The sequence below is a fragment of the Nyctibius grandis genome, chromosome 5 (genome assembly GCF_013368605.1).
Source record: "Nyctibius grandis isolate bNycGra1 chromosome 5, bNycGra1.pri, whole genome shotgun sequence".
NCBI lineage: Eukaryota > Metazoa > Chordata > Aves > Nyctibiiformes > Nyctibiidae > Nyctibius > Nyctibius grandis.
In genome coordinates this window covers 17,825,289-17,969,467 of record NC_090662.1, presented here as the reverse complement: position 1 = coordinate 17,969,467, position 144,179 = coordinate 17,825,289, and the positions used below count along the sequence as shown (strand labels likewise).

General features: G+C 40.5%; 1 protein-coding gene across 5 annotated transcripts; it reads right to left on the bottom strand.

Annotated features, from left to right (window-relative positions):
* Window positions 1-31,850: 31,850 nt before the first annotated feature.
* CPNE8 (copine 8) lies at window positions 31,851-138,639 on the bottom strand. 5 transcript variants are annotated; one of them, XM_068401191.1, is made up of 20 exons: window positions 138,346-138,639; window positions 126,052-126,092; window positions 117,279-117,328; window positions 107,659-107,762; window positions 105,192-105,231; window positions 102,054-102,130; window positions 91,716-91,779; window positions 87,030-87,133; window positions 84,304-84,408; window positions 81,653-81,694; window positions 75,708-75,783; window positions 69,909-69,962; window positions 66,771-66,832; window positions 54,358-54,404; window positions 53,418-53,599; window positions 51,349-51,476; window positions 47,201-47,303; window positions 43,733-43,790; window positions 40,172-40,245; window positions 31,851-33,561 (listed from the first exon to the last, which is right to left on the bottom strand). In XM_068401191.1, exons 1-20 carry the CDS (start codon window positions 138,483-138,485, stop codon window positions 33,373-33,375), a joined length of 1,740 nt encoding a protein of 579 aa, XP_068257292.1. In that variant the 5' UTR covers window positions 138,486-138,639; the 3' UTR covers window positions 31,851-33,372. The 5 variants fall into 5 exon arrangements, with proteins under 5 accessions (XP_068257292.1, XP_068257287.1, XP_068257288.1 ...); XM_068401186.1 differs by lacking the exons at window positions 117,279-117,328; window positions 126,052-126,092; window positions 138,346-138,639 and adding an exon at window positions 109,288-109,346; XM_068401187.1 differs by lacking the exons at window positions 102,054-102,130; window positions 105,192-105,231; window positions 107,659-107,762; ... (1 more) ...; window positions 126,052-126,092; window positions 138,346-138,639 and adding an exon at window positions 96,956-97,036 and having other exon boundaries at window positions 91,716-91,795.
* Between the last annotated feature and the right edge of the window lie 5,540 nt (window positions 138,640-144,179).

The following is a 144,179-nucleotide window of genomic DNA, read 5'->3' as shown; positions in this document are numbered from 1 at the left end:
TCAGGGCAGATGTGGCTCTGGTTTGGCCCACTCAACTGGAGCTGTCGCAGCAGCACTGTCACACCTGACACGAGTGTCGAGGGGCTGGTGGTAGCTGAGGAGGCTTCAGCACCACATGGCTGCTGGAAGGATGCAGCTGCTCAGATGCTCAGACCTAGAGGTTACCATGAGCTATTCCCATCCCAGCTTCTATTTTTAATCACTTTAACCATTGTAACTCATTCAACAAGTGGGCCTGAAGTACCTGTTTGCTGTGCCTGTCCCATGGTGTTCAACTGGGGAATCTGGGGATGAAAAGACATTTTTTTTTTTTCCCATGATAAAAATGGATATCAGGCACCCAGCTGCCATACGTGGCTTGGGGAATCTCTTTCCACACCTTTTGCATAAGACATATGGTGTTTCTAGAGCTTTTGTCCGCAAGGCAAATATGGGGTACACTGAGAAACGTACTGTGCCCCCTGAGTCTGCGGATAGCAGAAGCACCAGCCTGGGAGGTGTCCATCAGCCTGGGGCGGTGTCTACCACATTCACCTGGATGGAACACTGAATGTTAGGTCTGGCCATGTCACAAAGAGCTGGGCTGAGAGGGCTGGAGACACCATCCTGATCCTTCCTTGGAGGCAAGAGTACTAAACTGTCCCTAATGTGCTGGGGCAGAGAAGACTGAACGCCCTGGGGAGAATTACAGCCCATCATGCAGGAAGAATCAGGGAACATGCAGGGAAAGAGGCACTTGGTCTCTATTTTTGACTCAAACTGAAAGCAGATGATTGAAAACAGCACGTGTGGCAGGGTTTATCTATAGGTATGATAGCTACCTGTGAGTAGCTCTATACTAGTAAGTGTGTCAGCTTGACACAGCACAGTTACGGCAATCTCCTCTCCATGTAGCCAAGAGAAACTGCAAAGGAAACAATCTGCCTACATGGATAACCTGGTTGTAAGCATCTCTTGACAGGAATTAAGTCTAGCCTCTTCAGAGGAAAACTCCTTCTGGCTCCTCCTTGGAAGGAGAAACAAGCTCCCTGCGATGCCTGCACTGCCTCCGGGTGAATCTCCTGCTCCCAGACAGGGGGAATTAGATGACCAAAGTTACAATTCCTGGGTCACATCAGCAGTGAAGCTGCTCCTGGATGCAGGTTTGAGATCAGAGTAAAAACTTCCCTCACTTGCTTCATCTACTTAATCCATTTCTTTTATCCTTGGTGCCTCTTCTGGCTATCAGCAAGAAGGAAAGCAGCTGTCTGGCACGCTGGATGCCAGAGCTGGAGAGGGCATTATCAGTTTTATTGTGTTGGTCTCACTCCTGAAAAGCTCAAAAGGAACTATTATTTTATTTCTGATTACAATTTCAATGCCTTTTGCATCCAGAAATGGTTTTTCCTTCTCTCTGCCTGGCAATGTAATAATCAGAATGCTTTTTCGCAGGCCCCTTTATACATTGAAATGAATTTTACAAGCAGGCACCTTGCCAGTTATTTTCTCCTGTTTCTTGAAATGGATCAGACATATTTATTGTCCTTGTATTTGTAACCATGGCAAAATATCTTACCTTATCTTCTCTGATGCTTATGTGGTAATGCTGCTATTTTCTACTGGAAGTATGTCAAATTGCCTCCCAGCGCTTTTAAGCCTATTAACATTTTCACAGGCCCCTTTCTCACAGCTATATTGGAGTCGAACGATACAACCTGCTCAGCAGATTTTGGGCTTTGTGTTTTGTAATGGAATAAGGCTTACATGATCAGGGCTGGAGATAAGTATTTTTGCTTGGTGGATATAGAAGGGAAAGGAGGAGTAACATTTTCCCACCCAAGAAATGTGATGCCCCCAAGCAACGCTAAATCCCTGGGGCTCATCTGCTGCAGAGAAAGACGCGGTATTTTCTACAGAGACATGCCAATCAAAAAGTGGAGTTTTGGGGGGGTTGAAAAATAACACCAAAGCATAGAAAAATAGGAAAGGACAGGTACAAGGAAACTGTGTGAAAGAATGTGTATTTTAAAGTGTCATATAAAAAAAAAACAAAGCTTGTAAGAACAAGAGGAAACATTCTAGATGCGTTACCAGGCAGCCGAGGACTAAAAGGAAATATACTGGAGGAATATATAAACATCTGCCTCCTGTTGGTGGAGGAGAATTTTTTCATTAAATTTCTCCCCTTGGGCGGGGAAAAATTTAATGAAATATAACAAGGGCAAGTGTAGAGTCCTGCATCTGGGCAAGAACAACCCCATGTACCAGTACAAGTTGGGGGCAGACCTGTTGGAGAGCAGCGTAGGGGAAAGGGACCTGGGGGTCCTAGTGGACAGCAGGATGACCATGAGCCAGCAGTGTGCCCTTGTGGCCAAGAAGGCCAATGGCATCCTGGGGTGTATTAGAAGGGGTGTGGTTAGCAGGTCAAGAGAGGTTCTCCTCCCCCTCTACTCTGCCCTTGTGAGGCCGCATCTGGAATATTGTGTCCAGTTCTGGGCCCCTCAGTTCAAGAAGGACAGGGAACTGCTAGAGAGAGTCCAGCGCAGAGCCACGAAGATGATTAAGGGAGTGGAACATCTCCCTTCTGAGGAGAGGCTGAGGGAGCTGGGTCTCTTTAGCTTGGAGAAGAGGAGACTGAGGGGTGACCTCATTAATGTTTATAAATATGGAAAGGGCAAGTGTCATGAGGATGGAGCCAGGCTCTTCTCAGTGACATCCCTTGACAGGACAAGGGGCAATGGGTGCAAGCTGGAACACAGGAGGTTCCACTTAAATATGAGGAAAAACTTCTTTACGGTGAGGGTAACTGAACACTGGAACAGGCTGCCCAGAGAGGTTGTGGAGTCTCCTTCTCTGGAGACATTCAAAACCCGCCTGGACGCGTTCGTGTGTGATATGGTCTAGGCAATCCTGCTCTGGCAGGGGGATTGGACTAGATGCTCTTTCGAGGTCCCTTCCAATCCCTAACATTCTGTGATTCTGTGATTCTGTGATTCTGTATTAAACAATTATCTCCTATTAAGGTCTTCAACACAGAGTATTTTCTTGCTTAAATTTGTGATCTCACTCAATTTCAATTGATTAAACACAACTAAATCAGTTTAGGACATCTTTAAAGATGGCCTGAAAGGGAAAGAAGCCATACCACTTCTGCTTCATTATCAAGTAAGTGCCTTTTTTTTAACGTCACACACAAGGGTATAAGGCTTCCTGTTGTTTTTCTTGGTTTTAGTTCTCCGTTGTCCTTTGGAGATCTCTAATTGATTTTCACAAGGCGTCTGTACCCTTAGGTGCGTGCACATATCATCGGGTGTGATGCAAGTCATATTTTTCTGCAAGACTGGAGAGCGAATGAGTTGATAATACAAAGAGAATGACATTTGAACACCTGGGAGAGGCAGAAGTTTGTAGTTAAACTATTTAAAAAGGTTTGTTATTTTCAGTGCTTACTACCTCCAGCTTCCCCCAGTGCTCTGGGAATACTGCTGCCTGCAGGCAGAGGTAGAGCCCAGTGAGCTGCACCACTAAAAGGTCCAGCATTGCAGCCAAAGACAGCACCTCACTTTTTCCTGGGCCCTTCACCCTGCAATGCAGCCTGCATCCTCGTGCACCTGCAGGGAAGGTTCGAGCCTCCTACACCCTGCATTATCGGGATGGCGGGTTTAGGAATCACTATTTCTGAACTAAAATTGGGGATGAAAGAGAATGACACAGTCTGTCTCAACAAGGATGAAAGACTCAGAGATGTCAGAGGGCAACCACAGTCTGCATGTGTAAACACCCACATCTGAGCTGGTCTTCCTTTATAGTCACCGGAGAGAAACAGGCACAGCTGTGTGAAAACTCACTTCATCCTAATGAAGCTGCCTGAAATAAGTTGAGTCGCAGAGCCCATTTTTCGCTCTTCACTAGAAAGGGAGCTCAGGGTGATGGGCTCATCTATAGATATTTGCACCACAGACATCTAACATTAAGGAAGATGAATCCTTTGATTCCTCCATAGCTGGCTTCACTTCCAACACCTTCTGCCTCTGTGTGTATTTTTTCCTGTCTTCAAAAGTATTGTACGACTTATAAGATAAGCTTCCTCAGGAAAAGAACAAACAAAACTGATCAAAAATGAACCATAGCTTCTTGCTATGGCAAATAGACTCAGATGAAATGAGGTGGAAACCTGTCAATATTTAAAGGCCTTGTAAATGGATAATTTTGGCATAGTTGTGCTAATTTGCAGCCTGTCTGCCGCCATCGAGTCCAGAAGTGACCCCTTGCTCCTGATATTAACAGTCATAGAATCACAGAATCACAGAATCAACCAGGTTGGAAGAGACCTCAGGGATCATCGAGTCCAACCGTTGCCCTGACACCACCCTGTCAGCTAGACCATGGCACTAAGTGCCATGTCCAGTCTTTTCTTAAACACATCCAGAGATGGTGACTCCACCACCTCCCTGGGCAGCCCATTCCAATGTCTAATAACCCTTTCTGTAAAGAAATTCTTCCTGATGTCCAACCTGAACCTCCCCTGGCAAAGCTTGAGGCTGTGTCCTCTTGTCCTATCGCTAGCTGCCCGGGAGAAGAGGCCAACTCCCACTTCACTACAACCTCCCTTCAGGTAGTTGTAGACTGCAATAAGGTCACCTCTGAGCCGCCTCTTCTCCAGGCTAAACAACCCCAGCTCCCCCAGCCGTTCCTTGTAGGTCAGACCCTCCAGACCCTTCACCAGCTTGGTCGCCCTCCTCTGGACTCGCTCCAACACCTCAACATCTTTCTTGAAGTGTGGGGTCCAGAACTGCACACAGTATTCAAGATGCGGCCTCACCAGTGCCGAGTACAGAGGGACGATCACTTCCCTAGACCGGCTGGCTACACTATTCCTAATAGAGGCCAGGATGCCATTGGTCTTCTTGGCCACCTGGGCACACTGCTGGCTCATGTTTAGCCGGCTGTCGATCAGCACCCCCAGGTCTCTTTCCACCGGTCCGCTTTCTAACCACTCTTCCCCCAGCCTGTAGAGCTGCATGGGGTTGTTGTGGCCGAAGTGTAAGACCCAGCACTTGTTCTTGTAGAACCTCATGCCGTTGGTCTCGGCCCATCTATCTAACCTGTCCAGATCCCTCTGTAGGGCCTTCCTACCCTCCAGCAGATCGACACTCCCACCCAGCTTGGTGTCATCTGCAAATTTACTGAGGGTGCACTCAATCCCTACATCTAGATCATCTATAAAGATATTGAACAGCACCGGCCCCAGAACTGAGCCCTGGGGGACACCGCTAGTGACTGGCCACCAGTTGGACTTTGCCCCATTCACCACCACTCTCTGGGCTCAGCCGTCCAGCCAGTTTTTAACCCATTGAAGAGTCCACCCATCCAAGCCCCGGGCAGCCAGTTTGTCTAGGAGGATGCTGTGGGAGACAGTGTCGAATGCCTTACTGAAGTCTAGCTAGACTACATCCACAGCCCTGCCCTCATCTACTAAGCAGGTCACTTGGTCACAGAAGGAGACCAGGTTGGTCGAGCAGGACCTGCCTTTCATGAATCCATGTTGGCTGGCCCCGATGCCCCGATTGTCCTGCATGTGCCGTGTAATGGCGCTCAGGATGATCTGTTCCATCACCTTGCCTGGCTCCGAGGTCAGGCTGACAGGCCTATAGTTCCCTGGATCGTCCTTCCGACCCTTCTTGTAGATGGGCGTTACATTTGCTAATTTCCAGTCAGCTGGAACTTCTCCAGTTAACCAGGACTGCCGGTAGATAATCGAGAGTGGTTTGGCAAGTTCGTTTGCCAGTTCCTTCATTACTCTGGGGTGAATCCCATCCGGGCCCATAGCCTTGTGGGTGTCCAACTGGCACAGCAGGTCACTAACCGTCTCCTCCTGGATTACGGCGGGTTCACACAGCCCCCCGTCCCTAATTTCAGGCTCTGGGGGCCGAGTCTCCTGAGGACAACTGGTCTTGTCATTAAAGACCGAGGCAAAGAAGGCATTGAGCACCTCTGCCTTTTCCTCATCCCCTGACACTACACTACCCTCCTCATTCAGCAAGTGGTGGAGGCTCTCCTTGACCCTTCTTTTGCTGTTGATGTATTTGTAAAAGCTTTTTTTGTTGTCTTTGACTGTAGCAGCCAAATTAAGCTCTAATTGAGCTTTGGCCCTTCTAATCTTCTCCCTGCATGACCTGGCCACGTCCCTATAGACCTCCCAAGTTACCCGACCCTTCTTCCAGAGCAAGTAGGCTCTCTTTTTTTCTTAAGTTCTAGCCTAAGTTCTCTGTTTAACCAGGCCGGTCTTTTTCCCCGACGGCTTGTCTTCCTACAGACTGGGACAGCCTGCTTCTGAATATTTAGCAATTCCCTTTTGAAGCATGTCCAGCCTTCCTGGACTCCTTTGCCCTTCAGGACCGATTGCCAAGGAACTCGGTCCACCAACCTCTTAAACAGGCTAAAGTCAGCCCGCCGGAAATCTAAGGCAGAAGTTCTACTCTTGCCCCTCCTTACTTCCCCCAGTATCGAAGTGGGGGAAGTACTAGTCATTGATTTCGAAGTACTAGTCATTGATTTCTACTGTGCTGCAGACATGCAAATTGCTTTTCAGTCAAAGAAATTGATCTTTGGAGGGGTGCAGGGTCCAGAAAACCTGTTGAATGCCCTAAAAATTGAGGCCGCTCAAGTAGGAGCCGAAGCAGGCTCCCAGTTGCGGTGTTCAGAGCTCTCCCAGCAGATCCCTTCCTCTGGAGGTTTGAGCCTAATGAACACTCAGGCTGGTATTAATGATCTTTTAAAAGTATTCATGGTCTGAACATCCCAGACACCAACTTCTCTTTAAAGAGGCAGTGAAGCAATGCAGCAGAATATCCTATTCATAGAAGCTCTCTCCTATATTTTCATTTTCTTCCACTGTTTATTGGCTTTTGGCTTTGTCCAGAGGACGTTCGTTAAGGACTTTGGGACCTGTGGTTCTCCAGCAGCTCTGGGTGCTTTTCTGCCTGGATGCTGGGCTGTTGGTGAGACTAATTTGACATGATGGGACTGAAAGCTGAGAGAGAGAATGAAATATGCAGTAAGTGATCCAAGCTCTTTAGAAAACAGCTTAGCAGTTATCGCTAAGGGGAAGTGGTTTGTGCTCCTTGGTCCATTGCAGTCGGAAGGAAAATTTAGAGGGCTTTGGGATCACAGAAGAGAGAATCAAACCAGATTCAATCAGTAATTTAAAGACAGACTTGAGAGATGAAGGAAAAGCCACATTGTCCATGGCTGATCAGAAGCATGAAAATTGTGTTCACAGTTGACTGGTGGCACAAAGGTAGGATGGGAATAGATCGTTTAGCACAACACTTGGAGCCTGACAGGATCCAGGACCAAAAATTTCAGCCTGAAAAAAAAGTCCGAGGTTAATGGAGTCCTTCCATCAAAAGAGCCCTGTGCTCGGTGCCATCAGCAGCCGGTGGGGCCCAAAGGACAATCGCCCCCCACTGCAGCAGGGCCATGTGCCATGGTGGGGAGAGGACAAGCAGGCATCACCCTGCCAGGGACAGCGGGGCTCCTAGGCTGCAGGCAAAGTCTCAGCATCACTTTGGGAACAGTGAGCTGCAAAGATTTATTATCTAGCCTGTAAAGCCTATTTTCTGTTATCAGTTGTAATTTGCACAGGGGTTGTGTTGTGCTCTTTCACTGTATCACCCTGTTCTTTGGGGAGAAGACTCAGAGAAGCACCTGATTTATCTTCCCTCTAGCACTTATTGCTTTGTGCCTACTGCTGCATCCCCTTCTTTGTCTTAGCTAAAGCCTAATAGGTCCAGTCTTCTTGGTCCCTTCACACAGCAGTCCCAAGGTATTGCTAATGAGAACAAATTACATTTTGGCATTAAAGTTTTTGAGATCCAGAGGGAGGCCTAAGTTACAATAATCTAGAAGAAGTGTAGTATCAATTTGTGCAATGACATTAAAATGGGGCTCTAGTGACTGGAAGTTGATCCTGGATAAATTTAAGCTAGCAGGAAAATAAGGACTTTCAGCAGAGTAATTAATCAGTATAATGGCTGGATTGGGAAGATGGAATATTCAGTGTCCATTGAAGATCAGATGTCCCCTTCTGGAGGGGTGAAATACTTGAATTTCTTTTCTGGTCTTTAAATCTACGTGGGAATGCTCCTTTACTGGCTCTGTTGGGTCTGGCTGAGATGGAGCTAATTTTCCCCAAAGCAGCCCTCATAGTGCTGCACTTTGTATTGGTAGCTAGAAAGGTGTTGGTAACACACCAGTGTTTTGGTTACTGCTGATCAGTGCTCGCACAGCATCAAGGCTGCCTATCCAAAAAGCTTTTGCTTTTATTAAACTGCTTTTATCTTCACCCACGAGTTTTTCCCATCTTGTTTTCTTCCCGGTCACTCCACCCCGTCCTGCTGAGGAGGGGAGTGACAGAGCAGCTTGGTGGGTACCTGGCATCCAGCCACAGTCAACCCACCACAGTCCTTTTTGGCACCCAACTTGGGGCATGAGGAATTCAAGATAAGGATAGTAACTGGGAGAGGTAACAGGCAAAACACAGACTGAACAGTGTTAGAGAGCAGAATAATTGTGGGGAATTTCAGCTGTTGTCATTGTGGTGAAGGGACAAGGGGTGGATTGTATGTAAATTGTCCACTTTGTTTGGTGTTGTGATGATGTTATTTTGATCTTGGTGTGGGGAACTATTTTTTGTTGTTGTTGATGTGAGTGAAGATTGTGTGATGAATGTGGATTTTTAATGATAATTATTAAATAATTGATTCACAGAGGTGAGGGGTAGAATATATTGGGTTTGCGTGGCAAGGTTTTGGTAGCAGGGGGGCTACAGGGATGACTTCTGAGAGAAGCTGCTAGAAGCTTCCCCCATGTCTGACAGAGCCAATGCCAGCTGGCTCCAAGTTGGACCCACCATTGGCCAAGGCTGAGCCCATCAGTGACAGTGGTAGCAACTCTGGGATAACATAGTTAAGAAGCAAGGAAAAAATGTGCAACAGCAATTGCAGCTGCAGAGAGGAGTGAGAATATGTGAAAGCAACACCTCCACAGACACCAAGGTCAGTGAAGAAGGAGGGAGAGGAGGTGTTCCAGGCACCAGAGCAGAGATTCCCCTGCAGCCTGTGGTGAAGACCGTGGTGAGGCAGGCTGTCCCCCTGCAGCCCATGGAGGTTAACGGTGGGGCAGATATCCACCTGCAGCCCATGGAAGACCCCACACTGGAGCAGGTGGATGCCCAAAGGAGGCTGTGACCCCCTGGGAAGCCCGTGCTGGAGCAGACTCCTGGCAGGACCTGTGGCTCCATGGAGAGAGGAGCCCACACTGGAGCAGGTTTGCTGGCACAAACCTGGAGCAGTCTGTTCCTGAAGGACTGCACCCTGTGGGAGGGACCCACGCTGGAGCAGTTTGTGAAAAACTGCAGCCCGTGGGAAGGACTCACGTTGGAAAAGTTCATGGAGGACTGTCTCCCGTGGGAGGGACCCCGTGCTGGAGAAGGGGAAGAGTATGAGGAGTCCTCCCCCTGAGGAGGAAGGAGCAGCAGAGACAATGTGTGATGAACTCACTGCAACCCCCATTTGCTTTCCCCCTGCGCGGCTTGGGGGGAGGAGGTAGAGAATTTGGGAGTGAAGTTGAGCCTGGGAAGAAGGGAGGGGTGGGGGAAAGGTGTTTTAAGATTTGATTTTATTTCTCATTACCCTACTCTGATTTGATTGGTAATAAATTAAACTAATTTCCCCAAGTTGAGTCTGTTTTGCCTGTGACAGTAATTGCCGAGTGATCTCTCCCTGTCCTTATCTCGACCCACGAGCCTTTTGATATATTTTCTCTCCCCTGTCCAGCTGAGGAGGGGAGCGATAGAGCAGCTTTGGTAGGCATGTGGCATCCAGGCAGGGTCAACTCACCACACTGGCTTTTTCTTTTTTTTTCATCTTTGCATACTTTGGAAATGATTTCTTCTAATTGAAATAGCAATTAGCACAGGGAAGTCCACAGGGAAGTACTATGATGCAGGCCATGGAAAGAGGAAGCTAGAACTGGTACCTTGGGTTTCAGCAACAGCAAGGCCTTAAGGGAGTGTGTGATGTCTACGGACACATGTGGATTGGGTAGCTGCTGTTGAAGGTCCATCTGCACGGCCAGATGCTAATGGACATGTGACCCTGCTTGCCCTGTGTGCTGCCAAACTTCAGCACTGCTGGACCAGGAGCCAGCCTGGGGCAGAGAGGTAGCTAAGAGCCCTGGACCATGATGGGTTTGTGCCTCATCTGCTCAGAGGATATGTTTTCGCCAGCATCCCTAGAGAGCTTGCCCGATATTTGATGTGCTCATGCCAGAGAAGCAGGGAGGGACACAGGGAAATGAACCCACCGTGACAGTAGCTGGGGAGGACACAGCCCCAGTCTGGTGCCCTTCTCTCCCTGCAGTTTGAAGGAAACTACGTGGAGCAGACCTGGCGTTTAACTAATGCTCAGTTACTCCTGTCAGGTCAGACAAACCTCTACTGGGAACAGCTGCGGGAAAAGCACAGGATCACCACCATGGTGTCCTCCGGGGGCTCTTTCCAGTCCATTTTTTTCACAACTTTAAGTGCAATGGAATCTGACTGGCTCTTTCACTACCTCACAAGTGTGCCACCAAGACCTGTGCTGCATATACAGGGACTGGATAGAGCCCACATTGCCAGCATCCCTCTGTCCTGCTCTCCTTCTTCTGCCCAAGGCCCCAGTTTGTGCAGATTTTTACCTTCCTGACTGCAAACACCCTGTTTCACTCACAAACCAATGCAGCTCAGGACCTGCAGGCAAGCTTTGATTTGCTCAGTCAGCTCTTAGTCCCACTGGTCCCACTCCAGCACAGGCACAGCCTGCCACCACCATGCACGTGCAAGCAGGGACCAGCTGCTGATGGACCCCATGTCTGCAGAAGGCAGATTCAGGGTGGAGCGGTGGGGTCTGATATCACAGTCTAACACATCCCCTGCATGTGCTACAGCAGCAGCTCTTGCCCTTTTCCAGATTGAGGAGAAGACCTACTCCTAAACTCTCTTACGTGCTCTGTTTGCTTGGCAGTGTCTCTGTCAGGGAAGGTGCTTTGGAGAAGACACATGAGCCTGTACCAGATCTGGCTGATGGACATTTCTCATGCACTCCACACAAGGACTCCTCCTCAAGCCAAAGGACCTTCTTTATGTGAGGCACAGACAAGAAAGCAGAACAGCAAATGGTTCCACTCACTGTCAGAGGGAGCTGGACAGGTGTTTGGAAAGCTCTGGCCCTGAGCTGAAAACAGGTATAACATCAGGTGTCAGGATTTCAGGAGGCCATAGCTGTATTCAGAAAGAGTGATGAAGCACCTCTTTTTCATGCAAAGATTTTTAATCACTCTTCTGAACAATATGGCGTACGTCAGCCTTCACCCGTTGAGATTGTCCTAGTCACCATTAGGAGAAGTTCTCTGAGCAATGAACAAGAGAAATGCAGATTAAGCCTCTTTTGCTCTTAAAAACCACATGAAACTCTCTTACAACAACTCTTGGCTGACAATACTATGGGAAAAGGCATGCTGCTTCAGCCAGGGCATTGACAAACATCCACCAGGAGCCACTGTCGGTATGGTCGTCTCTGCAGCCGGGAGCTGGGGAAGGGCTCATGCGGCCACACAAACACTGCTTCCCACAGGAGCCAAGCAGAGCAATGTGTCCTTTCAGTGTCTAATATCATCAGTGAAGAAAAGATAACTGCCAAGTCCTTCCTAGCTGTCAGCAAGATTAAACCTGGCTTGGCCCAGGAGGCTCAGCAAATGAGCCAAGAGCCAGCTGTCACCCAAAATATATGGTGATGGCCGAAACCAGCACAATGAAGTGCGGCGTCTCACCTGAAACCTTTCCACTCCTGGCCGACTCGTGGCTCTCCAGACAGAGCCGAGAGCTCTCGCATCTCCAGCAAGTTGTTGGAAATTCGACATGGTTTATCACCATCCATCTGTTTTCTGTTACAGTATTTATAACCAAGGGGAAGGCGTATTCTTCTCTGACAGTAAATCTACACCACAGAACAGAAGAAAAAACTTGTTTTGACTTGTAATCTGAGTAAACCTGACAAGGAGGGAAGAGAAAAGCAAAAGAACAAAAGGCCATTTTATAGCATTTAAAAAAAAAGTAACAACAAAGCCAAAGTAAGGCAGCTGAAATGTTTGAAGCGCTGCTGCTAGAGCAGTTCCCTCTCTTCTCGTTTTTTTTTCCCAAAGTCACTTTCTAAATAACTAATGCAACTATCACCTCTGCAACCATGCCAAAAACACTTGGATACTTGTTTGCAAGTATTCAGGACTTACAAGAAAAAAGGAGTAGTGTATCTGAAATTCAGTCTCAAAACAGTTAAAAATAATCTAGCTCACTCTAGTCATTCAGTATTCCCAGTGACACCCAATGAACAAAGCAGTAAGGCGCAGCTGGTCCCAACACATCTGCTGCATCTCATCTCCATTGTCTGGGTGTATCAGCACTTGAACTTTTCAACATCTGCACACCCCAGATTTGCTGCCTTGATACGTTTTTCATCCCAGTTAAAACGCCAAAGTACACATGATATGATATGTGAATTTTGCTTTACACGATGGAAAAAAGTAATCCTGAATTTCTAATTGTGGCATTCACTGGACAAAATGCACAGTTCTAGTGTAGTAAAGAAGATGGGCATGACATTAGAATCTGGTCTTTGAAGCCAGCAAGCTGGTCCCTCTACAGTGCTCAAATTACCCAGTGCTTAGTGTACGCCCTGTGACAGGGACTGCAAGAACCCAAGAGCCACCGGAGGGCCATGACCTCCAGGGGTGACATACAGACACCCTGAAACCACTTGGGTTTTCCAGCTGCAAGCAAAAAGGCGTTGGTTGCTCCTGTATTTCTCTCCGAACGTGTGCAGCTGGACCCTGCTCTGAAAGCCATGATGTTATCTCAAAGCCATCCCCAGGCCTCATGCATAACACAGTGGTGTCAGAGTTGCATTCGGTGGGCTCAGTTCGCCCCTGAAGAGCTGGCTAGGGAAGGGAGCTCCCATTAATGTACTCCATTAGGGTTTCTTATATTTGGCTGATATATGTAGAGCAATCTCCACATATTACCCTGTGCAATGATACTCCTCGATTCCTTAGTCACTGCCAAGCAAAGAGATTTGCTCAAGACTGTGGAAGAGAGTTTGGGAGCAGATCCTTTCCCCAGTCTGGAAAAGGGCGATGCTGCCACTCTGGCATGTGCAGGGGATGTGGTCATGTGATACTGAACCCCACTGCTTCACCCTAAATCTGCCTCCTGCAGCAGGAGGGCAAGGCACTGGAAGTGCGGTGGTACAGATGAGACCTCAGCTGCTCTGGCTGCCCTGCAGCCCACATGGGTGAGAAACCTGTGTGAGCAGCTGTGGTCCCCATATAGATACTGATCTCCACAGGCAGTGAAGAAGAAGAGGAGGCCTGAAGAGGGAAGACCCTCCTGGGAAGAGGGAGGCAATGAAGCTATGCAACATCCCAGTTATTTCTTGGATGGCAATTCAGGAGCCACCCTCAGTGGGATCGCATCATTGTGCTGAAGCAAATACTCTCCTTCCGTAATTGCTCTGCTTTTTCTAATGCAGTGTGGCCCTGTGTATCCAGCAGGGAACACAGAGTTGAATGCACCAAGCAATTCCTTCTGAGGACTTACATCAGGCCACTCCTATTCTGGTACTCACCTCCACAGGCTCCATTGCCTCAAGATCATGTTTTCACAGAGGGCTTTATGCTGGAAGGGTCCCCTGGATGACAGCTGGTCCAATCTCCTGCTCAAGTTACATCCGATTTCTCAGGCTCATATCCAGTTGAGTTGTGACTGTCTCCAAGAAATGGGTTCACTTCTCAAAGGAGATTTTCCCACCTCTAGGTAAAACACATAGGGTTTGAGTTAGCCTGGAGAATGGACCCTGATTTAGATGTTTGTGGTCAGGGTAGTGCTGATGTACAGCTGAGCTCTGAGTCATCTCAGCAACACCTGCACTGCCAACTCACTTCCACGCCTGGGATCCTCTGAGGCCATCTAGATTGTTTCCTCTGGTTGAAATATTTTTAACCCACCTAAGCAGCCCTAGAAAGGGAAATCCTGCCTCAGAACAAGGTTTTTTTTACTGCGGATGAACAGATAAAGGAGAGAGGAATCAAGAGATGGCAGAGTTGTGAGATGAAATAGGACATGACAGCAAGAGGAAGCACAAGAGGGACATGTACAAGAAGTCAAGGCAACACAAACAGTGAAGGAAGAGGATAGACAAAGGACATTTATTTTCTTTTAACAACTATTTTGGTAGCAATGGAAGTTGCATGGACAAGACAGACTTCTTTCATACAGAAAACTCTTGCATAGTCACCTGAACGAGCCTTTGTCCTTGTACCTGCAAATGGAAAGGGCTCTGCCTCCCCACACCAGGGAGAGATGTGCCACGGAGATGTAGACCCAAGTGGAAATGGTAGTGGTGCTTCCTCCAGTGCTTCACTGAGGATGAAGTGGAAACTTCGAGACACTGGTCATTATCAGTAACATCTTCACAGACATGCCGCATGCCTGAGGCCTGCTCTGCCTTAGCATCAACCTGCTCACAGCAGGGATTGCCCAGTTGCCCTTTTCTCCCAAACGGGGAGGTCAGCAGGAGGCAGGCAGTGAAGTACGATGCTCCCCTTGCCACTCTCATGTCCTCTGAAGAGGAGCCGATGCATGCTGGGTGAGGGCATGGGGCCTCACAGCTACCTGGAGGAGAAAATGGCAAGTCTAAGTTTAAGAGCAGATGCTTCACAGCCTTTGAGTGAAAAATCAAACAGAGCTGACTAAATAGATTAGATAATTAAGAGATGCAATAACTAGGGAAGAACAAGACAGTATTTTCTTTGGGGGACATTAGCTGTTGCCCAGGTGAAAAATAAAGTTTTCCCAACTGGTCTGTCCTGGCTAATGCCATTGCAGATATGCTTTGGAATAAATTAAGCGAAGTCATTGGCTTGGGTTTCTATCTGCTCAGATATCCCACACCCTCCAAGGCTTTTCCTATTTAAGCTCAGTCATTAAAAGAATGAACAAAAAAAACACTTAGTAATTGAAAGGAAAACCAATGCTTCTTTCCCAGCACTTGGAAACACGGGATGCTGTCTTGCATTCAGCTAGACAAGAGCTAAGACTTGTCATGTAACCAGAGGTGTAGGAGGTTTTGTTCTGCACCCCTCTGGCCAGGAGGCTGCCATGGCTGCCTTCAAATTCATCACTGTCCAATGTGATTCATGGCATCACTGGCACAGACTGGGATTCAGCCCCTCAGTCCTGCAGTTCTAGGTGCTGCAATTGCTGACAGCTATATCAGGTCAGCGGTTGCTGGTGCCATTAACATCTGCCACTGCTTGTGCTTCTTAAAAATGGAACAGCAGGACCCAAAAGCAGGGCAGGGATGGGGACCAGAGCTGGGAAATGAAACAGCACTATCAGGAACAGGGCAAAGAACTGCTGGTGCATCCAAGTCTATTTAACACTTCTGGGTGAATGGCAATGCAACGTGCTGTGAGTGAATAAATACTGTGGAGATCTTCAGTTCATAAGGTTTAGTGCTTCTCTCTGGCATGCTGGAAATCCCACCGCACTTGCCTCAAACAAATGCTACACTAAGGGACAAATTAGCAATGGAGATCTCTTTTCTGAGTGAAATCCAAATGAGTTTTAATGCTGCCACCTGAACTCCTCTGAATTTTGCAAAGCCAAACTCAGCCCTGGCAAATCATCCCTGCAGGTGAAGAGCAGAAGGACGCTGTTGCCAGCAGTCCCATCGTGGGTCTGCGAGGATGTCAAGCTCTCCTTTCCCCTCTCTGCTGCCCAAACCACTGGGCTAGCAGCACAGGAGAGCCCCTGGCCCCCTGCCCACACCAGCTGCCCCAGGGCACATGGGGCTGTCTCCTCTCCACGATGCTGGAGACCCATCCTCAGCCCAAGACATCTGCCCCTCGCCCCCTTGCCCTCACGTCATGTGATGTTTACAGAAATTATGTGCTTTCCCCTTTGGTCTCTGCTTTTCCTTGTGCAGAGCCTTCCCAATTAGTGATCGTTTTTTGGCTACTTAGTAGATGAGTCCTTTGTTGATATATTAAAATTTTCTTCAGCTTGTTTGTTCGGTGTCCAAATGTTTAATCAGTGATTGCGCTTAAGGGTAGTCTGTATTTTTATCATCTCCTTAATCAGATGAAAGAAGGCTTTTTTCTCTTTTTTTTTTATTTATTCTTAATTAAGAAAATGACTAGACTTGTTGCAGAAGAGGAGTGCAGCCTTGTACCTCCTAGGCAGGAGCAAGCAATGCTGCCAGGGGAAATGTCTTGTACACAATCTTCCCTTCAGATCTGGTTATAAAAGATAAATGGCACTGACATGATCAATGTGCTAAATGCCAACTGCTGACTCGCTGAACCTTCCACCAACGTCGGACAACTAAAAATGCACTTATTAGAACAGCTTATCCCCATTTATTTTTATAGATAAATATATAAACTCTCATTATGACAATAAATGTCATTAATACAGAGACATTTTTTCTTTGAGGTTAGTATTGATTTCAGCAAAGCATTAATATGTTGAAAGAGAGAAAAAAAACCCCAAAACCGAAATATATGGTTAATTGAAATTGAAAATCCCCTTGAACAGTTCTCTGCTCTTCCCAAGCCATCTGCTTCTCAGCTGGGTGTCTCCTGCCCTTGCAGCAGGAAGACATCCCTGGCTGGACACCAGGCACCAGGAGAAGGATCCAGTTTCACAGCAGCTTTCCCACCACTGGTTTTAAGCCAGCAACAACTCATCAGTTCTCTCTCTCTTTAATATTCTCTTCACAGCTTTCCATGGCATTGCTGTTCCTTTTGGGAACTGGGGCTGTGCTCAATTCCTTTCCCTATTGCTACAAAGAATTAGATGCTAATACCTCCGCAGGCCCCCCCATCCCTTAAGGGAGCCCCCCCTTAGCTGCCTGCTCTCCCCCAGGCTGGTGTCACTGTCGATGGCATCACCAGTGTTGGCCTCTGCAGGATCTGGTGTCACCAGCACTGTAGCGCCTGCTGGTGGGGCTGCCTCCTGATCTGGGAAAGAAGTGACGGGAGTATTTTGGTCCCTTTGGAGGTGTGACTGTGTTTGCAAGTCTCCTCGCCTTCCTCTAAGCCCAAGATGGATGCTCACACTCCCAGAAGTGCTAGTACCTCTGCTCTGTCCTGCTTCTTCCACCAGAGCCCATGACAACAGCTGAAACCCTCCAAGACAACCCTTTCTTGCATCACAGCCAACACTTGACTTGAGAAGGGATTTTCATCAGCCTCACAGAGCACTATTACAGCATTTCTTCAAGTGCCAAGTGCTTCTATTGAATTTAAACTCTGGAGATGTCCTTGGAGAGGCTCCTTGCAGGCCAAGGCCCTCTGTGCAATCACTCCCGGATCCTGCAGTGACGATCGGATGTCAGTCAAGGCTCCAGGCAGAGACTCCTGTCACAGGCAGTGAACAACACTGCTGCTGCTTCTGAAATGCCTCAGAGCACCTTGCCCAGGGTGCTCAGCTTTGAGGTCCCGTCACTTGGCGTACGCTACCTTCACTCTTCCCACCCATCTCTTGCTCCAGGATCACAGGAATCACTGTCCAGGCCTTGTGGGAAGACCCACCGCTCTCCACCATGAGGCGCTTGAGCATCCAGCCCCTCATTGCAAATGCAAGTGGTCCTGCTGCAGATGGACCCGAGGCTCTCTTGGCTCTGCTGAGGTCCTCTGCAGGAGCAGGACCAGGGGGGGTCCTGGCTGCCAGACCTGCCCGGACAGGTTCCTCAGCTTGTAGCATCTTCTAGCTCCCTTCTTAGCCAGGGGAGACAGATGGGGGCTGGTTAAGGGTGGGAGCAGCTTCAGTGGGCATGAGGCTCCTCGTCTCAGTGCTCAAGGGGGTTGAAGCTGGGCCAGTAACTTTGCTGATGGGGAACACCTGCCCTTATCATGATGAGGGGTGGGTGAGGGTTTCCATGTGCTGCATGGCTCCCAGGGAGCATGGGCAGGGAGGGATGGAGGAACAAAACTGGAAGACTGAAGGAAAGGGGAGGTTTTGCACCATGCTGGTGTGGATTCAAAAGGCCTTTGGGTGACAGAGACAATATAAATACAACACTGGTGGCAGCCAGCTGTTGGTGTCACTGGAGGTGGCTGCGTGACTTGACACCTGCACTCCCTTCCAGGTGAATGGGTCCAGTTTGTCTCTCATGTGGAAAAGCCAGTCTACAACGTACACTGTTGGCTCTCATTTTTCAGGGAACGATGCACAGCAGTGCCTGCTGAGCCTTCCTCAGATGCTGGTGCAGATGCAGCCTTCAATGGTGGTTTGACATGCCCCATCGGTTCAGTTTTGAGGCAGAGATTTGGGGCACTGTAAATCACTGTTCCTGCACTGCTGAAGCCCAGGGCTGTTCCCGGGTCTGTGAACAACCCAAAGAGCCTGCTGGTCCCCCCCAAACTACTGCACAGACCAGCCTAGGCATCGGTCTCCCTTCAGCCTGGCGTGGCTGTCACACTCATGTTTCCAGGCTTGGGAGAAGAACTGAGAAAAATCCCACTAGCCAAGAGTCCTCTCAAGAAGTGTGTTTGACCTGCCTCGGTGCCATCACTGGCCCCAGACCCTGCTCTGGCAGCCTCAGAGCTTGCCAGCGTTTTGCACAGCACAGTGCAGTGCAGGTCCAGAGCACCATAAATCCCATCCAGACAGATGCAAGCTAGTTTCTCTTCCTCCATGTAATGGCTGTTAGTAAAACTGATGTTGTCTGCCTACCCCAGGCATGTCCAGGAGCCCTCAGCTTCAGTCTTCCAGGAAGACACAGTCTGTGTTGAGCCTTGCTTGTCCTGGACATCACACATGGGGTCACACCACCAGGGCAAAGCACATTGGTGATGCCTCTGCTCAGAGGGTCCGTTGCAAAATATTTAATGCTAGGCATTTAAATGAGGCTGTGTCAGGTGTCACTCAGGGATGAGCTGAGGTTCGTGGGGAGCCTGACTCACCCATGTATATTTGTCTTGTTACTCACCTCAGAGAGCATGTCCATGTGGGCTTACATGGGATCAGGGCAGAGGCAGCTTTGGCTGAATGTCAGAACCCCAAAGGTCTCACCCTATACCTGGAGGAGTCCAGGCACAGAGCAGCCCCGTGGGGGTACAAGCCAGAAGGAAAGGTCTCCTGAGATGTACGTGTAACAACTTGAACTCACTGCCTTTTTGCACAGACCTCTGTTACGAAGTTGGCCGAGCCCACCTATTTTAATAAGAACAAATATTAAAGCAGTGATCCTACAGCAATGTGAAAATTAATGGTGGACAGGAGAAGAGAAAATGTTATGGTCTTTGTTTTTTAAACTAGGATGTGGTCTTCTCCCAGGAATATTGACAAGTGGCATTGGGGCTGTCAATTAGCTGCACAGCAGTGGTGGCAGTGACACTGGGGCCTTCTGCTCCAACCCCTTTTAAAGGCAGAAATGCAAGTCAGCCCTGTCCCTGCCTATCTGGGGCCACTGCAGATGCTCCTGCCCTCAGAGCCACCAAAACCCAGCTCTGCAGAGACGCATCCTAGGACAGCCCGTGCTGAGGAGAGACTTCCAGGTGTGATCCCACCAAAGGTGGCTCAGCACAAGGTAGTTTCCCCACAGTTATTGTTACTATAAGAAACCTCCTAATTGGAAGCACCTATTCGGCTAATCCCTTCATTTTGGGATGTTTTGGGTTTTTTTTCAGTTTCCCTGTGAGGGCAAATGCCAGCACCAGTGGTTTCTGACAGCAGGTAAGACTTACCTTGTTGAAATTTACCCTTTTCATATCTTTGATCCTTGTGAAATTTGCCTTCCACCCTTTGACGTGGCAGGATGGGGGGTTATTCTTGCTTCTCCTGTTGCCTCCCATCAGCAGCTGGGAAAATGGTGATTTCCCTTGTAAGAAAAGTAACTTTCCAAAGACCATCAAGGCTCTGATTCTGCCCCCATTTTGTTCAGGTTTTGCTTGGATTTAACTGAAGGTTTGTCAGCAGCTACACAAGAAATAGCTTCATGCCTGACTCACTCAATACTCCACCACATCTCATGCCATCCAGCGAGAGCTCCCATTTGGCTGCTTCGGCACAGACTTCTTGCTCCCAGGGCTGGGAGGTCAGTGACGCATCTCAGGACGGGCTTTAAAACCAAAATCTGGGAGGTCACTGCTCATGGCCCCTTATCTCCCAGGCTGTCTGCACCCACTGCCGGAGCAAGAGCTGCCTCATCTCCCCGGCTGGCGGGGCTCTCCCAGCTGCCCATCCCACAGGTCTTCAGACGTCGGCGTTCCTGCCTCTGCCAGATGGATGGAAATAATGGAGGAAACAAATGTTTTCTCAAAAATAGTACCTCCCTTCATGGCTTTGAACAGCTGTGTGTCACTTGTGCTCCTGCTGAGTCTGGCTTTAGGTACAGCTGGCTGCTCCAGGTAAATTACTTCTTCCCAGAACAGATTGTCCATATGATGGACAGAGTTCGTACATAATGACTCAATATCTATTAAAAAAACCCCAAACCCAGAAGAGGAGCTATTGAACCAACCACGGGGCTGGGGCGGAGGCAGCATGAGGCTGCACCAGACAGACGGGAGTCCCGGAGGGGGTCTCTGCCAGCCCGGAGCCCACCAAGTCCTCCTTCAGGTGCCTGCACGTGAGGCTGAGGTGGGCGACCGTGGTGCACCCAGGGGTGGCCATCACAGCAATGTCCCCACACTCCAGCCCTGGGTGTGGGAGAAGGTGTTGGACAAGCCATGAGGGTGGGGGGATGGAAACCACGGCAGAAGGAAGAAAGGGAGCAGAGGAAGGTGTCACTGCTCTGAGTCTCCACTGAAGCACTGATTTGAGGTTAAACACAGCACACAAACTTAAAACAAGCAGGTGGGAGGGTTTTCAAAGCATGCAGGGACTTTTCCCTCCTCCTCCACTCCTGTGAGGCCTACCTGGGGAGAGTGGGCACAGGCACAAGCTGGCGGGGAAGGCAAAGCAGAACATCCCTCCAACCCCTGCACTCCGGCTCCTAATGATGTTCATGCAAATTTGAGAAAGCGATTGAGATGTCTGGAGCTTCCTCCACCTGTCACTGGCTTGTTTCTAACTGAAGCCATAATGAGGCACCTGGAGGACAGAATCATTCAGTTTTCTTTACAGTAATTGCAATTTAGATGCTCCATAATATAATAAGAGCGAGAAGGGAACGGCACCTGGAACGGCTCACTGACTTGTCAGGCCTGATGAGCTGCAACACAGCAGCCAGGCAGGCCCTGTCCTGCTGTGTCAGGAATACCACTTTGCAGTCCTATCTTGCAATAGCATTGCCCGTTGCTGTCCCCAAGCATGCCAACCAGAGGCACAACCACCCTGCACACCTCCATGCCCCCAGCCACCCCATGGCACCTCTCGTGGCACAGAGCAGCCCAGCACACAGCAAAAGCCAGGGGCTGCCAGAGGCACAAGCACATATTTCAGCTGCTACCGACTCGGTTGGGCCTCTCCGAGGGCCCTTGGTGACCCAAGTGCAGCCTGAGCATCCCACAGCACTGAAGCCTGAGTGCAGAGGCATGTCTGCCCTTGGGAAGTCCCGGCTTGCATGGCAGAGCACTGCCTTCAAGCTGGGAGATTTCCTCTCCCTGAGCAGCTGCCGGCACCAGTAGCACAGGATGGCTCTGGGGTTTTGCTTTTTCCTCCTGACCCTGCAGGAGAGAGAGCAGCAGGAGAAGCGAGGAGCAGCCAGCAGCCCGCCACCACCTCTCGCCGGGTGGTTTCCCAGGGGTTTGCAGGGAGGAGCTCGGGGAGAGCAGCCAGAGGCCACGTGCAGGCTCTCAGGAGCCACCAGCGCAGGGAGGTTTGGTGCCCACCACCCCTCTCCCCAGCACAGATCACTGGCTGCTCCAGGGATGTACGTGGCATCTGGGGCTTGTTCCTTCCAGCCCCACAGGAGGTAAATCAGCTCAGGCACCAACACTGCTGCCAGCTGCTCCTGGCAGGGATTGGCATTCAGCTGGCTTCACCTTCCCCTAACCCTCACACGCTTACAGCTCCATCAGAAAAGCAGGTCCAGTACCGTTTGCCTCTGCTTTTGGTTTCTCCAGCAGTAACTTCTGTTTCTGTAGGTGATGGAAAACTAAAGGACCATCACTAAGGATACCCTAAACTCACACCCACGACCACCTGCTCTCTCCAGGGCCTCCAAGTGTCCTCGGTGTAAATTCAGCAGCATCCCTCGCCATGCACCAGCCGCTCAGGATCTGTACAGGGCTGAGGAGCAGCTCTACCTCCTTCCCATTGAAGCCTGTGCCTCTCACAGCATCCCACCCTGCCAGTCTCAGCCATCTCCTAAAAATCCGGTTTATCATTTTGTGGAGTGTCCTGGGAACCTCAGCCAGCCTTGAAGCACAGTGGGAGCCAGGCTGCTCAGATCTAGCAGTGTGCATGTGTGAAGGAAGAAGCATGTCCATCAAGGAGGATGTCCTGGAGGGCGGACAGTGGGCAAAGAGTCCCCAGCCCAAGCAGGAGTGGCCATGGCCCTGGTAGTTCTGTGGCGGGTGGCTGTGGGGCTCTTGGCTGGGGTGTCAGCTCCGCCAGTGGCATTGCAAGGGGAGAATCTGCTCTCTGATGACACAAAAATCACAAATCTTTTTTTTACTGTGTTTTCTTCAGCAGCTTTTTCAATTGCCATTCATATCCCTCTCCTGTGTCACCCCGTCAGCTCTCCACCATCTCTCAGCTGCCAGACACATTTAAGGCGCCTGCCAGGGTCCTGGCAGTGACCTCTTTCCATCCCTCAATCCCTCCTGTGCTGCCCACAGCCCATGGTCCCCATTGCTGTCCCTAGAGCTGTGGCAAATGGTGCCACAGGGCTCCAGCTCTGACATCTTGGATGCAATGAAGTTGGCGTGGGTTTTGTATGTCACCATGGTGTAGGATTGCAAGTTAACACCTTGTGCTGGGGGCCTTCCCTGTGTCCACAGTGGTTACTAATTAATTTATTTAAAAAAATATATATTACACTTGTAGTCTTACACTAATGAGGCCTGCTGCTATGATTCTTCATTGTAAAACTGGACTTAAAAACTGGACTCTCCCTCTCGGAGACACAGATGGGGTTACGGCCCCTCAGCAGTCCTCTCTGCCTGCACCACCCCAGCTCGGGGCAGGGCAGCGGCAGGGCCACTAACCTCCGGCCACCGCCAAGCGCTGGGTTTCCAGCCCTCATCTGCCTGCACTCCTGGAGGAATGAACTTTCCATTACCTCTTCCCTCACTCTATTTTCTCCCTTTACAAACCTAGACGACTACCTCATTCTCCAGTAATCACAGCTACTGACTCTCATTTACTTTCCACCCACAACACCAAAGCGAGCCTTAAGTGCCGTATTTAGCACCAGGGTGTGCTCGCTGGTGACAGTGGACATTTTCCCCTTGCTTCCCAAAGCTTTCTTGAGTCACTGATGTCCCCACTGCTCCAGGATGGCCTTACAGGGCACTTTTCCATGAGAAAATGGTCCTAAATAGTTGGCTTTTACTTTATTTACTGTGATGCTCATGTGAATATCCTCAGACCTGAGTGCTGTCCTGCCCTTCCTGAAGCAGAGCGAGGGGTGCGTGCGCTACCCAGGGCACTGGCTGCAGTGCCCTGCTGGAGTGGGATGCCCGGGGCACGTGTACTAGGAGGGAAATGCTGTTCTTAAATTGCTGTCCAGCTTTGAGACACGACTTGGTGGCTCTGCCAGACCCAGCGTTGTGCTGGCTGGGTGTCCAAGGTCATTGAGCACCTCGTTGGCTGTCCCTGCCTGGGCTGCGTCTGGCTCTGCAAACACCCCCATCACTGCAGGGAGCCACTGGGCAAGCATTGGAGAGCGGCTCCTGCCCTGGGCCCTTGATCCCATACAGCTCTTCTGCGGCACCAGGAGTTCAACACTCATTTCATGCAGTTTCTTTCTATCAGTCACAGACAGCTGGTGCGAGGGGGTGTCTGCGTGAGTCCCCTTGCCTGGTGTGGGGTGAGGGTAAAGCCCAGGCAGAGCTGGGGGGAAGGAGCTCACCTCTGCAGAACAGGTTTGGGGACAGAAGAGGAAGGAGGAAAGGGAGGGAAAGGAAGGCAGCACCTGCCCACAAAGTACAGCAATACTTTAAACGTCATCTTTTTCCTATTACATTCTAACAGGTTTCAAATAAAGCAATGCTTCAGCTGTTTTTGCCATTGTTAAAAGAATTTTTGGAAGTCTGGTACTTCCTTGCAATGACAGGTAATAGATAGATCTATTGATAATGATACAGTGTGTGCATGAATGAGCATTTAAAATCTCTCTGTACCGTGAAATACCTAACAGTGCCAGAAAAACCCCTTGCTAATACTGTGGGTGTGTGCTAAAACGTGTATTTCTTTTCTTGCTAATTCTTCCAGGGTAGTGGGAAATGTTGTGGTGCAGCTGACAGCATCTCTCAAGTAAATGAAATGCTGCGATTCAATGGTTTTCCACACTCGCAATGGCATCACCTTCTTCCCATTTGTATTCCTCCAAGAGGCTTAGCAAGATGAGAAAAGCTACTTCAGAAGCAATTGCAGGATGTCTGCAATAGACTTGTGGGTTTGGGGCTTTTTTAAAGGCTTTATCTGCTATAACGCCTCTTCTTATGCTGCAGGGAATTTAGTGAGGGGTAAATAGCTAATTTCATTAGCAGATGTACTTTCTCCATAGTGTGAGTTCTACTGACTGAATCACAGAGTAAAATGTTGAAAAGGAGTTTTATTCTAAGCTTTTTAAAGGCTACCAAAGTGGCATTTGGGGAGGAGCTTTGTATAGGTTTGAGTTAGAGAAAGGTGACAAGTTTTGAGGAGGTCTAGATAGGAGGGAATGAGGATGACTCAGGTTTAAAACCAGTGGGGTTTCTTTTAACAAATACTTGTCATGGTTGCACGAAAAGAATGCCTGCAACTCCAACTGGAGGAGCAAGCCGTTAGCTCAACAGAGGGTCAGTGGGGGAGAGCATTATTAACCAACAGTTTGCACTGTAAAATGATTTTCCCTCTGAACCAAGGAGGCATTTATCTCTGAATTTTTACATGACCATGCAAAGCACAGATTTAAGGGCATCTGATAGTGTTAATCCAACTATAGGTCTATTCCAACACCCCTTAAATGCTTCTTCAATTCTTCCATCAAAAGACTTAATTCTCTATTACGAGTGAGTGAATTAGAGATATGAGGAAAATACCAGTTCCTGTTACTGAAGAAACTGTTTCAGTATAGGCTGGTGCTATGAATCCTGAGGATCCAACAGCATATTCTGTGTCCCTCCCTGTAAAGGAATTGTAGGGAATATTGCTGTTGATTTTTTTTGTTTACCAGCCCACATGTTTAAAATGTGAGTTCCAGCTCCCAAGCTATTATGCATCAGTCACGGTAACATGTGTGATGTTCATTTGTTAAATGACAGGTAACAATAGCTGAGTACATCGAGCCAAGGTGTCGTGATTGCAGAATTAACTGTACTTAATTATCAATGGGAGTGGAGGGCCTGTGACATCAAGAGCTCTCGTGAGACCCCACCTGGAGTACTGCGTCCAGCTCTGGGGCCCCCAACATAAGAAGGACATAGAGCTGTTGGAACAAGTCCAGAGGAGGACCACGAAGATGATGAGAGGGCTGGAGCACCTCTCCTATGAAGACAGGCTGAGAGAGTTGGGGCTCTTCAGCCTGGAGAAGAGAAGGCTCTGGGGAGACCTTCTAGCAGCCTTCCAGTACCTGAAGGGGGCCTACAGAAATGTGGGAGAGGGACTTTTTACAAGGGCATGTAGTGACAGGATGAGGGGGAGCGGTTTTAAACTGAAAGAGGGTAGATTTAGATTAGATATTAGGAAGAAATTCTTTCCTGTGAGGGTGGTGAGACACCGAAACAGGTTGCCCAGAGAAGTTGTGGCTGCCCCCCTCCTGGCAGTGTTTAAGGCCAGATTGGATGGGGCTTTGAGCAACGTGGTCTAGTGGAAAGGTGTCCCTGCCTGTGGCAGTGGGGTTGGAACTAGATGATCTTTAAGGTCCCTTCCAACCGTAACCATTCTATGATTCTACGATTCTATGATTCTAAAGTACACAGAGATTTTGGTGCCCAGTTTGCAATGCCAGTGACCTGGAGCACCTGCTGGAGCACTTTCCTGGAGTACCGAGGACCATGTTGTAGGCCAAGCTGGACACAGAGATCCTTCTGGCTCCATTGCTTCAAGCTTATTTCTGAGACTCCTTGAACTCTCTGGTCTTCCCTGAACACGTGCTTTCACATCCAGCTGGAAGCACTGGCGACAGCAGTGAGCTGTCCATGCTGCTTGCCATCTCCACTGCCCATGCTCTGTGAGCCTCCATAAGCAGTCTGGTGGAGGGGAGATGTCTTGTGCTGCAGGTGAGTGAGAAAAATGGAACACTGGGGAGTTAAATTCCCAGATATTGCAGGCAATAACATGATGTCAGCTCTTTCATAAACTCATTTTCTTTTGGAAACAAGACACATTTACTGCTGTTCCAACACCTCATCGCAGTTAGCTTAGAAACCTCAGATGTGCAGATAGGGACTCCCATCTTGCTGTCCTCTTGCACCACTCACTTGGCATGTCTTGCTCCTCACCTGACATTCTCCATCCTGGTGTGACCACCATGAGATATTTCCCTCCTTGCAGCCCTTGGTCACACACAGGGGCTGGTCATCTCACCTGTCCACTGAATGGAAATCTCCCGAGAGCCTCTCTCTTCACCAGCCCATTGAGCCCATCACTTTGAAAACGGGTGACTGGAAGCATACACGTATTTCAGACAAAATCTCACCAGAGCCCTCCTCATCCCTCTCAGTGCCTGCCTTCCTACCTGCCCACCCACTCCAGTCCTCCTCTCCCAATATATTATCCTTGCCTCTACCTGAATTTGCAGGACTGACAAACGAAGCTTTGGGAGGATGTTTAACTATTTACTGTATTATTTCCCTGCTCGGAGGGAGGCCACACAACTAGGCCATCCCTAGCGGCTGTCCAGCCTGTTCTGAACAATTTCTATGACAAAGATGATGTAAGTTCTCCAAGATGCACTAGAAGGGGCCTCCAGTTAGTTAGGGAGGTTTGTCTATCAGCCCGTATAAGCCTTCCTTGCTGCCAAAGATGATAACATCACCCGTCATCACTGACCTTTGAGAATAGCTCATTACAGCACCCCTTTGCACAGACACACAGTTACCATGCTCCCTCTGGTCTTTTGCATACGAAACATACCCAAGTGCTTTAATTTTTTCCTCACAGGTTAAAAACCATCTGTTTTTTTTTTTTCTCTCCTGGACTCTTTCAAAATTGTCTGCATCGTCCTTAAGTGTAGCTCCACAGTCCAGACACAGCGCCAAGCTAAGGCTTCAGCGCAGCTCAGCCTGGAGCAATGATTATCTCCCTCCCCATATGAACTCGACTGCTGTTATAACGTCTTCCAGGGTGATCTTTGCTTTTTATGCAGCAGTATCACAATTTGATTCATATTCTGTTTGGAGCCCAGCTGTAATCTACAGATTATTAAGTCTAGAACTGCTGCTTATCCAGGTATTTTTCATTTTCATCTCATTTGTCTGTATTTATTTCCCTCCTGAATGCAGTATTTTCCACTTTTATTTTCCACAGCAGTTTCTCTCACTGATTCCTGACCTTCCCTCCAATTAATCAAAACAATTTTTGAATTCTAATCAGGCCTCCCAGCCTGCAACCCTGGAGAGACAATACATTAGTTGGTTTTATAAATGTAGCCCTTAATCCCTTTGTTAATTACATTCATGACAGTATTTGACAGAAACAGCCATAAGAGACTCCTGCTGGGCTCCCCTCCTTTCCTCCAGGTTTGACAACCTATTGATATTTTCCGGTCCCTCCTGCTCACAGAAAGCAATCAATCAAGGCTGCGTCCTCGCTCCCGTACTTTCAGGGGCTTTCTGCCAGTGCCAGTGGAAGCATTTAATGACATTGTGAGGGGATTATTCACTCCCTTCTTCTCCGCCAAGAAGCTCCCCAGCCTGCAGCACTCCTGGGCTCATGGAAAGTAGTCACTTTGCCTCCCCCTGCATTCCCTTTGGCTGGTGATTGCATCCCGATGGCCCACTCAGCTGAAGACACAGCGTCCGGAGCTAATCACTTTGCACATGCAGTCAATTGCTTTGATTTCATGACCAGCCTGAAGCAAACTGAACTACATAACAGCCTGCGGCACAGGGACATGCAGGCCTCCCCGTTATTATGACAATCATGTTCTTCTCGAGCCTGGGCAGAATTTTTGCTCCCTGGGGAACAGCGCAATGCAGAAGTGATGGAATTGCTCAGAGCACAGCCACAGCCCGCCGTGGCTCAGAAAGGCTGTCCCACCACCCGTGGCATGGGAAGGCTGTCCCACCACCCATGGCACGGAAGGGCTGTCCCACCACCTGCGGCACACATGGCACTAGGAACCACGCTGCACGCTTGTGGGGCAGCTCTCTCACAGCAGTCGTACACCTTCTGTAGCATGAAATACCTGTAAGAACACTCAGTCACTTCAATGCCTTTGATTGTCTGCAAAATAAAATCATCAAATAAGAATCCCAATGATGAAATTTATTATTGTCAAACGTTTGGCTCTAGGCACACGCTCAGAAATGTAATACTCTGTACCCTTTGTTCAGGTGGCCAACTTGAAAATACCAGTCACCTACAGTCACTCGCACTCTAATGGCAATGAACATAAATGCACAACACTGGCTTGAAATAAAACCTGAAATCATACCGTATCAATTCAGTGTCAAAGAAGCAATAATCCACCATGAAGTGCTGAAGAAAATTAGTACTATTACCATAAAGCATTCTGAAAGAAGGTAAGAGCACATTTCACATGAAAAACGTGAGCAGTATGAAACGACAACCTCAGAACGTGAACGGACAGGGTCAGTCCTTCCTGAAAATATTTCTGCTGCGACGGCATCAACCTGCTTCCCCACATGCACTCACAGCAGTAGGGCTTGTCCTGATCTCACACAATGACCCTTGCTGCAGTAGTTCGCCATGGTCATCAAAAAGAGTTAGAGACAACCTGTAGCAGGGAGGCCAACCCCATGGAAACCTTCCCTGACCATTTGCCCAACAGCCCTTGGTGACTTTTCCAGTTGACCCACATCTTACTTGAAGTCTCCAAACCGGACCTAGTAGACTAGCTGAGGCTTTATTATTTGGAGAGCAATGAAAGGATTCTCTCAGGTGGCCTATATTCAAACCTTCTACTTAGGCACTTTCCCCTCAATGCCCGTTTTGTGATCCACTATAACCTCAGACACTGTTTTGCAGAATTGCTTCACAGCCAGAAACTACTGCAACTGTGTAGTAGGTTTTTGTTACTTAAGTACTCTTACCTACTTGCCTTGATATTTGCTCTGCTTTCAGGTATTTTTTCTAATTCATAAAAATGATTTTGAGTTTTGATCTCATATTTGGAAGTGATTAAACTATCTCCAGCTGATACAATCCACTAATTAATAACCATCTTTTATATATTGCGTCATCAATGGAAATGGCTGAACAATACCAAAAGCAAGACAGGTCCCTATGGAATATCAATTGCTGTATTTTTCCAGCTTGATGATGAAAGGACTGATAGCATTTTTTCTGAACAGTCTAACAGTTTTTAAATATTTTGTAACACTTCAAATGAGGCTGTTATCTCCTGCTTTGCTTTTAAAATGTCATGTTAAAGCAGCTGTTTCTCTCTTTTATTCCTGAAGCTCATTACATTGCTTTTCAAGCAATTGTTTCAAGAGTGTATAGTTATTAACAAATTTTTATTGGTGGATGTAAACCTAGGTCTAAATTTATTTTTTTAATTGACTATTTAATTCAATTATCATCCCTCTTCTGTGAAGCCTGAAGGAAAAAGACAGTGAGTATTTGTTCATTCTTTTCTTAAATAATGGACTCAACTTACCTTCCCTTTTTAGTTAAAGGTTTTACTAGGCTTTAGCAGTCATAATTTATTTTGTGTTTTTCTGTCCTTTCTCACTCATATCCTGTGCTCTCTTTTACATTTAACCATAGCAACATATTCTCCCTTCCTATTCTTGTTGATTTTTCTGCTTAAAGCACTTCTGATACAGTCATAATAGCCTCTTACTATGCTCCCCGGTTTCCCACTGCATTGGCATAATTTGTCATTATGTGCCTTTATTAGTTCTCAAAGATGATAGTAATTTATCATTCGATTGTTTCAGCCATTTTCATCTGTCCTTACTTAGGTGAGAATTTCCAGCTTTTCAAAATGTGTCTTTTCATAGAATACCTGCTCTCCCGAACTCTTTCCCTCTCCTTCAGATACCTCCCCAGAGGACCACACTTAACAAACCTTTTTGTGTGTGGAAGTGAGCTGATTTGAAGTCCACGTAAATTCTACTGTATAGGTTGCCATCTTTGCCTAAAATGACAAAATTCTATTTTGTAACTAAGATCAAACCAGTTTCTTCTTCCAGATTAGCAAACAGTTCCTCACTAGGCAGAATCAAACCTAAAATAGTCACTCTCAAATCACACCCTCCATGAGACGGAGTCCTTCCTCATTTGTAGGAACATTTGTACAGGTTGCACCCCGCAGTAGCATTTTCTGCATGTATTACAAAGAAAACATCTGTTCCAAGTTGGATACCAAAGGAAGACAGCTTTCGTCAAGGCCAACAGTTTCCCTTTCAGGGCAACTAATTTGTCACCTAACATGTCACATTTTACTTTTCTTAAACATAAACACTCTCTCCTACTCTTCAGTCATCGAAAATTATCAAGTTTTGGTAGCAGCTAGCATTTCTTGTGAAGGAAAATGAGTTTTGTGTTCCACTATTCTAAAGAATAAAGCCAGAAGTAAAAATGGCTGCATATGATATGTTGGAGAAATTCAAGTTCTGACCATTAACTCTCATCTCCAATACTGGAATGATTGAGGCTACTATGAGTCTACATAATGATTCTCATACATTACAGAATCAAGATGTCAAACATACAGGGAATGTCACAAGTCTGGAAAAAGTCTCCATTTTTCACTAGAATACTTAGTCCACTGATCACATCTATTTCTTTCCATTAAATAATGTTAGATTTAGAATCCAATACCAAACAGAAGAAAAAACAGCAGTGCAGAATAGAATAGGCTGGTGCTTAGGATGGATAGAAAAAATAATTTTGATTAAGTAATACCTACCTTTAAAAGTTCCTTCACTTGTTAAATGAGTTGTTAAAGTAGTTTTGAGACTGATCTTTGGATTAATAAAAGGTGCTCTTTAAATGACAGCTAATAAATTACTCTAAACTGAATAAAAGACATTTGTAGTTTTGGCCTTAGAATGAAAACCTGTTAAATACATGGGCCGCTGGGAACCAATACAAATGTCGGCATAAAGATCTATCTAACCAAATGAAACAACAGATATATAATATTAATTCAGTTACTTCTAAAGTGCCAACACTGTATGTACAAAAAATAAATGCAGAAGACAGAAGGAGAACACCACCACCATTCAGCAGATTTAAACTTACTCTTTATGATGCACTTTCATCAAAATTTGTAGTTGCCAGGTATCAAATTTCATTCATGCAACATCAATCCACTAAGAAATACGTATTTTAGTGAGAAAATTAAAAGTCCATATTTATGTAAAAACTGTTTGAAATAAAAATAAAACAAGACTTCTTTTTACCAAAAAAATCTTTTTTTTTTTTTTTTTTTCTAACAGAATAATCATCTGGAAAAAGTAATTTCCCACATGAGATAGTTAAAGGAAGTTAAATATATTTAAAAATGGAAGATTCTGCATTTACATAGTTATATGCCATTAATATCGAAGATATGCTTTCTGGCAAAAAACTTCTCATGCTTAAAAAACGCACCTTAGTTTTATACTGTACATTACAACATACAGTAGTAAGAAACAGAAGTAGTAAACAGGTTATATGCAAAGAAAGTTGTTACATTACAAGACAGTTACAACTGTGGCACAAAAAAAATAAAACGTTCAGTTTTAACAGTATTTGAAGGCAATTCACAATCATTTCAGGAGCTTTGTGAAATTTAAGGCCATTAGTTCTAAATAAAATGTATCTGACACAAACTCACAAAACCGTGTCTTTGTAAAAACTGTACATGCAAAACCATTTTACAATTATATATGAACAGGCATATAATAAAATTTTTGGGTAGTTCCGTACACAAAATTGTGCACAAAGGAACATGGTTGTGCAATTTTTAAACCAATTAACATCATCATTCATGCACCCTGAATGGAAATGTGATTAAATGACAATATTAAACCCAAATATTAAGAGCCAGCATCCCTTTGAATGGGCAATCTAGACAAAAAAAAGTTAAAATTTTAAATTAAGTTTAAAACGGTCCATTATGAAACATCTGCTGTAATCACTCCCAAAGACTTTTCTGATGCAAAATTTCCAGTGCTTTAAGGAATGCATGATAAGATTTAATGAGCTCAGTGAGTCAACTATAATACTCTGATAGTTCTGATTTGAGGTAATTTTCTTTAATTACTTATAGCAAGTAACTCTTCTAATTTGCTTCAGTAACTAGTTTAAAAAACTGTAAACTTAGATAAACTTAGAAATTGGAGAATCTCTGAAAAAATACACGTACCTCCCCCCTCAAAGTTTGGAGTTAGTCATAAGTCATATGCAATTATATTATTCACATTTTACGGGTTTATTCTCCAACTGTGAGATGAATGGATTACTGAGCACTAATTGAAGCAATTCAGGTACTGGAAAACATATATATATTTGTCCTTTTCTTAACTTTCATTTGTATTTGTCTGGACAAACATTCAAAGAGATATTGCTTCTCTTGTTACCTTGTGACAAACTATTGCAAGCTAGAAGACATGTGAGTCAATATTCCAAACTTTTATTCTTAAGAATAGTTATAAAAGTACTGAAATTTAAAAATAGTAACATGTAAACATTGATACAGAGTAATAGCATTCCTATACATTTATATACACACAGTATCCAGAGAGGACAATTTCTTCTGAGTTGAAATCCTGAATTGTGCTTTCCCCTCCAATAAATACGTCAAAAAGTAGGGGTTTTTGTCAAAAAAAAAAAAAAAAAGGACTCAGAACATCAACATTTTGCTCCTAGCATTTAAAAGCTTTCCAGTTGCTCATGCAACCATAGGAGAATTTTGGTATGTGAAGAGAATTTTGCTAGCTCCAAAAAGCTATCAGAAGCTACTGCTGCATCCAGAGACTCTTGACTTGGGATAAACGCTGAGCACTTCGGAGCAGTCATATCTGAGTCTGCAACACATGAATTGGGGGTGTGTAGGGTGGTGGTGCAGGTGATGGCTTTATTCCTCTGACTCTCATGTAGGACAGAAACTGCTCTGGGATCTCAGCTAAAACATCTTTAGCAAGTCTTGCCATGCTTAACACGTGGTTTCCACTTCTGTCAATGTAATCTCGGAATGGTACAAACTACAAAACAAAAGAGACGTTCACACAGGTCATTATGCAGACACAGAACACATCTTACAACGTAAAAATAAGGAAGTTTTATTGAAGGAGTTAGATTACATGAATATGCTACTGTACACATTTTATATATATATATTTTATATTTTATGTTATATATTTTATACATACACATTGTATCTCAATTTTTAAAAATCTACCTTCTAATAGAAACGGTGTCATGTTTTCACTTGGGTGAAGTTCTTCACATAAGCCATGGCCAGCTCAGATTGCTAATTATGTGTTTCATTAATATATTTGGTTTATCTCTCAACCCTTTTCATACAAGAAGGTAATTCTGTCTCAGAAAGCTATTCTTAGCTTACATCTCCTGCACGTGGGGCTCTCCTACCAGACTGCCTCTGCTCTGGCAGTTTGTGAATAGAGTTTTTACCATATGAAGTGAACAAAACAGAAAGGATGACTTTATATTCTTGACCATTTTGCATTTCATCTAGTAGAACTATGAACCACCTGAACACTTTTTACATGATACTAACAAATGCGTAAAGAATCTAAGCAAAAAGGACTGGATTTTGAAAAGTGCTTGTTATGTGACACCCAGATCTGCAACACCTAAGAAGTTAGCTACCCAGCTCTGGCTTGGATTTCATAATAATTCATGAATCACAGAATCACAGAATCACAGAATGTTAGGGATTGGAAGGGACCTCGAAAGATCATCTAGTCCAATCCCCCTGCCGGAGCAGGATTGCCTAGACTATATCACACAGGAACGCGTCCAGGCGGGTTTTGAATGTCTCCAGAGAAGGAGACTCCACAACCTCTCTGGGCAGCCTGTTCCAGTGTTCGGTCACCCTCACCGTAATGAAGTTTTTCCTCATATTTAAGTGGAACCTCCTGTGTTCCAGCTTGCACCCATTGCCCCTTGTCCTGTCAAGGGATGTCACTGAGAAGAGCCTGGCTCCATCCTCATGACACTTGCCCTTTCCATATTTATAAACATTAATGAGGTCACCCCTCAGTCTCCTCTTCTCCAAGCTAAAGAGACCCAGCTCCCTCAGCCTCTCCTCAGAAGGGAGATGTTCCACTCCCTTAATCATCTTCGTGGCTCTGCGCTGGACTCTCTCTAGCAGTTCCCTGTCCTTCTTGAACTGAGGGGCCCAGAACTGGACACAATATTCCAGATGTGGCCTCACCAGGGCAGAGTAGAGGGGGAGGAGAACCTCTCTCGACCTGCTAACCACACCCCTTCTAATACACCCCAGGATGCCATTGGCCTTCTTGGCCACAAGGGCACACTGCTGGCTCATGGTCATCCTGCTGTCCACTAGGACCCCCAGGTCCCTTTCCCCTACGCTGGTCTCCAACAGGTCTGCCCCCAACTTGTACTGGTACATGGGGTTGTTCTTGCCCAGATTCAGGACTAATGAAATGCTTGTGCTACTGGTATAGAAAACAGAAACGATCTAGGCTCCTTGATTTTTATTCCCAACAGACAGCATGCAGAGTTGTAGTGGGTTAAGCTAGCTAAGAGGTTATGCCAAAGGGAAGGCTGATTTGAAATTCTGCTTCTTGCTCAGATTTTGGAGCCTGTCTCAAGGCAACAGCTAGGTGACTTTTCAAAATGTGGATTCAATGTCCAAAGCTACTTCTGGTACTGATATGCTAGGCTATGCTATGCTGGAATTCAAAGCCTAACGGTGCCTTTTCCTCCTCCTCACAAAACAGGGCAGATTTGTTAACTGTTGTACTCCAGGATAAAACTAGAACTGATTGAGAAGTCAGATCCACAGATCTCTCATCTCCTGGCTGAACTCTAAAATCTGAAGACTCTTTTGCCCATTATACCAACCAGACAAATTTTCCTTTCTTGGATGCACAGCAACTAAGGCTACAGATTATATTTCATTTTTCTAAAAAGCATTGAAGATTTCAAGATTTAGGGGAACATTGAATTACAGTGAGAGTTTAGCCTACACTGTATTTCTAAGATCCTGAGAGTCTTCCAGAAAAGGTAGAAATAAACAAAAGAAATCTACTAAATACATTAAACAAATAAAAAGACTCTTGGGAAAAAAAAAAACAAACAAACCACCAAAACCAAAGACAACATTTCAACAACAAAGAACTTCAACTTAATTAAACCACTTTTACAAGAACTTTGGAAAGCGCTTCTCACTGTCGGCTTATGAAATCTATCTAGGCATCAATCTCCTACTAAAAGGTGTTTAGAATTCAAGTAAGAGACAACTCTTTGCATAACTCTCCTGAAAAGGATCTCAAATTGCCAGAAAAAAGCCTTCAAGCCTAGGTATTTGAACTATGTTGAATTCAACTGAAATCTGTCACCAAATTAAGCGCAAACACCTACTGATCAGGGCATTTCCCCAGGAAGCAGTAGATCTGCAGTTTCATAGGAGATGATGACTTAGTCACAGAATTGTTGAAGCTAGAAGTGACCTCTAGAGATCCTTTAGTCCAGCCTTGCTGCTCAAGCAGAGCCAGCTAGCACAGATTGCCACATTCAACAAGACTACAGGAGTAGTCAGCAAGACTATTCAATGAGAGCAGCCTTTATTCCAGATAGGAGCATCCTTTACCTCTTCATTGTGTTGTGTCCACGAATGTATCAGGCATAAGGGCAGGAGAACAACAGGCAAAAAGGAACCTGATTTTAGGGTATTAAGCCAGGAAGCAAGGTATCTGCAGTTCCATAATTAGCTGTCTTAACTATTTCTGTGTTTATTCAGTAACTCTTCAATACAAGAGACAAACACATACTGGGACATTTACTAGTACTGACTCCTCCGCTTTATAAAAAGGCTCTAGCAGTTTTCAGAAGCCAGCCCAGCACTGCCCTGTTTCAAGTGGTTGTTCCTTCTTAAACTCCATCAACTTTTCTGTAAGAATACATCTGACTGTTCCCAGAAGCATGAAGTTAGAAGAATAACAAAACAAAACAAAACAAGCATCTCTGTAGCCTGCTGGTTTACACATTCAGCTGGGAAGGAATAAGCTTGGTCTTCACTTCCCCCTCATGTGGTTATCCATTTTCTAACGCAATGTCAGTCTTACGCAAAAAGCACACGCAGTCCGGGTTAAAGAACAAGAAGTGTCCCATCCCAAGAGATCACCTCACCCATTAGTCTGCAGACATGAGAACTTAGACCACAGTTCTGCAGCAAAGGGAGGCTATTTCAGCAGTGTAATTGTTAAAATGCAATTATACAATACAGATAGCCTGAATCAGTTCTCCTTCCTGTCTCCTTACGATATATAGATATCAGAGGAGCTGGAGGAACTATGGACAGATAAGTATACATACAGATACACAAGGAGAGCTGGCAACGACAGCAATGCCTAGAGCTAACACGTAGAAGAAGCAGGGGTGGCAGAGGAATAGAATGAAAGATGGAAGAAAAACCAAAGGGAAACTGATGGAATGTAAAATGCTTTTTCTATATTTTGAGAGTTTAATTTAACAGGCTAATATACAAAACTTTCAAGAGAAACAATAGGTACATTACTACAAGTAAGTATTTTTCTAAAACTTCTTAAATAGAAAAAGGACAACAAAGGCGCAGAAATTAAATTGAGGAAAACTGGTACACATGTAATACAGAATCCTTACAATACATATTCATACTAATGAGGAGGGAAAAATGAAGGTCATGTCTTTACATGAACTGCAGTCAGTAGTAAATAAAATAGATACAGTGACTCACTGTTAGCAGGCAAATTTTTCCTTTACTAATTTAATTTAAATATTTCACAATACTGACTGTTAAAATTAACGGTTAATTTCACTACCTAATTTTAACTAACCTAATAGTTGTTGGAGCGAGTCCAGAGGAGGGCCACGAAGATGATGAGAGGGCTGGAGCACCTCTCCTATGAAGACAGGCTGAGAGAGTTGGGGCTCTTCAGCCTGGAGAAGAGAAGGCTCTGGGGAGACCTTCTAGCAGCCTTCCAGTACCTGAAGGGGGCCTACAAGAAAGCTGGAGAGGGGCTTTTTACAAGGGCAAGTAGTGACAGGATGAGGGGGAATGGTTTTAAACTGAAAGAAGGTAGATTTAGATTAGATATTAGGAAGAAATTCTTTCGTGTGAGGGTGGTGAGACACTGGAACAGGTTGCCCAGAGAAGCTGTGGCTGCCCCCTCCCTGGCAGTGTTCAAGGCCAGGTTGGATGGGGCTTTGAGCAACCTGGTCTAGTGGAAAGGTGTCCCTGCCTGTGGCAGTGGGGTTGGAACTAGATGGTCTTTAAGGTCCCTTCCAACCCAAACCATTCTATGATTCTATGATTCTAATACACAAAAAAGATAAACTTTTTATATTTGAGTAGTTAATTTTATAAAAGCAAGTCAGTTTTATCCTGCCAGATACAAAATAAAGGTCATACCAAACCTAAAGGGTTTGACGTGATCCCTTTTTATTTATTTAGCTAGTCTATAATGTATTTGTTAGTATTTAGACAGAAAAAGAACACAAAACAATACTGCCTTCAGGTAATTCAATATGGCTTGGGGCAAAGTTCTGACTGAAATATGTTAGTAGTAAATAAATGTTTTATTACATTTCTGATATACAATGAATTCTAAAGAAATACAAAATGGTATTCATTGCATATTATTTTTTATTTCTCACCAGAAATTAGAATATTTCTGACGTACAGCATTTTCACAAATCTTGTTTATAACATCTGAAGAACTCTATCCATTTATGCTCTTTGAATGTAAAAACGGCAGCTTTTGGAGCTGCTGTTCTTTGGAGAAATTACGTTGCATACATTTAAATGCATTTAAATATAAGCGCAATGCATGCCAGAGATATCTGAATTTGAAAAATCTGACATGGGACAGGGCTTTGCAGAAATACCAGTTTGGTCCAGAAAAGTTACAGTTCCTGCACATATAAATGAAAACAAATATACACATTCCAAAGTTCATCAGCTGCAATATGACCTTAATTATTATTAAAACATTATCACCTGCAATATGAGCTATCCGTATAGCTCAGTTATTCAAAATATATATATTCTATTAACCAACAGTAACATAAAAATCCAACCTGGCTTGGAGAGAAATAAGATAAAATAAGCAAGAGGAAAAATACATGAAGACTACGAATTTTGACAAATAGGAGGAATAAAGGGAGAAGAAGAAATGGCAGAACTAAGGTAAGGTTTGAACCTAAGGATGCCTGTCAATATTTAAGAGGCATTTGGACAGTGCCCTCAACATGCTTTAACTTTTGGTCAGCCCTGAAGTGGTCAGGCAGTTGGACTAGATGATCGTTGTAGGTCTCTTCCAACTGAAGCATTTATTCTAGTTCATAATAGTATTCAGACACTTCCAGGAAAACATGCCTTCCATAAAATACTTAGTTTTAGACAGATACCATTCTTTCTACAGTCATCAGCTTAGATCCAATTTTTCAGTAGGCTGCTGATTTTCAAATATCAAATTCTTTAATACTTTACTTTAGCAAGCAGGGATTAGTGTGCTGAGCCATCAAATATCTTTCTCTTTGTTTCTTTCCACTTTAGTATCCCATGAAAATAAAAAATGCATAGCTAAATTTATTTGATCAAGAAAGTAATAATGAAATGAAGTTTCTTGGGCAGGGGGGTAGGTAATCAGGAGGCAAGATGGGGTGCCTGGAGCATGGTTGAAGTACATAGTTTGGACAACCCGTGGAGTTCTAGAAATCTGTAGCTCTGAAGGGAAGGGCGATTATAGTGGGTGTGTATGTGCATGCAAAACTGCTATACCACCCTGCCAGTGGTTGTCTAGGTTTGAATGACAACTACTAGGTGGACTGAACGACTGTAGAGAGTGGGAACAGACCTAGAGGACTTTGGCAGAGAAATGGAGGTGTGCGTGGGATGCAGATGAGAGTAGCACTCTTAGGGCTTGGTTCAGACACATAAACACAGATCATAGAATGGTTTGGGTTGGAAGGGACCTTTAAAGGTCATCTAGTCCAACCCTCCCTTCAATAAGCAGGGACATCTTCAACTAGATCAGGTTGCTCAGAGCCCCATCCAACCTGGCGTTGAATGTTTCCAGGGATGGGGCATCTACCACCTCTCTGGGCAACCCGTGCCAGCTAGCATCTGAGATTCCTTAAAGTATGAGACATCTGCATGATCGTATGTGGCAGATGCAACACAGGAACTGGAAGACACTCATGGTCTTCTGGTCTGGCAGTTGGAGTCAAGGAAAGATACACTAGGCATCTCAAATGCACTTGTTAGAGGACTAGGTATTGCTGACTTCCACAAAAGTTGCAGTTTTTCTTTATGGAATTATAGTGAGATTGCAGTACAGAAGCAACTAACTCTTCTCCCATGGCTGTATCAGACAGCCCTAAGACTTTACATCAGTGTGCTCCAGTTAGGGGTAATTTCCTAATGAATGCAAATCCACTACTATGTGTTATATAAAGGCTTATAGGTATCACAGAGAGTTTCAAGCTTGTTATGAACACCCCAAGATAAAGTATGTCCGTGCTAAGGTAAAATGAAAGGCAGGACTACAGATAGAAACAAGAATTCAAAATAAACAGGATCAGTAAAATCTAACTATTAGAGTAAAATTTCTCTCCCACCTGCACAATGTCTCTTTCTGCAAACTTTCCTCTTGAAGAAATCCTCACTACATCACCATCCAGTTCTTCCATAGCTTAAAAAAAAAGAAACAAAATGAATTAATCTATGAGTTCAGCTACATAACAAAAAAAATCTTACTGAGAAAAACTTTAGTCAGTTTACACTTTAGAACAACAAACCCAACAATTGTTGTTTACGCAACTCTTTAAGATCATTTGCACCATAAAATGCATCATGCTTTGTAGTTATTTTGCACTCTTTCATGCTGACAACACATACTTTTTGCCTTTATGGTCATCTTCAGAACAAAACAGACCATGATAAGGTCCTTATCCTTTCAGCTCTCAAACTAGCCAGTATATCTGTTTTGGTAAGGCTACATTTATACTTTCATAGGTGGAGAAGAATTCATCTTCAGCAATTATTCTTACAGAAGATATCATAGGATACGGCACAAAGAGGTAATAACTCACAGGCATACTGGAAAAGTATGACTGTTAATGCATAGGAATGAGGAGTTCTTAAAAAAAATTATTAAATATATTGGGTAACTCTTCTTTTATCCTTCTGAACAGGATTCAGGCAAACTAAAATTGTCCAGATACCCAGAAGCCATTCTAGGTAGAAAGGCATACCTGTTCTCTAGTCAGTGTTGAAATGGATGGACTTGGGATCACAGACTATTGCTCAGCTGTTGGATCTGCAATCCTACAATCCTTTTTTCAGCATACACTATGAAAATCAAAGCCCTGCATCACTGAGCTTCTCACGGGTTTACAAACTGGGCTGAGTTCACCAAAATCAGCATTTCAAAATCTAGTTCTTCCAATGCAAGAACTAAAAAGCATAAATGAAGCTATCAGAAGCCAAGTTCAAACCAAACAAAAGAGCATGTTTGAGCAAAGAAAAAATTAGGAGGTCTGCAGAGCACGTTGCCAGATGATGCTGTTGATGCAAAAAACATACATGTGTTCAAACCAGGAGACTGAACAAGTATTTGAAGGAGAGATCCACTGAAAATTTCCAAAATAGACATAAAGCACATCCTGCTCAGGAAATTCAAATCTAAAAACAGTATTCAGGGAAGTATCATATCTGCTTATTCAGTTAGTGTTCTCTAGATAACCACCTCTGGCCATGTCAGATACAGAATACTGGGCAAAACGGACTCCTGATCTGTCCTGTTATAGTCATCCTCACGTCCTTACGCAAAGCTTTGCCAAATGTATGTGGCATCTATCTAAGCTCCAGACTTTTAAGAACCCTCTGGTAGCCCCCAGTGGCTGGGAGATCTAGAGGGCAGTGATACCTGGAGAGGAGCAGCTTAGTCTCTCTACAGCAGAACTGAGGCTTGACTGGCATTTGAATTGTAAGACAGAGTGTCTGGAACATACACCCTCCTACACACACACTTCTTCAGCATCCACATCAGACATGGAGTCTGTTGTTTTTTCCAGAAGGAATTTCTGCAGATGGAAAAGTCATTTCTCTGCCCTCTCGGACACTGAGGGACAACAGATTTGGCACACATCTTGTTACAAATAGTTGAAATTAAAAGAAATTCAATTTAATTATAAAATGATAAGTTTGTGTTCTGTATTAGAGTTTGTAAAGCTAGTTATAGAATTGTTAAGTTTGAAACAGGTAACCATAGGCACCGTTAGGTTTGAAGTAGGTAACCATAGAAACCCCATTAGATAAGTTGCTGGACTTCTTGTTAGAAACCGTCATGGACTTTAGTTGAATACAATGGAGTTACTGGATGGACAAGTTGCAACATGTTAAAGACCAACTAGATCTGATCCTGAGACCTGATTGAGAGCCAAGGGACTACTACGCCTGCACAAGAAGGAAAAGGTGAAAAGTACACAGCGAGGAAGACATACGGCCTTCATCTCAGAGACCACAGCCCACAACCACCAGGAGAAACTGCGCGTGCGTAACCAGGAGGAGTTAAAGGCAGAGACTATGGAAATGATTTCTCGGAACTCATTATAATAAAGACCGCCTTTTCAGGGAAAAGATATGAATATGTATAGGCGTCCTTGGATACATGATGAATATGTAATATTTTTCTGTATAAATATGAGGTGAATCATCGAGGGGGGCGCGCACGACTTTGGAGGGGCTACCCCCCGTGCTGCCCAGCGCTGCAATAAAGATGTGCCTGCTTCTTAATGCTACATTGGTGTTAAGAGGTTTTAATCCCGATTTCGGTGACAATCTAATAGGTGAATTTCACTGAGGCAGTATACTCATCGAGTGTGGGTCCAAAGATGGAAACTGTATCCTCCAGTACAAACAGAATCCTGCCTTAAGAAAATCAATAGCAATAACACGCCAAGAACCCTGCAAAGACAACCTCCAGAAGTAAAAAGAAGACAGAATCTACATGTCCTGACTGCGTTAAGGGGAGCCTGGGCAGACCCAAGGACTAGACAAACAGGGAGAAAGGGAAAAGGCAAAGGAGGGGTGAGAGATACGACTAAGTTGGAATTCTCAGGGGAAAAATGAAATTTGCACATTTCCCTCATATGCATTTATGAAAATAAACTGTCTTTTCTCATTGCTTGTGGCATGCAATTATCTGAAGTGTAAGCATCCACCTGGACAATCTCTTCAAGGAACAAGATACTTAAAATTATCACTAATACATCACTTGCCAAAAAGCGTAAGAAAGCCAACCCTCAATAAATTATTTTCCTTGTGTTATTTTTCCCTCTTGTTTTCATACTCTTAGAATATTTGTTCAAGAATTAACATGTACAGTCATTAGTGACTATTTATATTCTACATCCGTGGTAGTACTAAGTATATTTAATGTACAAAAGAAGGCATACTGTCTAACCAGAAGCACTAGAATTAAAAAGAAAGGATGCAGGACTTTGAGCAGTAGATATACAGGGAATGTCTACGCTTCATAGTGCAGTGATATACATGATGGTACTTAATAAATTAGTCCAAATAATGGAAGCAGCTTAGTTATTGCAATAGAGAATGGTGTTCTGCAACATCACGTGAAAGAGTATGTAAATAATCCTGGTACTTTCTCTCCTGCTGTAATACTCTCTCAATGGTGCTACACAGGAAGGCTCACTGCTGTTATCTAGTGAAATCCAGTTTAACCCAGATAACCTCCTCAAATGTATTTATTTTTCTCAGTATTTTATTACTGCAGTAAGAAAAGATGATCAATATTTCCAGTCAACTGACACTTCACAAGGCCACTAAATATCTCTGTTGAGTTGAAGAAATTTGACATTACTTGAATATACTTATTTTACTGTGTTTTTTTTTTCCACTCATCTTCTGGAGCTCTGTAAATGCTGAGCCCCCATATGGTTCTGTGACTTGAACAGAGGGCCTGAGGGGCTACACAGCTCCACATGGTAGCTTGTAATCATACTGAGTTATCAATCAATCCAGCTGGAAATGTCAACAGTGCTTACTGCTTGTTCCATATTATGCTCTTTTAAATAATAATATTTGTTTGAAAAGCCACATATTACTAAAATGTCAAGAAATAGAAAAAATTCTAGGAAAAACACTAGAACACTTACCATCAAACTCTGCTGGTCCTACCCCCACTATAATTATTGACATTGGAAGCTTTGAAGCCTTCAAAAGAAGAAGAAAAAGAGGTTTAATGCATTACGTAACCTCTGCCAATAATATGTGAGATCTGAGGACAATCTGAATAAAAAACATGCAGAAGTTATGTTTTACAGAACAATGTTTTTTTCTACCTAAAAAGCTGAGTGGTGTAAACTGTCTGCTTAAGTGGTACGAAACATCTTGGATGAAGGCAGATGATTATTTTAATTTATTTTTTCCTTATAAAGTCTTTGAATCATATAGGATCATAATTAAACACAACAAACTATGTTAGGATTTAACTAATACGACAATTAAGATGACAAATTTATGTTAGAAACTTTGGTAAACTGACAATAATTGCAAATATGTACCTAATGACTGTTTGACATTTATCTAAATGTACTTTGCTGTTTCTCGATATTACATGGCTGCTTGGAACTATGTGACACTATTTTTTACACAGATGTTATGCCAATTTTTCTCAAGAGAATAAATCACCTATTTAAGCAATATGTATCTTATATTTCTTCCATGAATGAAAATTCATTCAAGTCAGTCATACATGCCACAAAATAAACAAGATATCAAACTGGCTTTGGTAAGATTTTAAATTTTACTTAATCTTTTTCATTCACTGAAACAAGGCAAAGATAGTATCTGGCTTTCCCTGCATAAACTCTGTAAAACGTTTAAAATTACAAAGACGGTATCATAAATATTGGATTCTCCTGCCCTGATAGTAGCACCAGCTATCTGCTAGTTTACAGAAACAATCTGAAACTGCCTCTGTTGAGGAGTGTAAAAACTAAAAAAAAACTTTAAAAAAAACCCTAAAAAAAAAAAATCTACCAAATGTCAGGGTTGACAACTGTTCCTTATTGAGATATTCTGATGAACTGTGAAATGTTTACAGTCATTTCAAACAGGAGCATACACTGGCCAAAAATTATACATGTAGACTTCCTGCTAAATTAAACTCTGCTTCACTGAAGTCTGAAGTCAAGTGGTTTTAGAACATATTGTTATATTTTTCTTTTGGAATATAAAAAGTGGTTTTCTCCCTCATTTACAAGATATTCTCGTTTTAGATACATCATTACCATTTCCTATTCTTCATCTATCATAATATTACATATAAACCCAACTTTCTTTAAGCAGATTTACAGTTAATTACTGTAAACTTGCTATTTAAAAGAATGAAAATACGCCATTCCATAATCACTATGTAATGTTCTACATCACTATACATTATACACTATATACTATACATTGAATGCAAATTCATCACAAACTGTTACTACATAGTCAATCTTCCAGCTAAAATTTTGTAACAGAGTAAAAAAAAAATTAATAATCCCTTGTTAGTTAAATACTGATATGCTAGTGAAGATAACAGTAAAAGTCGTCTGGACATGGTCCTGGGCAAACAGCTTGAGGTGGCCCTGCTTGAGCAGGGGGGCTGGACAAGATGGCATCTTGAGGTCCCTTCAACATAAACCAGTCTGTGATTCAGGGCCATGAATACAGTGTAACTGTAACTGAATTAAGGTGCACTGTGTAAGTCACTAATAGTGAGTACAGAGTATCTTCCAGACATGAAGGCATTTCTTAGAACAGAACACTGTCTGTTTTTCAGATGTTTTCTAGAATCTTGTTGCTTGATTGTAAAGAAAACATCCTTTAAAGAGATGTACTCACACAGACACAGTGTTATGTGATACAACGTATATGAAACAGTAAGTGGCAAGGACAGCATAAAGACAAAGAGTTAAACTTCTGCATATAAACTCAAGCGTTGGCAGTCCCTGAATGACAGCATAACCTTTAAACAGTTTGGTAAAACAGAATGTGTCTGACATAGATGCTGTAATGAGAAAGATGCCTAAAAGCACAATTAGTGTTAAAAAATGAAATATACCCTTCCTGAGTTTTATACATATCAAGCTGCACTGAACATCACTGCCCTTTTTAATATTTTCGATATTATTAAGACTGAAAAAAATGATATTGAATAGCATTTAATTAGTCCTGTCATGGCATACTGTGCTCACACTTCAAGGAATATACAGAAAAATGAGTGCATCTTCATAAAAAGAAGAGACAGCAAATATTCCCAAACTTCCACTCATTCCAAGCTAACAACTCATCTGCCGTGTTTCCAGACAGTTGCAGACTAACAGCTGTTATTCCTGGAAATGAACTATTACTGGAAACAAGGTTTTTTTCTGTAAGTCTTAGCGGCAAATTACTTAATCTTACAAAATATCAGCCAACTGGACTTGCTGCTCTCTTACAGACTTGAAATTGAGGGGTGAGTTAAATCAAGAGCTGTTCTTTTTGTCACCTAAAAGAAGCTATGTTCCAAACTTCTAGGCTAGACTAGAGGATGAACTTCCAAGTTAAAAGCTTACTTATCTCCTTTAAAAGCGAGAGTCAGTTTATCCTATTTTAATATTGGAAGCTGGAAGAGGAGAGGAAATAAACTGGTAGCTTCAAACATAGTTGTAGCTTTGGGTGTCAAAACTTCCCAGGTGGGCTGTCAGAGTCCTTATTAACACACAGACTCTTGTCTACATGCTGCTGGCTAGAACTTGAGGGCATCTTCCTCAGTGAAAGACAGAAAATTTCAGTCATATTTTCACATGCACCCTACAAACTGGAATGGTATTGAATTTCTACAGGAGGTAGTGAAAGTGGGTTCAAAAATACGCTGCCTAATTCTACACTACTCACTTTGACATGATGCTTAAATATTTTAATCTAGGCTTTTCACTCACCACTTCACTAGTAACTAGGATCCACTGTGGTGTGTTCAAAACTATTAGTACAGACATTTTCAAACTCTGTCTGGAAGCTGTTTCTGTGTACTTTCACCTGACATTTCCCAGAGGCAAAAGAAAAATGGAACCTGTTCATAATACAGAATATTACTTATAAGCACAGAGGTTTTGGAGAGAAAAATATTGAAAATAATGCAGAAACTGAGAATTCCAGGGGACTATTTAGAAGGCAATCAGATGACTGGTATGCTTGCCATTTGGGATCAGAAAGTTTGGGGCAATTTTTAAAAAGGCAGGGGAGGATCAAAGCTGTCTGCAATTGCTAGAAAGATAACGAACAGTTCACTGTGAAAAACTGCATGGTGGGATGTGCATGAGGAAGGAGGCGGCAAGAATCAGATGAGGAAAATCATATGAACATACAGTGTTAGAGAGAAGAGTATCATTTCCCACAGAACACTATCTAATTAAGCTGAGATTCAACTTCTGGTCTTTGTGTCTTTAGGCATAATGAACTTTTGCTGTTTGGAAAAAATGCTTAATTTATATAACAAATTTAGTGCCTGAAATATTAACTGATTTAGTTTATTGCCTAAAATAATTCCTAGAAACATAATTCTTTTAAATTTCAACACTTTCAGCAAAACTTACATTCACTATGGATTCTTTTGTCTGAGCCATATCGGAAATAACTCCATCTGTAATAATGAGAAGAACAAAATACTGGGAGCCATCTTTTACTGAAGCAGCATATCTAAGGGAAGAAAAAACAACATTATAGTAGTAAAAAAACCCTTTATACAAAGGAACTAATATGAAAACAAGCTGTATTTTTAAAATTTGGCTACTAAGGGCTAACAAAAATAAAGAAACATGATGCAGTGGATTTCAAAAGTAAAGACATGCATAATTAAGATGGACATTCTATTTTTAAATGAGAACACTAGAAAACCGTAACTATACAATATTGATATTGATAATCTACATGTATTGAATCAGTGAAAAATGGGAACTGTTTCACTACCACAAGGAGCATGGACAGAATGTCCGTTATAGAATTAAGAGTAGTTAGAAAGTCTAAGTTATTTAATAGTTATTACCTCTGGGGAACCATAGTTAGTATGAAGGGAATATATTACTATTGAATGGTTGGTTTTAGAGCACAAACACAATTTATGAGGAATCAGTACCTTGCATAAATATTTCATTAATTTTTTTTTGGCTTACAAAAACAGGTTACTTACTGCTTACCATGCTAGCAGATTTATAGTTCCCACTTAAGTGCACATTTGTAAAATGGCTGAACGTGCACCCTGCAACCTTGGCTTAGATACTAATCTCTCTGCACCACCCACAGATGTGCTTTCAAGACTCAAACTTCTCCTTGTGCTGTACACTAATACAAGACAAAACATATCCAGTGCCGTTCCAGTCCCACCTCAGCCGAAGGACCCAAGAACCAACTGCTCTTTGAAAATGAGCAGCTTTTGAAGATTTGGAAAGTCCTGAAAGATAGTGAGTCTGTAGCAGCCCCACTGAACTCTATGGCCTGCATACTAGAAACTAAGCCTTCAGTTCATGTATCTTCAACTCCCAAGGGTCAAACCGTCCTGTACAGAATCACAGAATCACAGAATGTTAGGGATTGGAAGGGACCTTGAAAGATCATCTAGTCCAATCCCCCTGCTGGAGCAGGATTACCTAGATCATATCACACACGAACGCGTCCAGGCGGGTTTTGAATGTCTCCAGAGAAGGAGACTCCACAACCTCTCTGGGCAGCCTGTTCCAGTGTTCGGTTACCCTCACCGTAAAGAAGTTTTTCCTCATATTTATGTGGAACCTCCTGTGTTCCAGCTTGCACCCATTGCCCCTTGTCCTGTCAAGGGATGTCACTGAGAAGAGCCTGGCTCCATCCTCATGATACTTGCCCTTTACGTATTTATAAACATTAATGAGGTCACCCCTCAGTCTCCTCTTCTCCAAGCTAAAGAGACCCAGCTCCCTCAGCCTCTCCTCATAAGGGAGATGTTCCACTCCCTTAATCTTCTTCGTGGCTCATATAGTTAGTGAAGAACTTTTTTTTTTTGTGTGGAGCAGCCTGCTTCACTTACTGCTTCACTTGACAGCAGCCAATATAGTTACTACTTTCATGAAGGCTCTTGGTGCTGTCAAGGAATCAAATACAGTAGAACCTTGTAATAAAAGTGGCAATGAGCAGTATAGAGGGCAGGATGAAAAAAAAATTAGCCTCCATATAAACACTGTGGAATATATGCCCAAGTACAGAATATGACTGTCAAAGAACTCACTACCTTATTGGTCACTGAACATGAAAGGCCTATGCCACTGAACAAGGTAAGTTCTAATGATGCTCATGATGATTGCACATGCTTAGAAAATTCTAACTGATGTTACAGAGTGCATTTGCAAGGGAGTACTGCCAATAAATAAGATGCTGTAACCACAACATTTGCAAGAGTTTGGAGGACTGTGTGTGAAATGAAATGTACAACTCGCATAAAGTCATCACACTCGTCCCTCTCCCTCCCCAAGATATAGATGGGTAGAAAAGCCACACAGACAATGAACCTGTTGAACACCTTCTATTTGCATGCTGGCAGTAGGGACTGATAATTAAATATCTAGATTAACAAGACCTACTATGGAACACATTTTCCCTACCATGGGGAGAATTCTTTTATCTCATTTTTCCACGGTACTTATAATCTTTTCATTGATGACTGCAGAGGGAGTAAAATAAAAATTCATTATCCTTTCTGAGCACTTAAAACTGTCTACGTACCTACACTGAAGAAATGGAATAGAAATTTGGTTATTTCAAATTTTCCACAAAATAAAACATTCTGAAGTCTTTTGCAAGAAAGATCTTACATGAGGAGGGGAGATGACAGAAGAAACTAGGTAGAATCTGGTGCAGTTTAGGTATTCTTCCCCTACCTAGGGAGTTAATAAACTCATTATCTGCTTAAAGACCTTCTGACGAGTTCCAGGATCACAACAGGATAGTAATAACATAGTTTCCAGAGGTTTCATCAGAGGCATATTTTTAAGTGAGATGTGGGAAGAAGAAATTTCTTTGAGACTGAAAGTAGGTCCAAAGAGAGTAATTGAAGGTTAGATCATAATTTCTACCACCATGTCTATGACAGTCAACAGAATAGCCAAGAAACTGAACCTTGAAGGAAAATGATGTTACTGAAAACTCTACTGGTACGTGGATTGTATTAAGGATGATCATGCAGTAGAACTCCTTATGAAGATACTTAGCTTTTCCACTATAATGTAGTATGATTCACCACCAGAAGGAATTCCCAAAGTTTGCAACAACTTGATATTTAGACAAAAGTTCAGTGGAAGAACTACAAATGCTGGTGGCAGTCTTCCGCAATTCTGCAAAAGTTGACAAATACTCCTGAGAAACAACTGGTGAGAAAAGGAACTCCATTTATGCCAATGCTTTGATGGTACTAGATCATTAATTTCAATTTTTGCAATGAACCGGAGGCTTGAGGTTAATTGCCAAATTCTGAACCAGCCAGCTCAGCTGATATGATAGTTCTAAAGAAGAAGAAAGAGCCAGGAAAGTGAATGGGTTTGACTTCCAGTTAACATGGCTAATGCGGACACTGAACGCCACACACGTGGAATTCAGCTGTCAGAAGGATTGGCAGATTTCCTCGCAGTCTGAAAACTGCTACTGGAGAAACCCTGTCAAAGCGAAGATTAAAAGGAAGCAGCTAGTTGCTAAAGACAAGCAATGGAATATACATATACATAACTTGAATGGTATGATTTGAAGATGGAACAACTGATCCTAATGATAAATAACTGAAATCCACCATCTAGCCATGCCGGGGTGCACAGAAAATTCTTTGCACCACAGAATTTGCAAATTATTTTTCATTGGGCTGTGGAACTAACAACAGCAAGAACAGATAGTGAATGAATACTTCTTGCTACAACAATTAACTATTTTGCAAGCTCATAAATAAAACATTAACAGTACAATGATTTACACATCCCTTCTGCTTTATTTTATAAACATTAGTTCTTTCTCTATATCTATAAATAATATAAAACCTGTTCAGGTAGTTACTCAGCTAATTATCTGAGCTTTTTCTATACCAACACATGGAAGGATACTGTAAGTCAAGATCTTGTATGCCAAAATAAGGCAACATTATCCTCCTTAAGAAACTTCTACAAACACAGGAAGGGTTTTACTTTGAGAAGTTAGCTGAGGTGTTGCATAACAGCACCATGGCTCCCCAATGGTGGCTGTCCTACTATTGTCTTAACAGTACCACTACCAGCTGGGAATTGTAGACACAGAGCGCCTTGGAAAATTTTGCTGATGTTTTTGACATTTGGAGATTAGAAGAAATCTATATGCATTTTAAAAATGTATTTTATTAATTTTTGATAGATTTATGTCTTTTCTGTGAAGCGAAAATTCTGTGCTCCAAAGGACAAAAAAGGAACATGACAGTGATCTCACAAAAATTTTCTTTCATTATGATTTCTCCTAAGATTTTAACACAGGGTGGATCAACTGGATCACTTGTATTTATTTTTAATCAGCAATGAAATTCTGCATAATACTAGCACATGGTCTTCAAACCTACTCAAATGTACAAGTTAATCACGTTACACTGAATAAACAAAACAACTGTAAATACTTTATTCAATGTTCAGCATAATTTAACTATTAGCCTTTTATATGTGATAGTTGTACTGACAAGAAGTTTCTGCGAAGTACCTGTTGTGATGCTTACCTGGCTACATGATTAATTACAGGGGCAAAGTTTGTTGGTCCATAAAGCTGTACAGATTTTAGACTCCTGTAATATGCCTCCATTACACCATCAATTCCATGGCAATATGGATTTTGAGGGTTTCCATTCTAATGAAAATATGAGATAATTAATCACGAAAACTGATTATGAAGCAAAAACAATGTAGGCTAGTGAACACTACCCAGTGTACATTTTTAAATGGCAAAGACCCAAGCATTCTAGGATCTACTCAGAGAGTTTACTACAAATGCCTAGTGTAAGTGCCATGGCTGGCTCTGAGTGTTAGCTGCCTGGGGAAGGAGGTTCTAGCAGCCTCATGTTATATGCAGTCTGAATCACTGGAACTGGTTCCTAGAAATAAATACCATTGTAAGTGGAATTAAATAGTCTTTCTTACATGCAACAGTAACTGGCAATTCTCTGTGTAGATTTAAGGTATGAATTACAGGGTAGATGTAAAATTGGAATCATGTTTAGGAGCACAGTTCTGGCTCAATGATTTCTTATTTTTAAAATGTGAAAAAAAGAAATGGTAGCCAGATCCTGATGTTCATACACTATGTGAGTATAAGGTAAACTATAAACTTTTCACTGTTTTGGTACATTGTTCTGCATTGGAAAACTGATTTTCAACCTCCTATAAAGAGATGAAGAAAGGAACTTACTTTGGGAACCCACTGAAATGGCTGGGACTCTAAATTCTTTGGGTAGGCATTTTACTACCTATCTCCATAATGACTCTACAATGAGGATACCTATTTACAGATGACAATACAAACATATAAACTCAATCCCAGATTAACGACCCATGTCAGACTAGACAAATGATCTACGTAAGGCTTCAAATCCTCCCAAATCACCTTACTCTCCTTCATGTGCCAACACCTCATTGGCTTACTGTGCCCGTATCTCATTCTGAGGTAGAGTATACCTCCCTGAAACTATAGAAAAGCAAAGGAGATTTTTCATGGAATTGATCTAGAATGTTAAAAGAGAGTGCTGAAAACACTGCTTAGCATTAAATGGGAGACACCTATATATGTTTACATATGGAAGAATGAAAAAAAGGCTCTTTTTCCCTCTCTAAAAGCAGTACAATGCCTCATGAATTAACTGAACTGATTTTAGAAACAACTTTTACAACTGAAAGTAGCAAGAAATAAGTCTGCTGTTTTAATAGCCTTAAGATTATACTTGTCAATATATTTGAACTTGCTACACGAAAATCCAAAGAAAGGCTGTGATTCAAATTATCTGCAATTGCACCTGTTTTAAATTACTATCCATGTGGTAAACCTTTCCTTGAGATAAGACATGTGCCATTGTTTTCTAGCACAGGCTGACAGAAGAAATACACATCTACAATCACCAGTCTTCTGCCATGTCTTTGCTGCTATCTAATTAAAACTCACCTGATATACCCACGCTTGCTGTAATTCTGACAACTTTATCCTCCTCACAGAAGAATGAAAAACTCAAAATAAGCAAGTAGATAAACATCCACACTAAACGCAAGCACCAGTTATAACACATCAACCTTTCTGGCAAATCCTGCTAGATATTAGGTTTGTAACTTAACTGGCACATGGACTAGTCTCATATTTGTTCTTGTCACTTCAGCTTACAGTCCACTTAATTATCTCTATGTCTCTAAACTAGCAGCCTGTAAAAGATAAAGAGATCCCAGAAAATGAGAGAGAACAACAACAATAATAATGAAAGAATATCTCGCAAGGATCATGATTCACTTGCTTCTTAAGATAGATTAGCTTCAATCTGAAGTCTTTCAAGCATCTGTTTCTCATGCTGTTAGAGCTGAGGTTAAAGATGATTACTTTTCTTTATTACTATTTTTGGCCTACAGGGACTTCTTCACTCTGGATTTCTGTCAGTAACTTCATTATAATGAAAAACTTTGAATAGTCTTTCAGACAGAAGAATTAGCACATTCTCTGTTCTTTACTTGTCCAGTAATTGCTTAAGACTGCAACCTTAACTCCCAAAATTTTGTTCTAGTAAAGAAATTCAAACAATATTCATTGACTTACCAGTGCAAATTCGTGTGATACTCTTCCATCTGGAGGCAGTCTAGCTCCAAAACCTAGAGCTGGGAACATTTTATCACTATCATAGTCCTGAATTATTTCACCTACTGCTTTCAGTGCCATGCCATAAGCATTCAGCTGATAGGGATTCATGTAGTGCAATGAAGTAGGCTGTGAAGGGTTACCTGTTGAAGCAAGGATCAGATTTACTTTAAAACTGAATGATGTAAAAATTTTCTCTCTTAAAAATGATAGAAATCTAAGAAAGCAGAAATAGAAAGAAAAGATCATGAAAAGAAAATGAACTTATTTCCTATATACATAACCATGGTTATATCAGATAAAACTGCAATGTTCTGAATACATTTTAATAGGTTAACAGTAGTAGTTGTAAACCTTTTCAGCATCAAATGGGCAGCAAGAAACTGTGATTAGACTTGTAAATTTGTGTCATTTTATAATATGATATAGACTTTTAAGATGAAATTTACAGAAGTGCTATGACATTCTGAAAGCAGCTTTGGAGGAGGATCAAAACTTATCTCTGCTTCAGCCCACTTCAGCCTCACTCCACCTGAAACGCCTTTCTTTTGCCCCTCTCGATGGGGTTTTCTAAGTTAGCCAGTTTTCTCTCAGCAATAATAAAGAAACAAAAAAAATCAGAAAGTACACAAATGTTTGCAAACTGCTTCTACTTTTTCAATTTTCTATATAGCTTTTTCAATTTTTATCTGTTCTGTTTGCCCTGATTTTCTGGACAGGAATTGGCCTCTAGTCTGTTGCTCAGCAAAATGGAATCCTGATTCCAGGTGGTGCCAGGCATACAGACAATCAATAATACAATGAAGTTAAGCAGAATAGTGATATAGATACAGACACACACACGTACACTTAAAACTGAACACAGCACATACATACACAATAAGTTCATTTTTATTCTTACCATTTGAGGCTGTGAAATCAATAGCTACTGTGAAATTGATTTGGGTTCTGTAGAAAAAGCAAATACAAATCTTATTAATAGTTTTACTGTTATGTGGAAAAATAAACAAAGAGATGATAACATTGTTTGTGGACAAACTGTAGAACGACAACTTTCTAATACAGGAAATAAACACTGAAAATACTATTTTATAACGTTCCAGCCAAGAGATACACAACACTATTTTATTAACACACTGAAAACAGTTACTTTACCCAATCCTCCTTTTTTCATTGTTTATGAAAAATTCTGAATTGTTAATAAGGTTATTAAGATCTATAAACATTATTAATTCATTTTCAACAGTAATACCAATTTTTCCTTGGACATATTTTAGCCCTAGTCATGGAAGACTTTGACAAGGGAAATAGGGTTTTACTAATCTGCTCTTCTTAACACTGAAACTGCGTCTTCATTCAGAACATGTTTGAAATCATGCTCCGCATAAAAACTTTAGACAGGATACCATAGTTTTTAGCAGTGGATTTCATTCATGTGAACATAGTCAATACTTTGAGTGAGCATACCAAAGTAATTCTTGGAAGACAAAAGTAAAATCTGGAAGCAGGAATATAAAGATCTGTACTTGGAGCAGCAGCTAAATAAAGTAATTATCGTGCATGGATCAATTGTTAGCACAGAGTTAGTGTCAGAAAAATTAATCATTAATAGATTTTTACAGAGTGACAATCCAATTAAATGCAGTTCTGTTCCACAGCTTCCTTCAGGACTAAATACTGTCGTTCTGGAGATAATCTCTTAGCTAGTAAGACTCTATCATGAAAAAGAGTTTGCATGAATTTGAAAATTGACTTTTTGCTCAGATTGAGTCTTTTACATCTTCCTTCAAATTTCTGCCTCTTAGTGTGTGCAACCATTAACTTAATGATCAAATTAGCAAAGATCAAAGCTCTTTGAAAGTTACTGAACAGATTTAACTCACGCACATTTAGATTAAACATCAACAATTTGACATCTGACCTTGCAGTAGGGGGTTTACTGCTCAAACAACCTCATGTGCCCAGAGAAAATACCCAGTTCATAAAAAGCTGGGTATGAAAAAAAATTCACATGGAATCACTTTATCATACTGATCAAGGCTAACACAAACTAAGCTAGGTTATGGGTGGACTCTGTCTCCAAAAAGTGGTAAAAGCCTATCGAAGTATCAAGAAGAGTCATGTAGTTCCCTGGAACATGGTCAGCCTGGAATATGTGTAAAAACGTTGTGGCCTCTATATGGACTTGAACAAAAAAGACAGTGAAACCTGCCACAGTGTCTGAAAAATTCAGAGACCTAAGCTTTATGAGAGAAGTTTTCTGCCAATACTTCTGCATTCTGCTTTATGCGGTTTCACCCAAAAATTTTTAATGGCATGACAAGTCAGATTTTGTTTGATCTGTACCCAAATGTCAGGCCTGTGGCTTCTTAATCACAATGTCCTCTGGCACTGTCAGTTAGTTGTAAGAAGAAAGATCCTAAGAAGTGCATGCCAACTAGTTTTCTACCACCACCACTATAGTGTGCAGAAAAGTTGTCTTCCTCCAAGGAGAACAGGTTAAGAAAAACAACAACAACAAAGTCTAATATAATACCTTTTCTAGATTTATGCTTAAGAGTCCTTATTGGCACTGCTAAGCAAAACTGCTTTTGGGCTATAATCTCCCGGTACTTAAATTCTAAGGGCTTTTGTGTAGTGCAATGTGAAGAGTAAAGCAAGACTCCTCCAAGCATTACGTGTCAGGTACATCAAGTACAGAAATCCTTCAGCGTGCTGAAGAATGTGTCACTGAGAAAAAAAACCTCAAACAGCTTTTCCTCTGCATAAGAACAGCAAAACTCATTTATAAACTAATTTCCTGGATCAGCTATTCTGATCTAGTTGGTAAGAAGAAACAGAGTTTTGTGGATTCTGAATTCAAGACAGAAACAAGAGAAAGCACAGTAAAAGAAGATTAAAAAGGAAAACGGATAACAAAAGTAAAAGAAAAAATATTAAAACTATATCTAACGGCAAAAAAAAACAAAGCCAATTTTCATGTGGCTACAGGTAATGACTGACAGCATCAGTTTCTGAAGTATTCCTCAAAGCGGTGTATCTGTATTAAATATATACTGCTCCAGACAACTGAAAACCATCTGGTAAACTAGAAAAACTCCCTGTCCTATTTACAATCTAATGTAATCTGGACTATGACTTTCGTCCAAGTGGAAGAATATGTATATGACAGTATCTGCCAATTTGACAACTAGAAAAATCAGGACATAAAATAAGATCAAATCTGGTGTCAACATCTCTAGAATTTATTTCCATCCATATGTACATTTCCCAGACACTGCTACAGAAAAACATGCAAGAACTTAAACCAATTACTTAATTTCAACCATTTATAGATGACTGTACATAGATTAGAATTCAGTTTCCTAAATATAGGCTCCTAATGTTATTTTAGAGCCCTCAGTGTACTTAGTACACCACAGAAATTTTTGGAAGCCTAAAATGGCATTAAATGCCTATATAGTTCAAGAAATTGGATCCCACTCTTAATGCAGCTATCACTTTGTATTAAGGACTCATGACCACAGAGAACATCATTCATGTCTTACAGAGGACCAGGAAAGCCAGAACAAACTCTGTTAGAGGGTACCTGCACTGTAATTGCCCTATGTTTTCAATGACCATTTTCTTTCATATATCATACTACATACGTATGGAGAAAAGGAGGCTGAGGAGAGACCTTATCGCTCTCTACAACTACCTGAAAGGAGGTTGTAGCGAGGTGGGTGTTGGTCTCTTCTCCCAAGTAACAAGTGATAGGACGAGAGGAAATGGCCTCAAGTTGTGCCAGGGGAGGTTTAGATTGGATATCAGGAAAAATTTCTTCACCGAAAGGGCTGTCAAGCTTTGGAACAGGCTGCCCAGGGAAGTGGTGGAGTCACCATCCCTGGAGGTATTTAAAAGACGTGCAAGATGTGGTGCTTAGGACACGGTTTAGTGGTGGACTTGGCAGTGTTAGGTTTACGGTTGGACTCAATGAACTTAAAGGTCTTTTCCAACCTAAATGATTCTATGATTCTATATCAGAAACATCCTTCTGAATATGATATCATGGAAACGAGACATAGAAGCCTAAGTTACACAAAGCACTGGTGTCCTCTGAGGAAAGGAGTAATAAATTGCAAAAAGGTAACAAAATAAAGGCCAACCCTTGTAGTCAAAATTATCAAAATGTAATTAAATCTTTTTTGAGCACAAAACTGTGTCTTTCAAGCTCAAACAATTCAACTTCAGATTAGTACCACTGGAGAAAGTATTTTCAAAAGCAGCTGTAACATTGTGAACATGCATATTTTGTGTGAAAGATTATTATGAAAAAGTATTGATTTCTCCATGGTTTCACCAGGACTGAAAAAATCGAGCAGCTATAACTAAAAAATTAATCCAGGAAGGCTAATTTAGAAGCTGTGTGTCATGAAAACATCAGATACAACTACTTTGAAAGCCAAATGGGATGACTGGAAAATTAATCTGGATGACATTTTAAGAAGTGTTTTCATGGTAACACATGTTATTCTGGAACCAAATTAAATGTAATGAATATACCTGAAAGTCCACTGTCCCGTTTTTATTTTATTACATGTTTCATTTCTTTTTAACAGACTAATTCTTAAGTTGCATCAAGTGCACATTATTAGGTTACTCTTATTAACATACTAACCTTCATCAACAATAATGTGTTTTTTAATGAGATTATTGATTACTGTATTTTGCGTAAGGGACATTAGCTGAAAAATCATTAATTCAGAATAAGGATGCTCAAAATTTTAAAAAGCATATAAAATTGAAGTATTTGAGACAAATTTAGGTGCCTGATTAAATGATGCAAATTTTAAAACACATCAAGACAACAAAACCTATTGTTTCTGATGAGGAAATTCTTTGGCTAAGGCTGTGTCCCTGCTTTTCCAGCTGTATAGTTCTCCAAGGAGCTACATTAAAAGCTCATGACACTCGTTACCTCATTGATGTTGCAAGGTCATGAGGCATTGCCCAAAAGCCACTAAAACATTGACACATGGCTAGGCAGGCTGAGTTGCTGAATGTCGTGTCCCAAGGGAGAACTCAGGTAGAATATCCAAGCACAGCAATGTGCCTTATGGATTCAGAGCTAGATAGATCACTACTACTCTGCCAGAATTTAGTTGGTATAGAAAGAAAGGATCTATTTGATACCTGGACAAGTGAGTTTACCCTATACTATGACGAGAAATCAAGAAAGTATCTTAAAAGGAACAGTAATCTTCACCTCACAACCACAGAGCAGCCATTTTGTTTGTTTCTTTGGGAGTGCAAGGCGAAACCTGTTATCTTTTAATAAGAGCTCTATCAGCACTGATATACATAAGGGAACAAACTAAGCCTGGATGTAGCTTTTGACTAGGCTTGATAACATTTGTAATGATTAGGGTTTTTTTAAACAGCACATTGGAAGGAAACATGAATTTTCTCCTGTGGCTTTGGAGTGACGACCAGCTGGTCCGTTAGCAGGGGGAGTTGCTGAAGGTTTTAGGACCACTTACTGCGCAGAAGTCTACAAATGGAGCTAATAGAGTAACAAACACTACCAAGAGGCTGTATCCTCTCCACGGCATTTAATTCCCCAGTGACAGTTATTTTATAATTTCCCTGTGCAGATGCTTGTTTGGCCACACGCAGTATCAACATAAAGAAGATTTTTCTGATAAAAGCTTTACAAGATCTTCCTCTTATATAGTCTTATTACTCGTTATGATTTTCCAAGGATACAAGAAATATATGGAAGCCTCCAAAATATGTAGCTATGGCAGGCCTTGCTTCATAACTGTATCTCACACCAGGTCTCCTTTGAACATCAAATATGCATGACAATACATTAGATGGTGTACTGGTTGGATGAAAATAGCTCTCATGAAAGGAGTTCTAAACTTCCATTTTGACCATCAATGACTCAATACAGTTCAGTCAAAAATGTCTTTCCAAAGCCCTTAGAATCCAAAGAACATGTGGATGTTCATTTCCAACAGCCTGAATGAAGCTAAGGCTTTTAACACGATGGGGAGAAACATTTCCTCTTATCTTCCACTAATCTGAAGAGATGACAATATTTTTGTGTTGCAGAAGGATTCAGCTCCTGAATGTTATTGATTTACAAATGCCTACAGTAACTTGTTAGCTCACTCCCTCCTCTAATTAAAGTCAAACAGGCTAGAAACTTCTGCACAGAAATATTCTTTCTGTCTGCTAAGTCTTGCAGCTTTTTGGCTCCTAGTCTCTCTTCCAGACAAAAACAGAGCTCCTGTAAACCAGGATAATTTCAATTGCATTCCTCTTCAAGGCCATATCCCTTACATTCCTGAGCTTATTCAATATTTGGAGGTGTTTTGATAGGAATATGTTATTACTTGTTCAGTGGCAGGAGAAATAAGATTTTGAACTACACGTTAACTTTTAGCACAATAACCCTATTTTAAATGTGGGAAGGTCAGTGTGGCAAAATACGTGTCTAAGTATCAGGAGGTAAGGAAAAGCCAGCTACTGAGATGGCACCACTTGATGTAATATTCAGATATCTATTCAGATACAAAAGAGACATCCACCTCTTTCCTGCCATACTGCTATAAAATCCAGTGTTATGTAGTAAACGGAACAGACAAACTTCTATTTCATTCTTCAAAGCTCTTTAAAAGAACAACAGTCATATTGATGATACTTATAATGGAATATCCCAATTAAACAGATGCAGACTCAAAACATAAATGAAATCAATACTGTAATCCCAATTTGTCACAGTTAAAGCTGTCAAGATTTCCATTAAATCAGCATTAGTTCTAGACACCTCAAATCAATTACAATGAAAGTTCTGAACATGAAGAATTTCATAAGCATCCATTTATAGAAGAGCCAATATTGTGACTATTGCAGAATCAGTGTTTTCTTCCTCTTGCCTAACTAAATGGAAGAAAAACAGGGAACTAAAAAAACAATTTTGGAGGACATACTTGATGGGAAAACAGACTGATTAATGATGAAATCTTCTCTTCCCCCTTCCTTCAAAATCTGTCAACTGAACTGCAACTGATATGTTATGCAACTGATATGTTTTCACTAACCCAGTCTTCACTGACTAGTGGAGAGTCTTCCCTCCTCTAGGCGGGGGCGGGGGGAAGCCTGGAGGAGGGAAGACTCTCTACCAGTCAGTGAAGACTGGGTTAGTGATCAGTTACAGAAATTGAACACACACAAGTCCATGGGTCCCGATGAGATGCACCCAAGAGTGTTGAGAGAACTGGCTGATGTTGTTGCTCTACCGCTCTCCATCATTTTCGCAAGATCGTGGCAAACAGGAGAGGTGCCTGAGGACTGGAGGAAAGCCAGTGTCACTCCAGTCTTCAAAAAAGGCAAGAAGGAAGATCCAGCAAACTACAGACCAGTCAGCCTCACCTCCATCCCTGGAAAATGATGGAGCAGCTGATTCTGGAGGTCATCTCCAAGCACATGGAAGAGAAGAAGGTTATCAGGAGTAGTCAGCATGGATTTACCAAGGGGAAATCATGCTTGACTAACCTGATAGCATTCTATGATGTCATGACTGAATGGGTAGATGCAATGAGACCAGTGGATATAGTCTACCTTGACCTTAGCAAGGCGTTTGACACAGTTTCCCATGACATCCTTGTGAGCAAACTCTGGAAGTGTGAGGTAGAAGAACAGACAGTGAGATGGATTAAGAACTGGCTACACAATAGAGCCCACAGAGTGGTAATCAATGGTGCCAAGTCCAGCTGGAGACCTGTAACTAGTGGAGTCCCCAAGGATCAGTGCTGGGTCCAGTCCTGTTCAACATCTTCATCAACGACCTTGATGAAGGGACAGAGTGTCTTCTCAGCAAGTTTGCTGATGATACGAAGCTGGGAGGTTTGGCTGATACACCTGAAGGCTGTGCGGCCATTCGGTGTGATTTGGACAGACCGGAGAGCTGGGCAAAGAGGAACCTAATGAGGTACAACGAGAATAAGTGCAGAGTCCCGCACCTGGGAAGGAGTAATAAAATGCACAAGTACAGGTTAGGAGGCGATCTGCTAGAGAGCAGCTCTGTGGAGAAGGACCTTGGAGTCCTGGTGGATACTAAGTTATCCATGGGACAGCAATGTGCCCTTGTGGCCAAGAAGGCCAATGGTAACCTGGGGTGTATTAAGAAGAGTGTGTACAGCAGATCGAGGGAGGTCCTCCTCCCCCTCTACTCTACCCTGGTGAGACCGCACCTGAAGTATTGCATTCAGTTCTGGGCTCCCCAGTTCAAGAGGGACAGAGATCTACTGGAGAGAGTCCAACGGAGGGCTACGAGGATGATTAAGGGACTGGAACACCTGCCTTATGAGGAAAGGTTGAGAGACCTGGAGCTTTTTAGTCTGGAGAAGAGAAGACTGAGAGGGGATCTGATTAATGTGTATAAATATATGAGGGCTGGGTGTCAAGAGGAAAGGTGTGACCTCTTTTCACTTGTGCCCTGCGATAGGACAAGGGGCAATGGATGCAAGCTACAGCACAGGAAGTTCAACCTCAGCATGAGGAAGAACTTCTTTACTGTAAGGGTTACAGAGCACTGGAACAAGCTCCCCAGAGAGGTTGTGGAGTCTCCTTCTCTGGAGACTTTCAAGACCCATCTGGATGCATTCCTGTGTAACCTGCCCTAGATTGGTCCTGCTCTGGCAGGGGGTTGGACTCGATGATCTCCAGAGGTCCCTTCCAATCCCTAACATTCTATGATTCTATGTAGTATTAAATGAGACAAAGGAAGGAAGAGAGAAGCCAAGAAAATGACTCCGAATCTCAGCCTCCTGGTCATGTTCACAAATAACAAAACTGTATAGGTTGCAGAAAGAAAGGTAATATTTTATACAAGTACTTCCACAGTTTTCACTGGCATGTACACAGAAATGATTGTATGAATCACTAAACAAGATTCTATATAAAATAATTAAATGATAAGTATTACTGCTTGTAGTCTATCTAGACTTCAGTAAGGCATTCGACACTGTCTCCCACAGCATCCTCCTAGACAAACTGGCTGCCTGGGGCTTGGATGGGTGGACTCTTAAATGGGTTAAAAACTGGCTGGATGGCCGAGCCCAGAGAGTGGTGGTGAATGGGGCAAAGTCCAACTGGCGGCCGGTCACTAGCGGTGTCCCCCAGGGCTCAGTTCTGGGACCGGTGCTGTTCAATATCTTTATAGATGATCTAGATGTAGGGATTGAGTGCACCCTCAGCAAATTTGCAGATGACACCAAGCTGGGTGGGAGTGTTGATATGCTGGAGGGTAGGAAGGCCCTACAGAGGGATTTGGACAGGTTAGATAGATGGGCCGAGACCAATGGCATGAAGTTCAACAAGAACAAGTGCCGGGTCTTACACTTTGGCCACAACAACCCCATGCAGCTCTACAGGCTGGGGGAAGAGTGGTTAGAAAGCGGACCGGTGGAAAGAGACCTGGGGGTGCTGATCGACAGCCGGCTAAACACGAGCCAGCAGTGTGCCCAGGTGGCCAAGAAGGCCAATGGCATCCTGGCCTCTATTAGGAATAGTGTAGCCAGCCGGTCTAGGGAAGTGATCGTCCCTCTCTACTTGGCACTGGGGAGGCCGCACCTTGAGTACTGTGTTCAGTTCTGGGCCCCGCACTTCAAGAAAGATGTTGAGGTGTTGGAGCAAGTCCAGAGGAGGGCAACCAAGCTGGTGAAGGGTCTGGAGGGTCTGACCTATGAGGAACGGCTGAGGGAGCTGGGGTTGTTTAGCCTGGAGAAGAGGAGGCTCAGAGGTGACCTTATTGCAGTCTCCAACTACCTGAAGGGAGGTTGTAGTGAAGTGGGAGTTGGCCTCTTCTCCCAGGCAACTAGCGATAGGACAAGAGGGCACAGCCTCAAGCTTCGCCAGGGGAGGTTCAGGTTGGACATCAGGAAGAATTTCTTTACAGAAAGGGTTATTAGACATTGGAATGGGCTGCCCAGGGAGGTGGTGGAGTCACCATCTCTGGATGTGTTTAAGAAAAGACTGGACATGGCACTTAGTGCCATGGTCTAGTTGACAGGGTGGTGTAAGGGCAACGGTTGGACTCAATGATCCCTGAGGTCTCTTCCAACCTGGTTGATTCTGTGTGTGACTTGTATTGTTAAGCACAGAGCATTCTACTGAATTATACTCTTTTTATACATGAGAGGAAAAAAGCTTAAGCAGTAATTACTAATATCACAAGTCTTCTGTGACTTGCACTTACAGGTATATATACAAAATATCAATAAGAACAATAAAGTATTATTTGTATTCAAAATTTCTATTACTTGTCTACAGAATGTACATAGTTAGGTTTATTAACTTGTATTGTAACATCTGAGTGAGAAATGTGATAAAACACCCTAAAAAACATTACATATGCACCCACTATGTTCTTTTCTTTCCAAATTTAGATATAAAAATTAATTCCTCAGTTCCCTATAAACACTCTTGTTGTAGAGGTGAATTTTGAATGAATGGGGAATAAGATGATTGTGGCATGTATGTACAACACACTTCAAAGAACGAACAGCTACACTAGAGGTAAAACCGTTTCTTCATCCATCTGTGTATACATACACTTCATTAAATACAAACTTTTGGTAAATGTGGATGGATTGCCATTTTCTACTTATGTTAAAGCACACAACAGGAACATTCCTGAGAAAGGCAACAACAGTCCTAATGAAGTGACCTGTTTCTCTCAAACTCTAGGATTCTCTACTAAAAACAGAATACTTTCACAAATCAGAAGGGCTCCACAACAGATTGCCCATGACTGTTCATACAGAAATCACATCCAGAACCTTGATGCTCCAAGTACTCTTCTGTTATCTCAAGTAGCTGTTACTCACAGCGATTCAAAGCAGGCACAACAAGCCATACTGATCATTGGAAATGGACTCAGAAACATAGAAGTAACACGGCAATCTAGGTGCCTCAGGAACAGCTTGTCAAGCAAACGTGCTGATAGAATTCTCTATAGCATCTAGAGCTAACATTTTTCAGATGATAAAGATGCAGTAGTGCCTTGACAGTGTGCCTGACGTATATGAGGAAGTTTTACCTTTGCTGAACTGTAACAGATTCTAATGCAGTCAGCAATGGAATTTAAATCCCCTCTGAGGAGAAACTGTGGGATCCAAAGAGTGCAAACATAGACAAGAAGTATTCCAGCAGCAGTGTTTCCAGTTAACTGAACTGAACTGGAGGTAAAGGATAGCAGCTCTAGACAATCTTGACAGTTTGCAGTCCAGAAGCATCCTGAAACAAAGTGTAGGGGTCTTGAGTATACTAAAAAGCCTTTTAATGGCCCTAAATAGACTCACCTCGGCCCTCCACCACACTCCCCACCATTGGCTCAGGAGCCCTATTTCAGCTCAGCCTTCAGTCCCTGCCTGAGCTACACCAGAGGAGTATGGGTCGCCAGCTCAGTCAAGCCCATGCCTGGCCATGGACTCCACTGACCCATGGACTGACTTCCCAGCTTGACCTCCCTGCCTTGTCCACTACAGGCCTGCCTGGCAATTGCTGGACCTGATCTTGACCCAGATCTGTGATTTGTCTGCCCAGCCTGACCTCGGTCTGCCTCATCACCACAAACTTCCCTGATGATCAGGACTCTTAATTGAGCCTGGCCACCACCTCTGGGCCTGCCCTGCTTGCTTTGCCCATGTACTGTGCGACTGGGCCCTGGCTGGTGAGACCCTGCCCTGTCAGCCATGCTACCCAGTTCCACTCCCAGCTCCCCAGCCATCCTGGGGAGGGAAAGCCTTCCCTCCCTGACACACAGCCCCTTCCCTCCACTACTGTGTCCCACTACTTACACGCTGCAATGATTGGCCTATACAACTCCCTCTGAAGGTCACCCATAACCAGTTGTGTATACCACACAACATTGTAATATCAAACAATCAAATCAAATGTGGCAGAGGCTCTGCATGCTATCCAAATGAGAAAATATGTTCAGCCATCAAAGAGCAAGCAAACGAGCAAGTCAAATGACAAATTTCTCCAAAGATACTGAACAAGAACTTTAAAGAGAATATGTCAACATCCATGTTAAAAACCCTAATTAAGCATTCTCATTTTTAAGTATTATGCATAAAATATTCTCATCAGGTTTAATCTTAATGAGCCAAAAGACACAGTGTTTTGAGATACGTAACAGACTGAATTCACCCTTAGTGAAAATACTTATTTTGTTGGATGGAGATCGAACAGCAGTGAATTTGGATTTTCTAACTTTAAAATTTAACTGTTTGGGAGAACTGAAACATCAACGAGGCTGTTAGTCTCTGAGAGAGAAAAAAATCACACCCTGCAGCAGCCCATGGGTTAGGGTCAACAGCTTGGAGTACATCTTAACAGTGATCCATTCCCTCTACAAGTCATCAGCTCAATACAGAGTACAACCTCAGGATGCAGTTTTTCAAAACCTTGAATGCAATGGCAGTCGAGATAGCTTACTGACAGTTTCTCTGTAGCTAACAATTATGACTGGGGGCGTCACTTTAACTTAATGAACTTCAATGATGAATGTGTTAGGAATAAAGCTTAAGCACATTCTCATCTGTAGGATTACCACTGATGGGAACGAAGGCAAAGCCCTATATTGCTACTGCCAAAACACAGCACAGACTTCTTTTTTATTTCAGCTGAAGCCTGGTTGAAGACTGGCACAAAAAGTCACTTGTTTGAATTGTGTTCTGACAGGGAGGTTAAGAGCCAGGAATTTCTGAGATTCTATGCATTTCCAGGCACGTTCTAGGGTGAGCCATTTGATGCTTCTGTCTCTACTTCCCTTTTGGGAAAATGACGATAAATGAGAAATTGAACATGGTTTTTACATAATTAGTATTTTACATATAATTTTACATAATTAGTTTTGAAAAAATGCTTTTGAAGGGGAAAGGCTCTAAATAAATGCCAATATTAAATACATCAAAAGTCAGTGCAATCAGAAGAAATATAACAGCACTTTATTAATTTAATAGTATACAGATAATTCCCTTTTGGTTAATACAATTTTCACTGGCTGATCAGAGGTCATTACTCAATCTCAGTGCTTTAGCACGAACACCTATTCCAACATTGCAAGCGAAGTTCCATAACTTAACTTACATCAATAACTATCTGCAGGTTTTATGTACAGCCTCTAAAATGAGGATACAATACATCTCTTTATAGATACTACCTAGAGTCATCATATGCAAAGCACATATACAAATTATTAGTGAATTACAATGAGACTGTGAAAACAAGAAAGGTTTGTTGCCAATCACATACCCGCCTTTAATATAGTCAAGGAATGAAACTTCTGTTTCAATTAGGAAGGAAAGCAATGTTACCTGAAAGCAAATAAAAGAGAGTCAGACATGAATTGTCATTTCCCAGTTGAACAAGTAGAGACATAAGCACAATGTTTTTGGAGCTTTACCCTTAAGACGTAATTTCCTAGAGTATTAGGGAAAAAAGAAGATTAAAAAATAAAAATTAAACCATTTCAATAGGCAGTTCTTGAAAGGGAAGAGGCAAATTTGGAAGTCTACTGCAATTGCTTTTTTTTTTTTTTTTTTTTAAGCAAAAGGTAAGGGATCGAAGATTGTATTCCAGAGCAGGTTACCACATGGCAAGTCTTCTGATCACTGTGCACTACACCTGCACATGAGAGGCTAGAATATTAGAGGCTAGATGATAATGCATCTATTCTATGAGTACTTCAACACTGTTTAAAAAACTCAATTACAATTATTTATGTCATTTCTCATCTCACATTAAAAGTGGTATTGAGTATTGATACAAGCCAAGAATGTAAAAATCTAGTAAATTATACATATATATAAAATATATTAAAAAAATCTAAAGTGGAATATATAAAAAATGCAAAGATAAGAAATTTCTTCATTCCCAACTTTTATCATTCAGAAATTATACAGGTGCAAAACACAGACAGTGGTCTAAAGGTGTTACTGGCATTTCCAGCACTCAAGTCACAGAAGTATAAACTCAAGTGGAAAATATCCAGCATTCAAGATCTTCATATATTGCATAACATTTACGAAGCAAATAATTCAATTCAAATTATTTTAGTTTTATTTACAAAGTGACACAAAACTCTCTCACAACATAAGTGCATCAGGCACTCAGTGAAAACTGCTTAAGTAACTACTCAAAGCAAATTCACTGATAATGATACAAGGAATAAAAAGGGGATGGAAATTTGTCACAAAATTTGATTTGCCTCCAACTGCCACAAAATAGAAAAATTGAAAATATTCCTATGTTGTAAACTTGGACTCAGAATGAGATTACAGGTAGTAATTCTGTCTTGTATCCTATTTCCTTTGTCACAGGTTCTCTGTGATTCTTAGTGACTTGCGAAGACTAAAACTATCAAATTACCCTTCTAGTTGAGGACAGAAGACCATAACAAAGTTCTACCAGACTATCAGTAGCATAGTCTTGCACATAAGACTGAAATTTCTATGCATTTTCCCACTGGACACAGTCATTTTAATGGTTCATCTGTTATTACAGCTGGTCACTTTGTTCCTAATTAGTTTAAGCAAATGTTTCCAGTGACTCTAATTTAAAAAAGGTAAAAAACGGAAACAGACAACACCCTTCCAAAGTGGCCAAAGTGTTTACTTCCATACCAACAATGACTACCAATGTTCCAAGTTGTATACAGCGAATTTTAAATTTCACTACTTTGCTTTGTTCAAAACTAATCATGTATTCTGAAACATTTCTGCTTAGTATGCATTTGTCTGTCTGAATTTAAAATGACCCCTTAAGTAATAATGAACTGAGATGACTAGCGTATGTACATAGTCCTTAAAAGCAGCAGTGAGATAGCAGTCAACGATCTATATCCACTTTACTTGAAGTTTTCCAGAAGCCAACTTCCTGTTAGTGAGAATGATGGTCTTGGTGCCTGGTTTGGAAATTTAGAAATCTGTGGGATAAAGACTACTTTGGGTGAATGACAGGGAGAAGAAAAACAAAACTGCAGGTAAACACATAGGAAAGTGATAGTTTAGAGAAGCATAAGGGAAGGCTGAAGGACTAATAGAAGTAAGGGTAAATGGGGGGCAAAGAGGGCGTGATAAAGAAAAGAAAGTACAAAACCAACAGTAGAGAACACTGGTAGAGAAGGAAAGAGGAAAGAAAATTGCTAACAACCGTTTATTAGAAATTTCCATGTAATTTCAGACAAAGGATAACAAGACACAGTTATTTTGTCTGTCCAAACATGAGTAAAACATATTCTTTCAAATGCAGCCAGATACATGTGAAGGTGTTAGAATATTTAAAACCAAAATCAACAGGAAAATTGAACATGTAAATACATTTTTTTGCTCTTCTGTACCCTAAGCCAGATTTCATACCTACAATTTTTAGTACACTTACTTTTAGTATTGATATAAAATAATCACTTCTCATAAGTTTCTGACTCACTAATTCAGCATAACAGAACTCTATTTTAATATGCTAAATTGAAATATGTTAGCAAAAAAAAATATGTAATGAATCAGATCTTGTATGGTAAATTTTCATGGACAAGCTGCTTCTGCCTATTTTTTACAACCTAAAGCAGAAGTACAAAATAAGTGTTTGTTTTCCTACTGATGAACAGACTTATACAAGAATGTGAGAATGACAAAATATTCCTTCAAGGCTACAGTTCAGAGTGACAGTAGCTCTACTGACTTCAGTGGAAGTGTTCATATGGAAAAAAACCCGCATGCTGGATGTGTTTTCAAAAAACATATCTTATATCTGATTAGGTTTTCCAATATACAATTCTTCAACATTTATCTTCATGTTCTTAATAAATGATGTTCTGAACATCATGGATGCCAGAACATAGAAGCTGAGAAAGTGCTGAAGGGAATTATTTGCATTGCTAGCAAATGGTTCGTAAAAGAGAATATAGAATATGAACAAAAGGATATTAAACTCTCATCCCAAAGTATACTAACAGATCTCTCAACAGAAATTTACAAAAACCTGTTGGTAATAAAAAATGTTGACTCTTTTTGGTTTAGCCGTGATAAGCATAGTAGCTTTTACTGATGCTAGCTCAGCAGCTACATCTAAAAAAAAATTGACTTTTAAAAATGCAGATATGTTTCAGATAAAATTTAACAGTGTTCAGTCCAATAATTTCAAGAATTCGACTGAAATTTTGGTATAACTAATTTTGGAAATCACTGGCAACTTAACAGCACACTTGGACACAGCTTTTATCAGACTCTTCAAATTAAAAAAATCTGAAAATAAACGCTCTGTAACAATAAATAGTTTATTGTTGTGGCCTTCACAGAAGGTTCTATTCTAATCCTGTTAAATTACAAGTCAACTACACTGTATTTCAAGAGAAAGAAAAAGCATCCAGTAACATAAAATATATTTACTTACTGTTCCAGAATTAACATACTTTTTCTTTTTTCCTTTTTTCTTTGGATTTATTACCTAGAAACATAGACACAAATATTAAGGCAGTATGATTTATGATTTAACATAAAGATAAGTGTTAAGATACTTCCAATGCAGAAACTAGTCTATTTTCAGTGGATTCCAAACTTATTCAGTATACTGTTTACTTATGCACCTCAATGCTGGGATATATGCATATTTGGAAACTGGTGAATTTATCTTCATGGTACCTGCTAGGTAAGCCAGTGCTGTTATTCACATTAGACAAATAGGGGACTGGGGCAACAGAGGGGAGAGTGTTCATTAAATCTGAGTGCTCAGTGAAACACTTTGAATTTTCTCAAGCTTCTGCATTTTTCTGCATTCCTGATTCCAGTGTTTCAGTGTAGCATGTCACCACTTCATCTCACAACACACCTCTTCTCATTCTAGTTAACCTGCTTCCATCTTTTCCTCAGTATTATCTGAGAAACATGAGAGTTGTTCTACTCCTAGTTTCTATTTCACAGAATCACAGAATCACAGAATGTTAGGGATTGGAAGGGACCTCGAAAGATCATCTAGTCCAATCCCCCTGCCGGAGCAGGATTGCCTAGACTATATCACACAGGAACGCGTCCAGGCGGGTTTTGAATGTCTCCAGAGAAGGAGACTCCACAACCTCTCTGGGCAGCCTGTTCCAGTGTTCGGTCACCCTCGCCGTAAAGAAGTTTTTCCTCATATTTAAGTGGAACCTCCTGTGTTCCAGCTTGCACCCATTGCCCCTTGTCCTGTCAAGGGATGTCACTGAGAAGAGCCTGGCTCCATCCTCATGACACTTGCCCTTTCCATATTTATAAACATTAATGAGGTCACCCCTCAGTCTCCTCTTCTCCAAGCTAAAGAGACCCAGCTCCCTCAGCCTCTCCTCATAAGGGAGATGTTCCACTCCCTTAATCATCTTCGTGGCTCTGCGCTGGACTCTCTCTAACAGTTCCCTGTCCTTCTTGAACTGAGGGGCCCAGAACTGGACACAATATTCCAGATGTGGCCTCACCAGGGCAGAGTAGAGGGGGAGGAGAACCTCTCTCGACCTGCTAACCACACCCCTTCTAATACACCCCAGGATGCCATTGGCCTTCTTGGCCACAAGGGCACACTGCTGGCTCATGGTCATCCTGTTGTTTCGTGCAATAACAGGATCTGGCAGGAAGAGCAACTGAGGGGACAGATCATACTGTCCCAGATAGAAACTGGTTAATAATTTCATGAAAATGACACAGACCACCACCTGACTGGTGTACAGGAGTTGTATGGGCGCAATGCACTCCCCATACACAAGAATCTTCACGGAACCAGACTACAAAACATTAAACACTTTTCTTGAATGTCTGGAACCCACATCTATAAAATTTCCCACTGTAGCCACCAATAAAAATTGTTTCTCTTCTGAATACCTCTCCATTCAAAGGCAAGTCTCAGTTTCATTACATACACATTAAACTGTATGCCTGATTTTTTCAAAATTGCACATGGAATTGGAAGCAAAACATTATTTTGTTAATTAGGTAGATCAAATATCTCCTATATAACTAAGAAACTCAAATCCTTGTGGCTTACTGCCAAGTTTTACTGTAAACTACTCACAGATATTCTGTGAATTACAAGGAATGAAAACATTCCCAGTTGAAATCTTAGTCACTTCACTGCTATAAAATATTTAAACAATTTTGCCTCAAAATGGGAAAAATACTAATACATGTCTTCCAAAAGTTCTCTCCCTGCAACCAAAATGAAATTACATTTAAAGATCATATTCTTTGCACAACACAGAACAGCTGTGAAATGTAAGGCAGAAAGAGATAACTATCATTTGGGGTCTTCCCAAACAGGCTAAACAAGAGTGACTCTTTCTCTCCAGTATGCCACGCAGTTATCCAGTAAGTATTCTTCAAAGCTTTTACTGCCTTACACATACACAGCCCTTCAACACTTTAAAAACCCCAAATAACTCCTGTCCCTCCTATTAACAGTGTTGGCTGGTGAGCAACAGATTAAATTTGTGCAATGGTGGTTTATACACAATGCAATAATTCTTGTCGGACCAGAAGCTTAGCCAGAATGTGACTCCTGCTGACAACTGCCCAGAAGAGAAAAACGAAGGTAACAGACTGCCTGCTTGCCCTGTGGCACTTCATTCACAACTCTCCAGTGTCTAGTGGTCAGGCCTGAGTTAGCAGCATATTTCTTGCCAGCAGTCATTAAATGACAAAAAGGAGATTCATCTGAATCTTCTGCTTCAGGTAACTTGACAATTGGTTGCTTAGGAATTGCTAGGAAATGCACTAGACCTTGGAGTGAAATATCATGGGAAAAAAGGCATCTACTTGGGATCAAAGATTAATTAAACCACAGCTTGTCTCTCTCCTATAATTCCAGGTACTATAATTACTATAATATTTATGTGTTTTTTTCCCAAATTTCAGATAACTTTATAAATAAAACTACATTTTTTAGCCTCTGCAAGTCTCACACCCCTGCAGTAAACTAGGAAGCTACAGGAACTCTTACCTATTAAAAAAAAGGTCAATTGAAAACTGCTTGTTATAGCAATATTTCTAATCTGAAAAATATGGGACACTCACTCAAACACAAACTTTTCTACCTGACTTGGGTCAATTTGTAAATGCAAAACAATTAAAAAAGAATTTGTCCAGTCTCTTTTGTTCGATATTGCACAGACTGATCAAGTAGAAGCAGTACCAAAGTACAGAGTATTGCAACGCGGGAGGCAAACATGGGATGCTCGGGAAGTGTATGATATTGCTGGGAGTAAGATATTGATACTATATTTAAGAAACTGCAAAATTACTGAAGATGTTATGACAGAATATTCCTGGCAGGGTAGGAGTCATGCCAGTGATACAACAGGAGAGGACATTTTCACTCCACACAGTAATCTGTGCTGGGACACTATCCACAGGAAACTGCTGTAAATTATGGTAATTCTGGGGTTGAACTTTGTGGTGGGTTGACTGGATGCCAAGTGCCCACCGAAGCCGCTTTATCACTCCCCTCCTCAACTGGGCAGGGAAGAGAAAATATAATGAAAAGCTTGTGGGTCGAGATAAGGACAGGGAAAGATCATTCACCAATTATCGTCACGGGCAAAACAGACTCGACTTGGGGAAAAATTAATTTATTACCAACCAAATCACAGTACGATAATGAGAAATAAACCCAAATCTTAAAAACACCTTCCCCCGTTCCCAGGTTTAACTTTACTTCCAAATTCTCTACCTCCTCCCTGCCAGTGGCACAGGGGGATGGGGTATTGGGCTTGTGGTCAGTTCATCACATGTTAAATCCTTCAAAAAGCATACCTAAACCCCAGAAGAAGGTCTTAAGTATTTATTCTGACGGACAGAAGAAGTCTTGAAATTAAACTGTCTACCACAATAACCATGACTAATTAGCTGGATTTGTCTTATATTTGAATCACCCTTGGCAGAAGCAGAACTGAAAGAAGTTCTGATTGTGGGATTAACATTGCATCAGTGAAGATCTTGCAGACAGGCTGGTTAGGAGTTTCACCATCTGGACACATAAGTGAGTCTAAATTCAGGAATAGGCTCTCCTACCAGAACGGACAAAGACGGAATAGAACCACAGTGCTCAAGACAGCTAGTCATGGAACCATCCCAAAAGCAACTACAGCCCATATGAATCCAGAAGGCACCAGGTGGCATCACATAGCAGAATTGCCTGTATTACCTGCAGTATAATTTAAAGGCAAGTTAGAAAGAGGAGATGCTCATACTAACAAAAAAAAAGCTATTCCTGTTTTTTCAGATGATACACATGACCACTGTTGACACTGGGGAGCCTTAGATAATACTTTCCCTTGGGAAAGTGGAGAGAGAGGGATAAGATCAAAATCTTGGCTTCTGGTAACACTGGAGATCAAGGATTGAGTCACTAAAGAAATACCAAGAAAAATATCACACACAATGTCCCAGGTAGAAGCTTGGAAGGAGCTCCAGAATACAAGAAAGAAGAAATATTTTTAGGGACTTCCAAAACAACAGGGACAAAAAATGCTAAGTGCTTTATTTTTTCTTCAGTTCCTATACTTGGTCTGCATTATATAAGACAAGGTTTGAAACCGCTGATGCAGCAAGAGGATCCATTTTATGCTACTAGAACTTCTAAGAAGTGGGAGGACTCTGTGTATGATGACATTTTCCAAGAAAGGGCTGCTTTTAACTAGAATAATCCTGCTGGTAATCAGATGTTGGAATGGGAATTTGTACAGCAGTGTGATGACAGCGATCTATTGCATGAGGATGAGTCAAGGTCTAACTCAAAAGAGCAAGGCTCCAAGAACCAAGGCAAAATGAAGGCAATTTCTAGCAGGATGCACTGTCACCTTTCCTATCTTTCCCTTAGGCACTTTGGCAGATGCTGTATTTTCCTGGGTTATGTTCATTACCCAAGTAATACAAACATCTTGTAAGTTCACTAGAGAGGAGACTATAGCCTCTTCAACGTGAAAGAAAGGAAAACACAACTAAACTCAAACCTGGACCATTCCTGTGTTTAATACTATTTATAAACTCTGAAAGGGACAAAAGATCTCATATTTTATAATCAGTTTATTTTTATGAAGGATCTGTCAAAGAGTGATCAGACAGATATACTGTCTGGAAATCATAAAAAAATGCACACCAAAAAAAGTCTACCTATAACACAGTTCTTTGGTTTCATGACTCTGTGATCTGAAGCACAGACTATGAACTTCATACTTGGACTCTTCTAAGGTTCCTCTATTCCCAGTATATAAACACCTTAGGACATTAAATACAGCACAGACTGTACCTTGCCTAAAGTCTTCTAAGTTTTCTTGTGTTGTATGAATGCTCATATCCAGAAATGATCTTGGAAAAAAAAAAATTTACTTTTTTGCAAATCCCAAGAATCTCTGACTGAATTAAGACAGAAGACTTAAACTAGGGATTTATTAGATCTGAAATAAACAAGCCTGCACAATTTTGGCCACACGGCCTTGAGTAGAAAAGATAAGAGAAAAAAAAGACTAAGAGGGAATGTGGTTGTAGTCTGCATTCATCTACATACACGATAAGGTCTTACCACAGTTAGAAGTCATCTAACAATATAAAACTCTATAACTGAATTGACAACTGCCTGTCACTCCCAGTAGCTGGCAGATGTATGAATCCTAAACCGGAAATGAGATGCAAATTTTTAAGGAAAGATGGTAACTGACTACATGAAAAACCCTACTGATAAGTAAGCAAAATTCTCTGTCACTTGTAAGCCCTGCATCAAAACTCTAAAGATTCTTAAATCTGCACTTAAGATCAAAGGCATGTGACTGCATCTGACGTAGGAATCACTAGATATTCTTTGCACAGGAGAAAATAGCATACAACACATGTAACAGCTGGCAAAAGGAGAAATAAATGACAAATTGTTCATACACAAATGGGAGTAACCCAGTATTTGCTCCAAGTTATGTTATACCAACCAGCTGCTTTAAGTGCTCTTCTTGCCCTATCACAGCCCAGTTTGCATACACATGCACACATACCTACCTGTCTTTAAATCTTTTTATGAAGCAACACTTTTAGATTCTCTGTTCTTCTTTATAAAAGGAGAAATGTGAAATCATTCAAAGTTTGGTTTTGACAAGCACTGTGCAGATTTGACCAGTTTGCCATGAAAACATTGGACATGTTCTCATTTATTTCCTGAAAGTGAGTAAATACTCATAGTACTTACCTCATACACGTTGAACTGAGATTGCCCTCTCGACAACTCTCTGTAACTTGTTGTGAATTCTCCAATGAAATCATGGCTGTATTAAAAAAAAGTTTTCACATCAAATGCACAACATTTAGTAATTTAAACATGTATTACATCTATTTATGAAAAAGAAAAGCACAGCCAATATGAACTGACACCCAAGAAAGGAGCAATGACAAAAGTATAATTTGCTTAAAAATCTTTTTTTTCTCCCTCTGTTGTGTGTTCACTCTACTAGTAATAAAAATTTAGAGATGAAAAGTATTAGCTTAAATCCTTCTGCTTAACTTAGCTGCACAACGAGGACTAGATGTAAATTGGTGACCTGATCCCAGTGTAAGCTTACAGAATCTGAAAATCCAGAGTGGGCTATCAAAGACTATCACTATTTTCTCACTGGATGACCACTGGCACCACAGACTCTGAACTGTGTGAGAGACTATGTGAGAGATAGGGAGGTATTAAGAGTGTGAAAGGAGTAACTTAAACCAGAAAAGACCAGCCCTACCAATTCATGTAATGTGACATTGAATGGTACTTTTAAGGGGAAGACCCAAAGATTACTTCAACTGCTATGTCTTCCCATCTGGGAGGAGAAAAGCAATCCACTGAGGCTACTCAGCTTACACTATTAGACACCATTGGAAAGTAGATCTTAACCTAACACTAAAGCAGTGGTTGTCAAGCTTCTCCTTTTTAAATTCTATTTCTGCTCCAAGAATATATTCAACACTCCTGTGCTGTCACCCATGTTTTGAAAGGTGCTTTGTCAACTCTTAACCAGGGGATGGCATGCTGCCAGGGAGCCACTGTGAGCAGGCTGGCCAGAGGGAGTGTAGTGGATGAAGCATTGCTGAGAAAGGCGGCTGGGGTCAGGGAGCTGGGGCACAGAAACCACAGGGCTGCCAGAAGTGACTGAACTGCAGGTTCATATCTCAGACAGGTACCTGGAACAGAAGCGACTGCAGGGGTGAATGCCTAACAGCTGGCTACACAACTCCCAGCAGGTACAAGACCTGTTCCCGTTCTCTACTCTTCCCAGGCGAACTTTCCTCACTGCTGCTCCAGCTCGCATTCCCTCCTGCCCCTGTATCCTTCTGTTTTCACAGTTATTCCCTAACACTGCTTTGTATCTCCTCTACACTCTGCCTCCACATCTGGTGAGCTATGAAACTAACTTTTTTACATTCCCTCCAATGGTAAACTAGAATAGAAAGTCAAAGTTTTATGGCTTTGTTACTTGCAAAATTTGTTTTTAAGAAACATAGCACATGTCTAATTAAGCTTTGAATATTAAAAGCAAATTTACACAAATCTGAATGTTGCAAGAAGAGGAAAAATAGAAACAATCCATAGAAACATGAAATTTCTTTCTTGATTTATTCATAATGAAATGAAAAAAAACCAAACCCCAAGTATAAATCTCACTTTCTGAAACCAGCAGGAATTTACAAAATATGTAAAACAAACAATTAAAAGGTCCAGTCATCATGCTAACGCACATGAAGTAAGCAAAGCATCCTGTAAGAAAGCTTGAGAAATACTATATGGTGAAGATATTCCTGATTACTCAGATTCAGAAGGGACCATCTCTCATTAAACACTCCTCTTCCAGTTTGGAGATCAGGAAATTGCTTCTGAGACAGACAAAGACTTTTCTTAAGAAATATCTTCTGGAGGTATCATCTCCTTTGATTAAATGCTCTCCAAATTGCAAGGACTATTTAACCAGGGGAACAGAGGAAGCCATCCATACAGGCTATGGAACTTGAGTTCTATATGGGCTGTAACACATAAGGTGTATTTAACCTTGGGTAACCACAGCACTGGAAAAAATGCACCTTGGTTAAAGAGGAACCTTTCCCTTTCATAACAGTTCTTACCTTAAATTTTGAAGTCAGCTTGTTTATTTCAAAGGCAGAAATTCAAACAATAGCTCAATGACTACCTACAAACATGCTGTAGCAACAGAGGAAACATAAGCAATTCCAGAAAGGGCTGTCTCTGGGGAAAAAAAAATCTCTACTGCTTAAAAGTAATTGTTTCTTTAATTCTAAGAGACACTGGAAAGGCTTCTTTCCTTGTGGCAATATACACAGACTGACAAGAACTGAGCTAGAAAGATATAATTCCTCTGACTAATCATGTTGAAAATGTATGGGCATATATAACCAGTCCTAAAGTTCTCTGCACTTAAAAGGATCATCAGCCTGGATCTTAATACTCAGTATTCAGATGGACGTAAGCCCCTCCACTAGGCTGGCTCTGAAAGAAGAGTGTCTGTCAGACATTTGCGTTTGCCAGAAGTATAACTCGTTAAGCAAAACAAGGCACCGATCCCTCCCAATATTCATGATAGCACTTCACCAAATGGATCTCCTTATTAGTCTCTGGATTGAGAATCCAAAGAAGTTATTCTCTTTGACTTCCTAACACCAAATATTCCTAGACTTAAAGACTTTTGTCCATGAGTGGCATATCAGAACACTAAATCAGAGACTCTTAGCACATAAAATAATCACTTGAACCTCATCTCCCTAAATCTGCCACTTTTGCTACTATGCTTTGAAGTGCTGAAAATCACTTTCAGAATTGTATTAACTTTGATTTTTTTAATGATCTAAAGGAAAAAACAATGGAGGAAAGGACAATCATCACCAGAAATATGTCAACGAGTAAGGGGAAAAGGGCAATAATTTAAAAATCAACTATCTAGCTGGAGAAGGAAGATGAAGGACAAGAAATAAGGTGAGAGCGCCTAGAATCTGAGATTTACAATCTCTCCTGCGGTGTTTAGATTCTCAGATGAATGTTTCTGTGGCCTCAGGTTAGCACGGTAATATTAACAGTTTTAAAATTCAAGAAGAAAACACTTATTCTGTGTAACAGATCATAAATGCCAAGACTGTGAAATGGCTTTTGCACCATGTATGCTAAGTAACAATTTCTCTGAAATCAGTGAAAAAGCCTTCAGAGAGAAATAAAAACATCAGAGTATTGCTGATGTGCTGATGTGAAGTTGCACATCATCTTATTTTTTCCTTCTGTAAGACCTGTCTGCAATACTTCATTGATAAGGACACTCAACAAAAAAAAAAGTCACTGTTTCACAAAAGTGAGCTTGTCCAAAGTACAAAGCGAACTTTTGTGACTTCTTATAGCATCAAATATTTTGGGGTTTGTTACAGCTCTTAGGAGCAACAAAAGGTATCAATTAGAACAAGTGGTTCACATTTTGACAACTTTTTGTGCAAAAACTGGTTTGAGACAAATAATAGTGTTAATGTTACAAAGGTCCTGTATTCACTTAAAATTTCTTCACTAAAAGGTATGTTTGAAAATAACTGAGAACTAAGAATACACAATTACTCTTAACAATGTAATTCATGAACGTGACAGTAAGAAGCTCAACCCAAAGCACCCCGGTGCCGTTTTCCCAAAGCACAGATAACACAGAATGGGGAAAAAGGAAAAAAAAACCCTCTAAGTCAAGACTCAAGAAGTCAGAGTTAAGTCAAGATCCAGAAATCAAGTACATACACAATAATGTTGCCTTACTGATTGCAGAATAACCTGCAATATTCAGGATAGCCCGCTTTGTTATCTATCAGGCTCTCTGATGATCTTTCAAAGGTTGTTCCTGCCCAGATTGCACATCTCTGGAGCAGAGTCAGCCTAGTGAGGTGATCGCCTAGTGCCACAACTGCTTATAAACAAAGAGTCCATCAAAAATGGAAATTAATATAAACTGAGTAACAGCAGCATCATACAAAAAATGTTAGACTAATTCTTGAACGGGATTCACTTCAGATACATTTGGCAATGTCAAAGTTAAATTAGGCACTTAGGTTCTTGCTACAATCACGAGTAAGCCATAGGCACCACCAAATGGCAATTTATTCCAGTTGGGATGGATTCAATCAGACCATCTTCCCCTGTAAGCTACTGAAGTAACTTAAATGATTAGTTCAATCTAGTTGTCTGATTTTTGCATTGTCTGAAGTTACATGAGATGAGTGGTGTCTCATCTTCCTGAGGAATTTAACATATAAGATGTCAGTGTTCTGCCTGCTTCTAAATTCAAAAAAAGTAGAAGGCAAAAAAGTCATACAATAAGAATAAAAAGGAATACATGTAAATAGTATCCTTCACTTTTTGTTTTTTAGACATTAATTTTATAGGTGTTCAGAGTAGGATATGAGCAAAAGTAGATAATATTTAAAACTGTTTGAGAGAGTGTAGAGGCTAATGATTGCCTGAATTCCACAGTATGTTGAAGATTTCACTCAGAATTGCAGCTACACAATATTATTTGTCAGACTTGTTCCTTGTCTTTTTAATCATACCTCAGTTTCAGATTTTTGAGGAAACGGGACAGTACATGGGGTTTGATACCATAATAAAATATAACCTTTATTTTTTATGCACTTGGCAATATAATTTAATTTTTCATTGTTTTATTTTCAAAAAATATTGTAGTTTATACACAAAAGTGCAAATACATCACATTTTTAAGGATGTGGCAAGTCTAAGTGAGGAACAGAGGATGTTAATAGAAATTCATCATTACAGTGATGCAGTGATTTTTTGTTAATATGGCTTTGTTCATTTAAATCCTTGTATTTTTAATTGCCAGAATATGTTATTTTGTCACTCCAGGGAATATCTAATCAAGAAGGATGAATTTGCACTAGCAGGTATTTATAGAGGGTAAACATGTGGTAAGAATGCTTATAAATCAACAGGCTTCATGATGGAACCAAAAAGGCAAAAGTAAAAGCTGAGAAAGCTGAAGCTGGTTTTGGGCCTTGTCAGCAAGGAAATTAATGGCAGCACAGGATAAATTTGCCTATTATGATTACAAGATCTATTGGGCCACGGAAGCACAATATCATTAGCTATAATACTAAAAGTAAATTGCATTAGCAATATTAAAGACATTACTGTATAATAAAAAATATGCTCTTAAAAATCCAAATGTAAATGCATATCCATATATTTAAAAATAGAAATTAAGATTAATAGGAAATAATTAACAGACCAACTTAAAGATAAATAGACATTCTTGTATTACATACAAGTCCTAGTACCATGATTTATGAGTACAGTTTCTAACCAAAACATTAAGATACAAGCTCAAACATTTTTAAAACAACAAGAGGTATCAATCCAGTCTGATAGAATTATTTTTTATCTTGTTGGTCACAATAAAGGCAATTTGAAAGGACAATTTCTTCAGAAAAAAGGTACACCCAATACAGACAGAAAGCTTGAATAATAAGAGATTGCCCCTCTTGAAATTAGCAACAGAAATTCCACGTATATTCCACGATCCTCTTTCTAGCAACAGAGTTATTTAAAAGCCAGGTCTTCCAACTTCAGAGTTTACAACAATGTTTTGATGAAGACAGGCATGGAAATGAACATTCACACCCAATCTGAAATTATGCTAATTAATAGGTACTTTCTACATTGAAATATCTAGACAACCATGAAGTAGCAATTGCAGGCTCAGGCATTTTATCATACTTGAAAAGCAACAGTTTATGAAACAGTGTTTTAAGCAAAAGAAAGTTATAAAATGGATTATCCTCTCTTCATACATGTACATTAACTGATAACACAACGAGATTCACAAAACTGATCTTACAGATCACAGAGCACTCCATCTTGCTTGTTCCATGTAGGTATATACATACATCATGTTTGAAATGGGCTAATACATCAGCATTTATCACAATTGCAAAACAAAACAGAACTGTAGCACAGCAAAAACTTTTTTTCCAGTACCTGTACCTCTAAATATTGATAAAGACAACTCTCTAGTCCTGTTCTGGCCACTATATATTTATACATTTTAAAATATGTGTATAAATATGCATGGATAACCCTAAAGTTTAACAACAGAATTAATGTCTTACCTTCCATCTCTATCCCAGTCATACACTTCTACTTTAATTGTCCTAAAAAAATAAAAAACACAACCTTATTAAAATATGTATTAAAATGTACCAGGGATTGCCTTTAACACTTGTATTTTAATAGCATATGGGTGCATCAATTGTGCCAAATCCAGAAGACAGTATTTTCCAGTTATTCCTCATGAGGCAGAAAATAGCAAGTCACTCAGGTTACCCAATATATCTTTATAAATTAATAGTAAAATACAGCGGAAGCTAAGGAAACAACTAAACACTTTGGAAGTTTAACTGGTATATTTTTACTTGCTGATGCTCTGAATTTTCTGCTTTTTTTTATAAATGATTCTTCAAACCTTAAAGTATTATCAAAGTTTTTAAGAACATTAACAAACTGGAACTTATTGTGAAGGTTTCTTCAGTATATGCTATTATCTGGAAAAGAGATATCTACTGTGGTGTAATAACATCTTACAGAAAAAAGTAATATATCCATATTTGAGAAGAAATGTGTAGAGATTGAGAGGGCCCTTATAAAACAAAATTATTAAACAGCAAAGTACAGATTAAAAGCAATGTTCACAATACAAAGTAAAGCACATTTAAAGCAGTGAGGAATTCTAGTCCATACATTTTGTTTCTTAAATGAAAATAACTACTCCAGAATACAATAAAAATTCAATCTGGTAGATAGTATTAACCTCTTCTAATCATGGTGCAGTGGTGACAAATGAAAACTGTGTGAGATCCACCCAAGATTTTGTGAAGGCCCTGTCTGTGGCTGCAGATGAAAGAAGTTCTTCATAGTTCTTTGAAGATTGCACTTTTCCCCTCTTAAACTCGCCTCTACCTCTTGATAGATGAGAAGGCTGCTTGGCTATCTGACCAAAGAGGACAGAAAAGTGCAACATAATTCTTTTTAATTCCTATAAAGCCAACAGGATAGTTGTTTGGTTCTGTCATCAGACTACACTAGATAACCATCAGATTATACAGCATAACCATGCCTCTGGCTTCCTAGAATGAAATGGGACAAGCAGGTTGTGGGGTATGCGGGGAGAAAACATGACAGAGGCAGACTCTGGGTACCAGTTTTTCCCAAACTGACAGATTGCCCTGGGCACTGAGGGAATAACTCACCCTCCTCTTCACGAATCAGGAGCTGGTGGGCAAGCTGGGTAATAAAATGTTAAAGTCTGCCAACACACAAGTACTCAGCACAAGCACTTTTTCAATAGAACTAAACAGTATTTATTTCATTTAAATCACAATTGAAAGACAAACTACTAGATTATTATACACACAAAATAACACATGGTTCTAAAATATTTTTTGCTGTATAAAACAATAACTAATTGGCAAATTTTCACAGAAGCTCCTCCTGAAAAATGTTAAGTATACAATGGTTTCACACAGTTTCTTGAGCATCCCTCTGATGAATCTGCAACTGGCTACTGTGTGAATAAGGATACTGAGACAGGATACCGAAACAGTTTAACTAAAACTATGATCCAATAAGCAAGCTCATGTACCTCCTATGCATTACTTCACATTTTGAGATTATACCTCTCTTATGAAGAAAGGGTCAGAGTGGAGGTTATTCAGCCTGGAGAAGAGACGGGTCTGGGAAGACTTTATTGTGGCCTTTCAATATATAAAGGGGGCTTATAAGAAAGATGGGGACAGACATTTTAGTAGGGCCTGTAGTGACAGGACAAGGGGAAATGGTTTTAAACTGAAGGCGTTTAGACTGGACATAAAGAAATTTTTCACAATGAGGGTGGTAAGACACTGGAACAGGTTGCCCAGAGAAGCTGTGGATGTCCCCTCCCTGGCAGTGTTCAAGGCCAGATTGGATGGGGCTTTGAGCAACCTGGCCTAGTGGAAGATGTCCCTCCCCATGGTGGGGGGGGATTGGACTAGGTGATCTTTAAGGTCCCTTCCAACCCAAATCATTCTATGATTCTATGAAATGCATTTCAAAAATATGAATGGTGACAACATAACAAGAAGTCATCAACAGGGAGTTAACATGTCCATTTTTTAAGGAGTCTAAAAATATCCGTTGTTCCTCAGCTTAACTAATTTGCTTGTTATTATTGGTAAAACATTGGTTAAAAACATGATATTATTACCATGTTTTTCAAAGATGGATACTTTTGCATAGGATCACCGAAAACCTCAAGCCTGAAGATGATGATGATTACCTTCTGCATTTCTTGTCTACTTACCTGTATATTTTAAAGGCTTTCATTTACCAGCATCCTCTGACATTTCAATGTCACCCAAGTAAGACAGATCATCATTTTTAATTGAAACATTATTAAAAAATACTTGTGCACACTAGTAACAGTGGCCGTTCTTCAAAATAGTCTTTTCTTTCTAATTGTTTCTTAATCACACCATAGAGAGGGAAGAATTTTTTTTCAGAAATCACAACTAATATTTCCTACAGATTTAGCATATTGGCTTTCTTTTTCTAAATTCTTTAATGCAATGAATAGTTTTGAAAACATATTATCCTTTCAAAATGCTGATTAAATAACCTAAATATACCAGAAACTGAATTGCATAGAAAAACTTACATATAAAAGAATACATGAGTTTGGGGAAAAAAAATCCTATATGCTAAGAAAGCTTAACCTATAGCTTACCGGTCATAGTCTCCATTACACAGTGCTCTGACAGAAATCTTGAATGCCTGCCACACTGGATTTAATGTATTTTTTACGACTTCTGTTTTGTGGCAGATTGTAAAACTGTAATAAAGAAAGGTATATTTTGCATTTATTTACTTCTTCTTTTGTGTCATCAAATATGGCATCAATAGAGTTGCAATCTGTATTCACTCATACAATGTCCATATAAAATTTAAGATAAGAAAAAAAGAAACGCAGTGAAATCAGAGAGAAGGGAGGACTGAAGAGGATAGACCTGTTTGAGAGAGATTACAAACTAGGGTGCTAAACAACTCTTAAACCCAAAATGTTTTTACCCAAAACTTAGACAAGAATTACAACCATTCAGTGAGTTATTTCAGGTAATAGCAGTCTCCATCCCACTTGTTTAAATAGGCCTTGTACAGCCAGGAATCAGTCACAGATCCAGAAAAAAAGTGGTCTGGTAAGGATTTGACTCTTGCTTTGCGATTAAGAAACTGAGCCAAGGGAGCCCATGGCTTTCTGATGCTTGTTCCCCATTTCATGTCTATGACATTTTTAACCAGCGTTGTCTCAGGCAAAACATATAAGCCTCTCTAAGATCCCATGGTCACCTCCTCTCAGTTGAAATACTATGAATTGTTTTAATGCATTCTGCTTTCTCTAAATGATGCAAAATTAAAATACTTCTTTTGAATCCTCACCTTAGGGACTGAATTGTTCAAAAGAAAATAGGAGGCAAGGTCACCGGTGAAATCACTACTGAAATTCTACATATAGATGTAACTAAAGTTGTCCTTTGAGGGAGTATATTCCCTACGTTACAAACAGCTATGTTTTTATCCTGGCTATGATTCAGAAGGCACGCCTGAAGCTAAGAGACAGAAAATGGAGCATCCTTCTGCTCACGGGTGCAGAATTACTGCCCCAACCTCCTGTTGAATTCAGGAGACCAATAAAGAATCAGTGGCTCACCACTAACCTCTTGAAAGGAAGTGGAGAAGCATGGCACTCAAGGCCAAGAGAAACTGCCTATACCAGTGCTCCCAGTAATGCCAACAGAAATTCCACTAATGACCTGATGCAACTCACAAAGGAGCTATAACTCCTCCAGGCTTGCAATTTAAGATATTCAGTGTTTATTCAGGAAGCTGTTCCTAGAATCTGCCTCTGAGAGGAAAAGAGCAGGAACAGACACACATATACCCATACATAGGTTTATGTTAACAACTGTTCCAGTTAAGCTACTGAAACAAGTAATATCATACATGTCTAGCCTTTGATTTGATACGATGTTATATGTGAGGAATATCACTTTCCAAGAAAACTTAATCTGCCAGCAGACCCCTATATAAGCAGTATGTTGACTAGAAGTTAGCGCGTCAAGTCTTAGCAGCAGAACAGGAGAGATCAACCTACTTTAACAAATTAAAGCATGTTATAGAAATTTTCACATAATTAATGTAAAAGTTCTTATGAGTTAGGGAGACAAGGATCAATAAGGGTGAAATAGAATGAAGAATAGAATAATTAAGAATAATATAAGTCTATCTGAATAAACACAGGTGGGCTTTCACAATCCATGAATATTGTTCTCAAAGCTCCTTGTGTAATCCTGACCTAGGACTGAACAAATCATCAATCAAAGCTTAATGAGTAGCTAAGCAGGAGTAGGCCTAGAAGTATTACCTTCTGATGATTTTAGTAAAGGGGATGTATGGTTAACCTTTTCGTTACCTTAAAAGAAATATAGGACACTTAGAAATAAAAATTAGTATAGATAAGGTTTTAAATATAACTTTAGTTGTTTTTAAGGTTGAATGTTTAGGAGACACTGGCGGTAGGAACCGGACTCTGGTCAACCTGGATCAGGACGGGATGCTGATCACGGCAAGAACATTAAGGACACCGATCACAGCAAGAACATTGAGGACGGGGTGTCGACTGGAGTTGGAGCAGAACCAGAACATAAAGATCAGCTGACCAATGGAAAAGAATGGACTTTTGTGGATTCTTGACAAAGGAAGAAAGAGGAATTGAAATAGTTAGTGGATTATTAACAGAAGCTTATGAAATGTTTATGATGTAATTGATTATTAGTTTCTATATAAACCGATAGTGAATTTGAGTCAGGTACCATTCACTGCAGTGGTGGTCCAACTCTGAGTTGTTTAATAAAACCAGCAAACCTAGAGACCCGGACTCTGCCAATTTTCTTTAACAAGCATGAACGTAGCAAACAGCCACATGTAAAAAAATATTTTCTATTTAAGGTATTTTTGAATTCTATTTCCTAGAACTCAGTCAAAAAGATAAACAATATTTCCAAATTTGCAGTATAAAATGTTTTTACCTAAAACAATTTCTAAGTGTTAGCATATTCTGCAGCTCTAATTTTCTTTGAGAATTCTATTTAATTTAAAGGTATATTATATCTTAGCAAAACTAATGCTATTTAACTATTTTTGTTACAATCAATTTTCATAGTGCTCTATATTTATCATACATTCAACTCCTAAAACCCCAAGTTGCAGTATTTGATGTATTTGTACAATAGTTCTATTCCTATACTGCATAACATGATATACTTAAATCCAACAAACATTATAAAAGAAACACAGCTTAATCTGACAAATATAAAAAAATGAAAACTATATTACCATCTGCAAATAAATAAGTTGCCTACTGTTTAGCAGCAGAAATACTTAACAGGCATCTACCTGCCATCTTCATTGCTTCGATGAAATACCAGGAAAGGATCAGATTTCCCAAAGAAGTCCTTCTTGTCTAGTTTGTTCGCACAAAACTGCATTAAAACTGAATCCTGAAATAGGTAATACAGAAAAATTACATACAACATGCAGTTTACTACACTAAAATAAAAAAAAAAATCATTAACTAACAAACATACAAATAGAAAACAAAATTAATGAGGGTATCTGCCTTCTAGACACCGTCTACATATTTGCATTCTTGCAATGTCCTTATGGTGCAGTTTGAACTGCTGGAACCAAGAATTCCTTCATAGTGGGGTGCAGACGAAGGGTAAATTTCTATGCTAAATGCCTATTTTTTCCAGTATTTTCTGACATCCAAAGTTGCATTCTGAGGGAAGTAGATGCACAGGCAAGGAACACACATTAGAATTAATTTTAAAAACTCCAGTGAGACACAACTAAGCCTCATTCCTTCAGTGACTTAAACCTGCAGTTGTCTGCTCTGTAAAGCAAATGGCTTAGCAGCTTGCTGTTAAGAGTCTAGAAGCTTCTAGAAAATGAGCCTGGAAGGTACCAAATATACCCAAATCAGATAACAAATAAGGAGAAAAGTTTCTTTGCTGTGGTCAGGCAAACTGATAGTCACACGTGGTCACCTCTTTGGGCAGAGTCAAGAATACGAGAAGGATTATAAATGCAAAGATAAACCTGCAGACTCACCAGCTAACTGGGGCAGGGCCTGCTGGAAGACTGTGTTCCATAAACAGGTCTACAGGTATAACAGCAGTGAGAGGAAGACCAGGGAAAATGTGGGCTCACCACTGAGTGGGGGAGGGGACCAGGTGACACAGGATATGTAAAAGTCCGTGTTTCTCATAGCCTTCTATGCCTTGGTCTTTACTGGTAAGATTTGCCTTCAAGAATCTTGGGCACCTGAGACTCAGACCTGAGAAAGTCTGGAACAAGGATGACTTGTCCTTGGTAGAGGAGGACCAGGTAAGGATTTAAACAGACTAGATATACAGAAGTCCATGGGATCTGACAGGATGGTGACCTGGGAGTGGCTGATGGAGTTAGGTCCAACATCACTGTGAGGCCACTTCGATTATCTTTGGAAAGTCCGTGATGTTCAGAAGTTTCCTGAGGACTGGGAGAAAGCAAATGTCACTGCTGTTCTTTGAAAAAGGGCAAGAAGAAAGACCGGTCCACGGCCAGTCCTTACCGTCAATCCCTGAGAAGATGATAGAGCAAATCATCCTGGAAAACATTTTCCAAAACCACATGAAAGTACAAAAAGGTGGCCTGCGAGTTATCAGCATGGATTTACAAAGGGGAAAGTCATGCCTGATCAACATGAAGTCTTCCCTTATTAAACGAGTGGCTCAGTGGATGAGGGGAGATTAGTGGATGTTGTTTATCTTGACCTTAGTATGGCCTTAGACACTGTCTCCCATAACATCCTTGTTCACAAACTGATGAATTACAGACTAGATAACTGGGTAGTGAGGTGGACTGAAAACTGGCTGAATTGTTGAGCTTCAGAGGGTCATGATCAGTGGCACAAAGTCCAGCTGGAGACCAGCCACTAGTGGTGTACCTTAGGTGTCAAAAATGGGGCCAATAATATTTAACATCTTCATTAATGACATGGATGATGGGACAGAGTAGACCCTCAGCAAGTTTGCAAACGATACAAAACTAGAAGTAGCAGCTTATACACCAGATGGTTGTGCTGCCAATCAGAGGCACCTGTACAGGCTGGAAAAACAAACCAACATGAACCTCACAGAGTTCAACAGAGGGAAATGCGAGGTACTGCACCTGGAAGGAAATGATCCCATGCACCAGTACAGGCTGCAGGCCAAACAGCTGGAGAGCAGCTTTGCAGAAAAGGACTGGGGGGTCTTTGTGGACACCAAGTTGACCAATGTGCCCTTGGCAGTAAAGAAGTCCAATAGCCTCTGGGGCTGCATTAGGAAGAGTGTTGACAGAAAGCTGAAGGAAGCGACTCAGCACTGGTGAAACCACTCCTGGAGTACTGTGTTCAGTTCTGGGCTCCCCAGTACAAGAAAGACATGGACATACTGGAGCAATTCCAGCAAAAGCGTCACTAAAATGATTAAGGGATTGGACCATCTCTCATATGAGGAGAGGCTGAGAGAGCTAGAATTATTTAGGCTGGAGAAGAGAAGGCTCAGGGGGATCTTATCAATTTGTATAAATACCTGGTGGGAGGGAATAAACAGACTCTGCTTAGTGGTATCCAGTAGAAGAACAAGTGGTAATAGGTACAAATTGAAATACAGGAAATTCCATTTAAATACAAGAAAAAAACCTTTCTACTGTGAGCGTGGTGAAACACTGAACAGAGAGACTGTGGAGTCTCCTTGGACATACTCAAAACCTGACAGCACAGAGCCCCGAGTAACCTGCTCTAAGAAGAGCAGGAGGGTTGGACTAGACAAGTTCCCAAGGTCTCTTCCAACCTCAGTAATTCAGTGATTCTAAAAATCTTTGCCATTCTCAATATGAGCTATAAAAGTTTGGCAAAAAAATCTCAGAAGATCTGATAAGAATTAATCCAAATATTGAATAACTTTAGGTAGGAAAATATCACAGAGAAAGTATGTGACAGCTGGTGAGACAGCACAAGAGATTGTGTGAGAGAGCGTGCACACAAAAGAGCATGACAGAGAATGCAAAAGAGAGTGCAAGAGAGAGAGACTGAGCCCCAAATGCTTTACAAGCTCCTTTCAGTGATTTTGAATTAGTCATCATACATGTAAAATCTGAGTGGGATGAATCTGGAAGAACATAAAGGCCTTGCAAGGCATGTAGTATTTGTCTTCATTATAAAGGAAAGAAAAAAAATCCTGTTCCGATTATGGATTTAATGACATACTTGTGACTTTGTTACAACTGGGATACAAATGCTGGTCTTGCAGGATGAACCCAGAATATCAGGAAAAAATTGGCTTTAGTCTCTTTTAAGGTCACACATAAATGCTTGGGGTGATGGTAAACACCTCTTAAGAATGGCAGGAGCTTAACTTCTTAAGAAATGCAGAAAGCAATTAAATGTACCCGTTTTGTCATCTGATAAAAGTGTGAACATTTTGATCATGTACTACATACAAAAGTTTGACCTAATGCAAAACAGAGACGAAAGACAGGCATTTTCCATGACCATACTTATTCATTCATACTAGTAACACGGGAATCTCCTACCACTAAATGGCAGTTAAATGAGACTGAGCTGGTGCGTCCTATTAACATTACTGTGCAAGACTGGCAGGTTGCCTGGAAAAGGTAAATAAGATTTGAGCGCGTGTGTTATTCAAATATACCACTATACTACTTCTGCAGAGAAATAATACAAACTTGATTAAGCGGGAAATAAGGCATAAAATTAAGGATTTCCTTTTACTTGCAGTATCTAATGAACTTAAGAAAATAAGGCCTAATCACATTAGCTATCAGATACATTAGTAAAAAGAGAAACATGACTATTGCATAAATAGGAAAAAATTAACCACTTACGACACGGTATAAAAGTTAGACGTTATACAAAAGGCGAAGCATTACCCCCTCAACACCACCAAATTACAAAAGCTAAGAAACAAATCTCTTCAAGCCCCAAGGTACTTTTGTAGGTTTACGTATCTAATTTTGTACTCTCCAGATCCCCTGTACATTCTCATCAACTGTCTGATACTGTTGCTTTCTTCATTTAAGATTTGCTATCTTGTCATTGCAAACTCTTCAAAGATACACTCTATAGCTCCATCCAATAGATACCATGCTTTGACAAACCTCCCCCTTCCTCAGATTCCAACCAGTCTTTATCACCCCATATATACCATCCTTCCTTATTCTTCCTTCCAGTCCCTGTTTCCCTATGATTTACGGGTTGCTGCTAGCTCATTCAGGGCTGGGAAGCCACTGAGCTGGCCTGGCTGCCAGGTGCTTTCTGACCAGTAAGCCTCCTCCTCTGTCCAATCCACTTCTCCATGAACGCTAGGAGGTGGAGGAGCAGTGACAACCTTGGGGAAGGTCATGACCACACCATGTCCCTCCCCTTAACCAGCCAAATTCCCCACTACCCGCCTCCCAATATTGTTTTGTTTTCTATTAAATAAGTAGGCATCTGCCATTAATAGGCCACAGAAGTCTTCACTTTCTTTAAAACTATTTAAACTCTTTTTTTATGGCAATTCTTTGAAATACTTTATTAGTTTTTTCCAATAAACATTAATTTCACATTTTTTAAATATGTCTCACTTCTCGCATAAAACCCTTTAATTATAAGGTTAAAAATAAAAAATTTTATTTTGATGTTCATGTAATGTCAATATTCCATAATGGAAATATAATTCCATGGCTGAAATAAATGGATCTTTATTAAAAATTGGACACTAAGAGATTAAAATGTGATTAATTACTTGGGGAAACAAAGACTAGATTTAAAACTCATCTAAGAATCAAAAACTTTATGCTTCATATTGTTTTCTGCTTCTTTTGGCTGCTTCTATTTAAAACTAAGAGTAACTGATAGGAAAAAAGTATCCTAACTTCTTACATATATCACAAAACGCAAATTTATACATTATACCTTTGACAATCTGGTGCAGTGTAGATCACAAAATCATTTTCATTTTATTTTTCAAAAAGCAATGAACACACACTTACTCGGCAACAGCCTAGTTCCTCTGCTGTTACTATGACCGTTCCACATTTCTTCCCAGGAATTCCTCTGCAAGAAAATACAACTACATCACTTCAGTTCCTTAATATCATTTATGAAAGTCACAACTAACACAGATAAGCACAAGGTAAGCTTTCAAGTCACAAAACTGATGGCATGCTATACAATTTTCCTTTTCTGTCCCTTGTCCTGTGTAAAAAAGTTGGTTTATCCTAAGTGAATTGGTAAATGAGTTGTATATTTATTCTAACTAGCAAGAAACTAATAAGTTTCAATTTTAAAGGAAATAACATAAAAAGCTCAAATAGGATGAAATGACAATATCAGAATTCTATTTTCCACCCTCCCATGGATGTTTTATTTAGAGATGACTCTACAACTTACTGATTTGTGAAAAGCATCCTTCTGCAAATTTTCCTTAAACAAAATACCTAAAATATATTTAAAACTATACACCAGCCTTATTTTACAACATTTATTCGGAAAAGTTTACGAAGACACACAATAATCTCACCATCATATCAGATACAGTAGTTGCAAAATAAATTATAATTCACCCAGACAGCAATTAAAAACATGCTGCTGCAACAGCAGAAAGCACAAACCAGATCCTTAGCGTAAAGAACAATATAGGAACAGAAAAGCCATGCAATCTGACAGTACTCAGTGCCAGCAGCCTTTTGGCGGGGAAGGGGGAGGAAGTACAAATCTTGAGATGCAACCTTTTGCATGATGCTATACTACAAACAAGAAGTTCTGCAATATTCTCATGTCTATTACTGTGTCCATTAGAACACACCTTGGCAATTACTTCTAGATTTTCAAAGCTAACGTTATTGCTTATGCTCATTTTATTTCTAGTTCTTTATTACTTTAAGTCTTTCTTGAAAATAATTAATTATTTGAATAAAATTACTTTCCAAGAAGATATTAACGTAAAATCACATTTTCAAATTGACTGTATTTTTTAGGTTCTTCTAAGAGAACTAGAGGGCACTCCTGTTCTTCTGTTATGACAAAACATTAATGTAAACATTTACTGTTGTTCTTATTTCACTTATTAGTCTCTTTAATACTTTCAAATTTTTTTACAATTCTCTACAACTTTAACTAAGTTTAGCAAGACTGGGATATAATAAAGAACTGGTGGGAAAATAGTTCTTAGAAGCAGATAAAATTTTAGAGTTATGAACGCAGGAGCAAATACTGATGCAAATTTATGCAAGCTCACTGAAACTCTTGTTTAGAAGCTGATGTTTAAGTCTATAAGGAATACATCAGGGAATGCTACTCCTATACCGCTGCAGTCACTTGCCAGTAAACAGAGAGATACATGACTGGACCTCCTCAGTGCTACAATGTAAGTCTGAATTTCACAAGGAAAACAGTGGATAGGGAAACTATTCAAGTTTTTGTTGTGAAATTTTAAATGACATTTTAAATACGTACAAAACTTAAGGCACTCTTCCATTTAATGCAGTATGACTTATAAAGCACAATACTTTAAGACCAAATAGGAGAATTTTCTTCAAGTAACAGAAAAAAATAATCTGTCATTCCAAATGTTACACAGTACAATTCATGGTTTTATCAGCATCGTCAAATCATATGGTTTTAAATCTATCATCCTTCAACAGCTCAAGATCAAAAAGTACCCATTTTAGCCTCTGTAGCAATGAGATATTGAAATTGAAATCTCAGATTTTCAAAAGATGAAAAAGTTGCGTTTTTTCTTTTGAACAGTATTTCTTGAAGCTTCAAAAACTTCTGAAACTTGGTAGTAACAGCAGTAGTAGAAATGACTTAGTTATCAGCGTGATATTGACCTTACATGGTAAAACGTTTCAAGGAAAAATGACCATGACCCTCGCTCTGACAGGGAAGGAAGAAATAGAAATCTCAGAAGTATAATTGAAAAACCAGAAGTTCCCAGCACCCCAATTCTGCAGGTTATGTCAACTCAAATAGAAAGCACCAGTATGAGAATTATCATTGCCTGAACCAAAGTTCTTCCTACTGAAGTATTTGAGCCCAATCGTACCATTAAGGACATATTTGAGACGTAGTCTGGGCAGTGACAGTACTTTGAGGAAAAACCATCAAACATAGATTTATCCCACTTCCAAAAGATTATTGTGTCAGATGCTAGATTGTATAAAATACAACTCTGATCACCTCCTGAAGAGCTGGAGGCCTGAAGTAAACTGTTGGTAAGCAAGCCCCATTTCTGACAAACTGGTCACCAAACAGTTGCCATTTGATAGAGAACCTTGTGCCACCCTGCCTGCAGTTACAACACATGGCAGACAACACCTGCCTGTCTCAAACTGAGATGTGCATATGAAGACATTGATGCGAAGACATGCTTCATGTTGTCTTATGAACATGAAGGCCAAGGGATACCCAACCCCAAAAGATACATGTGTCTGGAATTATCACTCTGAAGGATGGAGGAAACTGGAGAGGCAATCCCCTGGACATATTTGGATAAGTACATCAGAAAAAAAAAAAGGAATTCTTTATTGTTGAGTAGACACGAGAAGTACACACAGTATAGTCATATCTAAAAGCACCTGGGGTAAGGTTTGGCTTGACATATAACCAAGGTTCTCAAGGACACATGCCTTGTAAAAGAAGGATAATATTACCATGATGGCTGGCAAAGAGGTGAAATGCTTAATCAAGATTAGCACAGAATTTCTCTACAGAACAAAAAGTTCTCATTATTCAGGACCTAAAACCTCTACCAAATGACCTCTACAGTTTGTGACGCTATTAGGTACAAACTTTGTATGCTTGTCTTGAAACTACAAGCATGAAAAAAGTACTGGACCATTTGCAGACACTAAAGAGTTTGTTCTCTTACAAATTCCCTTACAAACCATTCATTAAGAAAAAAAGCCTTGAATGTAAAGTTAGCACTCTGACAAAAACTTCAGTGGTCACAGGTCAGCCAAATAGAAGGACCTTTAATTAGCAATAATGCCTTGTGAGAAAATAAAAAAATAATTTCAAGCTGGTCTTATCACTGTATGAAAATACATTACTTGGAGATTCAGCATTACAGATCAGTCCTTCCAACTGCCAGGGAAATACTGATTAATATTACCTTGAAGATAAGCATGTCAGAGTTCTACCTGTTTAAATCTAGAATGCAGTGCCACTGCCCATTTTTTTTAGCTTTAAGGAATAGCTGGTATTGAGCTGCCCTGGAATTGGTTCCATAGCACTGAAGTGACAACACAGAATTTATGTTCAGGCAACCAGGGTTACAGATCAGGGTTTGTGGGGTAATAATGAGGCAATCTGTATTGCATAACCACTGTCAACTCCAACACTCAGTGCTAGTTATCTGACACTCAGATACAGAAAATATACCACTCTCGGTGTGAATAGGGTGCAAACTGAATAAAGGAAGGTAAAATGTGAGGAAGATCTACGTTTCAGTGGGTCCTACTGGTTTGAGAGCCCAGAACCTGTAGGTGTTCTACAGTGATCACCTCTTTTTGGACAGTATTTGAGGGAGCAATAACTGGACAGTATTTAAGGGAGCAAATAATTTGACTGTTACGGGAACTGAACAGAAAAACATAATCAAATGAAAGGTCCTCAACAATACCTGCATGTCTCTAGACAAGATACAGTCTTGAGGAGTAATTATTGTCTCCTTAGAACAAATGATTCCACAACTGAGACACCACATCTGCAGCACCTAGAGAAGTTTGAAAGGACACTCTGAAGATCACTTGGGCTTTAACAAGGACTGAAAGGAGGACCTTTCCAGAGTTGGTGAAAAAGTTGGAGAAAGATGACAATTTATCTGGGAATTCAAACCTGAGAGGTTAAACAGAGCCTCCAATTTTGCATGCTGAAACGGCAATGAGGTAGAGGATAGAACATTTTTCAGATCATTCAGAAATTTAGTCTTATCCCTGAATTTACAGAACCTAGCCCTCTGGCAGTCACAACCACAGATAAGAGGATAAGACAAATATATAAGAAGTCCCAATTCCAGGGTTCAGATGTTTTTCTATCAATTATGTTCACAGGAAGATAACAGGAGAAAGAACTTCCCAAAATAGGCCAGCTGGCTTCAGTACAGCCTCATTAGCAGGCAATGGCACTTAGATGTGAATAACTAGCATAGAATGCTCATTAAGCTTTGCAACGGCTCTGCCTCCTCATTAAAGCGAATCCCTACAGGAATGCACTTAGTAGATCCTAAAAGCAGCATTGCTCAGGGTTATAAATGTGGCTAGAATCTTCTCTCTAGGAAGACAGAACATGCAAATATCTAATTCTGAATAACATCTGGGAAGGTGACTCTCTCTTGAGAGAAAAATCTGTGTCATTTCTGGAAGTAGATACATATCTGCACCTCAACCTTTCATGCTAAATCAGCTAAATCAGCAGGGGCATGCAAGGTCAGTCTGAGTAAATCTTACGCATGGAGCTTGTCTTGAGAAGGCATTTAATGAACCTAGTAACCCAATAAGTAAAGAGAGTAAACGTTACTGTTAAAATGTCAGATTCTCCATTTCACCTGCTTTGTATGACTAGATTTGTTTTCCAAGAGACATTATCCAGAGCAAATGTTCATATCTGTACCTGGCCAGTACCAATGCAACATTAAAGTATGTTCTTGAACAAAAACGCTCATAGTCACAGGGATAACAGGCTAGTGCACTACCATACTGGGACCAAGAGTCTTCTGCAACAGACCACATTGAATTCAAAGCCCTTAACGGTGTCAGAAACAGAGAGGGAGGTTCAGGAGACATCCTCATACCTGCCAAGACCAAATGCTATTAGGTTCATGCCTCAGAGGCGTAATCCGCTGGTGCTTCTAAGTCCAATGAAACTGCAAGTCATGCCTGTCATGAAGGTGAGGAAGAAAAATCGTGCGTGTGTATCTTCACTTTTGCACTCACCATGAAGGTTAGTAGCAAGGTATGTTTCAGCCTGCCTGACAGACCACTGCAATGGTGACAATGAGATTTTTTTACCTTCACTTTGGTGAAGGACAAGAGTATCTTTTCATGGTAGACTTTCTACGGTCACTTTCCCTGGTGATATACAACCTGACCTGGAGTTGGCCAGCTCATGGCACCCGTGGAGCCACTCTGAATCTCATGAGGCTTTTGTAAATGTCCAAAGTAGATAGATCTGAAGTTTAAGCTTCAATTCGTTCTAATTTTCATTTTGAAAGAATGTCAGAGCTTACTTGAATGCCAATCAGAGAATGGAATTCAAGCTCCTCAAGCTGCACAAGTACAAAAAGTGCTACTTCAGTAGGGCAGCTGATTGGGACTAAAACAGCACTGGGCATTCTCTTCTTCGTACATCTGTTGGCAGAGAACAGAAAAGGCAAAATGCTAATGAACTTCCGAAATACTGTGAAGAGAAAAAGCTCTCTGATCTCAAGTGACAGATCATAAAGAACATTCAAGTTATGTGAACGTGGACTTGACTTTGCAAAGAGAACGGTAAATTCAAAGCACTAAATATCCTTAGAAACAGAAGACATGCAATATTGTCAATTGAATTATTGTTATTTGAATATTAAGAGACATTAAACACAGGTCTATAAGCAAACAATCCTGAAATGCAATGCAATGTTTTAATGAATAAAATAAGACAACAAATGTCTCCTAGACACCAAGGTATCCAGGCTTCAGAGAGTCCAGAGTGAACAATCAACCAGTTGTCTGGCCACAGCTCTGTCAAAAGCATCAATGACAAAATAAAACCTGAACACTGAGAAGAGCTGATAAAAAGCCACGAACACTTTCTTATTAACAAATATCTGCCCACACCACATATAGAAAAAGGAAAGTATCTTTCAAAATCTCTCAAGGGGACAACTGATCTGGGTCCATTTAGTAACTGCCATACAACAGAGTATCATAAGCCAGACCTGAACAATGCTTGTCTACCCAAGAGAAAAATGTATTACACAGGCCTACTCAACTGTGAAATAATTATAAGACCTTTTTTCCATGGAATCTTCACTAATATCTTTTCCTTGTTCATAGCTAATTTCAAACTTCAAACTTTATCTGTTACTCACTTCAGATGTCACTTAACCTGCACCAAGTGATATCAAACTGCTGAATGGATGGTTTTTAATCTACATGTTTAAAATAAATTGCAGGAATTTTCTCAGAAAAAAAAATGTGTAGGGTGCTGAATAATTTACCACTTTGAAGACAGAAAGAACTATAAAGACGTTCAAGAAGTCAGCAAGATTTGTCTTACTATATATGGGTGTCTTCAAAGTCAACACCTTTCTCTGACCAAGTCACCACAGGCTTCCAGTAGAGTCAACTGACAACTAGTCAAAACAGTCAATGGAGTTGCAACAGTACAATTCACTGTGCCAGTTACAGTAAGTTAGGCCTAGATAGTGAAAAGTTAGTGAACTTTTGTTTTAGTAGAAGTAAACAGAATAGGGCCAACCTCTTGTCTTGATCAACAGGATAGTGTTTGTGTGCTCAAGTGGACAGTCAAAGTATGCAACCAACCTGCTCACCATCAAGAACTAAAAACATGTCCAGAACAAGTAGAGTGTGTGTCCCCATCCCACAGTGCTGAGGGTCTCCTGGGACAGCTCTGGTAGGAGCTGCACAGGGGCTGTTTCTCTAATTGGGTTACTGAAGTTCCCCCACCTGCCTTGTACCTCTGTGCTCCTTTTTGGGTGTGAGATGGGACTTCAATGGGCTGATGGCTCTCCTGGGAGAGGTCTGGAAGTAGCCAGGGCAAAGTATTATTTGGGTTCCTCCACCTGCTATTGTGCCTCTTTTCTCCTTTGTTTGCAGATAAGCTTTTTAATCACGTAACCTAACACACCTCTTCTATTATACCACTAATTATACTTGTCCTGAAGGCTATTTCCTGGACAGGTTTTTAAAAGTTTAATATCCAGAATGGGATTGAGAGGAGAATCACAAAACACTCTGGTCTAATAACCACAGTACTTCCTGAAGTTAACCATTCTGTATGATTATATTAGAAATCTGGTAATCTGATCAGCTGATTCTTCACTGTTTGTTTGTGTGGGTTTTTTTCAGGAGTTAGATTACAATTAGCAGTTTCCTACTGTTCCACAGTAGCCATAATCTATTAAATAGTAATTTAACACTCATAATACTGATGCAGTCAATTTTAGGGCTTTTGGGGGTTGTTTTTTGGTTTCTGTTTTTTTTTTGGGGGGGGGGTACTCTTTTTTAGTGCTGTTTTATACAATATTTATTTTATGGCAGACAACTTATGATTAGCTACTGAAATTGAAGGACATCTTAAAAGTTAAGGTTCATCTGCAAACCTTGATGACAACAGAAAGTGACACGGTTTTAAAGTACCTTTTTCTGGGTAGTTCCTCAAGTTATTTAAGGAAGTCATACAGTGAAGTAGTATTACTTCCAACATATATTATGTTACTGCATGCATAGCTGCATTTTTAAGTTTAAAAAGTGTGTTTGTGAGTGTTTTCCTGAATTATGCTGCAGACACTGAAACCTTCCTCACCTGCAGAGCTGAATTTATTTACCCTTAAAATGAAGCAGCTCCCAGTGTGCACAGTCCCACCAGTACAGAGAAGGGAAATAATAAGGAACATGTAGTGATATTAAAAGAACTGTTTATGTATAGGACAATTAAGCCTCAGATTTAAAAATAAATACTGTAAAAAGTACTCGTTCAGTCCTTGGGGAGGGAGGGTGAGGAGGGCAGGAGAAGTTGCGAGAGTGAGGATTACTAGGGACTTGTCATAAAGACAGTCTGTAAATACAGTGATCAGGTGACTGAACTATATTTGTAACCCCTCAAAATTTAGCAAAAATGCTTTTATTACTGACCTCAATTTTGAACATTAAAGAGAATATGAATCATATTGTTAAAGGATGTTGCAGCAGTAATGATCACAGCACTCAGAATTCAGCAAGAGAACTAACAGCTTACATTTGTTACAAATCAATTTGAATCCTCTGCAGTTGGCTGTAAATTAGGGAAACTAAATCAAAGGCTTATTTTGATAAAACACTAAGTGAAAACATTTTGCAAAGACTTTTCAAGTTTTTTCACGTTATTCGATTTTTCAGCATGAATGGTATGATAAATGCATCCTGCTGAATAGCTGAAATTTGCCTTTGTACAAAAACCAAATGATTGTAAGTAAGACATTTACAGACAGAATTTAGTCAAGGTGAATGGACTGGAAGGGCATAATTACAGGAATGCCTCCCCACAAAGCAGTGCTAGCCAACCCCTGACATTTATGATTCAAAAGGATTTGTTTCAGGTATGCGTAAGTCTCAGAAATTCAAGTAGATTAAATCCCATTAAAATATTTTCTAAACTTAAAATAGAATTAAATAAAGTTTACCATAGTTTTTGTAATGGAAATATTTCTTTTATTTTATTTAAAAGTTTTTATGATTTCATAAGGACCCTTGGATTAATTTAAAAGAAAACTGCGTAAATTGTCTTTCAGCTTATCAATTTAAATGGTCTGTTCTGAACTGTTATTTCATCCAGAAAAAGTTCTAGACACAACCTGAAATTATTTTTGGCATGAAAATAGGAAACTTCAGATGCTTTTCCAAGCTTACGCTTGTGTTGGAATTGAAAAAATTTAAGAATTTCATTGGATTCAAGTATTGAGAAGAGTTTTTAGCATGACAGCGCAACACTTCAAAGTTCATGAAAGAGAAAATGACAGCTGTCATGTGTGGGTCTCCTTGAAGCTGGCCACTGTTTTCACCAAGATGAAAAGTTTAGTGCCACCTCCACAGAACATCACCACGCTACTTGATACAAACTAGAGAAATGCCTTTTTTCAATTATTTTATCAATGACATTAAGTTCTTTACATAAACAAGAAAAAGTCTTTAATAAAATCTAGGGGGAAAGGGTACCATTGGTATATTTTGGACACTGATAACAAAATAGTGACTTCTGAGATTTTTCACAGAACTTCAAAGCTACTACTTAAACTAGTGTTTAAGTTTGAAGTTGACAAGTACAGGATACAAGATAGGTAACATGAAAAGGTAAGTAGTGTATAAACCACTAAAGATAGATATAAAAGGGCCACCTGAGTAATAGAAATGGTTAATTACATCAAATATATACACAGAAGAAAATGTGCAGCTAGGAACATATTTCCTAAGAATTTTACATCAGATTAATACTGCATCATTAATATAACTCGATTAGGGAGTTTTCTTGTATTTGCAATCATACTAAAATAGTATCTAAGTGCATTCTGAATTTTGCGAATTGTTGTAGTTCATCCAGAACCTGGTTCTTGTTATTCGAATACAAAGTCAGAACACGTGCCCTGTGTGGTATTTTCACCAAAGTTTGGCCCAGAATAATACAAGGCTTGCTAAGCCTGAAAACTTCATCTGCCTTTGTAAGGAAATTGGTGATGAAGAAAATTAAATGAAGTAACTCTGGTATATTACTCATAATGAACCCAGTAAAATGGGAACGCTTCATCAGACAGAGTAACCAAATTCACGATCATTCACTGCAGTGCAATTACTATTAAAAGAAAAAAAAACAAAAACCCACAAAAATTCCAAATCAAAAGATATTACTATCACATTAAATGTCCAGCTATATCTTTAAATGTTTGTTTTTAATGTAATATGTGAATTCGTAGCATACATTTAGATAAAAACTGCAAAATATTTTCAATTACTCCAACATTATTTAGGAATAGAAAATGAAGATTGTTCAAAAATTCTTATTTTAAATATCTATACATCCCTATGAACAATGGTTTGCAAACATCAAAACCCTTTCAGTGGAAGAAAAATCCACTGATCATAAAAAAGTTTTTGATAAATTTAGTAGGATAAATAGAAAATATTTGATACCCTGGACTGCCTCACTGTTTGGGAATTGTATTATTGGGAACAATGGAAATACAAGTAGGAATGTTTGGATTTGAAACAGTGAGGGCTTTCTTACTTGATGCTTGAACAAAAGGCAATAAAGATTTATGATGTGTTAATTTGCGAACTAGAAAGAAAATCATTTTTAAGATTAGTACACTCGAACTATTTCTAATGCAACATATAATAAAGTTGACAAAAATTTTGGATGAGTCAATTCCATTGCTAATTGTCCGAATTGAAACTTAAATTACCATAGTCTATAAAGAAAGACTTCTATTGTACCTAACAATTTATTCTCTCTTAGAAGCCACATCTGTCAATTCCGTATATCAAGATACCTCACAGAAAAAAAAAACCACAACTCTCACCTTGTGAAGCAGTATGCATTCATCCAACATTCAAGAATAACATACTTACACAATTGATTTTTCCAGTCTGCTCCCCTGTGATCCAACTATTTCTCCCAGTGTACAAAACATTTGTCCCAAAAAATCCTGAAAAGCAGCAACATAAAAACTCAGAATTCATATTTCACATTGAAAAAAATTTGGTTTGCCATTTATCTGAGCTGTTCACTATTGTAGAGCACATTCTGCTGAACACTGCATCTTAATAATAATTATGCAATAATGAATCATAAAACAGACTCAGTATTACATATTTTACATAACACTGGGTTACACTTACAGAAGTAATTCTAATGCACTCCACTTACTGTTTTTATATTGCCTTTTTCATCAACAAATTGAAACTGAGATGGAAAAAAATTAAAAGCATTAGAAACATGACTGTTTCTTTACTTTCTTTAACTGGAGCATTTTAGTAAATTTCTCTTTTATGAAGATATTCTACACCGATTCTATGAATTTCTTGGAATTTAATTATGTTGGTAGAAATTCAAGCCTGTGCAGGATCTGTATGAGCATCCTGGATTGACAGTTATACACAAGCATTGCTTTAATGACAGACTTTATTTTCATGTCTTATAATTGTAACTATATCACTAAAAAGCAGCTAATTTTCATATTATATCTCTGTAACATAAATAGCATAAAAATATTAATTGATTTTCAAACTGTTGTATGTATATTGAAAAAAATTTTATGTTGTAGTCCAACACCTTATCTCGCAAGTGACAAGAGCTTGCTAGCTCTGTTCTTCCCAGCATCACTGGCAGTAGCGGTAACAGTAGCTTGTGAGATTTGTTCAGTAACAGTAATGAGAATCGAGACACTATAATTCCTACACAGCAAACCATAACTTTATGATACTGTGTATAGTAGTGAATATCTGTACAAGTTGTTCTGACTCTTCTCTCAGCCCAGGCCACCCATTCCCATCTCCGAGCTGTGTTAGTTATGGGTCCATATAGCGAACTGGATCTCAAAACTAATCCCACTGAAGAGAAAAATAACCCTGCAAAAAATAAATTTTTGAACTATGTCCTTTAACTGATCTGACACTACGACATTGTTTCCATAAAGATTAAGTCTTTTAAAATGGCTAAAATTCATCTGAAAATACTCAGCTCCTCATTCATTTTTAAAAACATCAGGCATGACATATTCTAAAATAACACCATTTTCTACACTGAAACCATGTATTCCACATTTTTTTTTTTCTTGGTGGAGTTTCTAGGATTAATTCCTATTAGTTCCTGAGTCTGTTATTAATGACAATCGTTCATTACTCTGTTGTTTTTTTCTTAAATCAGGAAGTTACCACGAACATAAAAGCCTAATTTCAGGTAGCCAGTTTTATAAACGTTATTACAGACAGCTACAATGGCAGCACTGTCTAGTCTGGTTACTTCATACATCTGTTATAAAACTTGATTCCTTTGCTTCTCATTTTGCCAAAACTTAGTCACTGAAATTGAAACTCTTCAGGTTGACTCTTTTTTCATTCCCCAAACTATTCAACTATTAAATGACACTGCCCCATATTTCCACAGGAATGGGTCAACAGCTATTTTTAGGAACAGGGAAGATCTTAGTCTGCACGAAGTGACCAGAACACATGAGCAGTCTAGCTATGCAAATACGACTGGCCCGACATTTTTCAGGAACACCAAGCTCCCGGTGCATAGACATGACTGAAGCTCTGCTCACTTCCTACCTACTCACTGCCCAAACTCTTAAGAGCTACAGGAAAGAGACACAGGAAGCTGGCAGCAAAAGGAACAATCCAGACCAACCTTGAGCACCTGGGAAACGATGGAAATGAATTGCTGTGGTTAAGAAACACATTTCTAGCTACCATCTTTCACAGGGTTCTCAGAGTCATCATCTTCTTCGTGTGCATAATATTATATAGCATAGTTTGGATGTCTTCAGCACAGATACCAAGTCTACACCACTTGCACAGATTTCCTCTTAAAGACAATGGAGGGAAATAGATATTTCTGATATTAATGTTAATGTCTAAAGAATAAAGTTTCTCTCCACAACTGAAGACTCCAGGAAACTGGCACTGTTTAAAAAACAGGACCTAATGCGTCTGAGTATGCTTAGCCTGTACTGATTAGAACATAACAGGCGCATATGTAATTCAAGATCTACTTGAACAGTCTTCAGAAGAACATTGGTTTGTTTTCTCATTGTTATGTTCTTTTTTTCCATGGGCTCAGCAAGATACTTAAACCTTAAATTCCTGTTCCAGTAATCAATGAAATCTAGGCTATATGTTTGCATATATCTTTGCACTTCCATAGTTACTAACTTATCTTGTGTCTTAACCTTTTTTCTTAAAACTTAATTATGAGGTTTTTGTACAAATAAGTATTTTTCAGGAAAAAAGGAAAAGAAATCAGATAAACTAGCTACTACAGAAGTGCAAACAAACTTGGGGAGAAGCCCAGGATGAGGCTTTATCCTTGTTGAAGACAGTATAGGGAAGACTTCTATTTTCTGCATCCTCCTAGCTAGCATTGCAGTTATTCAGAACACCTTTCCATGATGATACATGGAAAATAGTTTGCCATGGGCTTTAAATCTTTACAGGGAGAATCTAACTAGAGATCAATGGCTAAAAGTCTTATCTTTTCACTGTGAAGAACACACACACAACATTCCTTCCATTATTCTCTTTTCCTTTGCTCCAGGTTCTTAAAGGTTCTCTTACCAAAGCCTTCCTGTATTTATTTAAAAAAATTCACTCCGAAGCCTCTGAATTCTACTCTCCCATCTCTAAATTTTAAAGTTACTATTTAATCCCTACCACTTCAAGATTACATGAGCATAAAAGGTTTCTACAAATATTAATTGTGACAAGATCCAAACATGTTTACAATTTTTAGGACCCAGAGAAGTATCAACAAAATGCAGCATATCACATAACTGAAAAGGTATAACCATGTGCTTAAATATGCCCTTTACAGGAAGAACGTCCCATTAAAATTGTACTCATGAGCATAATATATGTTATTAACCACAGCACAATCACTGTAATTGTCTCTATGCATCTGGTATTAATTACAGTCAAAAGAAAATAAACATATTTAGGAAAGCGTAAGCATTTCAGCACAAGAAAGTATAACGGGAAGGAAAAACTTACATGTTTTGATAGGTTAGGACTCTTCGAGTCAACATCGTAGCTTAAAAAAAAAAAGTTATATCAGAGTTGCCAGATGACAGATCTGAGGACAATGTAAAGAAACAAAAATCAAACAATTCTTTCACCTATTTCAAGGTGTGAAATTTACACAAAGAGATACGTGAATGGAAGTCTCACTGGTAAGGAAGGCAAATTGAATCACCATGGATTATAGGATTATGGTTCACAGGCTATTTGAAATTAACTAACTTTCAACAAAGTGCAGGCTAGTAAGAGAAATTATTCTGATATTCCTGTTTGAACAATGAAAGCTGCGAAAAACCAGAACAAAAATTAAAAATCAATCTTAGAAAACAAACTAACTGTGACTTATTTTCTTAGGTAATTTTTCAGTTACTTGACCAACTAAATAGAAATAGAATAGATTCCTACACAGCCCCAACTGTGTCTTTATTTCAGCAATGTTTTACCTATACTTGGAGGAGAATCCTTTATTTCACAAAGTGACTAGCTCTTACTTAAAGTTATTTTAAATAGCAGGCAAGTGTTATACTCAGCAGATTTAATGACATTAAACCCAACTTCCAAAATAAAAAATAAGAGTCTGCACCAGGCTTCCATGGTGAAGATGAAAGAATTTGTACCTAGCCATCTAGAAGCACCCTGTAATCTGTCTTGGCATTGCGTATTTCCTTTCACTCCTTGAAATAGTTGAAGTCTAGATGGAAACAGCTAGCTGCTATCTGCACTGAACACAATGGAACTTCTTTCCTCACTGATCCCTCCAACACATCTTGTTAACTTAGGAAGCATTCTGACATGCTATAAAAAGACATTTACAGCTAAGTAAAAAATAGACATGGGGTTTTTTTTGCTTCCATGATACAGGAAATGCTGCCATTCAAGAGCATTTCAGTACACACTGCTGGCAACTTAAAACAAACTCAGCAAAACTACACGTAACTTTATTAAACGTTACTAACATACATCTATGAGGCATCATACTTTTTCTTCCACTATGGGAAAGATCATCACTAATGTGATCACTGCCCTATTTATTTTATGCCCTGCTAAATGTACAGATTGATTTGCATTCCAGAAACTCGGGGCGGGGAGGTCAAAAAAAAATTCAAGACACTGTCACAGTTGCTTTGAAGCAACTACTTGGATAAGTAAATGTCACAGAGACTAAAGCCTAGAAGATTTACAAATGGCTTTACCATGAACGTGCTAGGAGATTTTAGGCAAATTATGAAGTCTTTCTTCACCTGTTTTGCTGTCTACAAGACAGAAATGCAATAAATGCAGTTTCTAGATCAAGGCAAACTTGAAACTTAACTTTCAATTGGGAAGTGATAATACCACAACTTACCACTACTATAATCAACACCTGAGTAGGATTTGTCGCAATCCCATAAAGTGTATCAGGAGACGTCAATCTTTAGGATTAGAAAGGATAAGAAAGCAGACTACACTGTATCTTTCTTGATATATTTATTCGGTGAGTAACTTAACAGATGATTCTCCTAAGCCTTTCTCAAGAATGAATAAACTAAAAGAAATACACATGAAGGCAGAAATCTTAGGAACACAAAATAAGAATTGACAAAACTCAAGCTAAAGAACATCTTGCAAAGGAAATAAAAAGAAATAGAAAAAGAGTTCTTCAACTGAAAAGGACATGTAAAGAAAAACTGCGGTCACTACGCACACTATACTGCAAAACTGAGTGAATGGCTTTCCCTTAATTATCTATGAGGGTTATTCAAGTGCTCTCTCATAGGGCAAAGTTAGGAAGAATTGCTAATAAAAAAGAGGATGAGAATTAAAAAAAAAAAAAAAGACAAGCTTGATTATCACAAAGACTGAAATAATAAGAATGGGGTGAAATGTAACAGATGGCATGTAAGGTGACCTGGTGATTGGACTCTCAATTTTATTTTCCAGAGAATAAAGTGACAATCAAACCAATTCCATCCAGTAGAATGAAATGAGTACATATGGAATAATGTCAAAAGCCATCTACTTCTAGAACAACTGCTTTAATTTTAAAATCTTAAAATTTAGTATACTTAGATGCATAGTGGTATTCATTTTAGTAAAGAAAATTTTGGCTCTGTACTACTTGTACAATATTTTATTTCTGGACAGTATGTCCACACCTGTTTTATTGGCTATCCTGCAAGAATATTTTAGGATTTTGACATCCTTAGCTTTCTAACTATTTTCTAAAAGTAATGATTTTGAGTATGATTGTACTTTGACTAGTTAACACCTGCCAATTTCTTAAAACTCGGTCATTATTATGTTACATATTTATTACTGAGGAAGCAATGATAAATCAATCATGTTTATTAATGTATTCCATGTCAACAGATACTATCTCTTTTCAAGTTAATTTTATTCTGGACAAGACTTAATATGTTTACAGAGGCTGCAATATTAGAGTCAAAGACTGTTAACTTACAAATCAAATCGCAGATTCTCTCTTTCTTCAAAGAAGTAGTCCATTATAAATTTTCTTACAAAATCTGGATTTAAAGTATTGTCAATTACTTCTGTTCTTCCAAACTGTAAAAGAAAAGTATAAGTTTAAGCCACATGCTGTAATGAAGTATAATTAAGTAGACTGACAACACCAGCAATATGCGAGCTATGAGAGAGCCTGTAAAAAATTCTCTTAAACAGATGCCATGAAAGAAAAAGACTGTGTTTACATGAATAGATGTTATCTGTGGATGAAGACAGACTGGCAGAAGACCTCATATTTCAATATAAAGAGTGGTGCATGCCCTGTATTGTATGACCTAAACTTTATAAACATCAGCTCCCAAATCCAACCAGAATCCACAAAAATTTTGGGAAAAAATTCAGTAACACAAAAATCCACTGCTTCCTCAAAAAAATGACAACAGCAAGCAAAAGCTTGCATATATTGCTTATTTCAGATATCTTTAAATATTAGGGAACATAGTCCTTCCATTAGCAGTGTATAATTTTGCATTATCCAGCTCCTATTTCACCTCAGTTCAGCTCTCTCTTCATCTCTCCTCTCTCTGAGGTTTCTGCAAAATGCCTTTTCTTTCTTGATGTTTACAGGAAGAGCCTCAGCTCTCATCAAGCTGAAAATATTTTCATTTAAAATAAATAATTTTTGATTGACTTCGGTTCATATACATCATAGATATAAATGACCAATCATAAAATATCAGTGATAATTTTGTTCTTGTTTTAGCAGTTCTTTCAAGATACTCAGAAAACAAACAAAAAAAAGTTATTATTCAAATAAGCATTTAATTTTGTCCTACACACTGAACATATCAAGACATATTTGAATATAGTCTACTGAAAAGCTTTTTGACAGTCTGCTGAAAGATCATCATTAAGGAGTCCTCAAAACGGCAATTTGGAACTAGAGACTTCTGAATGACTCAGAGACTGCCAACTTCTTCATTGCCAGGACTTAACTAAATCAATAAATGGATAAAGAAAGAATAAACCTTCTTGTAACTGACAGTTTTGGAGATGTATTTCCTAAAAATGTTTTCACATCACAGATGTGAATCTAACCGCTATAACCTGCACAGAGCCCCTCAGCCTCCAACAGGAGCCTCCCTGTCCCGGCCCCTGCATACTTAACACGTATGTGGTATGGAAGGACAGAGCATGCTCCACTGACTCTTCCTCTCAAAACTAAGCAATTCCCTTTCATTGCTTGATTCTTATTAAAATAAAATGGTAAAGAACTCCAGCCACATTATTTGTGTGCTTTAAAGAAGCTCCATTACCGTCAGCAACTATTTTTTCTCCTTCGAATGACTGTGCATGCATGCATTTGAACTGCAGGAGACCGACTCCAAGCACCATTCTTCACACAGGTCATCTGGAGAAGTGGGCCTGTATCTAAGAGGACGACTGCTTTCGAAAAAGCAACTACCCACCTCAGGTACAATAAAATGTTCAACAAAAATTAACATATCTTCAAGACACAGCTCTTGAAGTCCTGAGATAAAGTCTCAGGAAAAGGAACAATCGTCAGAAGTGACACAGAGGTGATTTGCATCTTTACAGAGTGTGCTTGAATCCTGTTGGGTACCTTCACTTTTGCTATGCTGCGAGATGTTCAATTGGGACAGTCTTATTCAGAGATCTCCATATTCCAGCACTTCCTATAAGAGACAAAGAAGCAAAACTATCTTCCCAATGAACAATACCACCTCCAAATAAAAAGGCAAAGAATATTTAACATATAATGTCAATTAGCATATTCCTTTGCCAAGATTTCACATCATTTCTTAAAACCTAGGTGGAACGATTTCCTGGTCTCATTGGAACCTTGCTATCCCCTGCAAGAAGGCTTCTGAATATGTCCTAAGGCATAAATCGTTTAGAAAGCAAGTTTACTCATTAGCAATCACTGTATTTCTTCAGCTCGCCTAAGCCAAAGCGACAGCCATGAAGGGGGTAGCATTATACAGGCGTGGGCAGGAGAAATCTCCAGCAGCTCTCCAGAGTGATGAAGATACTGGATATCCAAAATAAAACCCCTGAGTCTCTTAGGAGAGGACTATCAGAGGATGCACATGATCCTGAAAACAGATCAGAACATGAACAAATAGTTTGATCCTGACTGTTTGTTTTGGATGAGAAAAGTCAGTCTCTTGAGAAATGATTCAAGGTATTCCCTAAAATGCTGGGATGAAGTTGACAGGCAGAGTGATGTAAAAAACGGTCTCTTGAACCAATGCTGGTGACTACTATGACCAAGTATTAATCTATGAGAAACGATAGCAGTGGTAGAAAGTTGGCAGTTCTATGGGAACAAGTATAGCTGGAATAATTGCCTGGGCTAAAGGGCCTTTCTTTCCCCTCTGAATAGTAGCATTCAAATTTTCTGTACATTCAAGGTCTCTAATCAGTTTCCAGGTCAAATAAATCTCAGTGTTTATAAATAAAATCTTCCCCTGTCAGCTGCATGCTTTATAACATTCAACATTACTGGAGCCAGGAAAAACTGAAAGCTGGAATGGCTGATAAAATGAAATATGCAGTAATATCTATGCATTTAGTACTGTTTGAAGGTATGCACTGAAAATGAGAAGCCACTCTCTGACACAAGCCAGTAAACAACAGTTCATCAAACCAGAGATGAGAAATCAAAACAATAGAGTCATAAGGAACTCTCATTTTGCAGTTCTGAACAGGAATATATCTCATCTGTGTATTTTTCCCTCCTCAAGCGTCCCATTTCTTCCATTTGCACTCTTACAGCAAACTGTCCAAATCCTCTCAAATACTGGAGTCAACTGCATAAAGAGGAGATTTACCCTTAGTACTGAAATCTGATAAACACTGGCCTACTCTAGAAGCAAAGGACTCTGGGCCTTCAAAAAGAAGATCCAAGGATGACTGCATTGCAACTGGCAAAGCTACCAGAGGCACAGCAAGTAAGCAGAGAACACGTATTAAGTTCTGGTAGTCTCTCATTCTATGTCCAACAGAATCAGATACACATATACAAAGATATCCATGAAAATATCTCCCAGCCTGTGCAGATTCAAGTAGCAAATTGTCCTGGGAGACTCCTTAATCAGCAGGCAGGAAAAGAAAGGTTACTGAAGTTCTTTAAATCCTCAGATTAGGACAAGCTTGAAGGAGAGTAAGAGGATCTTCAATCATGGGGGACCAACACTTCTATATACATGGAAGACACAGAGAAACAAAGAACATAGGGAGCTGTAGCCTAAGAAAGTTTACTTTCTGCTGCCAAAGTCATCATCTAAATTGAAAGGCACAAACCCAAAATAACTAAGTGAGCTCAGAGGATAACTTGTCAAGAGAGTTCATTTAGGGGCACTAATACCTCTTTTGACAAACCTCTGGCTTAACACCTTCATAAACAGATCTTTTTCTAACAGTATGATCCTTCTTGAAATAGTAAAGGCAGTTTCACAGTAAGACGGGTTTTTTCTTATGTTTAAATAGAACTTTCTGTATTTCAGTTTGTACCCACTGACTCTTGTCCTTCCACTGGATACAGCTGAGAACAGTCCGTCTCTGCCTTCTTTACTGCCTCACATCAGGTATTTATAAACATAGATAAAATGTAAGCCTTCTCTTCTCCAGGCTGAACAATCCCAGCTCTCTCAGCCTCTCCTCATATGAGAGATGCTCCAGTCCCTGCAACATCTTAGCGGCCCTTTGCCGGACCCACTCTAGCATGTCTGTATCTTTCTCACACAGGGGAGCTCAGCACTGGACACAGCACTCCAGCAATGGGCTCACTGGTGCTGAAGGCAAGGATCACCCCCCTTGACTTGATGGCAATGCTGTCCCTGATGCAGCACAGGATGTTGGGCTTGCACACTCAAAAAAACCTCTCCATTTTACTCAGATGGAAGGGGGAGTGACAACTTCTACCAGCACAGCCTGCAGATCAAAGGCAACAACTATTTCCCCTCTGTTCAACACATGTGGGGCCCCACCTGGAAAACTGGGTACAGTTTGGGGATCTAAATACAAGTGGATCAACAGACTGGAGGCCGTTTGGTTAAATGGACCCTGAAAAAAAAAAACCAAACCAATCAGCAGGCTGGAGCACACAACTTGAGGAAAAGCCGATGGAGCTCAGTGTGTTCAGTGTGAAGAAGAGAAGATCTATTTCCATTACCATCCTCCATTACCTAAACAGCATTATAGAAGACAGAGACAGACAACTGACAGAGAACAATAGTCAAAAGTCACAACAAAGGACATTATGAAGGGATATAGGGAAACATTCTTCCAGAATGAGTGATTAAGCACTGGAATGGGTCGCCCAGAGTTGTGCAGTCTCTGCCATTAGAGAATTTCAAACCTTAGCCGGGAAAGGCCCTGAGCAACCTGGCCTAACTTTGACGATGGCTTTGCATGGATCAGGAGGATGACCCAGACACAGCAGATGAGTAGGAGGCTAGATAACACAAAGGTTTCTTTCACCTAAATTATTCCACGATTATGTCATATCTCATATCTCGGGTTTTTAAGTTTTATAGTTCCATTAGAAATAGAACTATGTATGAATTCAAAGGAAAAGTTACTTCAAAAGAAAAAAAAAAGTTACAAAATGGCAGTTAAATGTCAGTTAATTTTTTAAAACAGCAAAATACCATAAATTTATAAGTACTTTTTGTCCCTTCAAATCTGCATTTTTTTCAGTAAACAATATTTCACTTTACACTACAGCCATGTTACACTTGGAAAATCTTTTGGACCTGATTTAAAATGCATGACAGAAGTATATGAGTAAAAGAAAATACATACGCAATATGCTGATGATTAAATCACACTGAGACCAGAGAAGGCCTAACAGAATGCCTGTCACACTGCTACCTTTATCTCTCATCAGTTATACTGAAATCATTACAAAACTTGAGAAATTGAATTCAGTGGCATTGCTAACTTTAAATTACTTTAAATTACTTTTTTTTTTAATTGAGGCTTCAGTTTTTTGTCTGTTTACTTTTTTCCAAGGGCTACATATTAAACTAATATAACTAAACTGACAAATTACTATTAAAATTTATCTTATAGATGACATTAAAATGCTGGCTTCTAAAAATCACCAGTCTACACTCTTCAGCTAAACGAAGCATCATCTTTTTAAAACTGTTTCCCCAATTACCTACAGCCTTTTTTAAGCAGAACAGGTTATTTCTATAATCCAGTCACTTACAACTAATAACGTAGCTGCTAATTAATTAGTTCTCCACATGGCCTAGTTTCCCCACCAACCATTGTGTAAAGCAAAAACCTTAACATGGCCAAAAAGCAAATACCTTTATCAGAAATGTCATTCAGGAGAGTAACAGGATCAGTTTAACTATTTAAAGGAAAATAAATGTTCAACAAAGAAAATCAAAACCAGAGTCCCTTTTCTGGATTACCTGAGATGGAGAGTCTTTGTCACCTCATAATTCAAGCTCTCCTGGTAGAAGGGGATTTTAAAAACTTATTTAGTCATTTGAATTTTTATAGCATCTCAATCTAGTGATCCAGCCTAAGGGGCTATGAGGTTAATGGAAAATCATAACCTTCATTTTAGCATCAGAGTTATAAAAGACTAGCAAGTTGGGTAAGTCCAATATCAAAGATACAAAGCAACTATCGTATCCGTGAGGGTCTAATCCAACCCACCTTCTACATGATGCTAACCACCTTCTACATGAATTCTCCGAATTAATTCTTGCTTCGACTTTATGGCCGTGAGTGAATTTGAGAATAATATCTAGTAAGCCCTCTCTTCTTTTTTTTAAAATTTGCAGTGTTTTACCACAAATGCAATAAAGTTCTTCCAATAATTAATCACTCTCATTCTGAAAAATAAGTTCTTGTTTCTTGCCCAATTTTTATTTCACTTCCTTTTCCATCTCTTGGATCTTTCTATACCTGTTAGACAGAAATGTTTTCCATTATTAAATTTATGTTCTTAGTGTTGATATTTATAGCTGATTACAATTATTCTTAATTCACTCTTTCATTAGGAAAATAATTTGAGATTAAGTTTTTCAGTGTAGCATATGTTACTTAATCTACTAATTCATTACTTCTATCTCTAGACTTTTGTCTTCTAAACATCTTTCTTGAAATGTGGTCAGAACCCAGTATTCTGTTACAATTCTAGGGAACCAAAGAACTAAAGAATGGTTTAAACTATTACTAGGTTCTTGGCTCTGATTTAAATGGCTTTTGAAAATTCTTCAGGAAGCTCCAGGTAACACTCTCCATTGGAAGCTCACTGCACAAAATAGTATATGAACACACAACAAAAGATAATCCTCTTCTCATAGTTTGTAATCTAGTTTCATTACATGTGAACAGAACAAATAAGAAACTTGAATTGTGGAGAAAGAAATGCAGTACCAATAAAATGAGCTTGTTATAATAATGACTAATAGTCTCAATCAGAATTACAGAGATTACAAGGAAACAAACAAAAAATTCACAACTGACAACCCCACTCTAGAAAAAGCATAGTCATAAAATGTTCTGCAGTGTGTTTGTCCCAAAGGAAGTATAATGTTTTTAATACATAAACTCATACTACTTAACAGAAAAACCACAACATTCCTCTAACATGCATGCAGGCACTCATATGAACTCTGTATACTGCATGTACACATGACGGTGATTTCTACGTAAGCCTTTTTAACTCATGGTCGTACAATCATAAGTATATAAAAACCAGAAAGGATTCCTCATTCCTTTGAAAGGAAACATGACTTCCTTGAAAATATGATGTTTTTTATTCCAACTGTCTTAATTCCCTCAAACAGTTGATTATTTCAAGAAATCTGCCAGGGAAAGCTTTCCAGTGAACTGAACAACATGGAAGAGCAAAATTTATTCTTTCTTCACAACTGTGACAGTATAGGCTTCTTCCAGACGCTCTGTCCTTTGCTTCCTTGTACTAAAACTTTCACTACTCATCTGCTACAAACTACATTCCTATTTATGCCATGTCCCTCTGCTAAAGAAGATACAAGCTATTGATCCAAAGAAACTTCACCAATACTTTAAAAAAAACAAAATCTAAATCCCAATAAACGTCGATCATAAAACGTGTAGCCTTTGTCATTTTCATTAAGACAGCCCTCTAAATCTACAAAGGAGATAAAGCATGTCTCATTATGGTTCAAAAGGTAATCAAATTGATAGATGCTGCAGTGAAATGCTTAACTACTAGACACATGAGTAAGTGTCCACTTTGAACAAAATCAGTCAGATCATCATAGAAACATGGAATCATTTAGGTTGAAAAAGACCTTTAAGATCATCAAGTCCAACCGTTAACCCAGCACTGCCAAGTCCACCACTAAGCCACGTCCCTAAGTGCCACATCACAGGTCTTTTAAATACCTCCAGGGATGGTGACTCAACCACTTCCCTGGGCAGCCTGTTCCAATGCTTGATAACCCTTTTGATCATCACTTGGAGGCATTTCTAAAGAATGATTCATCTGATCTAATGCAGACATCTAAATTAGGTCTGATGAACTGCCCTCAGGATGTTGTCTTTTTCCATTACTATAAATAGTTTAAACAGTCAACCGAGTTGTAAATACCTATACCTAGACCTTCTCCTAATAGACAAGAAAGAGATAATTATGTCCTAAAAGAAAAAAAAGCATAAGATTTTTTAGCAATTTCCATGTCAAAAGTCTGTTTTAACCCCTGGTTCCTAAACTGGCATATGTCAAAGTGCATCACCTAGCCAAGATACTCTAATCAGTGCGAAGATGCAATACAAGCAATAACATTGCACACTGCCTTATTCAGGTGTATTCACTTTGGTCAAGGAGATAAAATGGCAGAAGATAATACAAAGCTATAAGGTGGTGACACACTTCAACCATTACAAACTTGGATCTGTTAAAATCGAGAGCAGATGGAACCTTTCCATCAACAATCTCCTAAATCACCTCAAAACGAGCACATGGAACATATTCTAAGTAAGGTGATAATGTTATAATTTTACCATCAGGACAATTATGATATTTAAAATGGTTAATACTTACTTTAACAGTTACACCAGAGCAGTATGAAAATTCCACAAAATTACATATGAACCTTAGACAACAATAAAAGCCAGAATTTCTGACAAAATTCTCTTAACCCTAGACGCGAAAAGAACCTGAATGCTTTAGTGATGATCCAGGCTTTACTACCAAACCACACCAAGCCACCTAGTCACCTGAATACCTGAAGACTCCTCTGTTTTCAGAGTTAGGTATCCAGATGTTTAGAACTCTGTGTATGTCCACTGCTTCTGCCAATTTAATTAAGATTAGTGGATTCCCATTTAGGGTCCTCAACCTGACATTTCTTAACACAAATCATCAGAGGAATGTGATCCAATAGGTATACTGTAAGGACATCTAGTACACAGTTCAAAACAACAGAGCAGCAATTTCACTCAGAGCAGCAATTTCACTAAAAGCTACAAATGAAATAGGTACAATATTTCATGTACAGCCCATCATATGAGCTTTGTAGAAGACAAATTCAATTATCTCATCTTGACAAGACTGAAACCCACATCTACAATGTTTCAGCAAAGCAGAAAATGTTTCTCCAGCCAGCTGGCAAGGACATCAAATAGATGGGAAGAGGTCTGGTTTCTGTGTCCCTGGCCCCTCCACTGGAATTTTTACACAGCAGTAATCACATAAAATACGAGTTCCGAAAACAAGAACATCAGACCTCCTCTCTTTTACAGGGAAAAACAGTAAGATAGTTCATTCCTCTCTTGGCTCTGTTCTTAGAATGCATGGCCACACAGCAGCCCACCTACAGTGAAGAACAGTTCCATCAATCTTCTCTGTAAGGCAGCTACATAGCACGTTTTATCAGTAGAAAGATTACCACCCTTCCCCCAACACTGTCAACTCTTCAAAGATAATATTAAAGGAGAAAAATTAGATGACTAAGTACAGAGAGACAGTTCCAGGCTATAAATGTTGATCTGCTGTAGATACCCAATTCAGAGGTACTTGATTTAGTTTCTTAAGACATCTCTCCAGTGTTTACACTGATATGTTAAGAAGACATAGTCTGAACCTATTGCATAATACCCTTCGTCCTTGTTGCCTGGTGTATACTCTATGTAGCAGCACCTAACTTCTCCCAAACGCTACAACGGGAAAAGTAGATCTCTACCGCAACTACAGGCCAGTTTTGCTGACACTGACAATCACCACAGTTGAATCCTTCCACAGAACTTGTATTGTTTGAGTGTTTTCCTCTCTTGATAGCCACAAACCTTGTCCAGACTGATAGCTAAGTTGGATTTCATTTATCTCAGGGAGACCGTAGAACAGGAAACTCATGTATTTTGTCTAATTTTGTTTTCCCTTTTGATGGAAATATGTGATACAGATATGAGAATTGAGATTAATGTGACAGGGTTTTAAGTGCTTACTGGTACATAGGACTCCTTTTGTTTACCATGGCATTCAAGAGGCTATGACACGCCCTTTTCTGACTAGGGCAAATGACCAGCCTTAAGTATACTACAAAAGTTTTACACATCTATGAATACGTATCTTACCTCTCTACTCCATTCTTTGTTTCCAATGGCTTGTGTGTACAAAACACAGACTGTGAAAAGAAAAAAATGCTTGGTCATTTTCAGAATTTAACATATTCTTAAATTAAGTGAACCAATTTGTAGTCCTGTTGTGATGTTGAAATTATAACTAGGACAACCAATCGTAAAATGTTTTCCCTTGGTTTCAGTATGCATAACCAGATTGGCAACAATATGGTCTAGTTGTTGTAGCAATGAGCTAATAAATAGGGTGGTTCCTAAAATGGGAGGCAACACTGGTGCTTGACCTCCAGTAAATCAACTTGACAATCCTTAGCAGTAAAATTGGATAAAAGCAGGTCTTCATTAAATGTGGATGGTCGGCTATCCTAGTTAATCTAATGCATAATTACCCTAAATTATGCTTCCTTCAAGAGATGAGAGAATTAAAATAAAAACAAATGAGGACCCTACTGGAAAAAGAGAACAGGGGAACTAAAAGTGGAACAAAGGAAAAAAAACACCTTCTCAGGTTTTTCTTCCTTAATTCTGCTTCAAATTATTTACATATATTTAAGTATCTTGCATATGCATCCTTATTTTTTTAAAACTAAAACCTAATAAAAAATGGAATCAACGAAGTTTGTCGACCTAAGCTGTTTTTTAAAGACCAAGCAGCATAATCCCACAGGCACCACTCTCCTTACAGATGTGTTTTCCCAGTACAGAACCCACTACACACTAATCTGCAGCTTCCACCATGGGGACTGGTGACAGAGGTACAGTGATTATAATCAGGTATTTTAAAACACTATTATAAGTACAAATCATTTGCACTGAAGGAGTACTATAAACTTTATTTTCTACAGTCTTTAACTAGTTGCAGCTAACAACCATAAAGCAATTTTTACCTGAAACTCCACTACAGCCCTTTTCTAAACAATGGAAATACAGATATTTGAACACTTTTTTCCTGACAAATTCTTCTCCTGTGCTGATCATTATTTTTTCAGCAGAAGGTTAAAAATAATACCGTTGAACAATAAAGGTAAAAGCCTGGTTTTGTTCTCAGTGAAGTCAGAATCATCAACAGACCAAAGCAGAAACGAAGTCAAGCTTCAACCTACATTTGCTTCTTAATTGAAAGGTATTTGCTCCACATCAAAAAAAAAAAAAATCCCATTAGGCAGTAGCAAATAAGAGGAAGAACAGCAAGAAAAGCAAGTTCAATATTTTAGCTCAAATAGAAGTTAAAAGCTAACACAACTTTTTTTTTTTTTCGAATAAGATGTCTTGTAGAAGAAAAAAAGCTTTTACAAAAAATTTCAAAATCATTCTCTGGACATGTCTGTCTTTCTCCATTTACTCTAAATGAAACCTTGGGCAATCATGCTCCTAGCTTTGGTTCCTGCTTATAGTAGGAATGAATTCAAACCAACAAGCCTATTTTTACAGCACACTACGGAAGTAGATTGCTGAACTAAATTACATGAAGAATGAAGTTAAGTGGGAAATGGTGCGAAAACAGAGTGAAATGGAAGCTATGAAATCACTACAGAAGTGTCTGAAGGTTACTGAACTTCTGACTAACTTGTGCCAGGTAACCCTGGGAGAAGCAGGAAATGTTGTCAAAGGAAGTTACCATAGATAAAAACAAGCAAAAAAATATTCTCTGGAAATACCCCTACTGCTGACATAGAATCAGGTAGGCTCTCACAAACATTCCTTTCACTTTCCCCAATGAAAACTCTTTTTTTTAAACTAATGTTACCAGTTCCACAATAATGACTATCTTCCCAATTTTCAGTAGTGGTTTCCAAGAACATAAATGTCTTACTAATTTCAAAAGCAGACATTATTATGGATTTTATCCATTTTGCCAAGAGCTTACATCTAAGTTTCAAATTAGAAATTTCTCATACCTATAACTCAGTTGAGAATAGAACTTTCATTCATTTATAAGAAAAGCCACTCTTTACAGATAATGTGCACTTTTGCTATTCAGATATGTGTATTGTCCAGATTTTTCTGAAACATAATCATTTTTCACTATTGATCTGCTGCTTTATTCTTTGTATTACATCCTGCCCCGTGTATTAGTGTTAATACAGTAACTCACGTAACAATTGTGCATTGCAGCTGTGGAACAAAAAGAATATTAAAAAATGAGAGATTTAATATTGAGGAGAAGAAAGCAACAACACAACTGTAAAATATCCACTACTATCAAATTTTCAGAAAAGAAACGTTCTGGCACTATCTTATCTCCCTAGTTTATGAAGCCAAATAAAAGAACAGCTACAAACAAAAAAAGATTATCATTATTAACAGCTACTGAAAAAGATTATCGTAGGATAATTTTAGTCTTCTACCATGGTTGATAAGATGGGAGTCACATAATATAAAAGGGTTAAAAAACAGGTGTAAAGCTCCACCTTAAAACTAATTCAGTGTCTTACTCTGTTCCTGCTTTTTTGAAGGCTGCTCATAGCTGTATGTCTGTTAGAATCCTAGTTTCCAAATTCAGTTTCTTCATAGTCAATTTACTCCCATTTGGTTTGTTTTTTTTTTTATCTTTGGAGGACTTACAGCAAGCAATGCTATCATTCCCACCTTTTCATTACTGAGGCATTAGTAGACTTCTATTCCCCTCCACTACCAGCAGCTCCCCAGTGCTTCTAAAGGTATAACCCAGGAGCGGGACCATCTCTCTAGTTTAAGAATCATTTATATAAAACCTTAAATGAGGAGAAAAGAGCTAAGAATTTGTAGTACAACTAGTAATTTTCTGATATTTATCTAGGCTGCAGATGTGGCAGGTACTTTAAATACAATGAAGATACAGACTAATAATCATCTCATGTAATATTTATTCTATTATAAGTACAAGGTGCAAGTTTGACAGTAATACATAAATGTGCATCTCGAACTGACATTTCAAAAAAGTCAGTCCTAATGAAAGCTATAGAAAAGATACACATTCCAGACTTCCTGATAAATACTTTGCAAATTTGGAATAATTTTAAAACTTCTTCTGTCTTTCCTCTAAAACTCACCCCAGAAATTTTCAGGAAACCATCCATTATACTGGTCTCCATCGGTGGAAGATTCACTATCCTTAAGGGCTCTCGGAGAGATGGTTTTATAAAGACCCTGATATCATACTAATTACAATAATCCCTCAAAAACTTCTTCAAAGTCATATCCAACTGGAGAAATGCAGATAAATACGTTGAAGTTGATCTAAAGCACTTGAACCGCACAAACCAGAGATCCAAGGCTTCATGAAGTAACCAACTTTTATTTTTTTTTAGCAGAAAATAGTTAATAGCATTGTCATGGGGAAGGAATAAAGTGGGATAAACAGGAAATTCTTAAGTTTCAAAAGCCAACATATCATGCAACCACATCCTAAGGCGGAGCTGAACAACCAGCTCTTCGCTTGTTAAGTGGGAAACTGACGGAGAAATGAGGACGTTCAGAGCAGCACATTGATGAAGAGTAACAGACCCTCACAAGGGAGTTGGCTAAGAAATCTTTTTAGCAAGCTTTGCCATATGAGCTCTTGCAAGGGAGGATACATCCATACCCATAGTCAGAAATATTAACACTTTGTAATTTTTAACTCTGGACACTGATACCACAGTGTAAAATTCAAGGTAAATTTAATGAAATCTTGCAATGAAGAAGAGGGTGGAAGTGTCAACAGTTGTCACTCAGTTGTAGAGTCAGTTCCCAAAATGTTATACTCTGCGCCTTCTTATTTTTCCAGATAGTTTGGGCCTCCCTTACCCTACTCTGGTCCTTTCCCATTCAATGCATATATGCCTATCCTTTAGCCTGGCAACTACCATTACATCCAAACTGCCCACTTCCGTTTTCCCAAACATAACACATCTATTCCCTTTCAAGAAAGTCTTAGTCACAATAAAGTCGGCCTTTTCCCCATGCTACCTAAACCTTTCCGTGATCCTGCACCCGCTTCTAACAGGGGTTCCCCATTACTTTTCGCTGACCAGCTTCTATACTTTCAAGGCAGACCTTCCTGAAGGTCCCTTTGTCCCAATGAGAGTCTTCTCATTGTTATGATCTTCCACGGAGAGATCCTTCAGGGGAAGAGTTTTTACCTCTCCCGCCTTTCATATCAGACTCTTTCTATTACCATACTCAGGAGTCAGAGGGCTCCACAAGAGGACATTCCATCCTGACCATGATGCTGCCACCATAGCTGCACAGTGGCTCAGTTTGGCTAGACAGTGCATGTGAAGAAAATGATTCTGCCTAACTGTCATTAGATGAAGAAACATGCCAAATGCATTAATCTGTATCTCCTTTGCAGGTCTTATCCCTGCCTCATCAAGGAAGCACTGCTTTAGCTCATTCTCTCAAAAAAAAAATAAAAAAAAAAAAAAAGGGGGTTTTCTCAGAAATATTTGTAGAAAAAAAAAGTCTCCAAACTGGAAGACCAAAATGGTCTAAATGCTACAGTAAATCAATACGTATGACTTGCTTTGACTCCACTGATGAGAAAGCATTGTCAGTAAGAGACTTCAGTACTGATTAAAACATTTCATGAACAAGGGCTATCCAAGTCTGTCCCATCTATATCTAATATCTACATTATTTCTGTAACTTGCCTCTAAGGAGGCAAAGTGCCAGCTTCCTCTTGGCATGAATATTCTAGATTGCAGGGAAGTGGCTGGAATTGGAATAAATACTGAGTAGCAACTACAGTATCAAAAAAAAAGGCTAAGCAAGCCTCCTAAGAGAACCGGAGAAACCACAAGTCCTTTTTAAATTCAGGAGAAGGCTGTTTCTGTTGACACGGAAGTCAACTTATTCATCTGTGTCCCTCTCTGAGAAAAAGATCAAGAGGATAAAATCAGATTTTCACGATCAGCACGATCCCTGGATAACTGCACTGGAGTTTGAAAAGCATACTAGAACTGGCCTAGTCAAATCAAATGAGACCTCAACATACAGAGTGACTATCTTGTATGAGATCTAATGGGTGCAAATTCAGTGGGTCTAAAAGTGGATCTTGTGAAAGCGGTACGATGTTGGTTTTGACACCTTTTTTAGTTACTGTATATAGACCAGCCTAAGAATGGCCTTTGTCCAAGCAAACAGACACTAAGGAAAGTTATCATAGAATCATAGAATGGTTTGGGTTGGAAGGGACTTTAAAGACCATCTAGTTCCAACCCCACTGCCACAGCCAGGGACACCTTCCATTAGACCAGGTTGCTCAAACCCTCATCCAATCTGACCTTAAACACTGCCAGGGAGGGGGCATCCACAACTTCTCTGGGCAACCTGTGCCAGTGTCTCACTACCCTCACAGGAAAGAATTTCTTCCTAATATCTAACCTAAATCTACCCTCTTTCAGTTTAAAACCGCTCCCCCTCATCCTATCACTACATGCCCTTGTAAAAAGTCCCTCTCCTGCTTTCCTATAGGCCCCCTTCAGGTACTGGAAGGCTGCTAGAAGGTCTCCCCGGAGCCTTCTCTTCTCCAGGCTGAACAGCCCCAACTCTCTCAGCCTGTCTTTATAGGAGAGGTGCTCCAGCCCTCCGATCATCTTTGTGGCTGTCCTCTGGACTTGCTCCAACAGCTCCATGTCCTTCTTATGTTGGGGGCCCCAGAGCTAGACACAGTACTCGAGGTGGGGTCTCACGAGAGCCGAGCAGAGGGGCAGAATCACCTCCCTCGATCTGCTGGCCACGCTTCTTTTGATGCAGCCCAGGATACAGTTGGCCTTCTGGGCTGCGAGCGCACATTGCCAGCTCATGTTGAGCTTCTCATCAACCATCACCCCCAAGTCCTTCTCCTCAGGGCTGCTCTCAATCCATTCTCCGCCCAGCCTGTATTCGTGCTTGGGATTGCCCCGACCCATGTGAAGGACCTTGCACTTGGCCTTATTGAACTTCACGCGGTTCACATTGGCCCAGCTCTCAAGTCTGTCAAGGTCCCTCTGGATGGTCCCCTTCCCTCCAGCGTGTCGACTGCACCACAGCTTGGTGTTGTCAGCAAACTTGCTGAGGGCACACTCAATGCCACTGTCCATGTCATCAACAAAGATGTTGAACAGGACTGGTCCCAATACCAACCCCTGAGGAACGCCACTTGTCACTGATCTCCACTTGGATGTCGAGCCGTTGACCACAACTCTGTGTGCGACCATCCAGACAATTCCTTATCCACCGAGTGGTCCATCCATCAAGTCCATGTCTCTCCAATTCAGAGACAAGTATGTCGTGCAGGACGGTATCAAATGCTCTGCACAAGTTCAGGTAGATGACATCAGTCGCTCTTCCCTTATCCACCAATGATGTAACCCCGTTGTAGAAGGCCATCATATTTGTTAGGCACAATTTGCCCTTAGTGAAGCCATCCTGCTGTACTTCCAACTACGGATGAGAATAGCACTTTTTATACTACCCCCTTACCCCTTTCATTTTTACAGTAGAGCCATATCTCTGTGCTCACCTAAAGGACACTGGGAGCAAACAAACTAAATTGGCTAATAAAAAAACTTGCAGAATACTAAAACTAAATATATACTGTTTGGAGAGTAGCCACAATCAAAGCTGCTTTGCCAAGTAATTTCTTGAGTGCAAATACAGTATGAGCACTTCCAGAGCCAACGGGTTCCCCCTTCTCTCTTTACCAAGGACAGTATTACTGTACTCCATGTTTTTGTACTGCTAACCTGTGACAGATAGGCCTGATTGGCAGCGTAACTGGGTACTCACAACTTGAGACCAGATCTCTAAAGCATATCACCAATTTTAGTCCTTTAAATTAGCTATTTACCAGAAACAAGAAAGCAGTAAGTTTTTAACTGGCATGCAAAGTCATGACACTTTAAAATATATTTCCGTATACTTTGAATCTATAAAAAATACCACCAGTTTACTTCTCAGAAATATTTTAAAGATACTAACATTTCTTCAGGTTTTCCTGCCACTCTGTTTCTTTGTGTCCCTTACCCAGCATGTGTCACCCACCAGCCACAATCGCTTGGGTTTGCCCACCTGCCCCAGCTTGGGTTGCCCATAGGCCACAGACCTTTCAGAAGTGCACTGCCTTTTGCATGGAGTGTCTCCTTTCAAGAATGCATCACCAGCAGTATATCTTCAGAAGCGGGGCTCTGGCATTATCTTAGGCAGCTGAGTCTCTAGCTCCTAGCTGCTGCTGCTTTTTTTCTAAAATATGTTTGGGCAGGGGCACTGTCTGCTCCCCTGGCTTGCTGAGAAGTTCTGGCAGGCAATGGTTACTCACATGGCTTTCAGAGCTGACTGGAACCAGCTGTGACAGTCACAGGGTGGTTCATGGCCTCTTCCTACACAGGTCACATGGCAGTCCCCTGCTACTCAAACCCTGCAATTTATGCCTAATACAGTTCCCTATCTGTTAAAAAACTTGAAGCACTTGTCCCTAATAATATTTGAGCTTAAAAACTAGACACCTCATCACTTTTGTTGAAAGGTGCCTTGATTCAATAAAGAGATCTCTGAATTCAGTCTATCAGGGGCAATAGGTCACTGACTACTCTTCAAAATTGCTTAACCTAGACAACCAAGTTTTTATTAGCCAACTAAAAACCAGTAATATGCAAGACACTCAATTCTGCTTCTGCATGATTTCCCTACACCAGAGGCATGGTATTGCCTCCTTTTTTAAAAACATTTTTTTAATAGGTTAGGAATGTCAAAGGTACTCCTAAGTTCACACAGCTTTTCCCCAGGAAGTAGCAGCTTTTCCCATCAAAAGTCTATTGTGGAATCTCTCTCAAGAAACTTTTGGTTAAGAACAGACAAACATACTCTCACAAAAGTACTCAAATGTTTCATACTGTCACATGACTCAGTATTCAAGCATACCCCATCAGGACACAGTTACATGTCCAAACACTTGATAGAAGTATATGCATCTCAGGTTATTTCCAATGTCAGTAAGCACAATACATGTTATTCTAATGAAGAAAAGCCCAGGCTTAAAAAAAAAAAAAAGAAAATGAACTTACAGATAAAAAGATACGGAGAATTGTGGGGGAGACAACATGACCCAAGACACCATAATCTAAGGACTAGTCAATTAACACGACAGAAGTACTTTGATTAAACGCTGTCAGAAAAAAAGGAAATCTTTTGTGGACTCAGTTCCTTGATAGAAGTTTATAAAGTGTCCAATACAGGGAGACAGTAATGGATTTTAAATCAAAAGTCCCATCATATGTAATTCATAGGCATGAGAGTTTTTTGGGATCCAGTCATGCATTAATAAAATTAAGGGGATCTTACATATCTGAAAAACATTAATATTCATAAACCATCATACTATTTTTGATAAGGAAAGTTGTGTTTCCCAGAGACGAATTAACTTAATTTTATTTTTCAGTGTTTGACTTTAAGATTAGCGGACACTATGTACTAGCAGCAACAAGTGCTTCTAGTTTATTTAGAAGTTTGCTTACTAGCTTTGAAAGAGATCTAGAACAACAGATACTAAAAAAAAAAAACAAACTTTCCTGCATTTATTAATTTTAGGGAAATCTATGTTCACTGCTAAATAAGGGACCATGTAGCTCAGGAAAGCAATATTGAACACAGAGTCTTTAAAATTCTAGTTCATATAACAGAAACTATAACTTAATTACTTTAAATAATTGCCCCAAGGACAATGTAAACATAACTGACACTGAAGAAAATCACCCACCTAATTTTTAATCCAGTGATTACACATTTGGAATAAATGATGAGAAGAAACAATAAAAGGCTACATACTTACTTGGATCAGATTTAGAAAACGTATCTCTGTCCAAAAGATTTCTGTTAAAAAAAAAAAAAAAGATATTAAAAATAAGCTTATTTATAAAAAATGGTGAAAGATACAAACCAGATAACAATGTATATATGTTTGTAACGATTTTGATTGAGTCAGCTTAGTTTTCTGCCATCCTAACATGTAAGAGTTACTCAAAGCCAGTCAACACTAACACTTCAGTCGTCTTACATTTAATTTTATTATACATTTTGTATTTGAGCAAACTGTGGCTCATATACTGCCATGAAGTGAAAAGCAACACATGACAAGCACATTAAATATATATAATGGACATCAGGAACAGAAATACCTTTAAATCACAAATGTCTACCAGAGATGAAATTGCTAGTTGAACCCAAAAGAACTTTAGACTTTACTTAAAAGAACGGGTATGAGATCTCAAAGCCATCAGGAAATATCTGTAACAATCTGCCATGGATGAGTAAGGTAAGGAGAACTAAAGCATACACAGGACTTAACACTAAAATTAGGAATTTTCTAAATATCTACAAAATACCTAGGAATAAGTAGTAAGAAATAATTTCTTTGTTATGCAAGTCCCAATATCATAGCCACACTTCAGCCAACTGAGAATCATACAGATGAGGAGACTCAAAGTAACAGTAAGTCTAGAGAATCAGGACTGACCAGAAAACCATTCTCAGAACAGTTACCAACATTTCATTATTCAAAAATAAAAATTTAAAAAAAAAAAAAAAATTATCTTGACAAACTAGAAAAATGGTCTGAAAACAGGGTGCCATTGAACGGGGACAAGAAAGAGCTATTAAACTTAAGCAGGTAGTTTAAATTAGGTATTAAACTTAATCAACAGCAAAAATGCACTATAGCTGCATAACTATAGCTGGATATACAGCAGTTACATCAAAAATCATTCTAGACATCACAGTAGACCACAAATTGAATGCAAGTCAGGAATCTTGTGCTTTTGAGAAAAAGGCACACTGGAATATGTAAACAAAACCGCCAGTTTAAAGTAATTGTCTGGTCTTCATAATACGAGTAAACACTCAACTCAAGCAATAATGTTTTGGGCACTCCAATTTCTTGCTATCTAAGACAGACATGGAGCCACCAGAGTCCAGCAGAAGCAGAAATAATCAGAAGTCTATAGAACATATTTATGAGGAAAACACTGCTGCAAATTGAAGCTGATCTCCATATAGACAGAGCAAGTAGGAACAGGTTTAACCCTAAGCTGAATCTTCTGCACTGCAGGTGCAGAAGTTGAACTTTATTCCATTGTTACCATCTTTCATTGTTAAAGGTGGCCAGATGTGATGTGAAATCTCCACCACTGAAGGTCTTTAAGAACATATTAGGTAGCTACAAATCCTAATAAGTTCTTTGATAATACCCTGAAGCAAGAGGAAGGATTAAATAACCAGTTTACATGCTTTACAGCTTATTATTTTTAATAATTAGTACAGTCTCTTCAAAGGTCACCATTTATTACTCTAATTCAGATCTAAATCACATTATTTTTGTGCTACTGAACAGTGCTGAAAAGCATATTAATAATGTTGTTCAATACAGGTGTTCTAAGCAGTCCACTCAGACTTCAGCAAGAAAAAGATATTGTATTCCCAGTTTACATACTGTCAAGTCCACATTTCAGAACAAGGAATATGAACAAAAGATAGTTTTAAAAGAATGTTGGGTGCATCTGTTTTATTTACTTTAGCCAAAGTAGGCACTAGGATTAAAATTACTTGTGCATGAACCTGAAGTCTACACATGCTACTTCTTCAGAACTTCTCTAATCCATTCAGAAGTGGGATTTTTATATAAGCATTTAATTATACTCAGAGAGACTGTATTCCATCTTAACCAAAAATGTGCAAATATAAATTGAAATATTAACAAACCCAGGAAAATGAGCAATTCCAAGTCTGTATTTGACAATGACCACTACAGAGTGCTTTAAAAGACAGTACAGTAAGTTCTGCAATATCAGAATTGCCAATCCAAAATGAAAATTGCCTCCTATTCCTCTTTAATTATACATACCTAGATATGCCATTAATTCATGGTAACTAGAATTGGTTTTATTATCCCAAAATGAATTGCTATAAAAACCTAGAATTAGGGTTACATAAAAGAAATAGTACATTAGGTTTTGGTACAAGCCTCCTACGCTCACCATTAGGATTCCAAGCAATTTTAATTCCTCTGCATAAATAATATATATTATGTATGTAATGACCTCATAACGGGTACGTTAGTGTTTGTGACTGCAGATTAAGATTAAACCATTATAATGACTCTTAAACTGAGCTAAGGTGCTTTGAGTTTTTTAAATATTTCCTACTCTTATTTTGTTCCTCTTTTAAGTTTTCTTCTTCTATTTTCCCATGTACATAAGAACACAAAGACTGGCCATACCAGGCACTGTAAAGCTCAGTCTATCCTGATACTCTTATTCCAGCAATGGCAAAAAGCAGCTACCATGGGAACAGCGTAAGAAAAAGGTAAGAATCTGTAACACTTCCTGAGAGCTTTCCTGGTCACCAACCATTTGCTGCTCAGGCACTTCTGGAATCAAGAACATTTCTACATAGACAGTATTCCTGAACGGATTCTAAGGGTTGAGATACGAAAGTTTAACATTGTAATTCAAGTCAGTAAGTGTCATTAATTCACAGTTTTGAACTAATACAGCTTGTAATATCTTCAATTCGACCCTTCACACATTTTACCATAAACAAACAACGTCTTCAGCAAAGTTTGCAGACATGCCTGATCTCTCAAATCATTAATAACCAACCAAAATGGCAACATGAGAACTTAACAAGCTGTTCAAGCAATGCAGCCAGTTTCAGAAGGAACTTAAAGACTAGTGCCAACAGAAAAAAAAAACAAACAAAAAAGTCTGATTTGTCCACTAAATCACCTAACAGCTCAAGAGGCTGCTCAATTTCATTCGTGCATTTTCATTTTAGGAGGAACACAATCAAAATGCTCCTTTAAATATATGAAAACTGCATGGCACATAAGCATAGCACAATCTACAACCAAAAGAAATGCTAAAAGCAAAAGGAGAAAGAAGACTGGATGTGTTTCTGAAACTTTATGTAGTCTTTATCTCCTTAATAGTCAATGGCACTTTCTGCACAGGCTGAGCAATAGAGGGTGTATTTCTTTCCCTTTTTCCAGAGAAAAGCGTTCTCTTTGGTAGCACACCATTTTCTCTCGGGAAAAAGTCCTAGGAAAGCTCACAAACACAGAAACCAGAAATATCCCAAACTTCTGTTTCTTTCTCCTAATCAAAGTATGAAGAGAAACAGACTTCTATTTTGACTGAACACAGTGAGTATCTTTTTTCCATGCCCATTAAACCTTTCAGATAAAGAATGCAAAAAAAAAAGAGGAGGAATTGTTATCAATTATGAGGAAGAAAAAAAAAAAGAGACATGTTTTTACCTGGAAAAATGAGCACATCAAATACCTACAGGAAATAAGTCTAGGAACATCTGTGCAGAAAGCATTATTCTACCATCACAGATCCTGAAGGAATTCATTCTGCACCTGCCCATTCTGGAGTGGACGTTCCAAAATGGTTGCAACAGCGTAGATGACTAAGGGAAAAAAAACAATAGGAGCCATGGCAATAATGCCTACATAGTCTAAACCAGAAAGCACAAGGCAGGTTAGAAATGGTGGGATGAAGATTTATTTTTCTGTATAAGGAGAGCAATTTCCCCAAGGAGGTGAAAAAAGTAATCAGTAAATAAGGAAAGTTAAAACATATTTAGCTATGCCTTGCAGAATCACTTCATTCACAGCTTCATGAACTCCATAAAGATTTGTCAAAGTAACAGCTTCTGCCCAGTGCTTTGTTTCAAAAATTTTTTTAGAACAGAATATTTCAGTTGGAAGGGACATACAACGACCTCTAGTCCAACTGCCTGACTGCTTTAGGGCTGACCAAAAGCTAAAGCTTGTTATTAACAGCATTGTCCAAATGCCTCTTAAACACTGGCAGGCTTGGGGCATCATCTACCTCTCTAGGAAGCCTGTTCCAGTGTTTGACCACCCTCTCAGTAAAGAAATGGTCCCTATGTCCAGTCTTTTGTACTATGTTTAATGTAAAAACTTCTCATATGTATAAATCAGATACTTCAAGATTCACTGATCCAGTTAGCAGTGGTAGCTAAACAGAAATCATTACAGACTATGTTGCTTTCTACGATCTCATGTACTCTATGCATTATACGTACGTTGACAAAGACTGACCTATGTTAAAAAGTAACATTTACTCACCTTTTTCACATATACTTTGCTTCAAATTTGACTTTATTTTAATGATCAATACCTGAACTTCCTGCTGTGTAATCGTTTTGTTTTAAATTTAACTCTTTGTTAAGCCCAGCTGCTAAGAATAAGTAAATCCAACTCCCCCTTCAGAAATGACAGAATTCTGGCACTGAAGAACAGACCGCAGTAACTACAGAACTGAACAGTTTAAAATCTATTTCTCTAGTTTCAAAACCAAAACAACTGTGTTCATATGACTGGAAAAATACTTATTTATACATTGCTTTCAACGGCTCTGAAATCCTTAATGATAAAAATGTGGTTTACTTCAGATGACTTTGTCAGCACCTCTCAGAGTGCTAAGGTTTTATGCCTCTCTTCCTCTTTAGATTACATTTAAGCGCATGCAAAGATTCCTTGGTTGTGAAATAAAGCACTCAGCAGTTTGCAAACACAAAGTTAGTTACCCATGGAAAATTATTTTTAACTTTTAGAAAACATACATATTCAATATATTATATTCTCACATAAGCATACACTACTTTTCTCACACTTGTATCACTGCATGGGAAGAGGAATTGTCCCTAGTTCATTAAACAGTTCATTAAACGCATTTCTGTTTCTCTCATTTAATGCTGGGCCCATGTGCCTTTTTCAAGGAAGATCCTGAAAAAAAAAAAAAGCAGCATCTCCTCACTTTTTACTATGCAGAATAGTATCCATTCTACTACTAATTGTAACATAATTGTATTAAATCCTAGTAGTCACTGTCCCTCAGCCTTAACTGATATTACTGGACTTGCAATGGTCAGTCCTAGGTAAGATGACTATGATCCAGAGAGCCTACTTGAGTGAAGAGTCCACTTAACTTCTTGCAGAGTAATTTCACAAACAACTTTTCAGTTGTAGTGCTAGCTTAAGCAGTCACCCTTCCCTAGCTATTTACTCTCTCCTTCTGTATGCTGTCAGAACACAATAAAAAGCAAGCTATTAGCCATCAAATCTCTAGATTCAAAATGCCCTTGGACCTAAAAGCAGATTAGACAATTTCTCAGAATTTTATCTTCTTGTCAAAATAACTGGTTCTCTTAGGAAAGGCTCACAGATGAGAAAATGGTGGCTCTCCTGACTAAGAAGCAATTAGAATGACCTCTTCCTTCTGTTCAGACTGTCTCCACTCTTTGGGGCACTAGAAGGACTGGGAAGAAAGCGAACATATCTCTGATAGGTAAGCTTAAGGAAACATCCACAACACCTCTTCATAACCTTTGAAGAAGTGACTCTTCTTGTTCACAAGAAGATGAAGAAATAATTTTCAGCCTCACAGTAACTTTCATTGCCAATTTAAACATACATTGGTTCTGAAGCCATTCTCTTAAGGGAAAAAGAAAGAGAGAAGCAATGAGAAGGGTTAGACCAGCCATGCTTCCATGAGTTTTATGACAACCCACAGAAAGTCTTCTCCGGCTAGATGTACATAACAGTTTTAGGATGAAATCTCTATTAAAATTGTTGACTGCTCCTGGGGGTTAAAAAAACTCAAAGGAATTGCCAAGTTTATTTACTTAAATGTAGCAATAGTTTTGCAGCAATTCTCTGAAAACAGACAGGACGTACTGGATTATGAAAAGATACTCTTGCAGGTGAAGCAGACTGGAACAAAAACTTGGACCACTCCAGTTTAAATTTTAAAAGTCCATTTAGGAATATCACAAACTGGTTGAACTCTGCTTCAGTACCAACCCAATTATTATTTGAAACCAACAGAATGAACCATCTACATTTATGTTTCTAAAGCTGGGCAGGTAAACAGTCTCCGGCTCTGAGCTACTAGCGACATATCCTGGGGGGTGGCACTAAGGATTGCTGGTGGTCAAAAGACCTATTCAGTCTAGTGTCAACTCATCGATCCTTTCCAGCTACTTTCACCCCACCCATCCAAATCCATGGATATGCTGTCTTATTTTAGATCTGATTTCTTTAGGAATGTGTAGTTAATACAGTGTTTCATTAATGTACAACAACATATAAAACATACAGATTGGTTTTGCACAGTTTTTCTGAAGCAATTCTTTAAAAGGTATACATCAAAGAAGTCACTAGAAAGCAAATGTGTACCATCAATGTAATACTCCTCATCCTTTCTCAGCCATTGAAGGGGTGTTGGTGGGGGAGGCACTGCTTCGATGGGCAGAGAAAGAAAGAAAATGAGGAAAAAAAATTCTACTACAGAAGGTTGTCATAATAATACATTTAAAGTTGTTACACACGTCCTAGTACCTAGCCCTTTTCCTGCTGCCAGACTTTCCTTTATACCATCCTTCTGAGGCCTAAGATTGTTGGCTTCAGCTGTGGGAGGGTGTTACAGTGAGCTATCCATGTGTCCCACGTCCTCTCTGGGGAGAAGCATGAAGTTTACAGTGGTGGCAGTGGTGGAGCAGGTGGTCTCAGAAAAAGTACAATGCTGAGGGCTTCTTCCTCCACACTCTGAGGACCCCTACCTCGGCTATTTTTCCAACACTCTCTTTCTCTTGCTTCATTGGTATGCAACTCCATTTTACATCCACATTTACTGTATATAGTGTGTATTACATCTGCTTGAGACTGGTTCTTTCAGCTCCTTTGGTTTTGCCCAGCTCCCAGCCTGCACTTCTTTACCAGCCACTGGTGACCTCTTCACAGCACTGGGGTCTCCAGTGGCATCCCGAGCCCCCTCTTGTCAGCCTCTGCACCTGCTCCCCTATCCTGCATCCTGTGTCACTGATGCACTTGCAAGGCCACTTGCAAGGCCTCTGCTATCACACCATGCTGATGCTCTTCTGCACTACACTGTTCTTTGTGGGTCACAAATACATCATATACACAGAATAACTACTTGCTACTACTATCTGTAGAAAGAAATATGGTTATACCACACAATTACACAAAGACAAGCCAAAGTGAAACTAACTAAGCAGTAGCCACCTGGTCATTAGAAAAAACACTGAGTTTGGGTTTTGTCCTGGTTTGGCCTAAACCAGGCCAATTTTCCTTTCAGTGATTTTTACTTTCAGCTAAGTCTCTTCTAAGTAACTGCACTTTCTGAAACTAACTGCATGTTTTGCAGACTGTGTCTGCTTCTAGGACTGATAACGCTCGAAGTTTGTAGTTATCACTGAGGCACCGGTAGGGATGTTATGCAGAAAGGCTCTTGATGTACTTAGTCTTAGAGAAACCAAGGTCACTGCTAAATTCCTCACTGCTTACAAGTGAAGAGCCGAAGGGGGGTCACGCCTGCAGGGAGGAGCAGACAGGGCAGGTGACTTAAAATCGACCAACGAAGGTATTCCATCCCATACACGTCATTCTCAGTATAAAGCGGGGGGATCACAGGGGTCTTGCTCTCTTCTGCTTGAGGCTCAGGCTGCTTCTGCAGCTTGAGCCTTCAGCCCTTTCTTCTCCCTTCTCCCCCTTCTGCTATGGCCGGTGTCTGAAGAGGACTCTGTCTGTTTTCCTGCTGCCCCTGATCCCGATCCGTGCATCCGTGAGTTCAGTTCCCGTCCGTCGCTGGGCCCAGCCTGGGCCTTCCCGGAGCCTGCCCTGCAGTGCCGGGGGTGACGTGACCGACATCGGGGGAGCTCGATCTTGGTTTTGTATATATTTGTATTTATTTGATTATTCCAATATTATTATTGTACTCTTTTTCATTATTATAGTTTATTAAAACTGTTTTAACTTTCCAACCCGCAAGTCTCTCTCCCTTTTCCCTTTCCCTTTCCCTTCTGGAGGTGCGGGGGGGTGGTTAACAGAGAGCGTCTGCCACCGCTTTAAAAGCCGGCCCAGCTTTAAACCATGACAGGTTTGCAGCTAAGCAAACTCAAACAAAGCTCCATGTAGGCAAAGACAAGTTTAGACAAAACCTGACAAGTCCTGAGACTTGCACAGTTCGCATGAAACCTGGGGCCTGCTCCTAGCAATCGCAAGACTGAATTTACAGTGCAACAGATCTGCTGTAAATTCTAGAAGTCATGTGGCTGCATGCTTGAAGTTCATACAATATAAACACATAGGTGAAAACCAAACCGTGCAGGCTATCAGGAATGCATATCCATGACTATTTTGATGGACGCTGTCACCTGTTTGTATTTTTTCTCCCAATACGCTTGTTTTTCTCAGCTGAAGACAACTGGTTGTCTAGGCAGCTTCGTTTCAAAGAAAAAAACATGTAAGATCAACTTTCTGTTGACAGTCACACATAACCACTCCACAGACTTTTAATCCAACCTGGGCACACATACACAAAGAAAGCATGAAAATGCAAACTAGACTTACAATCAGGATGAATTTTATATTCTCTATTTTGTACTATACAGACTTACAAGCTCAAATGATTTGTTATGGATATCTCTTTTATCATTGCATCTTTCTGTGACACGGATTTCTAATAAATTATTAATATTTCCCCCCCCAAAAAAACCCAGAAGGTAAGTATACTGGCTGGAGAGGAGCGATCTTGCCAGAAATCAATGCCTAGAACAATCAAAGATATAATTAAAAATACTTTTGGGTACTGCAACCACTAGAAAGTGGCTGGTTAAGACTTTCAGACTGCCAAACAAAAGGAAAGGTAAAAATTCTGAAGTAGTACGTTTTGTTCCTTTGTGCAAGAAGCTTGAAATTAAATTATCTTCATTACTGAGAACAGGAGTTGCTTAATTCCATTCAGCCCATTCATTAATATTAGATTTCTGTACAAATTGTGAAGCGGCACAGAACTGATCCAAACCATGCATGGCCAACCAAGTGTATTTCTGTTGAATTAACCATGATAAGGAGTTTATGCTGCCTTTGTGCACATTATTTCTGATGTGGGAATACAGCTAGTGTAGAGCCTATCCAGCGTAAACCCAGAACGATGAGGACAGACTGCCTGATTGAGCATAAAGCCTATTAGAGCAATACTATCATAACAAACTTTCTGAATTAGCAAAGTGACCCTGTATTTTGTCAATATTTTACAACACTTTTACCATCTTTCAGATAACCGTGTCATCTTTGATACGCTACTAGAAGTCATAAAGCGATCAAACTACAGCTTCACTTTCTTACAGACATTAAAAAATTACACTCAAGAAGATAATTATGATTGACAGCTCCTCATTCAGTAAGTAAATAAACATTAACACGAGGCATAATGAAACCCTTGGCCTTTCTCGTAAGATAAGGTTTCATAAAAGCTGTGGCTCAATCAGGAGACTACAGGAAAAAAACTAGGCTGGTCCACCCAGTAACCATGAGGAGCATAAATCACCATTATACAGACCACAACAAAAAGTGAAAAACTTGAGAGCCCACTGAACTATGCTAAACTTCCTATGTTCACGCACAGCACAAACTTCAAGATATGTGATAACCATCATCTACTTAATCAAATTAACTTAAACACGCTAGTTCAGTCAACAACATAACAACTGCACTGATAGTAGGGAAGATGGGAACAGAATATGAAGTTTTTCTAAGATGTAACTAGACTGGAATCAGTGAAGAGCATCACCAGAGAGGGAGATACAGGGTCATAGACACATGGCCTGAAACTTACCTCAAGCTCACATGGGACCACAAGTTCACACACACAGCTGCTAAGTGAAGATTCAAGTCTGGGCACAGGCCTATAACCAGTATGCAGTGCAAATACCCCTTTAGAGGAAGAGGAATCTTTGGGCTGGAAAACAGTAGTGAAGTAAAAGATAAAGAGCAGCCTATATTCTCTTTTCCCCACCGACTCGAGGGCCAAGGTCCTGATCCTTCACCACATGACAATCGTGCAAAATTATGCCAGTCTACAACAAATAAAGATCACATAGCAGGTGACAATGAAATTTTCATCAGACCATGGATGCCCTTCAGGGCATGTGATGAAGGGAGCTACAGGGTGCAGAGGGAGATGGCTACTAGCACAACTGATGCAGACAACAGTGGACTATTACCAACACCAGAGGATCCTCTGAGACAATACATTTAAGTTGCTCCGCTACATTAGATCTGCCTCTGCTCTTGCTGTATTTCACAATTTCATCTAACACTACTTTTTGACAGCTTTAGCCAATGACTGTGTTTACGGATGAATCACAAACGTGTTAATCATTAATCTCTGCCCCAATGTCATCTATTTTACACTCAATTTTGAAGCATGATTTTGTAATCAAAAGCTGTCATTCCAGCACATAAAGAAGAAAGGAATCACCACAGAAATTCCCATACTTCTGCACTTGACATCAAGACATATCAGGCTAGGAGAGCATTTTTTTAAACCAGAAACAAACAAAAACAAAAAGCAGTTTTAACAAAACAGCCATGGCTCCTGAAGATACCCACAGAGAAATTAACATTGTATACTGAAATTAGTTACAAGTAAGGTAAATAAGGTCAGAATTGACTATGTCATATACCTACATTTCTTTGTAACTATCTGATGGATTCTCAAATCACTACAAATTTCAGGTTTGAAGAAAACATTGCAGGTATACACAAACAATACCTGGAATGACAAAAACTCCCATTATAAGTGAACTGGGTCAAATCCAGCATAAATGTTTTGATGTCTGTAATTGTGACAGGTTATTTGAAGAAACAAAAAGTAATACTAAAGGTCCTGGATTGCTTTTACACATAGCAGCACGCCCTTCATGGGACTAGGGTTTTCTGTGGTTGTTGCCAGTGAACTTTGCAGAGACATGCAGTAAGTGTGTTGATACGACAGCCCAGTAACTGTTTCAGTATTCCAAATTCAATCTTACTCTATTTCCCATTGCCTCAGCCTTCTTTTGAAATGCACCTTTGATAAAACACCAAATCATACTTTATTTACTAAGGGAAGAGAGGGAGTGGTCTGACAATTTAAGTTTAGAGCACTGCCGTTCTGTCCTCGGAGAAGTCGCGTTAAACAGCAGCAACTCCTGAGCAGCTACGCTAGAAAATGGAGCAAGGGACTGTAGCACAAACTTCTCATTTCCCATCAGGAAACAACACAAACAGTTCCAATCATCCGCTGGAAGCTGCCAACTCTGCTGGCGAAAGGAACCGCTGCTCTGCAACTGCTAGGGAATACCTAAGGACGCTGCGAAACGTGAATGAAGATATAAATATGGAAGCCCACAAATAAAAATGTTTTTAGAGCTCTAATGGGAAATTCTCTGCAGTTCAAGGGAGAAAGCAGGATTTTTGAAATACCGATACACAAACCACAGCCAAACGTCAAGGAACAAAACTGTACACACGAGGTTTTGTGTTATGGGTTGGCATTTTCTTAATTTATCGGCAGCAGCGTTCCAAGAAAACGTGACGAGATAACACGCCCGGTTTCGTAACAGTTTTGCAAGGAAGCCTGAAACAATCTATGACAGGACTGTTCCGGATGGGAGTTTCCTCCGTCCCCACCCGCGGCGCTTGGGACAGCCCCAGAAGTTCGATACGTGCTGGAGAAAACGCTCTGCGCGCACGGCGACGCGGCTCCCGCTGCCCTCCGGCCAGCTCCGCCGTGCCGGGAGCGGCACGGGAAGGATCTGGGGCGGCAGCAGCAGCAGCTGCCCGTTCCGGCACAGCCGACAGCTGCCGGCAGCCGCTGCGAGAGCCGGCGGTTCTCCGCCGGGGTCCGCCGGCACCCCCCTGCCGCGGGCACGCCTGCGGCGCGGCGGGCGGGCTGCAGCGGGCTGACAGCCGGCCGCTCCCGGGCTCTGCCCGAGGCGGAGGACTGAACTGGACTGAACTTCCCCGCGCTGGGCGCGCTCCCCGGGGCAGAAGGGAAAGCGCCTCGCTCAGCGCCCGGCATGGGGAGGGCAACCCCGCGCCCGGCCGCTGCCCCTTCTCCGACCCGCTCCGGTGACAGGCCCGGGGCGAGGGGCCCCCTGCCCCGGCACGCCGCGAGGACCAGCCCGCTCGCCCGTCTGCCCCCTCTGCCGCCCCTGGGCGAGCGGGCAGGGCGGCCCCGAGCCGCCGACGTACCTGCAGGACACGGAGAGCTCCACCTTGGTGGCCGGGATGCTGGAGCTGAGCACGTTAAAATCCCCCACGGACGCCATGTTCGGAAACCCACCACTTCTGCCCGGCTTCTGCTGCCCCGCCGGCTTCTCCAGCCCGAACATGGGGCAGCGCACGCAGAGAGGGAGGGAGAGAGGGAGGGAGAGAGGCCGGCCGAGAGGGAGGGAGGGGAAGGGGCGGCGCCAAGAGACCCTCCACAGCGCGAGGGCGCCAGCCGCCGCCCGTGGCGCGGAGACCCGGCCCGCACCGCCGCCCGCGGGCTGCCGCCGCCGGCTGAGGCGGGAGCGGGGCGGTGACGTCACCGCGAGCGGGAGCCGCGCGTGACTGCCCCAGCCCGGGGCGCGCGAGGTGCCCGAGGGTGCCCGACGGCCGCTGTGAGGGGCGGCGGCCGTCCCACGGAGGAGCGGCAGCGGCCGCGGGCTCGCCGCCCCCCCGAGGGGACGCAGCGCCGCTGACCTGCCCCGCTCGCGCACCGGACCCCCAGGGGAGGAAACGGCAGCGGTGCCGGCGCGACACCAAAGGGTGTGGGGCGGGGAAGGGCCCCGGTGGAAGCGAGCCCGGGGGCGGTCCCGAGCGTTTTCGCTCCCGTGCCTCCCCGGTGTCTTCCCCCTCGGCGCCTGCACGGAAACTCCTGTCCCGTCCCGTCCCGCAGGCTACGGGGAATCCCCTCCTTCCCCGTCTGTGAGTGAGCGCGCCCCGAGCAACCGAGCGACTCCCGGCCTCCGCGGGAGCCGGCGGCTGGGGAGAGCGCGGCGGGCCGCGCCCCAGCCGTAACATCCCAAACTTCAACGCCCTGCGGGCGGGCCGGCGGTGAGGCGCACTTATTCTCCCGGGCCTCAAAGGAACGTGCCCCCCGGCAGCCAGCACCTTGGATGTTTCGGGGAGCGCCGGCTGCCGCCCGGTGCGGCAGGGGAGGGACGGGGCGCGGCGGGGCGGCTCCGGGCCGCCAGGGGGCGCGGCAGAGGGGCCGCTCGTGTCGGGGCGCGCGGTGCCGGTTGCGCGGGCTCCCGCGGCGCCGGCGGAGCAGAGCCCTGTGCGCGGCGGTGGCGCCGCTGCTCTTCCGGGCAGTGCTCGCGAGAGCGACGGGGAAATAGCGAACCCAGAAAATGAGACGTTTCTGTTAACGGCCCGTGTAAAGAGAACAACAGTTATCGTTACGGAGACTCGAGGGAACGACGCGGCTTTACCTTGGTCATTACGTGCATTAACACATGGAAAAATATGAATTTCAGCCTCTCGTGTACTTGTGCGGGCCCTTATATTTTCTTAAAGACCACTAATTCAGTCGCCCTGAATCTGTTCGTAATAATTCACAATAAAGATAACAGTCCCATCATCTTATTTCTCATGTATTTAATTTGTGTCCATTATCATGGCATCTGAGGAGCCCCCAGTATTAATTTCTCATCACAGCAGTTCTACCATGCCCGTGTCACCGGTGGGAAGGTAAGGCACAGGCAAATTAAACGCCATGTCTTGTAGTCGCACAATACGTAGGAAAGTTCAAAGATCACAGGATATCACCCCAAATCCTGTACTGAAGTCCTCTACTCCTCTGGCTATTAATGGTTTTACACGTAGAAATAAAGAAGTTTAATGTGTTTATTTGTAAAAGACAAATGTAACTCTAAAGCCACAAACATTATCAGAATACATTCATTTTGAATTTCATTTCTAGACTCTTGTTGGTATAATTCAAGTTCAATGCACTATCTCAGGTAGTGCATCAAAATAACGATGGACAGAGAACTTCAGTGTAGATACCTGGTGAGTTCCTAGCCAGCAGGTTAAGCAGTAGGAATACAGAAGACAGTAACATGGTCTTATTTACAGAACATATTCTCCTGTGCACTGCACACGTCTGAAATATAACTTAGAATCATAGAATGGTTTGGGTTGGAAGGGACCTTTAAAGATCATCTAGTCCAACACACCTTCAATGAGCAGGGACATCTTCAACTAGATCAGGTTGCTCAGAGCCCCGTCCAACCTGACCTTGAATGTTTCGAGGGATGGGGCATCTACCACCTCTCCGGGCAACCTGTTCCAGTGTCTCACCACCCTCACAGTGAAGATTTTCTTCCTAACATCTAATCTAAATCTACCCTCTTTCAGTTTAAAACCATTACCCCTTGTCCTATTGCAACAAGCCCTGCTAAAATGTCTGTCCCCTAATAAGGCCCCCTTTAAGTACTGAAAGGCTGCGATAAGGTTTCCCCCGAGCCTTCTCTTCTCGAGGCTGAAGAACCCCAATGCTCTCAGCCTTTCCTCATAGGAGAGACGCTCCACCCCTCAGATCATTTTTATGGCCCTCCTCTGGACCTGCTCCAGCAGATCCATGTCTTTCCTAAATATATCACTGGTATTTTTATTCATAACCTTCTAACTTCACACCCTACTTTTAATCTTCTGCCTCTGTTTCCAGGAAGGTATCACCTGAATTTGTTTTTCTTTCTTTTCCTTCTCTTGTCCAGTTGTTGAACACAAAGCAATTTCTCATCAGTATCACCAAAGTATTTCCTCTTAAACCAGCCTATTTGAAGTTCTCAGTCCAGCTGAGAAACCACGTACCTTCACAAGTATTCTAGGTGTGTCTGCAGGCAGCCAAACCAGTAACCCTACAGCTGAAATTGCTAAAAAACCACAAAGGCAAATTTATTTCACTATTATCCTTGTCCATACAGTAGTGTGAAGGACTACTGATGTCTTGAGAGGCTAATGCTGAGTACAAATAGGGTACTAGAGGACTAAAAACTAAAGAACAATTTTTAAGAAAAAATTAAAACTCTTTTTCAGCATTATAATACTGTTCCTCCCTCTTTTATAATTTACTGTAAAAATCTAAACATAATCAGTGGATCCCACAGGGCATGGCACAAATAACTTAAAAGGCATGAATAGTTATTATAATAACTATAGTACTATATATTATATAACTATTGTAATAACTATTGGCATGGGTAACTTAAAAGTATATCATGTATGTGTGATATGATCTTATATTCTTCCCTACTAATCCACTTTAGATCACTGCTTTGGGTTAGGTGGGGGTTTGGTTTGATAATTTTTATATTATCTGATCTTAGTGTTTTATTTTGCTTAGAAAAATGGAAGTAGTTGGTTATTGGTGATTCCATAAATAGAGCATCATATGAAAATAATGGAGGAGTTAAGGAAATTCAAGTCTTCAGTGTTGCTGGGGAGATACCCATCTCCTCTCATCATGTTTATAAAGGTACAGCTATTTTGTCTTCTAAAGTTTTGGCTTAGAGTAAGTACATAGTTCTCAAGCACTGCGAATGATTTATATGGGAAAGAGAGAAACTAAGAACTAAAATGAGGGATAGCTGAAAGACATGCACCCACAGGGCTAAATATACATTGTTATCATTCCAGAGAGGCACCTTGTATTTGCTCATTCTAAAATGGCACTGAGGTGTGGGGGCTGGAACAGTACCTAAGTGTTAGGACAGTATCTGGAAGTTTCGTTCAAAATAGCTATCAGATTACAGTGTGAAAGAAACATCAGGGCTGTGTGTTGTGTATGCTGTGCTGACGTTTGAATGTGATCATTGACTCTGAAATTTGCAGTGGAAAGCAGGACATATTTTCCTTGCTTTCTTTGTGATTGTTACTTTATTATTGTCAGCTGTTGCTAATTATCAGATATCTACATAATTCGTTTCAATATGTGCAACCTAATTTAAGGAATGAGAGATATACTTGCAGTGCTTACAGCATAAACTATGAACAAACTACAGATTCCAGAAGAGCTGTAATGTGTAACACTGATTGCTTTAAAACATCACTGCTTCCAGGTTTCAGCAGCGTAATTGAACCTGAACGCCACAGGATGCAAACATTGATTACTCCCGTCCACCCCCTCAGCTTTCTGCCTTTCAGATCATTAATTAGACATCTCAAGAAAAGAAAGTTTTATGGTTCAATCTTTGTGCTCCTAAAAAAAAACCCACACACAAAGACAACACAAACTATTCTGTAGGAAGTTAAAGGGCTGGAAATGGCATCTATTCCTCTGTAAATGTGAAACAATACATGGATGAGTATAGCAGTGAGCTTATAAGTAAGCTTCAGCATTATTTGAACAAAACAACTGTGGCTATAACACAATACCATTTTCATGACAAACAAAATACTGCTTACTAAGTCTGGATTTGTGATGAACATGCCGTATTCCCTGGTTCTTCCTCAAACACTTGTTCAGTAATTATCTTAATTAACATCCAGGAAATACCATGTTTTTATCCTGGCTGCTGTCAAATTCTTTTCTTCTAGTCTGAATTACCTCCTATAACTCCGTGATTCTGTAATGCGCTTTCAAAACGCACAAATACTGATGAAGCTCTGGTTTTGTGATAGTAAAGTGTAAAGGAGGTGTCTGACTCAGAGGTTAGACATGAAGAAGAAATCTCCACTCCTCCAAAGTTTTCACTTTAAATACTCGTTCTTCAAGGACTTATGTCTGCAGTCTCACAGGTGTCTAGGAGAATACATTCTTCAGTAAAAAGTATCTAGGCCTATGTTTCAAAGCCTTTGAAACAGATCCGTGCAGAAGAAGAGAGCACCTCTTCACCATGGCAGAAGCATGAGGAAGTTAGTGAGTCATCAGTGCAGAGACAGCTAACAATTTCACCAGTTCTCTACCATGACAAAGTCAGTGATGTGTTTGTTTGTATACCCCTCTATTGACTCCATGCAGAATAAAATCACAACGTATAAGTACCACTTCCCCTCTCCAAAGACACAAAGGATAGCTATTCAACAAATATTCACATCTCACTGTATTATCTACACCAGAACTGGCTATGTTATCTATCCAAACATCTGTAGCACTTGATAAAGTTTCCTCGATTATTTCAAGCTTTCTTCCAGTTTGATCCAGGCCAGAAGAGACAGATCAGCAGCAGCGCAACCATAAGGCTTCTTCCTTCCACATCCGAAGGAAAGCATTCTTCCATAGGATCAGCACAACCATTCCAGGTTAAGTAGTGGTAGCATCAGTTCCTGTCACGGTTTTTAGTTTGTTTAAGAGCTCTTCAAAGTGTCAAAGACCCCCAAAGCACTCTGAGTCGTCCAGGAGGTGTCATGGAATCCATTTCACGTCTTACACTTAGTACTCCATAGTAAGGTCTCTACATGTATGGACAGAGGAATTTTACATCTACTGAGCACTTTTTCTGGCTCTCAGAAGGAAGCATGTAGCACAGGTCTCAAGTTCTAACCATGTGATTTGGCAGTATTTTTAGTACTAGTTTTTAGCAGGCAGATTGCAGTTCAGATTTCATTTTAAAGAACAAGGAATCAAACTGATTAGGGTTTTTTGAATGAAGAAATATTATTCATACACCTGCAACTGTGCCATAGGCCAGACTGATGTCGTTTCTGGACAGGTTGCCAGAAAAAAGTAAGGATGCATTTAAAGCCATTTTTCTAGAAAGACAACTCATGAGTAGCTCATGGCAGCAATTTCAGGTGCTGCTAAAGTAAGAGTGTTTAGTATGGCAGCAAGGATGGTGACAAAAAGGTTGTCTGCATACGATTTATCTTGAGAAGTCTAAATAACGCTCAAGGGTTTTCCTTTCAATGAACATAACAACAGACAGCCCCAAAATGAAACCTCAACATCTTCATCTCAAGATCAGTTGAGCACTTAAGGAAAATACCTTAATTTCAGAAGAGGACATCTACTTCTTCCTCTTCAGTCACTTCCCATGTTCTTGAACTACCCTTGAAGATTGAAATTACTTTTTCCTGTCCTTCCCTGCCATGCCCACTCC

Bases quoted from the DNA above. Each gene is read 5' to 3' on its own strand.
- CPNE8 (XM_068401191.1), bottom strand. From the start codon at position 138,485: ATGTTCGGGCTGGAGAAGCCGGCGGGGCAGCAGAAGCCGGGCAGAAGT. The intron at 105,232-107,658 runs GTAAGTTAACAG...TTTTTTTTTAAG, and splicing joins GAGAATCTGCGATTTGATTT to CTACGATGTTGACTCGAAGA. The intron at 54,405-66,770 runs GTATGTGATTGG...CTTTTTCTACAG, and splicing joins CTTGACTATATTAAAGGCGG to AACCCAAATCAATTTCACAG.